This window comes from Lissotriton helveticus, chromosome 7 (genome assembly GCF_964261635.1).
Source record: "Lissotriton helveticus chromosome 7, aLisHel1.1, whole genome shotgun sequence".
In the NCBI taxonomy this organism is placed as follows: domain Eukaryota; kingdom Metazoa; phylum Chordata; class Amphibia; order Caudata; family Salamandridae; genus Lissotriton; species Lissotriton helveticus.
The window spans coordinates 1,453,718,613-1,453,862,791 of record NC_136068.1 but is presented as its reverse complement, the minus strand read 5'-3'; the positions used below and the strand labels follow the sequence as shown (position 1 = coordinate 1,453,862,791).

Sequence of the window (144,179 nt, the reverse complement as noted above, 5' to 3'; positions counted from 1 at the left end):
TGAGCACCGCCAAGCAGCCTCAGGGTAGGAGCCGACCAGGGCAAGCATCCAGCTTGCTAGTTTGACGGGCATATATCCGTCTGCTACTCCGCTATCGTGAGGTCGCCTGGTTGGCGAGGGGAGACCACTCGTCCGCCTTGATCCACACATGGGGCGCCAAGACTAAACAGGACTACCAGTCCCATCAGGCACTGGGACATTTGGACTGCCCATCAGGGGCGTGCCATGAACATTATCAGGGCTGGTACCTGCATTCCCATCATCAGTTCGCCAAATCCTCTGAAGAGAAGGCGGGAGCCTTCGAAACGCGTCAGGAATTCCACGGCGAAATGGGATTGAATCACTTTCTCTTGAGCTCCTCAGCTATTCAAGCACGCTGTGGCAAGAAAGGCGAGTTCAAGTTTCTCCCCGCGAGTGTGGCCGTGTCTTTACACGCGAGCGCACATATGTGGATGGAACCATCACCGTCCTTTTACCGCACCCGCCAGAAGAGTGCAGCAGCGCCATGATGGAAACGAGCGAGCAGAGCCCCTGCATACACGCTGAGCACCGCCAAGCAGCCTCAGGGTAGGAGCCGACCAGGGCAAGCATCCAGCTTGCTAGTTTGACGGGCATATATCCGTCTGCTACTCCGCTATCGTGAGGTCGCCTGGTTGGCGAGGGGAGACCACTCGTCCGCCTTGATCCACACATGGGGCGCCAAGACTAAACAGGACTACCAGTCCCATCAGGCACTTGGACTGCCCATCAGGGGCGTGCCATGAACATTATCAGGGCTGGTACCTGCATTCCCATCATCAGTTCGCCAAATCCTCTGAAGAGAAGGCGGGAGCCTTCGAAACGCGCCAGGAATTCCACGGCGAAATGGGATTGAATCACTTTCTCTTGAGCTCCTCAGCTATTCAAGCACACTGTGGCAAGAAAGGCGAGTTCAAGTTTCTCCCCGCGAGTGTGGCCGTGTCTTTACACGCGAGCGCACATATATGGATGGAACCATCACCGTCCTTTTACCGCACCCGCCAGAAGAGTGCAGCAGCGCCATGATGGAAACGAGCGAGCAGAGCCCCTGCATACACGTTGAGCACCGCCAAGCAGCCTCAGGGTAGGAGCCGACCAGGGCAAGCATCCAGCTTGCTAGTTTGACGGGCATATATCCGTCTGCTACTCCGCTATCGTGAGGTCGCCTGGTTGGCGAGGGGAGACCACTCATCTGCCTTGATCCACACATGGGGCGCCAAGACTAAACAGGACTACCAGTCCCATCAGGCACTGGGACATTTGGACTGCCCATCAGGGGCGTGCCATGAACATTATCAGGGCTGGTACCTGCATTCCCATCATCAGTTCGCCAAATCCTCTGAAGAGAAGGCGGGAGCCTTCGAAACGCGTCAGGAATTCCACGGCGAAATGGGATTGAATCACTTTCTCTTGAGCTCCTCAGCTATTCAAGCACGCTGTGGCAAGAAAGGCGAGTTCAAGTTTCTCCCCGCGAGTGTGGCCGTGTCTTTACACGCAAGCGCACATATGTGGATGGAACCATCACCGTCCTTTTACCGCACCCGCCAGAAGAGTGCAGCAGCGCCATGATGGAAACGAGCGAGCAGAGCCCCTGCATACACGCTGAGCACCGCCAAGCAGCCTCAGGGTAGGAGCCGACCAGGGCAAGCATCCAGCTTGCTAGTTTGACGGGCATATATCCGTCTGCTACTCCGCTATCGTGAGGTCGCCTGGTTGGCGAGGGGAGACCACTCGTCCGCCTTGATCCTCACATGGGGCGCCAAGACTAAACAGGACTACCAGTCCCATCAGGCACTGGGACATTTGGACTGCCCATCAGGGGCGTGCCATGAACATTATCAGGGCTGGTACCTGCATTCCCATCATCAGTTCGCCAAATCCTCTGAAGAGAAGGCGGGAGCCTTCGAAACGCGCCAGGAATTCCACGGCGAAATGGGATTGAATCACTTTCTCTTGAGCTCCTCAGCTATTCAAGCACGCTGTGGCAAGAAAGGCGAGTTCAAGTTTCTCCCCGCGAGTGTGGCCGTGTCTTTACACGCGAGCGCACATATATGGATGGAACCATCACCGTCCTTTTACCGCACCCGCCAGAAGAGTGCAGCAGCGCCATGATGGAAACGAGCGAGCAGAGCCCCTGCATACACGCTGAGCACCGCCAAGCAGCCTCAGGGTAGGAGCCGACCAGGGCAAGCATCCAGCTTGCTAGTTTGACGGGTATATATCCGTCTGCTACTCCGCTATCGTGAGGTCGCCTGGTTGGCGAGGGGAGACCACTCGTCTGCCTTGATCCACACATGGGGCGCCAAGACTAAACAGGACTACCAGTCCCATCAGGCACTGGGACATTTGGACTGCCCATCAGGGGCGTGCCATGAACATTATCAGGGCTGGTACCTGCATTCCCATCATCAGTTCGCCAAATCCTCTGAAGAGAAGGCGGGAGCCTTCGAAACGCGTCAGGAATTCCACGGCGAAATGGGATTGAATCACTTTCTCTTGAGCTCCTCAGCTATTCAAGCACGCTGTGGCAAGAAAGGCGAGTTCAAGTTTCTCCCCGCGAGTGTGGCCGTGTCTTTACACGCAAGCGCACATATGTGGATGGAACCATCACCGTCCTTTTACCGCACCCGCCAGAAGAGTGCAGCAGCGCCATGATGGAAACGAGCGAGCAGAGCCCCTGCATACACGCTGAGCACCGCCAAGCAGCCTCAGGGTAGGAGCCGACAAGGGCAAGCATCCAGCTTGCTAGTTTGACGGGCATATATCCGTCTGCTACTCCGCTATCGTGAGGTCGCCTGGTTGGCGAGGGGAGACCACTCGTCCGCCTTGATCCACACATGGGGCGCCAAGACTAAACAGGACTACCAGTCCCATCAGGCACTGGGACATTTGGACTGCCCATCAGGGGCGTGCCATGAACATTATCAGGGCTGGTACCTGCATTCCCATCATCAGTTCGCCAAATCCTCTGAAGAGAAGGCGGGAGCCTTCGAAACGCGTCAGGAATTCCACGGCGAAATGGGATTGAACCACTTTCTCTTGAGCTCCTCAGCTATTCAAGCACGCTGTGGCAAGAAAGGCGAGTTCAAGTTTCTCCCCGCGAGTGTGGCCGTGTCTTTACATGCGAGCGCACATATGTGGATGGAACCATCACCGTCCTTTTACCGCACCCGCCAGAAGAGTGCAGCAGCGCCATGATGGAAACGAGCGAGCAGAACCCCTGCATACACGCTGAGCACCGCCAAGCAGCCTCAGGGTAGGAGCCGACAAGGGCAAGCATCCAGCATGCTAGTTTGACGGGCATATATCCGTCTGCTACTCCGCTATCGTGAGGTCGCCTGGTTGGCGAGGGGAGACCACTCGTCCGCCTTGATCCACACATGGGGCGCCAAGACTAAACAGGACTACCAGTCCCATCAGGCACTGGGACATTTGGACTGCCCATCAGGGGCGTGCCATGAACATTATCAGGGCTGGTACCTGCATTCCCATCATCAGTTCGCCAAATCCTCTGAAGAGAAGGCGGGAGCCTTCGAAACGCGTCAGGAATTCCACGGCGAAATGGGATTGAATCACTTTCTCTTGAGCTCCCCAGCTATTCAAGCACGCTGTGGCAAGAAAGGCGAGTTCAAGTTTCTCCCCGCGAGTGTGGCCGTGTCTTTACACGCGAGCGCACATATATGGATGGAACCATCACCGTCCTTTTACCGCACCCGCCAGAAGAGTGCAGCAGCGCCATGATGGAAACGAGCGAGCAGAGCCCCTGCATACACGCTGAGCACCGCCAAGCAGCTTCAGGGTAGGAGCCAACCAGGGCAAGCATCCAGCTTGCTAGTTTGACGGGCATATATCCGTCTGCTACTCCGCTATCGTGAGGTCGCCTGGTTGGCGAGGGGAGACCACTCGTCCGCCTTGATCCACACATGGGGCGCCAAGACTAAACAGGACTACCAGTCCCATCAGGCACTGGGACATTTGGACTGCCCATCAGGGGCGTGCCATGAACATTATCAGGGCTGGTACCTGCATTCCCATCATCAGTTCGCCAAATCCTCTGAAGAGAAGCCGGGAGCCTTCGAAACGCGTCAGGAATTCCACGGCGAAATGGGATTGAATCACTTTCTCTTGAGCTCCTCAGCTATTCAAGCACGCTGTGGCAAGAAAGGCGAGTTCAAGTTTCTCCCCGCGAGTGTGGCCGTGTCTTTACACGCGAGCGCACATATGTGGATGGAACCATCACCGTCCTTTTACCGCACCCGCCAGAAGAGTGCTGCAGCGCCATGATGGAAACGAGCGAGCAGAGCCCCTGCACATATATATATATATGTGTATATATATATATATATATATATATATATATATATATATATATATATATATATATATATACCCCCAAACCGTCGCACAATAAAGTAGGACAGCAAACACGGACACAAGATCTGCTGCGATTATCCTCCGTTTATTCAGGTCAGAGAATGGCAATCAACACTCAATGCGTTTCAGGATCACTCCCTTGTTCACGAGGGCCTGTCATCGCGCTGTTTTCTTTTTTATATAACCACGTGATTTACAAAGTAACTCAAAGTGAAAAAAGACTGACATTTAACTTTAGTATGACACTCTAAACGTTTCTCAAATTATCCAAACAAGTTCATTTTCACTTTATGGAAACCTATTATGCCTTTGCTCTTTTTAAATGACGTAAATAAGGTTTAAATATTCTATAAACAACTCAACCTTAATAGCGCTTTTTGTGCTAGTTATAATTCCATTTCTACCAGTCATTTCATGACAGTATCAAACCCATGTGGGTAAAAATATTTTAACAGTCTAAATCTCATGTTGGTGAAATATTGGAACATATAACCATTTTATGTTGAGTCATATATAATAAATTGTGATACTGTTATAAATGAAGTAATGAGGCTGGTAAAGAGATATAGAGCATTTATTATGCACTACAGAGAATAACTGGTGGTCCCATCAGAAAGCAGAGAGCTAACTGACTATAGAGAACACAGTGTAAGATGACATCAAGGAAATGGAATGTAATACTTAAAGGGATATAACAAAACATAAGTGCAAAGAATACAACATATCCTCTTCCTTTCGTATAAAAAAACATAAGTAAAAATTTTAAATACTAAGCACATGCTTTTCATTACGGAGAGAAAAAACTTACTTGCAAACAAAATCACTTAAGAAACCTGGAGGTCTTCTCACTCTTTGAGCTCTATTAGCTCCAACTTCATTGGGAGGCACATTACTCTCGCACTCAGCCTTTTTGTACAGTGCCACACGCCTCAAATTCCAACTCTCACCGTTAAATAGGGTCACAAACCTTTTATGGACAGACTTGACCTTAAATGGTCCTCTGAACTTTGTCAACCCGACGCTTACTCGACCAGGTTTGACTTTTACCCAATCATTCACCGCAAATTTACATTTTTCATCTGGTTCACTCATATTGTCAGGATTGGCAAGACTAACAGGGACTTCAGCGTTCAGATATTCCTTCATCCATGCAGCGACAAGCTTAGTACCAGCTGAACGCCCCCTCATGACACTAAAAGGGATCATACCAGTAACACCATTTTCAGTAGTTCTGTAGGCCCAAACCAGATCATTAACTAATCCTCTCACATCCATCCTAGAAGAGATCGCCATCTGAATCGCACCTTTAATCATCCGATTTGCCCTCTCGACTATTCCATTCCCCTGGGGGTTGTATAGTGAGGTCCTAGAATGTGCAATACCACACTTTCCCAGGAAATTAGCCATCTCTATGGAAGTTAATTGCGTCCCATTATCGGTGATAATCTTTGTTGGAAAACCTTCCTCCCTAAAAAATGTCGCTCAACACAGCAATAGTGTTGTTAGTAGTGATCTCTCTCATGAACTTAACTATCAACCACTTTGAAGAAACATCAACTACTACTAACCCAAACCTCATATCTTGACTCAACTGATAAAATGGGCCAATGAAATCAAGGCATATGGTGTGCCACGGACTCCCAGGATCTGCTATTGAGCCACAACTTGTATGACTGCCAACTTTAAGTCTTTTCTCACTCTCTAAACAGTCTGTACATTTTTCCACCCACTGAGAGATTTCCAAGTCCATTCCGGGCCACCAAAAATTCTCTCTAATTCTCCTCTTAGTGAGGGATTGTCCTAGGTGACCTTCGTGGGCTAACTTAAATAGGGTAAACCTCACTTCCTGTGGGGGAATACATTTATCTTCCATTAAAATCATGAAACCATCTTTGTCTAGGACAGACAATTGTTCTAAAACTTTCAAATATGGGCGAAGTGCAGGGGACAAGCAACTCTCTCTCCTAGCACCCTTCACAATTAAGCTTTTTACTTCACTCAACACTACATCCTTAGCCATGGAGGTATTCCACCAACTCCTACTAATTGCTCCAGCACACATATCTACTAACTCGTCAACGGCAGCCACAGACCCTTCGGAATTGAGTGATTCTACTCCTGACTTGTCTACTATTTCCCACGGTAGTGGAAGTCTAGAGAGTCCATCAGCTTGGCAGTTCCTCCAACCTGGAATATACTCAACAGTGTATAAATATTCTTGAATCCTAGCAGCGAGTCTAGTTAACCTCGCCGAACCTTTGCCAGCCCCACCAGGTGAAAGGATTTTAACTAAGGGTTTGTGATCTGTTAACAACGTAAACTTAAACCCCCACAAGTACATCCTGTAATACTCACAACCCCATGCCGCAGCTAGAGCCTCTCGCTCGATTATAGAGTAATTCCTCTCTGCCGTTGTGAGTGTTCTCGAAGCAAAAGCTACAGTTTTAAGTCCAGATTCATGTATCTGAGCTAGAACCGCACCAACTCCCACAGCACTCGCATCCACTGTCAAGACTGATTTACGGTTTGTGTCGAACGGTGTTAAGATGCCTGCCTCACAAATTTCAATTTTGATTTTTTTAAAACACTCTTCCTGTTCCACACCCCACACAAACTTGCACCCTTTTCTCAACAACGTTTTGATCTTCTCAGTTTTCTCTGCAAAATCTCTCACAAACTTGGCATAGTACTCGATGAGGCCTAGAAAAGACCTCAACTGATCTTTGTCACACGGAGCTGGTGCGTTCCTGATAGAGTCTAACAAGTCTCTCTTGGGTTTGACCCCGTCGACAGACAAGGTATAACCAAGGTATTCAACTTCTTCTACTGCAAATTTACACTTTTCTTTCTTTAGTGTCAGTCCAGCTTGTTCCATCCTTTCCAACACAGTTTTCAAAATCAAATTGTGTTTTTCAACAGTTTCACCAAATATCAAGACATCGTCCTGGAAATACACTACGTTGTCCACACCCTTCAGTACTGCTCCCATCATCCTTTGAAATACTCCAGCTGCAGAAGCCAGACCGAAAGGCATACGTGTGAATTGATATATTCCCTCCGTTGTTATAAAGGCCGTTAATGATTTGGAGTCTTGATGTAGTTTTATTTGGTGATAAGCGCTGCGGAGATCCAGCTTAGAAAAGTATTTTCCCCCTTTTAGTGACAAAACCAACTCGTTGATGTTTGGTAATGGAAAGTTGTCTACTACAATGTTCTGGTTTAAGGTGCGAAGGTCCACACAAAAACGAAATTTTCCGTCTGATTTGGTCGTAATAACTACAGGGGAAACCAGGGTGATGTCTCAATCTGTTCTATCACCCCCTGGTCTAACATATCTTTCAACATCTTCTTCACTTCTTCCCGTGCAACAAATGGAACTTTTCTCACTCTATGTTGCATAGGTACGGCATCACTACGCAGTATAATTTTATGCACATAACCTTTCAACTCTCCAATGTGCTCATCAAACAGACCATTCATTCCATCAGCTATCGAATCCGTGGTTATATTATCTACAACCATCACCTGTTGTGCTGCTCTGGGATTGATGATAATACCAAGGTCATACTGTTGCCCCCACCCCAAAATTGCAGGACCCGATTTGGCTACATACACCTTTCCTTTGGCTGAACGGTCTTTAAATGATATTATACATACCATAAATCCAATCACATCTATACTCTCACCCTGATACCCACAGGGATTAATGTCACTAGCTAATAATTGCACATCTTTCCAATTTTTCAAGTACATATCTTTGGGGATGATGGTCCATAATGACCCTGGATCAACCATCAACTGGACCTCTATTTTGTCAATAAGAAATTGGGCTTTAGGTCTATTTCTTCTACCAGGCTCACCCTCGTTCACATCATCTTCACCCAAGCACAATATTTTGTTGGCACCTTCTACACTAATGGTATCCCTCACTACTTCTCTGTTTTCCACTACAGCCACTTTAACAGCATTTGCACTCCTACACATTTTGGCGAAATGTCCTTTCTTCCCACATTTTCTACACACTTGGTCAATAGCAAAGCATTTCTTGAAATCAGAGTTATGGAAGGTACTCCCGCACCTACTGCACATCCTCCCTTGGAATCTATTCTTGTCATTGCTTGAAAACCCATTGTTAAACCTCCTCGGACCTCTGTCACCTAGATCTAGACTTTTCTTGTTTACAGCAGCAACTTCATCATGTTCAACACAAGAAACTCCGTTCCCTTGTACATTTTCTTTTGTGTTATCTTTTCTTTCCATTTCTCTCATGCATGCATTCGATTCCTCAACAACTTTCGCTATGTCGATAGCCATTTGCAAGGTAGGATTTTTCGCTGCCCACAGTTTTTCCTGCATTTTCTTATTGCGGCATTGTACTATCAACTGATCACGTATCATTTCGTCCCTTATTTCTCCGAAATTACATTTAATGGACAATTCGCGTAACCTAGCCACAAATTGGTCAACTGATTCCTCATTCCTTTGGGGTTGAGTGTAAAATTTGTGCCTTGTCATGACGATATTCACTTCTTTAGCATACTGCTTCTTCATACGGGCTTTTGCTTCCGTGTACACATTGGTTATTGCTCTACCATCTTGGTTTAGACCAACTGGGAGATATTTAAATTGAGTGTTGTCCTTCTTTCCCTAAAGCACTTAACAAAAGTGCTTTTTTTCTGGTCGCACTGAAATCTTTCCCATCAAGCGCTTCTATATAATTCTCGAAAATGTCTATCCATTCATCCCATTCAATGGGCGGATCTCCAGTTGTTTGTAGAAACATAGGAGGTACGATTACATTAAGATTTTCCATCTTACGAAAAACAAATCCTTTTTCTTATTACTTATTATAGTGTAGGCGTCACCCTTTGTGTGCGCAAGTGATCAGTGTTCTTGGATGTAAAGATTTTCTTTTAAATAAATATTAGGTTGTTAGGGTACACACAATATCGTCGTTTTTTCACCTCAAGCAAACAATGTACTACATTGCTTCAACATACCATGAATAAATAAGATTAGAGTTCATTGTTATTCGTGTCAAGTGTTGCTAACTGTTGAAGTCTTTTCTTTTTTTTTTTTTTTAAGTATGTCGTTCCAATTGCGCAAAATACAGATTACCGTGTTAAGAGATACAGTTCAACTCCTTAGGTATGCTGCTACCGCTTCTCTCTCATTTCATCCGTGACTCGTTATTCATCTGATAAGTAGTCACGGCGTGTCACTGGTATATCTTTCCTTGCGCGTTACTGAGGTTGCTTAGTAACCAGAGTTTAATAAAAGATGGCGTCTACGTAGCGTCATTACATTATCTCCGCCTGACGCTGCTTGACGCTGGTGCACTGGCGTGTTTCCTGTGTGACGTTGGTGCACTGTGCACTCTACCTTCTAGTATGACGGAGAGTGGTTGGCATCATTCGGACCATGGTAGGAGTTCTAAAGTAAGTGTTCGGCACGTGCAGTTTTCAAAAAATGCAGGGCGATTCAAAATATGCGATGAGTTAATGAAATTTTCCTCTTTCAACTCAAGATACAATTAAACCCCACGAAAGTTATCTTTGCTACGCTATCGTGATCGACTAATTACTTTAAATTGTTGAAGTGGTTATTTAAACAAGCTTTCCTCCTTATTCTCGCGTAGCATAGAGATGCTATAAAACGAAAAGTCACTGGGACTCACCGCAATTTTGAGTAGGATTTTGACTTCAAGATAAATTTCATTTTCTTTCTTGGAGTTCTTTGGTCGGTAGAATGATTATACTTTTAGCTGTTAGACTTTTCCTTGAGGTACCTTTAAGTAGTTTGCTTCGGATTTGTTTTCTTGGTTAATATTTTTTTTTTGTTTCTTGATGGTTATCTTCACTTATGCATTATTGTCAGCAAGATATTTTCTCTCTTATCGAAATTTTCCTCGAGATGCAGATTTCCTTGGTAATTATTCGCGTGGTTCTTTCTTCACCAGTGGAGTTTCTTCTTCCTCCCTCTGTAGTTGTTTAGTTCTCTCTGCTTATCGTCGCCATGTGTTATAAATGAAGTAATGAGGCTGGTAAAGAGATATAGAGCATTTATTATGCACTACAGAGAATAACTGGTGGTCCCATCAGAAAGCAGAGAGCTAACTGACTATAGAGAACACAGTGTAAGATGACATCAAGGAAATGGAATGTAATACTTAAAGGGATATAACAAAACATAAGTGCAAAGAATACAACAGATACATTTCAAAATAAAGCCCAAGTGGGCAAGAGCTCGATGATTGGCTTTGAATAATCTCCAAATCAAGAACAATTTCGGTCTTCCGTCAGTCATATAAATCTAAAAAAATAAAATAAAATAAATCAACTATGAAATAATATATTGTGTTTTAAAAGAAAAACAACTACGACAAACAGTAACACAGACATTAATACAAACAACATATAAGCTCATAAAATACTGATTATTGTTCTACAAACTAAGGACTGCAAAATTCCAGAATTAAATTCAGTTTCAACAAGAGTCTTTATAAATTCATCCCAGATGAACGGCTAATTCCTCATCGAGGTTGTGGCCTAAAGGGGTCATTGTTTTATATTGAATGATGAGCTTAGACTCAAGTCTCCGAAGTTCTTTCAGTCTGTCACCACCTCTAACATCATTTTTAACAAAGTCAAGTACCACGAAACTAAGTAAATTCGTGTTTTGTCCGTGGTGGCTTTGAAAATGACGTGCTATTGGATATGCTTTATCCATGTTTTTGATAGCACGTAAATGTTCCAAAACGCGGACCTTGGCCTTATGAATAGTACTTCCTATATAGGCTAATCCGCATGGGCAGAAGAGTGCATACACAGCAAAATCAGTGTTACATGATGTGTGCTTTTTGATAACATAGTGTCTACATATAGATGACAAAGTGCACTCCTTCTTGTTTCTACTGTTTTTGCAGGCTTTACAGCTGCGGCATGTAAAGAAACCTTGTATGCCAGGGATCGTGGGTTTAGTTGTTTCTACAGCTCTACATAAAGTATCTCGTAATGATCTTGCCTTTTAAAGGTAATTTGTGGATTAGATCTAATACAACTGGCAAGATCCTTATCTGTACACAGTACTGGCCAATATTTGTTCAAACTCTTTCGTACTGCTTGAGTTTGTCTGCTGTACGTTGTTATAAACCTAAGGTTCTGACTGCTTTCATTATTGTTTATACTTTCTGTTCCCTGCAGTTTATCTGTTAACAAAGAGTCTCTTGATCGTTTAGATACTGCTACAATGGTTTTGTTGATAGTTTTTTCAGTATACCCTCTTTGTAAGAACCTTTCACACATAACATCCGATTCTGCTGTAAATTTCTCTGCCGTGCTGCAGTTACGCTTAGCTCTTAGTAATTCGCCTAGTGGAATACTCTGAATGAGTGCATTGGGATGACAGCTTTCAGCGTGAAGGAGGCTATTGCCCGCCGTGCTTTTTCTGAAAAGACTGCTTTCAATTTTATTATTCTCAACAGTTAGTTTTAGGTCCAGGAATTCGAGTGAATTTTGTGACCATTGTGACGTAAGGTGGAGATTGAAATCATTGATGTTCAGCATGGCAACAAATTCAGAAGCTTCTTTCTCATTCCCGTCCCAAATACAAAAGATGTCGTCAATGTATCTGACATACATCGGGATTTTTTTGAAAATATCCAACTTGCTAACTACTTCTTCCTCCCAGTACCCCATATAGAGACCTGCAAACGATGGAGCAAAGCAGGTCCCCATAGACGTACCGAGGATTTGATGGTATATTTTATTGTCAAATAATAAGTAGTTCTGCTCAAGACATGTGGTTATCATTTTTAACAGCATTTCCGTGTGTTCCAGGTATGATGCTGATCGATTGCTCAAAAAATGTTTACATGCCTCTACTCCTTTCTTGTGCGGTATACATGTGTATAGACTAGACACATCCATCGTAAGTAAGGAGTATTCATGTTTCCACTCAATCTTTTGTATTTTTCTGAGAAAGTCTCCCGTGTCTTTAACGTAAGACGGAAGTTGTTGGACTGGGCCCTGGAGGGAAAAATCCACGTATCTAGATACATTTTCTAAGAAACTCCCCCTTGATGACACTATAGGTCTCCCTGGTGGATTAAGTGGCTCCTTGTGGATTTTAGGCAATAAATATAATGCTGCCAATTTCGGGAATTTACAATCTAGAAATTTACATTCAGTATCCTCAATCAGTCCCTGTCTCTTCCATTCATACAATGTCATCTGAAATTGTCTGATAGCATGCTCGTATTTCATCCTGTTGCTTCTTTCATATTTGTCAGCTTCTGCCAACTGTCTCAGGCCTTCATTCACATAATCAGTTTTAGACATAACAACAACATTTCCACCCTTGTCCGATTTTTTTATCACAATTGTGTTGTCTTGTTTAAGGTTATCAAGGGCAGTTCTTTGGGCCTTACTGATATTGTTCCAAGTATTTAAAGTTTTGTGTTTACTTATCCTCCACAGTTCTTCGTTTACTCCCTTTTCGAATACTTCTATGGCTTCGTTTTTGATCTGTGGCAAAAATATCGACTTCGGTCTAAAGTCATTCTTAGCACTCAGATCAAACTGGATATTTTCAAGTACAAGGCTTGTTGTAGGGTCACAATCATCTGTATTAGTATCAGCCAACACATTCATAGTATGTAACAACCCCACATCTTTTATCCTTAATGCGCTTTCGGTATTCGATACTTTAGCACTTTCAGTATTAACCCTGGTAGCATGCCATTTGCGCAAGCGCAATTTACGAGTGAAAAAGAACAAATCTATACGACTTTGCGTATAATCAAAACTGTTCGTGGGACAAAAAGAAAGACCTTTAGAAAGTAAATTAATTTCCATCTTACTTAATGTTCTGGAAGATAGGTTGATCACAGTTCTTTCATCCATCATTTTATCGCCGTCTTTCCCCTTGTTCGACTTCCCATGGGGCTGCTTGAGGTTCCGGATTGTTTGTTGGACCCTCTTCTTCCTCTGTTTCCTCTTCCTCGCCTTTGAAATCCCTCTGATCTGTTGTTGGATTGGCGGCTTTTTGCCACCAAATCGAATTCTGTTAAAATGCTGGTTTTTACTCCACTGTAATTCAGCGTGTTTGAGATTGCACTCCCATCCGTTAAGCTACTTGCACTTGGCAAACTTGTCCCACTTTCAACAGAACGATCATCGTCCGTTTGTGCATCTATATATATATATATATATGTATATATGATAGCCAGTAGGTATATATAGTTAGGATTGGCTACCACAGGAAATCCGCAACATTCTATTGGGAATAACTGTGGCGCCGGTTGAGTAATTTGCGTGTAATTTTCCCAAAATTTTGGCCAGCTCCGCTGCGCTCCTTCCCTGAAAGTTTCGGGGAGATTCGTGAAGTGGGGGCTGAGAAAAAAGGGGGGTCCCAAAACGTGTTTTCCCCATGTTAATTTCCATAGGACGTTCTGACAAGTCTACAGCCCGAACCGCTGAACGAAATTACGCCAAACTTTGCAAAATTGTAGGGACTGGTACGCAGATGTGCCTTTGCTATATTTGGTGAAAATCCCTTCTGCTGGGATATCATGAATCATATTTGAAAGAAAACTATTATCTCATGCTTTTCCCACAGTGTTTTGGAAGGGGATCTATAAGCTAAACTGAAAGCATATTTAATTCTGTAAATTCACATTATCTTTCTCAGTCATGTGAGAATGAAGTCTGACATTCTCAGTAAAACATGTACATCCAACAAGGGCAGCGACTGTCAGTTGATTCCTTTGTGTTCTACTGCAGCTTCCCAGAGTGTTCTAAAGAACAACTAGAGCGCTAACAGTCTTACTTATGACAAAAGTATGGCACAGCAGAAGCCATCTTGATTGGAATGAAGTGGTAAGTCTGAAAACATTTAATTTAAAAAGGAACAAAATGAGGGGGTTCATTTTGCCATAGAAAGTATGATTAGTGCTTCAGAGAGAAAAATTAGGGCATATTTTGAGTGACTTCTCAAATCCTCTTTTATTTCATTAAAGAAATTCTGACATGCAGACTGAAACATGCACTTTGAATACCAGCAGCAGACTTACCTGGTGAGCAGTAGTGAAGGAAATCAAAAATCACATCTCAGGGGTTTGCACTAACACCTGATCCTTTAAAGCAGCATGAAAAAGTTGGCACAGAATCTGTAATCAAGAGAAACATATTTATTAAATTACAACAAGTGAGGCCATGTCACACAGAAGCCGCAGCACTCTGTATGAGATGGTCTGAGGACTGAAGGCCACAGTATCTCTTATATACCCTCACAGGGGCTAAAAAGGGGCAGTACAAGTACACATAAGAAGAGTTACACACATAGATGGTCATACAGAAAATGCACAGTCGACAAGTAGGAGGAGCTAACAGTTTTGCCAATGCTAGCAAGCACATCCTGACAGTTACAGAATATTAGCAGCTGCAAGCACAACTGAGCATGTGCAAAGTAGGAGGAAGAGGCTAAATATACCGAGCAGAGAACAGCAAGATAGGACTGAGTACATGGTGAGCACATGCCCATCTATAATGGCTGCCAAATACAAAATGGATTCCATAAAAAGACAAGATAGTCTCTAAATACAGGATGTCTTCTGCTAATGCTTAATCTAATCGCTGCTAAATTACGACAGACGACCCTTTCAGCATTAGCTGAAGACATTCCCATGATCCAGTAAGAACATAGAAAATATTTGTACATTCATTTTCACAATTTTCAATATCTTAATTCATTGCTAGAGGAGCATTTTCCAGTCTAAACATTTCACTAAGGGTATCAGCAGGAATCCAAGAAAAACGGGTATTGGATCATAATAAACATACAGACAGTAGGAGAAAGCAATGGCCACTATTATAAACAGAATTATAATTTTTCTTGGCCTAAGCTAAAGCAAATCCTAAAATCATCTAGTAGACATTTTCAGGGCTCCTATGCATTTCAGTGACTATTCATTTTAAATTTCAGAATAGCTAACAGCTCATATCTAATAAAAACATTTTCCAATTGACTGTTACATTTTCCTTTTATGATGGCTAGAACATCAAGCATATCTGGGACCAGGAGGACCACACAGGGCCATAGGAATTAGGACCAAGAGCTGTAAAGGGCTGCTCTTCAAAAATGGGACAACTAAAGGGATACATTATTGACAAAAAAGAGGAAGTCCTTGGGGAAATTGAAGCCGCTGTACAACCAACCAGAGGGGGAGTCTTCTCCCTGTGTCCGTTTGAGCCTCACAGGCAGGCTCTTGTTGTTTCCACGGTGGAGCTGCACAACTCGCAACTCAAGAATCACAGTCCAGTTTCAAGGAAAAAAGTCTCTTCTTTCAGGATAGGGCAGTCACCCAACAGGCAAATGCTCTTAGCGATCCTGTCCAGTGTCTCAAACAGTGCACCACTTCTCTTCACTTCAATCTAACAGGCACCAGAGACACAGCACTTGAACCCTAATCTCAAGTCCTTCCCTAACTCCTGTATTGCTCTGCTGGCGCACTGCTCATTCGTTGGGGCTACACATTTGCATCCAGTGTACCCAGGTATCTCTTGACCAACAAACAAAGGTGCAAACTTGCATTCACTTTAGGACCAGAAATCAGAGGCCTGATTCAAGGATCTCTGAAGCAACCCTTGTTTCAGAAGGGGTCACCTCAAGCAAAACCTCCTTGCCATTCTGGTCGGTCTGTGACTCTCAGCTAGGCATGATCCACGATTTCTCCTTTCTGATTTGTGACCCCGTCTTTCGCTCAAAACAGTGGCTGGGGTACACACTTAATCACAGGGCTTCCGCCTTCACTGAGGTCCTAGTTGCCAGCAATGCTTGTGCTGGTTACCTTCACTTTGGCTTCAAGCTGCACTGGTGCTGACGCTGACTCCCCAGGCTGAATCTGATGTCCGGGCCCCTCTGGTAGTGGTTTATACAGCAGCAAATATCTATTGGTGGACAGAACAAATTGTCTTTAGACAAGGCACAGAAACAGTCTATCAACAGAGTGTTAGAAAATACTTCCTAGTCTTGGGATGCCCCATATATTAGCAAGGCACCCAAGAACCACTTCCATCTATATATGTGAGAGTAAAGAAAAACACAGGCTGGACCTATTGGCAAGTATACAAAAAACAATTCATTGCAGGGGATTTGCAAGCAGGTGGCCTGCAATCTTCAAAGGAGGGGCCATACACCTTGGGACTATAGTGATCTAAAACAAAATACTGTCATTGTCATAGAGTACAAAGACAAAAGGTAGTAGGTAAAACAGCACCTCTAGCCTCTTCAATTGGGTTTCCATGTGAGAGCATACCCTCATCCATCTAAAGGCAGACAACTACATAATGGATGTCTTCACACATAGTGGCATTGTCTAAGGGGGTAAGCACACTTTCCTCAATTATTAAGTGCAGGTGTTCCTAAATTCCTTATCTAGAACACCTCAAAAAGAGAAATCACATAATACAGATTATCAGGGACATGTAGACTAATTGTGCGTCAGGTGGACTATACAATACAAAAGCTAATAGCAATGTAGAAACAACAGACAAGAACTAGAGTCCTGGTATTTCCATGATTAGGACACATCTGATCCCACCAAAAATTAAGGCAGCAGGGAAAAAGAACTGAAAACCAAATTAGAATAGGCATTTGAATTTGTCATACTAAATACACGTGAAAGTATCTCCTATTGAGGTGGACAACTTATCTTACTATAATCTATCACTACCCTAACAGTCAGACTAGAAAACATCAGAGTAGGCCTAAAGAAATTTTGAAAACCAGTTTGGTCATACAAAAGGGAATTACACATATTATAGAGGAACCTGATACATCACTGTAGTCTGGAAATGTAAACCTCTAAATGGTGAAAGAAAAACGAAAAAGAAAATAGGACTAGAACACAGCTAAAATCCCCAAAAACTAGGCACAATGTAACATCAATCAGGGGAGAAGCAGCAAAAGAAAAATCTGTAGGAAGGACAAAAAATGACTTGGGTGATAATCAAGTTTGTGACATAATGCCAAGAGCATGGGTGATACAAAAAAGTCAAAAATAGTACACATATTATAACTCTACCGCTGGCCACTACACCATCTACGGTAATCTCAGCTAGTGATCCCATTCCTTCCTTTCTCGGGGAAAATGAAACCTGGTTTCCTTTTAAGACAGAACATCATTTAACTAATACTATATAGAAATTAGGTCACCTTGCATAAGAGTCACAGATCTATAATTGCTTCCTTAGGTCCAATCAAGGAAATATAAATGTAAGGCTGCCTTTTCCTTAGGGAAAAGAGCAGTAACGACTAAAGGTGGCACACTTTACTGTATATATTATAACCACATAGGCATGCACTTGGTGAAGTGCTGTCTGTTCTTGCTCACAATATAACAATATCATATATCATAATTTAGTATCAGCAAGTTTTACCACTTAACAAGTTTTAACCACTGTTGCTCAAAGGATATACATAGTCATGTCATCCCTTCACAACACAGCAAAACTTACAAAAGCACCAACATGGATCACAAACATACATAATATAGGACATGTCATGCCAAGCCATCAGATATACTTTGCTGTATACCTAAGCACAGAAAAACACAATAGCATGCAACACCATTTCATGCACTTTCTGCACAATAAACACTCCAATAACATAAAAAAAACCATTCGGGCCCATTTTAATTTTGTCAGACTTATACCTAAATAACACCTTCTTTTAATCCATCCTCACCCTTTTGACAGCAGATCAAGCAGTCAGTGAAGATCAGCTGTCAAATATAACTTACTGTGTCGCGTCAGACACACAGGAAAAGCAGGGAAAATTCATAGAAGAAATGCAAAAAACATAAAAATGCACAGATAATTAATTTAAAAGAAGTCATAAAAACACATCTTTGTTTCATCATACAGCCAATACTTCACATAACACGCAAAATCTCAAGTAGAACCACCCAGTTTTTGTAAATGTACAAAATCTCTTAAGCAAAAACTCTTTCACAGCCTCTGCGTGTCCCTTACACCAACCCCCCAGTTTAGACCCTGCTGTTTATAAAAAGCCGTGTCAGGAATGCACTCTTCAAATGTCGACGTGAATGGCTCCTTTGCGTGACGCTTTTCCAAGCAATCATTTCACCATTTGTTGTCACATACTCCTAAGCCCCCACCACACTGACCTAAAGGTCAAAATCTGGCTGGAGCACCAAGCTTTCTTGTAACCTCACTGTGAAAATGACAAAGACAATAAGTCTCTGCAAGTCTGTGCAATAATCAACCCTATTTAAAAAATACATTTTAAATATATTACTTCTTTTAGAGAACTACAATTTATTTATTCTCAGAGCATTAACACATTTACTGTGAATAATTCATGGAACATAACAACACACCATACCAGCTTCAGAATAAATGTGTGTCACTGTGCCATGCAATGCTACACATTTTATCAACCTTAAATGAATGAATGGCTCAGTAGGCCCTGCTGAAGTCAGAACTTCAACCCTGATATTAAACACAAGCCTCTGCGCTGGGCACATTGACTCACTAAGCTATGAAAAAGCAAACGTGCACATTTGTATTATACTTGAATGTATGCATTCACTGAAGCCTAAGGCACTATAAAACTAGTTTAAATGGCAAGAAAGCCTTTTAAAATGGTCTATTTAACACAATATCGACTTTGCAATTTGAGGCACTTAGAAATAAATAACCTATAATTGTGTTACATATTAATCATCCTCAAAATGTTCTTTAGAGATTGCAGAAATCGGACTTAGACATATCTCATGTAAATCTTTAAAAAAAATGACTTCTTACGCCTGTGCCAAGTGAAGGTCCCATACATAAATGTCCTCATTATGCAGTACTGCACAACTTAAATTAAATTATAATGCTAGGAGGTCCCAGTATGAGTATTAAGCTTTATGAATATCAAAAAACGATTTTAAAAAGCACTTCTTTTTTTTTTTCAAATTTTTTTTTGTATGTCATAATTCAAAATTACTCTCCATATTTCGTTTTTGTAATGATCCTATATTTAAAACCAAACTGCATCCCTATTATAAATCTGCCCCTTGCTTATCTTTTTAGAGCAGTCATTCGCCTAAGCATATAATCTCAATTTTAAATGCACGTCAACTTCGCGCCACTTTTGTTTGAAAAGCACAATGATTTTAGCAACAGAGCCATAAATGCTAAAAGAGAAGGGAAATCGCAATTAAAATGTCTGTCTGTGATACAAATAATTAACCTTATTTTTGTAAACCTTGCTTTCAAAATAACACTCTGAAATGCAAAGTTGCACGTTTAACTAAGGAAGAAATCCTGGCTAAATAAACATGGCCTGCGAAAACAACAGCTGTGTCCTTGACGGCAGGCCCTACCCAGTGTTAAATTTCCTGAAGGCAGCCTTACTAAAAACAGACATTCCCAGCTTTGAAATGCGTGTTTAAGAATACACATTTTAAGTTCAGAAAAACTCACTCCAGCTAAACTGTTTTGCCTGTAAGCATCTTAATGCAATGTATATTAAGTAAACACGCTATGAGTGTGTTGTCTACAAAAACACACCATTTCATTTTTCTGCTGTAGGCCTTTAATATTCCTAGTGAATAAGAATTTTAAGTTTATCCCTTAAACATTTAACAATTGTACATGTGCGCTATTCCTTACCCTATAACTTTAAGGAGAAACATATAGGTATGTTTAGCACATCACATAGGTCATTCCTGAATTTCTATCGAATTTTTCCCTAATATTAACTAATCTAACATTATGTTTAACAGACTGAAAACATCAAAAATAACCACAAAAATGCATTTGAGCTCAGTACAGACATAAACAGAAAGGGGTAAAACACAAAAGACACACAATACAGCGCGCTTTAGCCATGTTTCGTAAATAGCGACGACGCAATGTACAAGCAAAAGTTACATGAATGGAAAAAACCCACAAACCAGCTAGACATTTAAACACACCTTTTAAACCATGGGTCAACACTAAAGCCAGAAACAAAACACAGCCCGCAGACTGCATCCAAACCACCTATGTAAATTCCAGTTGTAAGTCATATTTACAAGGAGAAACCCTATTCTCAACAGTATTCTAAAAACTGAAGTAGAAATACTCTCAATTCACTAATTCAGGCTGGCAGAACACCAAAAACCGCTCTGCATATCTTCATACATAAAATTGCACAGAACAAAGGATCCTCATGTGTATTATGGGCATATTTAAATTCCCTGGGGAAAAATTTCACCAAGGAAGAAATATGTTTTCATACCTAAAACCTATTTTAAGTTTTCCCTCTAGGGGAAGCCGGCTAATTCAATTCATATCTCACTATGGTACCTCTCATAAAACTACACATTTTACATGTGAGTTTGGCACAGGCATGCAAACATAATGCAAAATATGCATTATCATAATCTAAAATGGCACTTAATCATTGCGCCGCTCATAACCATAAATGGAGAAACATCTCCACATTACCTGCCTACATGTGTTGCAACGCACATATCACATAATCCATATCATAAATATGATCGATCATCCATACATATCCATATCCATATCCATAAGCCACAGCAAGCGTATCCTAAAACTGCCTTGCGAGTCACTGGCTACCATAAGCTCACAGTAATTACCATACAATGGTTCTTACCAAGCACGAGCGTCCAGATTCTATCTGCCAAGTTTTGAATGACCTAACAGTCTTTTCTTTTAAAATATTCACGCCAGAAATGTTCTCAGTCAGGGGTGCCATCATGTGGAGGATCAAAAATCAGTAAGATCAGAAGTAGACTGGGCTACAGAGACTAAGAACCCCCAGAATTGGTACCTCCTTTATTAGAATCCTGCCTTGTCTTCCTCAGTAAATGTCTGTCTCCTGACCAAAAATGGCTCCTGCAGATAGTCACCGCTCTGATGAGCCCCAAGTTGGCGCGCCAAATGAAGGAAATCAAAAATCCCATCTCAGGGGTTTGCACTAACACCTGATCCTTTAAAGCAGCATGAAAAAGTTGGCACAGAATCTGTAATCAAGAGAAACATATTTATTAAATTGCAACAAGTGAGGCCATGTCACACAGAAGCCGCAGCACTCTGTATGAGATGGTCTGAGGACTGAAGGCCACAGTATCTCTTATATACCCTCACAGGGGCTAAAAAGGGGCAGTACAAGTACACATAAGAAGAGTTACACACATAGATGGTCATACAGAAAATGCACAGTCGACAAGTAGGAGGAGCTAACAGTTTTGCAAATGCTAGTAAGCACATCCTGACAGTTACAGAATATTAGCAGCTGCAAGCACAACTGAGCATGTGCAAAGTAGGAGGAAGAGGCTAAATATACCGAGCAGAGAACAGCAAGATAGGACTGAGTACATGGTGAGCACATGGCCATCTAAAATGGCTGCCAAATACAAAATGGATTCCATAAAAAGACAAGATAGTCTCTAAATACAGGATGTCTTCTGCTAATGCTTAATCTAATCGCTGCTAAATTACGACAGTAGCTTTACTACAGTGATATAATGAGCAACTAGAGTGCTAACATTCAGAATTTATGGCAAATGTGTGACACATCTCAATGCCTTCTTGATGGAACCAAAGTAAACAAGCATTGAAAATGCAATAGATCTCACCCTCATTTAAGTTAAAGCCATTCTGTTTGTAATGAGGTGGCTTTTTAGCTTTGCTTTTAATAGTGTTTTTCAAACTTTCATGTAAATAACATGCATATGTATGCATATATGTATGTATACATTTATATTTGTATTTATATAGATATGCAGATTATATATGTTTATATATGTATGTGTATATATATATATACACATACATATATATAAATGCATATATATGCATATATATATGTGTATATGTGTGCGTGTAGATAGACCGAGGCACAAGAAAGCAGAAAAACAAACTTGAATAAGACAAAAAGGGAGCAGGGTAGATACACCCTGACTCCCTAGGCCTGCCCAGGTGGTCCCACAAGGACAAAAAAGGCCCACATTTTTTTTTTTTTTAAACCTGGTCTGTTTTTTGAAAAATTACCCCCCGGAGGGACCAAATCACGGCGGCATAGTGATAAAGAAGTGTGGGGGGTCCACAATCCCCCCACACTGCCCCGGGGACCGCCGCCCCCGGAGCAAAGCAACGTAGCCCCTTGGCGCATACTGGAGGCTCCTGGTGACTTGGCCCCCAGGGACCCCCAGTATGCAAGGGGAATTAATTCCTATTCTGCAAACACGCCAGGGGTTGCGCTGCAGAGAGGTGTAAAAAAGGGTGTAGCCTCATTACACCTCTCTGCAATGCAGCCCCCTGGCGCATACTGCAGGTTCCAGGTGGGCTAGTTGGCCCCAAGGGACCCGCAGTATGCAAGGGGAATTAGTGCCCCCTCTGCAAACATGCCCGGGGGCTGCGTTGCAGAGAGGTGTAAAAAAGGGTGTGGCCTCATTACACCTCTCTCTAATGCAGCTCCCTGGCTTATACTGGAGTCTCCTGGTGGGCTAGTTGCCACCCAGGGACCCCCAGTATGCAAGGGGAATTAGTTCCTCCTCTGCAAACGCGCCAGGGGTTGCGCTGCAGAACGTTGTAAAAAGGGGGCGTGCCCTCTGAACACCTGCCTGCAAAAATGTAGCTAAATCAGTTCAAAAAAATAACAATTAATACATTTAAAAATTGTCATTTAAAAAACCTTCGAAATTCAATGAAAAAACCATAGGTTTCAGGCCATATATAGTTAGGAATTAGCATTTAAAAAACCTTGCAAATTCACTGAAAAAAAACATAGGTTTCAGGCCTTATATAGTTAGGAATTAGCATTTAAAAAACCTTGCAAATTCACTGAAAAAACCATAGGTTTCAGGCCTTATAGAGTTAGGAATTAGCATTTAAAAAACCTTTGAAATTCACTGAAAAAACCATAGGTTTCAGGCCTTATATAGTTAGGAATTAGCTTTTTAAAAAACCTTTGAAATTCACTCAAAAAACTATAAGTTTTAGGGGTGTTATAGTTAGCTGGACATTTCACTCATACAAAACCATTGAAATTGCTCCTATATAGTTAGTTGTCCTAACTATATTTCGCGCACCCGCAATCCACTGCTGATGATGTCACATATTAGATCATTCATGACATGGTCAGTGACATCACTGATGACATCACTGATGACATCATCCATGTGACAAACACATACACCTTTTCATACACTATTACAAATACAGAGTATCATATTTGAATCCATTGTCACAGCAATACAAGTATCTAAAAATCCACTCAGTGATTCATAGATGTATACACACATCTAATCACTTACCTGTAGATTCACTCATTCATGCTGTCAATGAACAATAGAACACTATCAAAAATACTTATACACCTATATCGACATTAAACAACAGCACACATCCTATTCACATATGAAGTCATCCTACTCACTTATGTAAACAATGGATCATACTTACATATTTACTTAGCAAAACACTTATACAAACACCACTTCATCTATTCATTTAGATAGTAAGTCATACTTAGTGAATTATAAAATCATTATTACAAGTATACAGTTATCCATACAGTCACTCACACAATCATTGAGTCTTATGTATACTTATTTATATACAACAACTGACACATACACTGCCTTTTATTTTTCTAGTTTGTTGGACCTGTACCATTGAGAAATATATTTGCTCATCACCACACCCATAAAGAGACTCACTCACCCAAACTGTTAGAACATGTAGTTTTAACTTCATATATCTACTGAATCAACTATTCACACATCTTTGGACAGTCACACACCCCCCACCGAACCACACACACTTTCACACTCCCATAAAAATACTCAGTTAACTATTCAATAACTAATATAGACTTTCACATAGCTAGTAACCAACTGTAGAATCAGTTTACACAACAACTGACAAAGTGATACAGATATTCACACAGTTTAGTCACTATCCACTATATTTAGTGAAACATTTATAAATTGGTCAAGTAAACAGTCAATTACACTGCTACTAAATCCTCCATCCAAATATTTATTTATATATATCCACTCATTCTTCAATGCAAATTGCTATATATATATATAATGCATATTTAAATAACGAAGCAAACCACATTCACTGGATGATGTCATCAGTGATGTCATCAGTGATGTCATTTGAGATGTCATCAGTGATGTCACTGACCATGTCATGAATGATCTAATATGTGACATCATCAGCAGTGGATTGCGGGTGCGCGAAATATAGTTAGTACAACTAACTATAGAGGAGCAATTTCAATGGTTTTGTACGAGTGAAATGTCCAGCTAACTATAACACCCCTAAAACTTATAGTTTTTTGAGTGAATTTCAAAGGTTTTTTTAAAAGCTAATTCCTAACTATATAAGGCCTGAAACCTATGTTTTTTCAGTGAATATATACATATATATAGATATAGATATAGATATAGATATACTTGAAGATGAAGGATCACAAGAAAACAACAGCCAGCCAGGGTAAAAATCTGGATCCCAAAGGATACAATGAGTCACAAAGAAATAAAATATCCAAGAAAGAAGTGACTCAAACAGATAGATTCACCAAAGAACAAAAATATATTTCCACTACAACGTTTCAGCTTCCGCCTTCCTCAGGTAGTTTCAAGATGGTAAGCTCAGTGGCTTCACAGATGACACAGCTGAATTTTCAAAAAGCATCATGAGTGAAAATTCCATTTGGAATGTGGAATCAATGCAGGCCTGAGAGTTCTTGAGATATGCAGTTGTATTGTCAGTAATGTTCAGTCCATCTGGATGCAATGATTTTAAACTGTACATCCAGAAGTTTTCCCTGGAGTCCAGTAGTTCTTCCTTTGAGACATGCTCCACGGGGAAAATCTTCAAATCTGATAGTGAATGATCCACAAGGTTAAAATGATTGGCTACAGGCTGGTCAACCAAGCACTCAGAATAAGATGGATCTGCAGCAATGAGGAAACCTGTAAAAACCATCTACATGAGCTTGCTACATTATTTAGAAGGCGAGGCTATCCTCTGCATATCATACAGCAACAAATTGACAAGTCTTTGCAGTTATCCAGAGAAGCGCATATTTGGAATACCAACGCCAGAAACAAAAGTGACAGAACTCCATTTGTAGTTGACTATCATCCATCAGCTCCCAACTACAGAAATATAATGCAAAAAACATTTCCCTTACTGTCCACTTGTGAAAAATTGCAAAAGGTTTTTCCAAAACTGCCAGTCATTGCTTACCGCAGAGCTCCAAATTTACGATCTCTTATTGTGAGAGCAGAACTCAAGCAAGCTGTAACAAATGCGGGGGTTCATTGCAGTGACTCTAAAAGGTGCATCACGTGTGAATACCTTTTACAAACATCATCAGATACTAGTTATGTTACCAGAAGGACCTATGCAATAAGGCAGCATCTTACATGTCGCTCAACATGCATTATTTATGTGATTCAGTGCCAATGGCAAAGCTGTAAAAAACAATATGTAGGCCAAACAGTGAATGACCTCCGCACACGATTCAGGAACCACAAATCAGCAATAATTAATAAGAAAATCGACCAGCCTGTAGCCAATCATTTTAACCTTGTGGATCATTCACTATCAGATTTGAAGATTTTCCCCGTGGAACATGTCTCAAAGGAAGAACTACTGGACTCCAGGGAAAACTTCTGGATGTACCGTTTAAAATCATTGCATCCAGATGGACTGAACATTACTGACAATACAACCTGATTACTGCATATCTCAAGAACTCTCAGGACTGCATTGATTCCACATTCGAAATGGAATCTTCACTCATGATGCTTTTTGAAAATTCAGCTGTGTCATATGTGCAGCCACTGAGCTTACCATCTTGAAACTACCTGCGGAAGGCGGAAGCTGAAACGTTGTAGTGGAAATATATTTTTGTTCTTCTGTGAATCTATCTGTTTGAGTCACTTCTTTCTTGGATATATATGTATATATGTGTGTGTGTATATACAATATATATTATATATATATATATATATATATATATATATATTACCTACTGGCGGTCGCCAGTAGGTATATATAGTTAGGATTTTTTCTCTATGGGTTTTTTGAAAATTCTATGTCTAATAACTTTGGCGTTTGTGGACGGAATTGGCTGAAATTTTCAGGAAAATGGCACATTTTGTTTCTGAGCAGCCCTTGAAAATTTGGGGGGGGTTCGTCCAGTGGGGGCCGAGAAAAAAGGGGGGTCCCAAAACGTGTTTTTAACATTGAGTTTTCCATAGGGCGGTTGGCCTCACTTTTAGCCCGAACGGCTGAATGGATTTGCACGAAACTTGGCAAAATTGTAGGGACTGGTAGCCCGATGTGCCTTTTGTAGGTCTCAATATATGTGCTCCAGTGGATTTTGAGAAATTAACGTTTAAAAAAAGATATATATCTGTAACAGCGGACCGGGCAGCGCTCTGGTTCGCGGACTTTTCGCGCAACGGAGCTTTGTGAAGCGAAGCTGATTGGTTCTCCGGCGTCTGTCAACATTCCAAACAGTCCGTAGCGGCCGCCATCTTGTCTCTCGGTAGGATCGAGAGACAAGAGGAGGCCGAAGCGAAGGGGCAAATGACCATAAGGGGGCATAGTACATTGTCGCTCACCCCCTAGGTTTGATGTGGAGGTTTTAAAAGGGCCCCGCGGGGCAAAAAAAAATAAAAATAATAATAATCGAACAGCTGAATGGATTTGCACGAAACTTGGCAGAATTGTAGGGACTGGTAGCCCGATGTGCCTTTGCTAGATCTCAATATATGTGCTCCAGTGGATTTTGAGAAATTAACGTTCAAAAAAAGGTATATATCTGTAACAGCGCACCGCTTCGCGTACTTTTCGCGTTACGGAGCTTTGCGAAGCGAAGCTGATTGGCTCTCCGGTGTCTGTAAACATTCCAAACAGTCCGTAGCGGCCGCCATCTTGTCTCTCGGTAGGATCGAACAGCTGAATGGATTTGCACGAAACTTGGCAAAATTGTAGGGACTGGTAGCCCGATGTGCCTTTGCTAGGTCTCAATATATGTGCTTCAGTGCATTTTGAGAAATTAACGTTCAGAAACAAGATATATATCTGTAACAGCGCTCCGCTTCGCGGAGATAAAATTATATGTGTATTACCTAGCTGTTGCTAACACCAGTTAGCGACGGCTAGTAGAAGATAGCGACCATCTTGGGCCCCACTTTGCATGTGAGTGATATTTATCACTAATGACATGCAAAGTGGGCATGCCAAGATGTTAGCGACTGGAAACAGTCGCTAACATCGCTATCTCTTATTATCAACTTTTGGAAATATTCGAGATAAGGGCGAATATCTCTAAAAGCTACCACCTGCCCTGAGCAGTTCTTAGCCATGTTATCCAATGGGAGGTGGATAACATGGCTAAGAGCATTAGCTCGGTAATGCATGAATATCGCTGAGTTTTCAGCGATATTAATGCATTGCGGTCGTTTTTTATCGTATTTCCGATAAACCTTGATAATAGCAAGGTTTATCTGCGATAATTTCTGACGGTAAAAAAATCGTTGCTAAGCATCGTTAGGGATAAATATCGCTTAACTTTGGTAATATGCCCCAACGTCTGTTAACGTTCGATTCAAAGGAAATCAGGAAGTGTTGAAAAACATTGTCTGCGCCATCTTGTCTTTTTTCAAATGCCACACTTTTGTCGTGCACGGCAGCCATTTTAGATGCCTTGACCAGACCCACTCTGTGCACGCTGTCGATCCTTAGCATGGCTCCCCACCCTCGCAAACATCTCCCCCAGGCAGTGGTCACCCCCGCTCTCTGTCTTATGCATGGGTAATAAACCTCCCCCATCTGCGCTGCTGTTCCCTGAGAATCACACCCTGTGCCCGCCCGACACCTCCCTTTCGCCCTATTCACTACCGCACCCTCTGACACTCCTTTTCCTCTGTGTCCGATTGTCCAGGCTGGTCCTAGGGTATCAGCTAGCCCTGCAGATGTAGTTTATGGCCACAGCTGTAAAGAATCACCCCTCTTCAAAGGAGTTATAGTAGATCAAGGCCCACACTCGATGAGATTCGTCACAGCAGAAGCGTTGCTATTATCTGAAAACCATCCTGTATTGTGATTGGGGAGGGGACCGAGCCTGAAGCGGAAGATTCCAGGGATGACTGTTTGTACATCAAAGTTTTTACAATTATGTGTCACATTAAAAATATATAGCACTCCGACAAAGTAGTAAGATTATAAAACTTTAATAATTTATAAATATATACAAGAAAACAAAAATAGTAATAACATATAAACATTTTTAGGGAAAAACAACGAAGTAGCGGTCGGCTGTGTGAATAGTCCCAACGCAGCACAACGTCCAGATTTCCGGCGTGGGGCGTCGCGGGGGGTGGGTCATCAGTAGCAAACTGTTGTGCGAATAGTTCCAAGGCAGCAGAACGCGTTGAAATCTAGATGACACGAAAGTGATGTCTAGTAAGTTGCCACCCAGCAAATAACGGCATGGGGCGTCGCGGGGGGTGGGTCATCAGTAGCAAACTGTTGCGCGAATAGTTCCAAGGCAGCAGAACGATGGCACCAAGGTGATGTCCAGTAAGTTGCCGCACTGGTTTTGGTATCCTACAATGCTGCTCCGAATAACGGCGTGGAGCGCCCCGGGGGAGGCGGCGTGAACGGGCCTCTCCAGGTGGAGTGTCATCTGTTGTAGTGGGGCGCCCCTTTACCGTTTCAGTTGCCATTCCGTCCGTTTTTGGTCCACTGTGTCAAAAGCCGCAATTCAGCTGAGTTGCGCCCACTCTTGCGGTGCAGCGATAGGCGGCTGTCACAGGACTCTCAAAATGGCGGCAGGCTGTTTCCTTTTTGGGCCTGGTCCACTGAAATGGCCCTGGGACACCTTGGAAATCGGACGCTTGTCTGCTAGGTCTTGGACCTCATTCTCGAAAGCGTCCCCTCCGCCTTGAGAATTCATCAAAAGTTTTGGGGGCTCCGACTCCTGCAGGCTTCTGGTGGGGAGCGGCTGCCATGATTGCTCGCGGAATGACCACGACTGAGCTACGAGATGGTGGTGCTTTCATGCTGACGCCAGCTTCAGTCTGAAACATCCAGAAACAAGGTGGGGCTTTCATCGTTTGGGGGAAAAAAAAAGTTTTCATCCTATGAAAAGTGTTGTTTTTAGGTCACATGATCAAGCCTTCCATCATTAGGAAACCAAAAGTAAAATGAACCAATGAAAAGTTTTATAAACAAGTCACATGACCTGTTATGCGGCATAGGGTGTAAAATTAGGAGAAAATACGTTGGCACGTGAGGCGGCGTCAGTAGCGGACCGATGTGCGAATAGGCCGAAGGCAACACAACGCGCCAAGATCTGGATGGCACCGAGGTGGTGTCCAGCAAGTTGCAGCACTGGTGTGGCCATCCTACAATGCTGAAAGTCGGCGTGGGGCGCCCCGTTGGCCTGTGAGTTTGCGTCAGTAGCGGACCGATGTGCGAATAGGCCGAAGGCAGCACAACGCGCCAAGATCCGGATGGCACCGAGGTGGTGTCTAGTAAGTTGTCGCACTGGTGTGGCCATCCAACAATGCTGAAAGTCGGCGTGGGGCGCCCCGTTGGCCTGTGAGTTTGCGTCAGTAGCGGACCGATGTGCGAATAGGCCGAAGGCAGCACAACGCGCCAAGATCCGGATGGCACCGAGGTGGTGTCTAGTAAGTTGCCGCACTGGTGTGGCCATCCTACAATGCTGAAAGTCGGCGTGGGGCGCCCCGTTGGCCTGTGAGTTTGCGTCAGTAGCGGACCGATGTGCGAATAGGTCGAAGGCAGCACAACGCGCCAAGATCCGGATGGCACCGAGGTGGTGTCTAGTAAGTTGTCGCACTTCTGTGGCCATCCTACAATGTTGAAAGTCGGCGTGGGGCGCCCCGTTGGCCTGTGAGATGGCGTCAGTAGCGGACCGATGTGCGAATGGGGCCAAAGGCAGCGCAACAATATTTTCTGATTTGAAGACACCACAAGGCGCTGAGATGCCAAGATCCGGATGGCACCGAGGTGGTGTCTAGCAAGTTGTGGCACTGGTGTGGCCATCGTACAATGGTAAAAGTCGGCGTGGGGCGCCCTGTTGGCCTGTGAGATGGTGTCAGTAGCGGACTGATGTGTGAATGGGGCCAAAGGCAGCGCAACAATATTTTCTACTATATTTTCGGAGTAGAAGACACCACAAGGCGCTGAGATGCCAAGATCCGGATGGCACCGAGGTGATGTGTAAGTTGCGGACGGATGTGCGAATGGGGCCAAAGGCAGCTCAACAATATTTTCTGAAGAGAATACACCACAAGGCGCTGAGATGCCAAGATCCGGATGGCACCGAGGTGATGTCTAAGTTGCGGACCGATGTGCGAATGGGGCCAAAGGTAGCGTAACAAGATTTTCTGTATGGAAGATACCACTAGGCGTTGAGATGCCAAGATTCGGATGGCACCGAGGTGATGTCTAGGAAGTTGTGCCACTGGTGTGGCCATCGTACAATGGTAAAAGTCGGCGTGGGGCGCCCTATTGGCCTGTGAGATGGTGTCAGTAGCGGACTGATGTGCGAATGGGGCCAAAGGCAGCGCAACAATATTTTCTGACTGACACCACAAGGCGCTGAGATGCCAAGATCCGGATGGCATCGAGGTGATGTCTAAGTTGCGGACTGATGTGCGAATGGGGCCAAAGGCAGCGTAACAATATTTTCTGTATGGAAGATACCACTAGGCGTTGAGATGCCAAGATTCGGATGGCACCGAGGTGATGTCTAGCAAGTTGGTGTGGTCATCCTACAATGCTGAAACTCGGCGTGGGTCACCCCATTAGCCTGTGAGATGGCGTCAGTAGCGGACCGATGTGCGAATAGGCCGAAGGCAGCACAACGCGCCAAGATCCGGATGTCACCGTGGTGGTTTCATAGTTGAGAGGCACTTCATCTGCAGTGGGGCGCCGAGATCCGGATGGCACCGAGGTGATGTCTAGCAAGTTGCTGTACTTGTGTGGTCATCCTACAATGCTGAAACTCGGCGTGGGTCGCCCCATTAGCCTGTGAGATAGCTGTTCTTTGGATTTGGGCCTGGTCCACTAAAATGGCCCTGGGACACCTAAGAACTCGAACGCTCGATTTTTTTTTCCTTTCCTGTACATGCAAAAAAAGGTAAATGCCCGGTATGTTACACGCTTCATCTGCCACGATGAACTCTCCAGAGGAACCGAAAAAATATATAGTTGTGGTAACTATACCATGCATCGTCATATGGAGAGGTGGCACCAATTAATTATAGTGCTGCATAAAAGAGAGATTTGGAGGAGAACCCCTGACCTGCTAGTACATTCATCAAAGAAGTGGCACTGAGAGCTTCAGAGGCAAGGGAAACGGTCCCAAATATTTAGAAGAACTTTGGAAAGATTAAAATGACATGTTTAGATTGTGGTAAATTAATTTCATGTGGGCAGATGAGTGTTACTCTAATAAATACAGCATATGAACATCATCATAGTCGATGGTTGGTAGAGACATTTTGACTATATCCTGGACCTGCCCGTCCTCGCCCAAAATGGCGCCGGAATAAATGGGACTCGTAACTCCTTGTTGTGTACTGGTTGCAGAACCTTGAAATCACGAGATACGTATGCAGTTTTGAAGCACATGGCGGGCGGGGACGAGAATTGATTGAATATTTCGACATCCCTATTGATATTAAGTTCCGATGTGTTATTGATTACTGTACTGTTGAAAATTCGAATTAACGTCACCCATGGTACTTGCCCGCAAATGTATATTTAGATAATTTTATTGTAACTGGCCCTGTCGTATTTTAATTATAAAATGTACGTCCACCGATTCCGTAACTGTTAGACACCTTAGTTTTTGCAACCTAATGGCCCGCCCGTTACGTTCCTCTACAGTGTAAATGTCTATTCATCATATACGATTACAGTTTGCTCCGTGGCAGGCCCACGTGGTTATAGGCTCGTATTTGTATAATGAAATTTTCACAATAAAGGTTTTTAAAAGAAAACATGGTAGTAGTGTATACATTGGTAAAGTTTTTAATAATAGTCACTGTTTTAGAATCATTAAAAGGCAAGTGAAATAAAGCAGACCAATTACATGAAGGGTAAAAGGTATAATACGAAGGAACGCAGTAAAGATAAATGGTCAAGGGCTGTTGTGTTTTCTATTCCTGCAACATAAAGTGATCGATAAGAATCTCATATTCAGGCGTATCGGCGACTAAGACAGCAGGTCGACCCTCTTTTGCTCAACGGCTCTGTCATGGGACGAAGAAACGCTCTTTTTCTCGAAAAAAGAATATATTTTACTTGCAGGACAGTTGTAAAATTTCCGGGAAAGTACATTAGCCTGGAACATTATAACATATATTTAAGAGAAAATAATGTTCGGAAGTAATTAAAAGCGTAATTTTTAGGTGATATGACCAAGGCTTTCATCATTAGAATAAGAAAAGTAAAATGAACCAATGAAAAGTTTTATTAACAAGTCACATGACTTGTTATGCTTACGTTACGCGCTGCGCGCCCCGGATGACTTCCGGATGCGCTAACGCGGCGCGTCATATGACGCATTACGCGACAACGCAGGTCCAGAATATAGTCAAAATGTCTCCACCAACCAGCGGTCGAAACACAACCCCTTTCAGCAGGCTAAATAGTTCTGTTAAATGACAACAGAAAGGACAGGCAACAAGAACCATCAGTCAAAGAGGGGAGGGCTAGTTCTTCTCTACCGGGTTACATTGGGGCGCTACCGGAACTGATCGAATTGGTAGTCTACAGTGTTTCTGGATGTTTCAGACCGAAGCTGGGGTTAGCATGAGAGCAGCACCATTTCGTAGCTCCGTTGTGGCCATTCCGCAACCAATCATGGCAGCCGCTCTTTATCGTTATTTTGGGCGGGGTGGGTGGCGGAGCCGAGCTGTTTTGCAGCCATCATTGTGTGGAGTTCAGTTCATCTCACTAGTTTTGTATTTGTCATGAGGGGTTGTTCCTAATGTTTCTATTTTAGCGAGGTCAAAAAGAGATCCCATTAGTGGCCTACTGATTTTGCTCGATTCCTTTTCTTTTTTTTTACACGATTTTTCGTTATCTGCAAAGACTAAACAGAGTATTGCGACTCTGTGTTTGTTTGTAAATAGAGAATGAACCAAAGAGAACTAATTCTAAAACAGTAAATACTTGGATAACAATCAATCAAATGGAGAGAGAAGCAGGCACGACGGATTACAACGGGGGCAAAGGCCTGCGTTAACTACCTTTCACTATCTGCAAAGAGAGAGTACTCCTAATAGAAATGAGGGGGGGGGGCACCATTCAAAGCAGATCAGTGTGCATAAACACGAAAATGTTTTCACTTACCACGTACTTGACATTCGACAGCTTATGATATTTGCTATTAAAAAACCATTGAAATTCACTGAAAAAACCATAGGTTATAGACCATATATAGTTAGGAATTAGCATTTACAAAACCTTGAAAATTCACTGAAAAAACCATAGGTTATACACCATATATAGTTAGGAATTAGCATTTAAAAAACCTTATTTTACTCACACAAAACCATTGAAATTCCATATATAGTTAGTTGCACTAACTATATATCGCGCACCTGCAATCCACTGCTGATCATGTCACATATTACATCATTCATGACATGGTCAGTGACATCACTGATGATATCACTGATGACATCTCAAATGACATCACTGATGAGATCACTGATGACATCTCATTTGACATCAATGACCACATCACTGATGATATCATTCATGTGACAATACAATGCATCTCCTCACGTTTTAATATAACCTCTGTTTCACCCAGTGTTAAATACAGAGTATAATTTTTGAAACCATTGACACACCAATACTAGTTACTACATACGTACTCACTGATTCCTACGTCTACACACACATTCACTCATTCACCCATACAATCATTCATACATACAATCACTCATCTTTACAACACTATCATATGCACTCATACACCTATACAGACACTTACACTCTGCCACTCATCCATGGAGTTACTCACACACCTAGTCAGTCCTGTAAAGAATCAATCACACTTCCATTTTCTTGTCTATACAGTTAAACATAGAGCACCTTACATTTTCAAACATATACTAACACATACTTACTTTCTTATACAATCATTGATACAAGTACACATTGATCTGCACAGAGTCACACACCTCCCAGCCAGCCACACACACACTCAGTCTCCTATACAAATACTTGGACAATCAATCAATAACCCATATAGTTAATCATATAGCTACTGATCAACACATGCAGCAGTTTACAGAACAACAGACATAATGATGCACAAATTAAGACAGTTTACTCACTAACCCATGCACTCAGTGAGACACATTTAATCACTCACTCATACATTCAGTCATGCACCTACTAAATCCTTCGTCCAGACACTTATACATCTACTCATTCTTCAATATGTAAAACATATTTAAACTTTACAGAAACACACAGTCACTGGATGATGTCATCAGTGATCTCATCAGTGATGTCATTTGAGATGTCATCAGTGATGTCATCAGTGATGTCATTTGAGATGTCATCAGTGATGTCATTTGAGATGTCATCAGTGATGTCATCAGTGATGTCACTGACCATGTCATGAATGATGTAATATGTGACATGATCAGCAGTGGATTGCGGGTGCGCGATATATAGTTAGTGCAACTAACTATATATGGAATTTCAATGGTTTTGTGTGAGTAAAATAAGGTTTTTTAAATGCTAATTCCTAACTATATATGGTGTATAACCTATGGTTTTTTCAGTGAATATATATATATATATATATATATATATATATATAGTTGTTTTTGTATATATATATATATTTTCTTTTCAGTGAAAAAAACAAAGGTCACAGTAACATTATAATTAGTAAATAGAATAAAAAAAACCCTTAGAAATTCACAGAAAAAACCTAAGGCTTTTTTTAAATCTTTTTTTTATTTTTTTTATTAATTTGTTTATTGCAATTTCAAAGGCAAAAAGAAGCAAGGTACATCAGAACAGAAATAGGTGGCGAATCACAAGCATCAATCAGACAACCATGAGAGTCGTAACATCTATCAAAGTCAGCAGTTTCGTACGAGTAGTTACATCTTTAGAATATCAAGAAGGCAGTAACATGATGGCATCAGCAGAAAGAGAAGACAAAGAACCATGAGATGCAGGCCAATTTATTGACATAGGCACGTCAACCACCGTGCCTGGTGACCAGCGCCCCAATCTCGCTGAGAAAGCAGCGCAAACTAAGGAGGTGTTTTAGGATCCGTCGCAGCTATCATGTTAGTCATGTCAGTGTTGTCGTAACAGTCATCCCTCGACCTCCCCTCCACACTAGTTTGCATGCCTCTATCTTCTGCATCATCCCTGTCTTGTGCGCTTGACATTAACGTACCATCCAGTATTAGGGACCAGAAGTTTTTAGGTCTATTCTTCGGGGGCATCAGATCACTATATAATTCAGTTTGAGTACAGCAATATATCAGTTCTCTCTTCCATAAATTAAGGGAAGGGGGAGGACCTCTCATCCAGGTTCTAGCAATGCACCATTTAGTTATTAGAAACGCCATGCGGACTAATCTCCTCTGGGCAGGGCGTAAGGGTTTGGAATATCCCAGGAGGGCTAGCAGAGGGTCCGGGTACAGGGCTAGAGACAGCACTCTGTTATTTTCGCCGTATATCGCCTGCCAGAAAGGGAAGACGACGCGGCAGGTCCAAGCTACATGCAGAAAATCCGCCATTGGGGCTCTGCATCTTTCGCACTCAGGTGAATCACGCAGGCGGTACCTGCGAAGTCTCTCTGGAGTGTAATAAGTTATGTTCAAATATTTAAAGTGTATGAGTCTGTGGCGTCCATTTAGGGAGATCTTTCTAGTGCTAGTACAGCCATATTGCCACAGTTCCTCGTTCAGTTCGGTGCCTAAGTCACGCTGCCAGGCTAATCTAGGCTTCGTGTATTCAGTGTATTTCTCAGTCTGGGCTATCCTATAGAGGTTAGTCATTAATTTCACAGGGGACTTTGCAGCCACCACGTAGTCAAATCCGGCCACCGTCACCGGTTCCTCCATGTCATCGCCAAGAAGCTTTCGCATAGCATGCCGCACCCTGTGAAACTGAAACCGTGATATCAGAGTGGGGTTCAGCTCAGTAGCATTAACCTCGTCCCAGGTTCGCGCTGTGCCACCCGCAAATAAGTCGCCTATGGTGCGCAGACCAAGTTGATGAAGGGCCAGAATCACCCCTCTCTCCCGACATGGTGCTAGCCAATGGCACCATTCAATCTCCGCCCTTGGGGAGTACAGTAAGGTACATGCCTGGATCTCCATCATGCGATGCCAGGCATAGATAACCGAGTTTAAGGAATCTAATATGCCCGTGCGGCGATCTCGAAACAACGTCAGCAGTGCCGGCAAAGGAGTCGGGTCCGCGACTATCTTCTCAATACGAACGTAGGCAGCGTCATGCGGGCCATGTATCCAGGAATAAGCATGAGCACACTGCGCAATGCGATAGTAGAGTTCCATGTCTGGAGCGTTCAGGCCTCCCGCTGCGTAAGTTCATACTAGGACGCTCCAGGCCACCCTAGGTTGCTTACCCGCCCAGGCAAGGTGTATTAATATGGACTGTAGCCTGCAGAAAAAGTGGGAAGATAGGGTCATCGGGATATTACAGAATAGGAAGTGAAATCGCGGGAGAATCACCATTTTCATCAGGGAAATACGTCCCAGAAGTGATAGCGGAAGGGAAATCCATTTCTCTATATCATCCTCCAATCGCGATATGGCGCGCCCATAGTTTTCGCTAAGAACGATCTCAGAATCCGTGTGGAGGCGAATTCCAAGATATCGGACCGTATCAGTAGTCCACTGAAGTGGATACTCCGGTTCAAACTGTGCCGTGGAGGGCATCAAAGGGAGCATATGGGACTTAGCCCAGTTGACCCGAATGCCTGAGAGTGAACCAAAAAGAACTACCTCTCGCAGAACCGTAGAGAGGTGTGTAGCGGGGTCCCGAACATAAAGCAATGTGTCGTCCGCGTAGGTGGAGACAATAAGGTTATATGACGGGAAGCGGATACCTCGATGACTATTATTCTCCCGAAGAGCACAAGCCAGTGGCTCAGCGGCCAACGCATAAAGTATCGGAGAAAGGGGGCAGCCCTGCCTCGTGCCTCTTCCGATAGCAATGGGTTCCGAAACCAGCGGGCCAATGCAAATGCGTGCCGTCGGTAAGGAGTACAATACTGTCAGGAGTTGTAAGAAAAGCTGCCCCACACTCAACCTGTTCAGCACCTGATGGAGGAACACCCATTCCACTGAATCGAATGCCTTCTCCATGTCCAGGAAGAGTGCAACAGCTGATACCTCTGGATGCGTAGGTTGAAACGCAGCAAAAACAGTTCTAATGTTATATGTGAGGTTGCGCGTAGGGACAAAGCCAGATTGCTCCGGGGCAACCAGGGTCGTTACCAAGGGTTGTAGGCGGTTAGAGAGAAGCTTAGCGAAGATTTTTGTATCGACATTCATGAGAGAAAGTGGGCGATACGAGGCGCAGTTACTCGGGTCCTTGCCCGGCTTAAGGATCGCTACAATGATTGCCTCTCTCATAGAAGGAGGCATGATACCCGTATTGGCCATATCATCAAATAGAGTAAGTAAGTGTGGTATCAAAAGTTCAGAGAAAACCTTATAGAAGCCGACCGTGAGCCCATCGCTGCCCGGCGCGCTTCCACACTTCATGGACGACAAAGCCAGGGCAACCTCGTCACTCTCAAAGGGACGAGCTAGGAATTCCCGATGTAAGTCTGAGAGCCATGGAAGCACGATATGTGCCAGGTAGTCCACAAGACGCTCCTCAGGAGCAGGACTCCTTGACGTGTACAACTTCGCGTAATACTCTTGGAACCGCACCGCAATAGCGTCATTGGGAAGCGGAACTTCCGAGTCCTCCGAACGCATCGTCGGCATCGAGGTATTATCTCTACCGCGTTTAGCTAGGCGGGCCAGAACAGAACCCGGGCGCTCACCTTCACAGTAGTTCCGGGCTGTGGCATACTTCCCTAGGTGCTTGATTTCCGAGTCCGCCTCATCGTTATAGTCTCGTAGGACCCTCGCTATTTCTTGATCAATTGAGTCGTCCACGGTGTGCGCCCTCAAGGCCTCCAGATCCTTAAGTTTGCGTTCCAACAACTCTAGTCGGCCCCTAATCAACTTCAGTACTCCTGCGTGCTTGAAGATGGTGACCACTCTAGTGTATAGTTTAAATGCTTCCCAAACCGATTGAAACTCATCAACAGAGCCCACATTCGTTTCAAAGAAGACCTCCAAAGCCGTCAGCAGTTCCTCTTTAAAGATAGGATGCAGCAAAGAGTATGGGGGAAAGCGCCAGGCAAAAGGCAGGATCCGTCGGGCGGGCATGGAGCAAGTAACCAAGATTGGCGAGTGGTCCGAGTAGGTTTGGGGCAAAACTTCACATGCTCTCACGTTCTGGAGAAATCGAGAGGACACAAACCAGTAGTCTATTCTCGTGAATATATTATGTGGGGCTGAGTAGTGCGTAAACCCACCCTGTGATGGGTGTCTATGTCGCCAGACATTGACTAAGTCTAAATTTAGCAGCTGCATGGATAGAGTCCGTGCGGAGGCCGAGGGAGACTGCGTTGGGCCATCCGATCTGTCTAGCACAGGTTGTCGAGTCAGGTTAAAATCCCCACCCCAAAAAGTGATCTTGTCAGCGAACGGGAGGATCTTTGCAGCTAAGTCTGTATAGAAGGTAGAAAAATCAAAGTTGGGGCCATATGTGTTCACAATACACAAGTCCGCGCCCTTGCCACGGCAGCTCGTGATAGCAAATCGACCATCATCATCTGTCACTAATGGCGACCATATTAAGGAAGACTTCGAATTGAACAAGGTGAGAACCCCTCTGGCGTGAGTGGTAAAACCTGCTGCGTGTATATTATTCTTGAGCCCTCTATAGCTAAGGATGGGGCTATCTAGTGGGAGGTGTGTTTCCTGCAAGACAGCAATGGCTACTCTATGTCTAGCCAAATATTGGAGGACCTTGCGCACTTTACGGTGGTCGTTCAGGCCTCGCACATTCCAGGTCAGGAATCTTAACGTGTCAGGCCCTTCAATTCCTACTGTCCCGTCATCTGCCATGGAGTGTGTGGAAAAGTCATCACTACTATGTCAAGTGTAAGTATGAGGTGTCTTGCGGACACACTACCGCTCTTCGATGTCTCTCGCTTGCTTGCCACAAACCATGCAACCAATAAAAAACTTTGCATAAGAACATTTCCCACAGATTTCTTTACCCAACCCCCCACCCACGCCTGCACAACACCAACTAGGCCGCGTTCATTCTTCCGCTCCGTCAAACAGTACTCAGCCCCCCTCTCACTTCTCAGCAACCAAACATTCGCAAACACACCTGCCCACACAATCAAGGCCCCCCACCCACCCCTCTGGATATACATATGAGAGCAGTGGTAATCACACGGGGCAGATGTAGTCGGAAAATAGGAGTGCAAGTATCACTCTAAAGCAATATCAAGTTTGCTGCTCCCCTCACTCCTCCGACCCAGAACTCAGGAAAATAGGAGGGTTGCCAAATGCTCAGTTGCCAAATGTCTCAATCCCCAAATGCAAATTCAAAAACTGCCAAAGCATACGTATGTCGATAGCTCCCAAAAGAATAATCAGTGTTGTAAGGAACAAACCAAAACTCCCATTCAGAGCTAAACCTGAAAAAGCAAGAAGCAAACCCTATAGGACACGGGGGCATAGGATCATCTTATATCAATAACCACATCTGTAAAAAAACATCGTAAACTCCCCTCCCGCACACAAAACATGCCACGGAGGGAAACATCAGAGCATCAGAAAACACACTTAAGTTGCATTCAGTCTTGTTTCTCCAAGGGCTCCCTCTCCGTAGCCTCGCTCTCCTTCCTCAGTGAGTGTTTCTCCTTTTGACAGTCTTTCAGGGCCTTTTGGAGCGCCTTGGGATCCGTAAAGATCAAGGATCTACCCTGCCTGTTGACACGTAGTTTTGCGGGGTATAACATCGCATAATCTGCGCCAAGCTCGCGTAACTGACGTTTCATAGGAGCAAATTGTTTCCTGGCCTCCTGCACCCTGGACGTAAATTCAGGATATATGGAAAGAACCAAACCCTCATATTGTAGCGGCTGCTTTTCTCTGGCTAGTTTCAGGGCTACGTCGCGGTCCCGATAGTTTAGTAGTTTGGCAATGATGGGCCAAGGGGGAGCCCCCGGCTTAGGTCGTGGGCCCAAGGAGCGATGCGCCCTTCAACAATGAACATGGTCGAGAATTCTGCGTCTCCGGGGAGCTTCTTCAGGAGGCCTTCCATAAATAGTTCCATATTGCCCATCTGAGTGTTTTCCGGAAGGCCCGTGACGCGTAGGTTACATCGGTGCGAGCAGGCCTCCAAGTCTTCAGTCTTGTCCAGGAGGGACTGTATGGCCCTGCCAATTTGTTTGTTCTCCGAGTCGAGCGTGGTCTGGGCCTCCTCCACCTCAGTGAGCCGACGCTCCGACATATCTATACGTTCCACTGGTTTATTAAGCCGCTCAGCCATAGGATCCATGTGATAGGAAAGAGCGTCTATTTTCGTGCCCAGGTTTGCCATACCCCCTTGGAGATTCTTTTCCATGGTGAGAAGAATACTGCGTAAGTCCTGCTGCTGTGCTTCTTCTGTCTCAGTCCTATCCAACGTAGTGCCTCTGCCCGCATCTTCCATCGTCTTAAGGCCCTTGGGGCTGAAGGAGAGCTTGGACTGGGTCCTATCAGAGCGACCCATAGCAGTCAAAGGTGCACCCCCTCACTACTGGGTTGAGGCCCAGGCTCGGAGACCCCAAGAGGCAGGTCGCAGTGACAGAATCCCCCCTCAAGCACCCCCACAGTCGGACAGGCCTCCAGGTGCAAAGACCGTGACTGCGTAGAGTGGTAGCCTCAGCGATGAGATCAGGAGTGCAGGCGCACACACTGCCAGAGTATGGCCAGGGGGGGAAAAGGGGGGGGCAAGAGGGGTGCACAGTTGTGTAGCGGTCAGCACAGGCCCGGGGAATTGGCGGGGCTCAGGGACACTTGTCGCGGGCAGCAGCCAGTAGGTCGGCGTGAAGGTAGACAACAGACATAGACCAGTACCTCTATCTCCGTGAAAATGTATGCTTCACAGTCCCACACCGCAGGGTAACAGTCGCAGCGTTCCACGGAACGGGCTATAATCCCTTGCTTGGCAAGGCACCTCCAGCAAATCCGTGCAGGGATCATTCACCGCCCAGGTTCCAAAATCATTCCAGTTGCGACGGCAGGGGGAGGCAGTGACGCGCGTTGCAGTCCACACCACCAAAGACCACCACTGAGCACAGGCGCGATGGCGCAGGAAGCCACCGGTCAACAAGTACTGACCTCTGGGTCTGCCATAGCAAAGAGCACTCCCAGGAAGGCCATTGGGGGCTAATACAGTACTACGGCCCAGATAGCGCGACCTTCAAGGTGTGGGCACCTTCACAGTAGTCCCAGCCGCGATGCAACAGGCCTCCCGTCGTCAGTCCGTACCGCGATGCGGGAGCAGGGGTAGAGGGGGGGAAAGGAGAGACCCGATGTGCAAGGTCCTCTCTAATGCCACGTAAGCCCCCCCGATGTCCGCACTCCCCCACTCACCGTGTACACGGCAGTCGCCGCCTTGAGCCACACCGCGGTGTCCTCAGGGGCCTCGGTGGGAGCGGCCTGGATCTCCGTCACGGGTAGCGCAAAACTCGAGACCGCGGCTCAGTGGGCCCGCCGCACGTCTCAGAGCAGGTCGCTCGATCTCGGTCCCACGGGGAACAAACTCGGGCTAAGTCGCAGGATTCGGGAGCCCAGAAGGAGCATACACTCCGGCGTCGCTATTTGTTAAAAAAATATGCAGCAACGAGCAGGATACTTGAAGGATCGTTAGTCTGGGCGGAGGAGCTCCGGAATCAGGCAGCCATTTCGGACGCCGGCTAGCCCCGCCTCCCTTTTTTTACTCTTTTTATGCCTTATGTTTCATTTTTTTAAAACTTTATTTTTGATTTATTTCAATGCAGATGCATACAGTCTTTACATACATTCGTGTGCCATATGCAAGTTGTGACATGATCTACAATAAGCAAGGCAATACTATGCAAATAGTTATTACATCAGGGGATCCGAGATAGAACTGGGCAAACCAGAACTCGTGATCACATACAACATATCATCAACATTTGTCCTGTTTCATGGTGTTGGGATATACTCAATTCTCGTACCATTAGTCAATAACAGTAATTCAAGTCGTAACTCCTCTTCCCTCAGGCATCTAAACTCTCCCTATCAGGTGTGTCCGAGTCGTTCACTGTATCACCCAATAGGTAAACCTGCAGTGGGCCCCAAATGTCCGTAGGCCTGGATCTGATAGGTTGCAATTCTGCATAGATAGCATGCTGTTCCTGACAATGAGTGATGTCTCGTAGCCATTCCTTAAACTTAGGGGCCCTCCCACGACACCATCTACTGGCTAACCTTCTTTTTGCTAATAGCAGAGCTATATTAAGAAACTTCCTAGTGCTCTTAGGAGTCTGCAACGTGTACCCCAGCAACATGATCAATGGCTCTTTTTCAAATGTGACACCTATCATTGCCACCAGCGCTGTGTGGATCTGGGTCCAGTATTGTGCCACCGCTGGGCATTCCCAAGCCAGTAGAAAGAAGCCCGCCCCAGGGCACCGGCATCTCTCGCACCTGTCATCTTCTGCGAGTTGGAACCTAAATTTCCTTTCTGGTGTGTAATAAACCCTCTGCAAGAATTTATAATGGATGATCTTGAATCTACAACTAGAGGAAACTTCATGTGTTAGTTCACAGCAATAATGCCATTGCTCATCTGTGATACTCTCACCTATGTCAATATCCCATCGCTGCCTGGCTGAGCAACTCACAGCTGGGCGCTGTGTCCTAATGCTGTTGTACAGCATCGACACCAGGTGGGTGCCATCAGTGGAGTGTAGCATGACGTCCAGCGGGGCTAGGGTCTCTGGCTCTTGGGGAAAGTCCGACAGAATGTCCCGCATACCCTGGCGCAGCCTCACATAATAGAACATTTCGAGTGGTGTATAATCGGTATCTTTAAAGAAGAGTTCCTTAGATCGAAACTCCCCGCCTATGAACAAGTCCTCCCACGTGTGAATTTGCAGACGCTTGCACATGGTCTGGAACCCCGTTTCTCGCAGTAGGTCCAGCTTTGGATGATATGTGAGAGGCATACGCGAGGTGTACATCATCGGGGCACGTAGGATATGAGTGATGCGCTTCCAGGCATCTATCGTACAGGAAACCGTGGTGAGAGGTGTCTCCAATAGCTTAACAGTACCTTGTAATATTCCATTTAGGGGGTAGGATCGGGCAATCCAGTCCTCCGCAGCTATTTGGGGCATGAACGGCGTAGGGACCATCCAGTGGTAGGCGTAGTGCTCCTGAGCACTCAGATAGTACATCTCAAAATCCGGTATGTCGAAGCCGCCCCTATCATAAGGCTGTGCCATGACCTCCCATTTCAGACCAGTCGAATCAGTTCCGACCTCAGCGACTTAAAGAAAAAGGCTTCTGGGTAGTATGGGATATTAAGAAAAAGGTACAAAAAACGAGGCAGTATCACCATTTTGATTAGCGAAGCTATGCCCGCCATCTAGATGGGCAGCGATATCCAGCGAGTGACAGTGGCCTCAAGCTTCGTTACTGCCGTACCATAGTTTAATCTCAAGGTTTCCTCTTTGTCTCTGGAGATCTGGATCCCCAGTTATCTGAGGTCCGTGTGGCATCACTCCAAAGGGAAGTCCAGGGGGAACTCCGTTACAGCCATCGTGAGCGGGAAGAAGAGGGACATGCCCCAGTTAATGGTGATGCCAGACAGACTCCCAAACACCAAGTATTCACGCAACAGAGCGTTCAGGTTCCGCTGTGGGTCTTTAACAAAAAGGAAATTATCATCCCCGTACAGCGAAATCAATATCTTGCGCTGGAAGCACCGAAAGGCACTCTCACAGTGTACCTGGCGGATTCTGCAGGCCAAAGGGTCCACCACTATCGCAAATAATAGTGGGGATAACGGACACCCCTGACGAGTGCTCCTAGTGAGGGATAAGGACGGAGAAAGGTGACCATTGATAAGGACCTTAGCAATGGGCTGGTTGTATAACAATCGTAACCAAGCTAGATAGACGGGCTGGAAGCCCATTTTTTGCAGCACTGTGAAGAGGAAGCTCCACTCTACCAAATCAAAAGCCTTAGAGGCATCAAGGAACACCGCTGCAACTGGCAGCTCCGGTGCGATCGTCCGGATTAAAGAGAAAAGAGTGTGCAGGTTGTGAGTGGTGGCCCTACCCGGAACGAAGCCTGACTGATCAGGGAGAATGACCTTGGTCATCAATAGTGACAATCTGGTCACCAACACCTTGGCCAATATTTTGGCAGCGCAATTCATCAATGATAGAGGGCGGTAGGAATCACAAGCCCCAGAATCCCTGCCGGGCTTCAATAAGGATGTGATCACCACCTCTCTCATGGATGGGGGGAGTATCCCTACCTCCAGCGACTCCTCGAACACCTCCCGCAACACCGGAGCCATTATATCTATATAGCATTTATAAAATTTGCCCGGTAGCCCATCCAGCCCCGGTGCCTTACCATTCTGTAGAGACATTATGGCATCACGTATTTCATCCAACTCCAAAGGGGCATCTAAGAAACTGTCTGTGAACATCACTTAGCCAGCTTAAAGCTAACTCTCCCACGCCCGGGCTACAGGTGGTGTATAGTTGTTTATAATGCTGAGTAAATGTGTTAAGGATCTCAACACTATTTCAACATTTCTCTCCCTGTGGGCCTGCAATTTCCAAGATATTCGTAGTGCCTCGCTGATGACGTGTAATAGTAGAAAGGGCTTTACCAGGTCTTTCTCCCTCCCCATATTTACGCGCCACCCAGCATCGACCCTGGAACTTGGCCTCACGATCAGCTTCTTGCTCATATTCCGATAATTTCACTCTGAAATCACTCTGTGCTTGCCCTCCGCTCTGTTGTTGCATGCTACGCTCCAGGTGCCTTAGTTCGTCCTCCAGTCTGCTCAGTGTTCTACGAATAGCCTTCAAGACCCCACAATCCTTGGCTATGCAGCTACCTCTAATCGTGACCTTGAAAGACTCCCATACAACCTCTACACTGTCTACTGAGTCTTTTAATACGTGGGAAGAAATCCTCAATTTCCTGTCTAAGCTCTTCTCTGAAGACGGTATCTAGTAGAGCCGTGGGCTGAAGTCGCCAGGTCCGTAGTGGTTTATCATATCCCGACATTTGCAGTGTGACCAATACCGGGCAGTGATCGGAGTAGGTGCGGGCCAGGTGTGTTGCATTCACTAGCCCAGCTATCAGCCCTCTTGACATCAGACAGTAATCTAAGCATGCCCAGGTGCCCGAATATGACGTGAAGTGCGTGCCTTCACGATGTCCAGGATGTAGGTATCTCCAGCCATCCACCAACTCGCCTTCATCTATGATGCCCTGTAGAGCTTCCCTTGCCTTCCCATTATATTGAGCTTTCCCATCCGCCCTATCCAGTGCAGGATCCAGAGTCACATTGAAGTCCACCCCCCAAACAACGTGGGAGGAACCTGCATCCAGTATCTTACCCCACAGTACAGTGTAGAACTCTGGTGTGTCCATATTTGGGCCATAACAGTGGACTATGGTGATGGTTTCATGCCCCAGTCTGCCCCACAGTATGATGTATCTCCCAGAAGTGTCAAGGTATTGCCCAAGGGGTGCAAATGGGATTTTTGTTTAATCAGTATTGCCGTTCCCCTTGCGTATGAGGAGTAGGAGGAGAAGAGGCGGACCGTGGCCCACCTGCCTGCAAACGTGGTGCGAGAGTGAGGATGTAGGTGTGTTTCCTGCAATAACAAGACCTGTATCTGATACCTATCCGCATATGCCAGTATGTGCCTATTCTTCCTAGCATCTCCGAGGCCCCTGACATTCCATGAAAGGATACGTAGCTTTGAATCTAGTCCAGGTTTTGCCATATCTTCCTACAAGGAGCAAATAAGTGGGATAATAGGAGCGACCACCATTCTATATTCTTGCCTTGATCTGCAACTTCTGTTACCAGTAGATATGCACACTTCATTTTCACACAACAATCATTCTCAGTAGCCTTGCACAGAACTAGCCCCAACGCCTCACCCCCACCCACTGAAACATCCCAAACATGTCAGCAGTTTTACACCCCACCCCCCCTGCCCACAAAACAACAATGCAAATTGCAAAAGGAGTTCTCCCATGCGGGCTCTGTTCCCCAGGTGGCACACTATGGGGCATATTACCAACAACTAGCGATAATTTTTGTCTCTAACTTGTTTAGAGACAAAAATTATCGCCGCACATCGACGATTTGTATCGCAGATAAACCTTGCTATTAGCAAGGTTTATCGCAAATGCGATAAAAAACGGCCGCAATGCATGAATATCGCTGAAAAGTCAGCGATATTCATGCATTATCGAGCAAATGCTCTTAGCCATGTTATCCACCTCCCATTGGATAACATGGTGAAGAACTGCTCAGGGCAGGTGTTAGCTTTTGGAGATATTCGCGCTTAGCGCGAATATCTCCAAAAGTTGGTAATAGGAGATAGCGATGTTAGCGACTGTTTCCAGTCGCTAACATCTTGGCACGCCCACTTTGCATGTCATTAGTGATAAATATCACTGACATGCAAAGCGGGGCCCAAGATGGTCGCTATCTCCTATTAGCTGTCACTAACTGGTGTTAGCGACAGCTTGGTAACAGGGAGATAATTTTATCTCCGCTTTCTTGGCTTTTAAAGCCAAAAAAGCGGAGATAAACCCCCTTGATAATATGCCCCTATGTCCCTATCTTCAACCCAGAGGACAGTGAGAACACCAGCCTCCAGTGAAAAAAGACAGGGGTGTCCGGAAAAACAAATTAACCTCTGTCTTGCGTAACTCTAATGTTTCAAAGCGGGCAAATACGGGAAACAACAGTAAACCAGTGTTTGGTCCCAGGATAACTATGCAGAAGCACCTAGCCCAACAATACACCCAAAGAATCCGAATTGGGATAGGCTATCTCTCACCAGGTATAGCTCCTCTTTCAAACCTGTTGTACACATTATGGGCCAGAGAGTCATTCAACATCTGAGAGCATCTTCTGCCTCTGGATGCTCTCCCTGCTGGTTGCGTTGGTGAAATGTCTTAAGGAACTTTTCCACTGAGTGCGGGTTCGTGTGGATGGTCTGCCTCCCTTGATGAGTTATGCGAAGCCTCGCCGGATATAGGAGCGCATAGTCCACTTGCACCTGTCTGAGTTTCTATTTGACCCCATTGAATTTCTTTCTCTCTTCTTGCACTTTCATGGTGAAATCTTGGAAGACTGTGAACGACACACCTTGAAAAGAAAGCTGCTTCTTCTCTCTGGCCAATTTCAGGATAGCATCTCTATCGCGATAATTAAGGAGACGGGCAATAATGGGCCTAGGAGTGGTACCAGGTCGGGGCCTTGGACCTAAAGAACGATGTGCCCTCTCTACTATAAATTGAGGGGAAAGCACTCCTTCCTCTGTGACTGCCTTGAAAAGAAGTTTGACATACTGCTCCATCCTGCCAGTGTTTGTACTCTCCGGTATTCCCAGTATGCGGACATTATTACGCCGACTGCGGGCTTCAATGTCCTCATTCTTAGCGTCAATAACGCGCATCAGATTTTCCATTTGGGTAACAGCGCTACGCAATTGAACCGTTACATCCTCCGTATCAGAGATTCGTTGTTCAGCCTCTTTCAGCCTGGGGTCATGTGTGTCAAGTCTGCCAGCGATGGTGTCGATGCGAGTGTGTCTACTTTATCCACAATCGTGGCAAAGCCTTGTCGCATTTCAGCAAATATTGTCTACATATCCGCAGCTGACTGCTGTGAGCTACCACTCATCGCCTCTTGATCGCCGCCATCTTGTACCACAGGTCCTGGCTTGGGGCCCTTTTTGGACTCAAACGTGAGCCTCAGCTGGCGGATGTCTGGCTTGCCCATGGCTTGACGCGTCACGCCCGAATGGGGCCCAATATTATACCAACCACTAACAGCAGGTCAACAGCAGCAGTCTTACTGTGTCACTCCTCGTGGGCACTGTGCAGGTATCACAGCAGCACTGTAAGGCTACACAGTACGACGCCCCCCACAGCCTCCACCCCAGCCTCGTCTCTTCGATATGTCACAGATATATCTGTGTGCTTGCAGTCATCAGCAAGCGAGTAGCTTGAAAAACACAGCCGAGCCAGCCGTTCCGCAGTCACAGGGCCACACATGCGTTCTTCACTCAGCAATTCCACAGTTAGCCCAGGCAGCATTTGTAGCCACACTCAATAGTGCTTCTGCACCCAGAGTCTCCGTGTCGTGTTATCGTCCCAATGCAGTGCAGAGCGCAGGAGGCGTCGTAGAGGGCCAGCCAGTACAATGATTCCCGCTGAGGCCTCAGGCGCCCATCCGCTCACCGTTACCCACGTCGCAACACGGCCGCCGCCATTTTGTGGAAGCCCCAGGGGTCACGGCACGTCTATGTCCACCGCAGCCAATCGTCGGTCCGCAACCCGTTTTGCATGGGTCCGGAGGCGTGTGTGTTTCGCCGATGTAAGCTCAGGGCGATGCGGGGTTGCGCTGCACTCACCGCTTGTCTCGTCCTAGCAGCGCAGGCAGAGACACGGGTGCGGCCCTGGGGGGCGCGCGAAGTCCTCGGGTCTCACGTAGTGTCCGCGGCCCCCTCAGCGCTCCACGTCCGCTATTTCCGCTGGCCGCCGGTCCTCAGCTGCCGCTCGATCTCGACTCGCTGTCTCAGTAGGGGGCTAAATCGCACACCATTCCCCTCAGCGCTTCCTCAGCTACAACTTGATCGGGCGCAATATAAGAAAAATTGCCAGTTATTCAGGATAAATTCCGGATTTTGTTCCGGACAGCGGGAGCCTCACGATATAGCGGCCATTCCGCAAGTGCGCCACCTAGCGCCCCCAAAAAACCTAAGGTTACAGGGACGTTATAGTTAGCTGACATTTCACTCATACAAAAGCAGAGAAATTCAGCAGTAATATAGTTAGCTTAGCTAACTATAACTTGCGCCCCCGCAAAGCACTGTTTATGACCTCACATATTACATCACCCATGACATGGTCAGAGACATCACTGATGACATCTCAAATGACATCACTGATGACATCATCATCATCCAGTGACTGTGTGTTAAGATGTTTATGAGTGAGATATATTATATATATATATATATATATATATATATTGGAATACCAATGGATATCCGGTGACTGGGCACCGTGAAAACCAATGCTTAACGGCGAGGCTGGTACTGCTTGGACTGTTTTTGTCTCGATGTGGCCTCCCACAGCCTTGGATGTGTAAAATTTGCATTTGTTTCGATTTTGTACTTGCTGGGTAGGTCCAAAAAGATGTGAGGAAGTTGTGTTCGGCATTTGTGAAAAAGCTTTTTCACATTTGTTGATATTGGACTCACCAACGTGGCATTATTAGAGCGGTGCTTATCTCGAGTTATGCCGGGCACAAGAGACACTGTGTGTGGATCATATTTCTCTCTACATCCAATACGGTAGAACTTTCCCACCGCAGAGTGCCCTATGTGTTACGCGATAACTCACAGCGTTCTGGTTCTTTCCTTCTTGATGTTGTAAGGTCCCAATTCCCCCGTGAACCAACCAACTCAGCAAGGAAGAGAACACTTGGCGAACTGGTTTGTTCTCGAGGGAAAGGGGAAGTGGAGAGAGAAACAAGACAAACACTGGGTCTTCGTCTTGAGGGATCCCGGTGTAGTTTCTCTTGTTGAAGTGCTCTGGGCCTTCCGTGATTTGATCTACCAGTTGGTAAACTCTTCTTCTATTGAGATAACAACATTCTGATTAGATACTCATACCAAGTCTTCTCAAGGGTGTAGTACTGAAAATTCTGGACTCGTGTAATATGTCTGCACTCAAGAATAAAACTTTGTCGTAGATTGACGAATTGGGTATCAAAAGACCGAGAATGACGAGTACATCATGTACAAGTATTTTCAGTATATTCGAGTGACGATTGCACCTCGAAATCGTCATTCTCGTTCTGAACCCCCGGCTTCCATCTTATGTATGGCAGCCATTTTGTGAGTTGCCCTTTACATAGGCCTATAATCCGGCCAGATTCGATTCCCAGAGGACACGTACACCTTAATCGACTTTCCTATGACCTGTGCAAGTTGGAACCATTGCCCCAGGCTGAACCTGTTAGGTCAGTTCCTCTCCCAGTGGCCGAATGTGATAACATCAAGGCTCAACAAGCCATAAAATCTTTTTCATCGCACACACACCTGCCTAATCTTGCTCACATATGTTCCTGCTCTTTTCTCTCATTTGTTTTATGATGGGGAGGTGCCCGTTTTTATTAGGGGTCCACTGATATCTGATGGAAACTGGACCTTGCCGGGTAATTTATTGTGGGCTGGACGAAGTGAAATATGGAGATGTCATCATGACTCTGCTTTTTCTTTTGTATTGAAACTATGTCAATGATATACTGTAAAACCAGGAATGTTTGCCTGAAGCTTAATATTCTGTATAAGAAGAGAAGCCTGATTTTGTAAAGTCGAGCAGTCTCCTGAGAATATACTTCCCGTGTGTTGTACTTCTAGGACACTTGTTACCTTGGTTGCAGCCAATAAATCGATCTTTGACTTCACCTAGAAGACTCTGAGTTTCTGTGGTCTGACTCAGGAAGAACTCGATGTCTCTGGGTGTTCCCTGACACCGCTGGGTTACCGGTTCTGTGCCGGTTCCTAAAAACCCAGTTCCTCAAGGGTAAGCAATATACATTTGTTGTTCTTTGCTTATAAGTAACATACCATATCTTTGAAAGCCCATGTAATCACTTCAAGTTGCTTTCAGATTCTCGAAAGGTTTTTTAGCACCTTTAAAATAACACAAATAACACTGATTATCTCAGAAATTCACAGCAGTACTTAACTGGTTAATAGGGGTAGTCTAGAGGCTGTTAATCACACCACACGAGTATTCATACCTTTCAACAGAAAGCAAGTTCTTTAAAAATGGTGTTCTGTAATGAAATAAAAGAAAAGAAAGCAATACCCTAACTAGTACAGGAATTAGGCAAACGCTAATTGCACAACAAATGCCAATTCTAATTGTACACCATATATGCAGTTTAACATTGAATCAGTCCCACTTGGCTGACTACTATCTTTAAATGTAGCTAAAATCTCCAAACTGTTCTTTAAATCTCTTTCTTAGATTATTGCGAAAGTCAGTCCAAAAATAACCAAGAAAAGTATCTCAAAATATCCCTATTTAGCATCCACGATGTCCAAATAGTCTTGCAAATAACCTGAAAAGTGAATAGTCCTCTTTCTATGTTAATCTCGCCGATCTAGGATGAAGTACTCTGTTGCCAGGTAACAATAACTCTCTTACTTTCTCTTGTAGATGTCAGGAAGTTATGCGACGATTACCGAACTTCCGGAAGCAGAGGGAGCCGGAAGAGAAGTCCTGGGACGACCGACGATCAGGAACACGCGTCAGGAACTCGGCGATCCAGGTAAGTGAGAGGGAGGGGATTCCGGGAAGAAAGGGAGAAGGACTTGAAGGTCTTCACTGGGAACAGAGAAGGGAAGGTCTTCGGAGGGATTCTTCTTGTGTTGGCCGCTCGGGTTAAGGAGCTGCACCGGTCCGGAACGCTCGCGGTGACGCTGAGCCTAAAAGCGAAGCACAGTAGTTCTCTAGGGCGCGCCTTTTATAGCCCCAGTACAGTGTGCCCTGGAATTTACATACGCCTCACGTGGAGTTTGTCAAGTCGTTAAGCGGTTACTTCACGTGAGGCAGGGAATGCAGCAACCTCAGATCAAAGAACAAGCAATGCTAAATGCAAAAGTTTCTACTATGAGTATATGAGATGCAAGCTTGTTAGGCAAGGTGGCATTACACAGACATGATTCTAGGCAGGATGGCATTACTCAGACATGATCTAGAAACACAGACATGATACATAACTGACACAATGAATCCCATTAGGAAGATCAACATCTTAGATAGCTGCTACTACTGCATACGAACCCTTAACAGTTCCTCCCCCCAAGTGTCGTCTCACGGAGAGAGGTTTCTCTGGATGAAGGGCATGGAATGCTTTCCCTAATCTTGGAGCATGCCTTCTGGTTTCCAGGACCTTTCAGATGGATCATAACCTTTCCAATCGATCAAATAATAAAGACGACCATGGATGCGTTTTGCATCCAAAATCTGTTTTATCTCATATTCAAGATGATCTCCAACCGCAATTGGAGGAGGGGGTTATCAGGTCATGTTGATGGATCATGGGGCTTTAGAAAAGAGACATGGAAAACTGGGTGGATTGAATAATCTTTTGGCAGAATCAATTTGACAGAGACTGGATTTAGGATTTTTTCAATTGGAAACGGTCCTAAGTATCTTGGCTTTAGCTTGTTTGGGCCTTCAATTTGTATGTTTCTGGTTGATAACCAAACTAAATCCCCTTCTTTATATGACAGAGTTGGTAATCTATGTTTGTCAGCAGAATCTTTCATTCTTTCTTTGTTCTTGGCTAAGCTTTTTTTAAATGCTAGTAATTTAGGTCAATCGTTCAGTAACAGTGGGCATAATTTGTTATTTTGCCGGTAACCGTACAGGAATGGAATGGGGTGTAGACCAGTTAAAAAATAGGAGGGTGAACAAACTAACGCTGCATGTACTGTATTATTGTATGAAATTTCTACCCAAGGCAATACTTCATTTCAGTTAGTTGACATGCTAGACGTCAGACATTGCAAACCTTGTTCTAGATACTGATTCACTTTTTCGGTCTGGCCATCGGTCTGAATATGAAAAGCAGATGATAAAGCTAATTCAATCCTAATTGCTTACTAAACTGATTCCAAAATTTAGAAAGGAATTGGGGGCCTCTGTCTGTAATGATTTTACTTGGAAGACCATGAAGCTTAACAACGTTAGTCAAAAATATATAACTGAACTCTGTTGCAGATGGAAGCTTAGCCAATGGAATAAAATGCCCCCTTTAAAAGCTGTTAGACAACTTGTAGAAAAATCTGAAACTGGCCTGTATATTGCCTCGGTGAAAGGTGGATAGACAGCACCCTCGCTCATGGTCCATTCATTACATTGATATACAGTGAAAATAGTAGCTGGTGGAATAGGCAGTAATGCATTACAATCTCGGATCCACAACTAACCAGACTGATTGAGCTTGGGCAAACCATACACTCCGAGTCGCATGGTTTTTATTCACACATTTAGGGTTCATTCACGGGTTTTTAACAGCAGGTGTCCACATTGCCTCTTAGTATCTCCAAAGGTGACTGTATCCATGAAACTGAATTGTGCTGGGCCCCCCTTGGTGTTTCAGCTCCTCCCTCCCATCCACAGGCAGGCACCTCTTTCACATACCATAAAGGGCTGAACAAGAGAGTCGTAGACAACCGACCCGGTGACTCAAGGTTTCCCATCAAGTAGCTAGCTGTATTAGCAAAAATTGGGACATTTGGCATCCCACACCAGTGCATACACTGAGTCAGATCAGACAAATGAGGGACAAACCTGCACAAAACGTGATAGTTAGCCATTCTGTTTAGATGTGTTTGGCAGAGCAATGCTCATGAGACAGGTCATTTAATTTTCCCAGAAAGGCTTGGGGAACAAGGGCGGCTTGTTGCTTATCTGATCACACTGGCTCCTCTGCGTCCACCTGGGATACTACCTATTGGTGACTGCAGCGGAGCATCACCAAGAAGTCCAGGTTTCATAATACAAAGGTTCTGTACATTGCATTTCTGACTGACCAGACCCCCAGCCATGTTATTTGCATACTAGTATCTTTCACATCAGTTCACAAGAACCTGGTAAAGTATGGACATGGCACAAGTATCTGTACAGCTGATTCATGGTGGTGACACGAAGCTTACTTGAAGAGTATCACATCCAAGCAGTAAAATTCTATCAAAGGAGATCTTAGGTAACACAGCATGTCGCCTACAACCCATCAGGGCCGGCCACGTGGAGGCATATCATAAGCTGGTAGGACGTTCGGTATCCGCTATTCCATTAATATAGAGAGAATAAACAGTGAACCTATGAGGTCTCATTTTACAGTAAATCCTAAACTTGAACAACAACTTGGGGATCAGTGTAGACTTCCCAACCTCCAGTAGTCCCACCATACGTAGTATGAGGTAAAGAGTATCAGTCAGTGCAGAATGTCCTTGTGTTGCATTCCTTGCATGTAGTCAATATAATGTAGGTGTGTGCCTACTGCCGTTGGACGAGGAAATGAAAATGGTGGAGGAGAGAGATTCTGGCATGGTCTGTGCTCTGGTTTGTGAAGATAGCAGATGTGGAATGTCACATGTCAGTCAGATGGCTATTGGGAAGTGGTTGATAAGCGGGGGGTGATATACAGGAATCGGCGGGGCACGTCGATTAGGGTCCATGCCGGTGAACAGAGTGTAGCTATCCTACGTTGTGTAAAGTAGTCATGCAAGGGTAAACCATCGGTGCAAAGGTTCAGCTAATGTACTGGGTTTTGAAAAGAGGAATTGAGTGTTCGGAGATGGGGGGTAGGGCGCACAATGTTTCACGACCCAGTATCAGGCAATTCTCGTGGTGCGGCAGCGGCTGTTACGTGGTCGGGTACCGCGCGTGGGGTCGATTCTGGATCATCTATGGACTGGTGTCTGAGTAAGTATGCTGCGAACGGGCCCCAAAGATCTTTAGGACGTGACTTGTGTGGTAAAGGTTCTGCATAATGATGTAATTGGTCCTGCCAGGTGGACATAGAAGTTAACCAGGCCTTAAACTTGGGAGCGCGGCCTCGACCCCATCTGCAGGCAAGCTGTCGTTTCGCTAAGAGGAACCCCAATGCAAACAATTTCCGATTGTTCTTGAGCACAGGGGGAGAGAGTCCCAGCAAGGCAATTCTCGGACATGGTGAGATTGCAATCTCCATTATGTCCGACATAGCTTCAAACACCTCCACCCAGTAAGAAGCAACTGAACAGCAAGTCCACGCTAGATGCATGAAGTGGGCACCTGGGCGGTTGCAGCGGAGGCATCTATCGTTATCACGTAAGCCAAAACAGTGTAGTTTAGCGGGAGTGTGATAAAGGCGGTGCAGAAATTTAAAATGCAGTAGTCTGAGGCGGGCATAACCTGTCACTGAGTTGGTATGGGAGCAGCTCAATTCCCACTGGTCATCCGTGAGTGGGGCATCTAGGTCCCCATCCCATTCTGCGCGCGCTCGAAGGGCAGGGGGTGTTACGGCAGAGTACGCGTACTTATATAACATGGAGACGACATGTTTCGGGGCCGTAGCTTGGAGTAGTGCATGTAAAGGCGCCATGATTTCCGGCTCGTTCGGGAAGTCGGGAGTGACTGCCCTGACGCTGTGCCGCAGTCGTGCGTAGAGAAACGTGTCCATGGTCGAGGGAACTTGATCCCCAAACAATTGGGCACAGGAGCGAAATTTCCCTTGCACGTACAGATCACCCCATGTATGAAGTGACAATCTAGTAAGCATTTTGCGGCCTAGTTCCTCGCAGGAGACACTCAGTCTGGGGTCGTGCGCGATGGTCATAAGTGGGGAGTAAAGAAAGGCAATGTTCGCCCGATTCGCAATCCTGCGCCAGGCTTGCACCCTACAGTCAACGGTGGAGGGATCTCGATCGGTCACACGGGATTCCGTGTAGAGATATCCCGATGGCCTAGCAGGCCTCATATGGCCATCTTCCACGGCAAGATGTGCCATGAAGGGCGGAGGTCGGAGCCAGTAGGCCGCGAAGTGAGCCTGTGCACAGTCAAAGTAGAGGCTGAAGTTAGGGACTTCGAACCCGCCTTGGTGGTAGGGCAGCATTAGCGTCGATAGTCCCAGTCTGGCCTGTTTACCTCCCCAAATCAATCTGGACAGCTGGGAATCCAAGGAGCGGAAAAAATGTGACCCTGGACTGTAGGGGATGTTCATGAGCAGGTACGGTAGTTTAGGGAGTATGACCATTTTGATCAGGGAGATACGACCCGCCATGGAGAGTGGGAGATGAATCCACTTAGTGACAGTGTCCGTTAGTTTGTCCAGGACGGTGCCATAATTCGCCCTAATAAGGGTCTCGCGGTTTCTGGTGATGGTTATGCCCAGGTATTTAATCTCGTCTCCCTCCCACACCAGTGGGTAATCGAGAGGGAACTGCGTGGTTTTATCCGTAAGGGGGAATAAGGCTGACTTTGACCAGTTGATTTGAACCCCAGCTATAGCTCGGTATTTAGTGACCTCTCGCAGGAGAGGGTTCAGATTTTCTTTCGGCTTATGGACATATAAGGTCATGTCGTCCGCATATAGCGAGATGAGTATCTGCCTTTCAGGGTAATTCAAAGAGCGCTGGGTGTGGTGTTGTCGGAGTTTGGCGGCGAGGGGTTCGATAGCAATCGCAAAGAGGACCGGGGATAAGGGGCAGCCTTGCCGGGTACCCCTTTGTATCTCAAAGTTTTCGGACCTAGATCCATTCAGCAGGACCGCCGCGTGTGGCTTATTATAAAGAAGTTTAATCCAGTCTATAAAACTGTAGGGTGTACCCATGCGTTCCAGCGATGCAAATAGATAATCCCATTCCAGGGAGTCAAAAGCTTTGGTAGCATCAAGGAAAACTACTGCGGCTTCACATCTGGGAGTGATGTCCTGCAAGATTGCCTGCAGAGTGCGTAAATTATGAGAGGTGGCACAATTCGGGACAAAGCCTGCCCGGTCCGGGAGGACCAATCGTTCCATAAGGAGGTTGAGGCGGGTAGCCAAAACTTTAGCCAATACTTTAACGTCTGTATTTAGCAGGGAGAGGGGTCTATACGAATCGCACCACTCGGGGGGCTTGCCTGGTTTCAATAGGGAGGTGATGAGGGCTTCTCTCATGCTAAACGGCAACGTGCCCTCCTCGAAGGCGGTGTAGTATACTCGTTGCAGAATGGGAGCTAAAATGTGGATGTAGGTCTTGTAAAAATCTATAGGTAGGCCGTCCGAGCCAGGGGCTTTGCCCGATTTCATACTCATTATGGCGTCCTTGATTTCGTCCAGTTCTAGCTCATGGTGGAGGAATTTTTGTTGGGTCGGGCCCAGCCAGGCTATGGCTGTGTCTGCGAGGTAGGAACCCAGATCAAGTTCCTCTCGTCGGTGTGTGGTAAATAAATAATTAATTACCGGTACTATTTTTGACTATAATAAGTAAACGGTTTAGCTCAATAAATAAGAGTCAAGATTCGAGGTAGCTGGAGTATACAGGCTTTAATTAAGCATAAAAGGACTGGAACAGGACAGCCTGTACGGGGATGGGATGGCAGCTGCCGGGGGGCAGGATCTGGGCAAGAGTGGCAACTTTTAATAACAGTGCACAAGTATATATAGTTAAACAAAATACATGGTATTCAAATACAGTAGGCGTAGCAGTAGGCGGAGTTTGTAGCAGTCGCGAAAGATAAGGCATAAAGTGGGTGTAACAAGAGGTGTGTACAGGGCGTATACATAGACATGTGATGTAAACGTAACAGAATATGTCATAAAAGGGGCGGAAACATGGAGGGGGCTACCTGAGCAGCTGGGACCTCTAACCTAGTGGTGCGCGCAAACTGGCAATGACGTGTTACCAGGAGGACTGGGGGCTATGACTTCTGTGCTAGAAGAAGAGACGAAAAGTCTGGAGTGTCAGGGCGACATGTACCTAAAGCCTATCTAGTATCTAGTGTTTAGAGAACATGTTGATAGAATCCAAAAGTTATCAGGGCAAAAGCTAACAGACACTAAGACTGGTGCATACATAATTCTACATGTAGTGCGGGTGCAGGGAATATTCTATGAATATTAATACAGTATTTCTCTTACATGGAGACATAAAGGCTAGACCATGACGGAAACTATTGATGCGATTCAGTAGCTTAGGAATGCAGAGAAGGAGGGCTGGACTGATAACTAGAAACATAACATACTCTTGGCAGACTGGAGGCAGAGCCAGGCCGAGCCGGGCACTGTGAGGCATGAAAGTAAGCTAAGGGTCAGGGATACAGGTGGGGGCTGTATTGCTCCTCGGAGAGGGTTCAGGAAACAGGAGCTGAATCTGAGTCCGGGCCCTTTTGAGGCCTAGAAACGGGGACTTTTCAATTAATTAACGTGCACACTGTGAAACGTGGCAACGTAGGTTTACATAGGCCTGATATTCGTTGTATTCACGATAACTGGAAACTGGCATACTAGAGATGGACACAACTGTAATTGCGTCTTTAATCGATCATAGGGAATACATATGCATATTAATCATGCACATATAACATAGGATGGGGAACACGTAGGCACATATAACATGGCAAAATTTACTTTTCCACATTCCCTCCTTGTGCCCTACGTTTCCATCAGGAAACATCAATATTCATGATACCATCTATCATTTCATATAGCATCATTTGCTCGTCTCGAATTATCTTGGAACGGGACTTAGGACTAGGAATACAAGAGGTAGCACAAATGCCGCAAATCGCAGGGCCACATTGTATACAGAGGCAGCAACTGAATATGATCATTACTGCAATACCTAGGAATGACAATACTTTCCATCCCCAGGCAGATATAATACTCCAGAGCCAACCGGACCATGTCCAGGTGCCTGGATTCTGGTGTAACTGATGGGCAATTTTATGAAGTCTGGTTATAGCTGAATAAACAGACGGCGCGTTATTAGGAATGAAAATGCAGCAACTAGATCCGATGACTCTACATGCTCCTCCTCTATCGGCCAGTATGACGTCAAGAACGAGACGATTTTGGAGCACGACAAATCTCATAGCAGATTGCTCTTCGGTTAAGTTACCTAGAGCAGAAGTAGTCTCATTCACTACTGCTTCAAGAGTTCTGGTTAATCTACGTATTAACTTACTATTCTGGACAGGGCCTATAAAGAAGAAAAAACCTTTATTGAAATCTGTATACTGTTCTAGAGCAGTTTCAGTTTGATCAACAATTGGGGACTCAATCTCCCTTCTATGTCTGACGTGTACTAGATGTGTGTTTCTATGATAATCAGATGGGGCTAGAAAAACTGGTGGCAGTAGGAAGGCAATGTAACATGTTCCATCCCAATCGAGGGGCAGACGAACATATGCGGTCTGACCACAAACAAAATAAGAATGACGTGAAGCTTTGAAAATAGATTTCCCACTGTCACTATACTCGACAGTAGTAGTACAATCACTATGTCCTACATGTGCGGAACCATTATTTCTGACACATAATTCGCCTTTGACTGGTAGTACTGAAATAGCAGGTAAGTCTGGAGTAGTATCAGACTGAACATTCAGGACCATAAAATTCGAAGAATAATTACCTAAATTATAAACTTCATTTTCTAGATCTAACCGTGTTCTATGGGAGCGACCTTGCTTGTCTGGAAAACATGTTCTATTCAGAAGGGACATATCATTTGAGGATGACGTTAACATGGACCATGCTCCACACGACCCATTATGTGAAAACGGATAAGGAAAGAGTGGCAGAACTCCCTTCGGTGTCTGGAAAGGGGGAAGTCGACCACACACCCAACAATTAGTAGCATTGCTGGTCTGGTGTGAATAGTGTAACATTCTGATGAATGTGTTATTTCTCATAGCAAGACGATAGGATAACTCGTGAGGAGGCAGATCACTAAATGTGTGCTCTACTGTAGCATTAGAAAACTTATTTACATGCGGAATTGGAAAACATAAATGAAATGCATAACTTGTGCAGGTAACCATCAAACTTAGAAACAATAGAAAACTTAGAAAAACGATACATCTGATAGAGTTTTGACTAACTCTCTCACTATGGGGGTCTATCTCATACATGTCAGATACCTGTCTAACCGTTTCACCCGAGGGGGACTTAGACAATTAAACTGGCTGACTTATTTTACTAGACCGGAGCTTTAATTTATACTCCTGCTGCGGAGTTCTCTCTAACAGAGGAATTTTTAGTTCTGGATTTGAATGAATGTCTGATTTAGAGTCTGGTTTCAGGTAGTCCTTTGAAATGGAAATGTCTGTAGAAATGTCATTAAAAGTCTTGTTTCTGAGTCCGTGAAATTTCTTGACATGAGACAGATGGACCCAACCCTTACGGCCCTCCAACTTCACGGCCATACGGGTGGTCAGAAGGACTAGTTTCGGTTCTTTCCAGCGAGGCTCCAGCGGACTTGAACGATCAAAGTTCCGTATTAAAACCAAATCCCCAGGAAGGACCTCATGCGGTTTTACTTCAGTATTGTCTGGAAATGCAGCGGCAACCTGTGAACGACAAGAGTGTAGGGCAGACATCAAGGAAGCTAGGTAATCTGTCAGCATATTACTGGAAACATCTGTAATACTGCGGGGTCTAGGTGTACCCCACATATTTGGGGGGCGGCCGAATACGACCTCATAAGGGGACAGACCTGATCTGGAATGTGCAACCATCCTCATGAAGAATAAAGCAACTGGCAGGGCAACTAGCCAGTCTACACCTTTCTCTTTACATGTCTTAGCAATACGGATTTTCAGGGTCTGATTATGTCTCTCTACGAGACCGGCTGCTTCTGGATGGCGTACACAATGGAACTTCCACTGGTACCCTAACAAAAGGGAAACATGCTTCATTAACTCAGATGAGAATGGCTGGCCGTTATCAGAATACACGACCCTAGGGAGTCCATAACGGGGGAAGAATTCACGAACCAACTGCTTGGCAGTGGTCGCTGCTGTGTAGTCTGGAACTGGATATGCTTCTGTCCACCTGGACAAAGCGCATACAACTACGAGAACATATTTGAAACCTCGACATCGCTCCATCTGAATATAATCCATCTGGAGGACTTCAAAAGGGTGGTCAGGAGGCTGGAATCCACCTTGTTCCACCGGGACACTTTTACCTGGATTGAATTGACAACATATCATACAAGTACGGACTTTCTGCTTGGCTGCAGCTCGTAAGTGCTTGTTAAACCAAAGGTTCTGGATACTGTCTAACATAGCTTTTTCTCCTAGATGTGCTGGACTATGTGCGGTATTGATAATGACTTGAACCATAGAGTCGGGGAGAAACCATGTGGCTTTTCCCTTCGTCACCCATCCCTGATCTGTCTGGACCCCTCCTTGTTCGGACCATTTCCTGATTTCTTCAGGAGTAGCATGTAACTGTATGTCTATGACATCTTGTGTAGGGTCCTTAACTGTCATACAAGTAGTCTGTTCTGGAATGAGTGTCTGTGTCTTGTTAACTGGAATGTCTGGTGTCTGAGCTGTGAGCTTGGCTGTTCGATCTGCTAGATCGTTACCCTGGGAAGTGATGTCAGTAACTTTCGTATGTGCCTTGCACTTCATGATAGCGATAGCTGTCGGTAAATGTATTGCATCTAACAGAGCTTGAATGAGGAGACCATGCTGAATCTTGGTTCCATGAGAAGTCATGAAACCTCTCTCCTGCCAGAGCACTCCGAAGTCGTGTACAACTCCGAATGCGTAACGTGAATCTGTATATATGTTCACTTTCAGGTCCTTGGCACGTATGCAGGCTTGGGTCAGAGCAACTAGCTCTGCTGCTTGAGCAGACAGGGTGTCAATACGGTATGTTTCAATAACCTCGGTGTCAGTAGTCACTGCATACGCAGCTACTAGTTCTCCTGTACTAGTTCTCATACATGAACCATCCACATAAAGTGTCAGGTCGGGATTAGGTAAAGCAATGTCTGTCAGGTCTTGTCTTGGCTTAGTCATAGTGTTAATGACTTCCACACAGTCATGTGTGGCAGGATTGGAAGTAACTGATGGTAACAGGGTAGCAGGATTTAGAACGTTGCAGCGTCTGATTTCTATGTGTGGCTGGAACAGTGTCAGTTCATAACCTGTTAAACGTGCAATAGTCAAGTGCTGGGTCTGTGTTCGGTTTAAAAGAACTTCCACGGAATGTGGGACTTGTACTGTCAGGGAGTGTCCTAATACTATGGAATCACTTTGTCTGATAGCTAGAGCTGTGGCTGCAACTGACTTGAGGCACGCAGGCAGAGCCTGGGCTACTGGATCTAATGTGCTCGAAAAATAAGCACAAGGCTTGTATTGTCCGGCTTGATCTTGTGTGAGAAGAGATAATGCTGTACCTTCACGTTCTGTGACAAAAAGTGTAAAAGGCTTACTGTAGTTCGGTGTAGCTAGAACGGGTGCTTGGCATAAGGCTTTCTTTAATTCATTAAAACTAAGTGTATGTTCAGATGTCCAAGGGAGAACAGTCGATACGGCTGCCTCCTGTGTCGTTAACTGTATCAGTGGCTTTGCTAGAAATGCATACTGAGGAATCCATTGTCTGCAGTAAGAAGTGAGGCCAATAAAAGCACGTACCTCTTTCTGTGTCTTGGGCTGAGGAAGACTCGCTATTAACTGGATACGGTCAGGTGTCAACTGCCTACCCCTCTTGGACAGTAAGTGTCCTAAGTAGACCACTTGCTGGACACAGAACTGGAGCTTCGAAGGGGACACCTTGTGCCCCATCTCGGCTAGGAAATACAGAACTGTAAGTGACGCACGCTCGCAGTCACGTTCAGAACGGGCTGTGATCAGTAGATCATCGACATACTGGAGCAGGGCAGTGTCAGTTGGCATGTGAATATTGTCTAGTTGTCTCTTAAGTGCTTGACTGTAAATACTAGGACTTTCTGTGAAACCTTGAGGAGCTCGTGTGAATTTATAGCTCCTTCCATTTAAACAGAATCCGAAAAGGTACTGGCTGTCTGGATGAATGGGAACACTGAAAAATGCATTCTTGAGGTCTATTACAGTAAAAAATGTAGCTTCAGAATCAATGGCTGTTAATAGGGATGAAATATCTGGGACTACTGGATACTGAGGTATGATACATTTATTAATTTCTCGAAGGTCAATCACTAATCGATATACTGGAGGTGCATTTGGATCAGTACGTTTCATGACTGGAATGATAGGAGAATTACATACATTGGAGTCAGTTTCTACAACCACTCCTTGAGCAATAAGCTCGTCAATAATTTTGGATAAGGCTGCTACAGCCTCAGGTGGCAATCTGTACTGTCTGATTCGTGGCAAGACTATACCTTGCTTGAGAGTCACACGATGGGGTGTGATTCGCATAAAACCTGCATCAGTTGGACCTTGCGCCCATAAATGCTGCGGAACATTGGACAATCTTGGATCAAAATCTCGTAATACATAGTGACCTTTAAAGTCACGTAAAAACAATCGGACTCCTTCTGGGGAGCAGCAAATTACTGCACCTAATTCTTTTAATGTCTTGATGCCTAACAAATTTTCTGGACATGACTTCGTAAGTAACAAATCAGTAGTTCGGGACAATGGACCAACTTCTAGAGTAACTGGCTTTGATATCTCGTTTACAATAGGCTTTCCTGAAAATCCAAGGGAAACATTTCTAGAGCCTGAGAGCGGAGCCCCTGGAACCTCGTCATGACTGATAGTAGTCCTACTTGCCCCTGTATCAATCAAAAACTTTCTGTCTTTCCCTAATACTTGACTATGAACATAGGGACCCTCTTGATCTACAGGTATCTCGATGAGAGGCAAGCCTACCTCCCTCTCTAGGCTGTTTCATGAATACGGTTGATAATCTGGATACTCTGACTGGGCATACTGGTACATTTGCTGTGTAACATGCTGTGTTGCAGCGATAGGCTGCGGTGCTGGAACTGTCTGTTGTGCATTCTGTGGTGACTGAGAAGTCTGTGAAACTTGCTCTTGTCTAGGCGGACGTGGTCTTTCTTTAGTTTTACCAGTAGCTATGTTGTGTTTCAGAACTGCACACTCGTTTATAAAATGACCTGGCTGTTTACAATAGTTGCATGTCCCTTTAACGGGAACTGCAGGATGACTGGCTTGATTTGGACCCCTCTTCTGACTGTCTTGTGGAACAGATTGTGCAACTAGTACTTTCATTTTCGTGTCTTTCATACGTCTTCTTTCGTGTTCTTGCTCTTCCCTGATTCTGTTCTGGAGCATCTGGAGCATCTGTGACGGGGTACTAGCTTGCCAAGTACTTTCGACTTTCAAAACTCGATTTTTAACTTGTGGACTTGAATTCTCGACTAGTTTAGTAACAAAAAGATGAGGGTATGACTCGCTACCTGTCTTCAAACCACTGTTGATCATAAAACATTTCTCGAATCTAGAATAAAAATCACTAGTATCTTCATCCTGTTTCTGTTTGCATGCTGAAATTGCATCCCAATCTTCCTTTTTCGTGGCTAGTAATCTTGGCAAAACCTGAATCAATAACTCTGGCAATTCTTTACATTTGTCCCCAAGACCGGTACCTGGTACTCGTATTTTATCTTCAGCTTCTAGAGCTGTCCAATCGATCTTTTTCTCTCCCACCTCCCATTCTTTTTCCTTGAGTTTTTCATATACCCCTGCGGGCAACAGGACCTTTAACATTTTAATAATATCTGGGTAAGTGTATTCTCCCATACGGAGCATGTCTTTTAATTCTCGGTGGAACCCTGCTGGATCTTTGTCGTGACAGGGAATTAATTTCTTCATCTCTAAGAGTTCCATCTTTGTGACAGGGGTGTAAACAAATACTCGTTGCATTTCACCATCCGGTGTCCTAACTGGGTGTACTTCTCGTAACGGATGCTGTCTATCTATGTAAAATGGTTTACTTTCTGGGGGTGAGACGTGAACAAAATGCGGGTTCAGAAACGTTCTATATTTGTGGCGCTGTTCTAAAATGACACTAATTAAATCGGTCCCTAAACCTTTCCATTTATACTGGAGTAACTCGTTCAGGACATCATGTAACGGACCTGGATCAGAATGTTGACCCTCATACAGTGTAATGAGGTGCTGGATCATATACATACCCACCAGTCGCTGCTCGGCTGGGGGCAGTTTCAGGAACATTTGTGCCACTATTTCGTCTGGAAAAGTGGTAGAATCAGTAATCCATCGGACTGCTGATCGGGCTAGTTCTTGTTCATGCATGGTACTAAGTTCACTATAACCGATTCGTGATTTCAAAATGTGATCGGTAGCTTGAAATACTTGTTCTAGAGAACCTTGTTCTGGTGCTGGAAGATGAAAAACTTTCTTGTGTTCTAGGCGTAAATGTCGGTCTGGAAATCTAGATTTACCTACATACGCTATTCTGGCGGTATTCTCGTCGTCTACCTCTTCAGTAGAAGAGTCGTTTTCCTTCTCGCTTACTTGTGCTTCTTTGCGTTGCACGTGTAACCTTATTATTTCTTTACGAATTTTCTTGTACATACTCTCTATACTACTGAGTGTCTTGTGTCTACCCTCGGCTATATTATCACTCCACCTGGTCAGAACTTTCATTTCGGTCGGATCTTTAGTCGGACAATCTTGTTCCCTTATTAAGCAATTGATTAGAAACTTTAATAGCATGAGCTGGGTCTCAGCTTTCCTTAGAGACATGATTTCGCCAATACTTTCTGGATCATCCCCTGTACGGATGAAACGATATATTCTGTCTAAATCTTCTTTCATATTCGGTAGGGTGTCCAAATACTCGGTCACCCGTCTTACACGCAATGAATATATAACCATATTATCATCGCCCGGGACTGGATCATAACGGCATTCGGTAAGAGCTCGCCTGATATCTGCTACGGACTGATATTTGGGCGTACGCTGTAACGCACGTTCATGTAACTCGACTAATGTTACACGTTTGTGTGGCGGTGGGGTACCCGGAGGACCTCCCCCCGCGGCCCCTAAACTGGAATCGACGACTGATACTCTTCGTGCTGGCAGAGTGACCGATGTAGCGGGAACTTGTACTACGGGCTGGACCGGGGGTACCGTAACAGGTGCCCCGGTAGCTGGAAGAACAGGAATTACATTATTTACAGGAGCTGGCGGAACTGGATTCACATATTCTGGGACTGTGTCGTCCAAATAGGACGAGAGAAAAATATCAGCTGCGGTCGGTTTGTGACGTAGCTTAATCGGAACTAATGGTGTCGGAAAATTACATGGTGCTTCCGGGGTTGCTTTTGGCAAGCCCTCGGCAAGAAGAGGATACATACCCTTAATAAGGGCATTTCTCTGTCTGTCTGACTGTTCGGCTTTAACTCGTTCACCTACTTCGATCAATTCCCTTTCTTGGGCTCTTTCTGAGGATTCTCTACTTAATTCTGACTTTCTGATTTCTTTTTCGGTTCTTTTATGAGATTCTTTGCGCCATAACTCGATGGCATCTTTCTGGGACTGTCTGGCTTTCTTTTTCCATAATACTTCTTCTACTCGCATGATGCACTCGGCATCCCATGTACCTGATACGGGCCATCTATACTTTTCCTCTAATTCCTTGGTGTACTCCACCCATAAGTCTAGATATAATATGGCACTTATGCCATGCTTATGATACATAAAATGACCTGGACTGTCCCTAGGCGGGACAGGAACTGCTTCTTCGAGCAGACCTTTTCTAGTTCTTAGCTGACGTAATTTTGAAAACAAAGGCATAACTAGGCTGGAGTCTGGACACAATACAATACACAAGGAACACAATAATGACTCGAAAGAACAATTCATTCATACCACGACATTGAAAACACATGGAATAACATTTAAAATAACAGTTCGGACAAGATACTACCTGGAATACTGAGCACAGAACACATGAATTTCTCGAGAACAGAACTTACTGGAACAGAAACTTACTAGAATGACTAGATGTACTGCTAAAACAGTACGAAACTTACCGGTCTCATAAAGAGACACGTCAGGACCCGCATCCACCTAGGTGGACACTTCGTGTTGGATCTGTGTACCCAAACCCACGGACCAGAGACAAATTAATTGACCCTGTCTAGATACTACCCCAGCAACGGTACTCACCGGGCAGCAAGAACGGAAGGCCTCGGACTGGACTGGACTGCTACGACGACGGACGGACGAACTTCGGACTTCAGTTACAGGTGGGCCTCCGGATACCTCGGACCTTGGACTCTCGGCTTGGGCTCTGGTCGGGACTCGCCGCGTTCCTCCACCGCCTCGTCTGGATGCTGGACCGCAACCTCCGTCTCCTCCGTGGACCTGAGGGATACTTGAGGCAGAAATATCTGCCGCTGCGCAGGATGGTTCCGTCACGGCTGCAGAGGGTCAGGGGGCTTGCGTGGCTTCTCCGGCGCGTGGGGAAAGGGCAAGTCCCTGTTCGGGCGCCATTATGTGGTAAATAAATAATTAATTACCGGTACTATTTTTGACTATAATAAGTAAACGGTTTAGCTCAATAAATAAGAGTCAAGATTCGAGGTAGCTGGAGTATACAGGCTTTAATTAAGCATAAAAGGACTGGAACAGGACAGCCTGTACGGGGATGGGATGGCAGCTGCCGGGGGGCAGGATCTGGGCAAGAGTGGCAACTTTTAATAACAGTGCACAAGTATATATAGTTAAACAAAATACATGGTATTCAAATACAGTAGGCGTAGCAGTAGGCGGAGTTTGTAGCAGTCGCGAAAGATAAGGCATAAAGTGGGTGTAACAAGAGGTGTGTACAGGGCGTATACATAGACATGTGATGTAAACGTAACAGAATATGTCATAAAAGGGGCGGAAACATGGAGGGGGCTACCTGAGCAGCTGGGACCTCTAACCTAGTGGTGCGCGCAAACTGGCAATGACGTGTTACCAGGAGGACTGGGGGCTATGACTTCTGTGCTAGAAGAAGAGACGAAAAGTCTGGAGTGTCAGGGCGACATGTACCTAAAGCCTATCTAGTATCTAGTGTTTAGAGAACATGTTGATAGAATCCAAAAGTTATCAGGGCAAAAGCTAACAGACACTAAGACTGGTGCATACATAATTCTACATGTAGTGCGGGTGCAGGGAATATTCTATGAATATTAATACAGTATTTCTCTTACATGGAGACATAAAGGCTAGACCATGACGGAAACTATTGATGCGATTCAGTAGTTTAGGAATGCAGAGAAGGAGGGCTGGACTGATAACTAGAAACATAACATACTCTTGGCAGACTGGAGGCAGAGCCAGGCCGAGCCGGGCACTGTGAGGCATGAAAGTAAGCTAAGGGTCAGGGATACAGGTGGGGGCTGTATTGCTCCTCGGAGAGGGTTCAGGAAACAGGAGCTGAATCTGAGTCCGGGCCCTTTTGAGGCCTAGAAACGGGGACTTTTCAATGAATTAACGTGCACACTGTGAAACGTGGCAACGTAGGTTTACATAGGCCTGATATTCGTTGTATTCACGATAACTGGAAACTGGCATACTAGAGATGGACACAACTGTAATTGCGTCTTTAATCGATCATAGGGAATACATATGCATATTAATCATGCACATATAACATAGGATGGGGAACACGTAGGCACAAATAACATGGCAAAATTTACTTTTCCACAGGTGGGAGGAGTAAAGTGTCTTGTAGTGGTTGGTGAGGACATCAAGTTGGCTGGGGAGATCCCTATGCGGGACGTCATCCTCGTCCATCAGGGTGGTAATGTAATTGCGGTGCCTCAGTGGCCGCACAGCCGAAGCGAGCGCCCTGCCCGGCCTGTCACCTTCCCCGTATATACGCGCAGTGTATGGTTCCCCCCGAAAATTGCATTCCCTCTCCGCTTCAACGGTGTATTCATCAATTTTGTGTCTAAGTCGCACCCTAGCCGCCTGACCTTGTCCGCTTTGGACCATCTCCCGTTCCAGTGTCTTGATCTCAATTTCTAGCTGTCGTAGTGAGCCTCTAAGGGCTTTAAGGACACCCCCACCCTTTGATATGCACCACCCCCGGACAGTGACTTTAAATGCCTCCCAGACCGTGGCCATGCTAGAGACGGAGTTAATATTGCGATCAAAGAAGTCTGTAATGTCCTGCTCCAATTCCGCTTTGAAAGCGGTGTCAGTGAGGTGTGCGGGGTTCAATCGCCAGGATAAGTAAGGGGAGATTTCAAGGGGGATACGTAGAGAAAGGAGGACCGGAGAATGGTCAGATAGCGTGCGCGCGAGGTGCAGGGATTTCACAATCCAGGGAGCTATGCCAGGAGTCAGGAAAATGTAGTCCAACCTAGCCCACGTGGAGTGTACTGCTGAGAAGTGTGTGCCATGCTTCAGGGAGGGGTTTAGGTGCCGCCATGTGTCTATCAACTGATGGTCGTCCACTATGCCCTGTAGGGTACGCTGGGTGTGGGTGTAGTGAATTGGTTGTGGATGCGACCTATCCAACCCCGGTTGTAGAGCAGTGTTGAAGTCTCCCCCCAACACTACGCGGGTGATGTCTAGCGACTGGATCCTGCCCCACATAGTGAGAAGTGCCTCTAGGTCGTCAATGTTGGGGCCATAGTAACAGGCAAAGAGTATGCGATGAGTATGCAGTGTACCCCAGAGCATGCAGTACCTCCCACCCGAATCTACATCCGTGCCTTCTGGAGTAAAGCCCAATCCTTTCTTAACAAGTATAGCTACGCCTCTGGAATAGTTGGAATAGGACGCAAACACCCTGTAGGAAGCCCATCTCGAAGCGAAGAGGGGAAGCCCACCGGGGGGGAGGTGTGTTTCCTGTAACATGGCGACAGAGATTCCGTGTCTGTCTAGGTAGCCTAGTATCTACCTTTTCTTTCTCGGGTCGTTCAGCCCCCTAACAGTCCACGATACCAGCTGAAAGTTAAGTGCAGGGAGTCTAGCATTCATGTCTTCCATCTAACCCATAATAAGAGAACATGGCAGGTATATGCGACAAACGAGATCAAACATTTAGAATTAAGATCACAGACCAGAGCAGTTCGTAAGTTCGTCCTATCTACCCTACCCCACTCACGGGACAGTGCCATATCTGTAGCATCAGTGCATGGGTAAGTCATAACCAATCCCAACCAAAAAAAGAAACCCTCACGCCGAGAGCCAGTGCGGCCTGTCATGTACGGAAGTTCAGACACAATGCAGGTGACAGGATCTTCAGATATCTTGGCGTGACAATCCCACCCTCCCCCACCCACTACGGCATCCCCAACCAGCCGAGCAAGAGCAACCCACCCCCCCCACAACATCCCAAGAAAATCAAAACGAAGAGCAATAACATACCACCTCCCACCCTCAGAAGGGGAGAGGCTTGCAGGGGATCCCCCATTGGGGGTTCTAACTAGGGGCACCAGACCAGCCTCCCACCTCCCTACTTTCACCCGCCCAAAGGTGCGGGACGGAGGTGGGTGATTGAGCACATAGGTATATATCAGACCAAAATGTATAAGCATTATAGCTGGCACCTCACCGGCTGAAGTATCAGTTGGGTCTCCTACGGCACACCCCTGGCTACCTAAGGGGTTTGGCAGTCCAAGATGCAATGTAGGAAGTAGTTCAGGAACTCGGAGGCAGCCGTCGACCTCTCGTGACCTCCGGCTACAAAGAGTCAAGGAGCAAGCAAAGGCAGGAACTGTGGGTTACACATCCGTGGACAGGGTCAGTCTTGTTGGGACAATGGAGATTGCGACCTGGAGCGTCGCCGCTCCGCATCTTCTCGGGATTGTTCCTTCCTCTGTTGCTTCAGAAAGTCCTCCACTTGCTGAGGGTTTTGAAAGAAGTGTTGTTTACCATGAAGGGACACTTTTAGTTTGGCAGGGTAAAGCATGGCGTAGGGGATCTCCAGAGTTTGAAGTTTCTTTTTGACTCCAGCAAATTTACGTCTGGCGTCTTGGACCGACGGGGTACAGTCGGGGAAGAAGGACAGGGTAGTATTGCCATATTTTACTGGGCCCTGCTCTCTGGCACATCGCAGCACAGCGTCACGGTCTCTGTAATTGAGGAATCTTGCTATAATCGGTCTCGGCTGGGCTCCCGGGGGAGGCCGCGCGGCGAGGGACCTGTGCGCGCGCTCGACGATGAGATGTGGGGAGAAGGCCTCCTTGCCGAAAAGTTCGACAACCAGGTTTTCCAAGAAGACCTCCATCTTCCCCGTGTTTGTGGATTCTGCAAGGCCTACGACGCGGATGTTGTTGCGGCGGGACCACGCCTCCAAATCTTCATTTTTGTCGGCGATTATTTTGAGGAGTCTGTCCATCTGGGTTGCCTGCTTGGAGCTGGATGCGGCACCGTCCTCCAAGGAAGAGATTCTTTCCTCAGCCTCCTGGATACGCGTGTCGTGGCGCTCTAGTTTGGAGACTACGCTGTCAATGCGGGAGTTAATTGCGTCCATTTTAGAGTCGATGGACGTGAGGCTTTGCTTCATGCCTAATAGGATGGTTTTCCAGTCCTCCTCCTGAGGTTCCGGTGATGGGAGACTCCTCTCCGCAACAGCAGTTGATTTGGGCGTTTTCTTGGCCTCGAAGGGGATCTTCGACTGCCTGGCGTCGGTGCGGCCCATAACTCCCCTCGGTGGCGGCAGTGTTAGAGGGGAGGCGGTAGCCAGAGCGTGGGGCAGTACGGACCAGAGGTTAGAGAGTCCTGGGAGGTTGTCCGGATCCAAAAACCACAGGGCGCAGCAGCATCAGAGATGTCCGCCCCCAGTAGCGTCAATACCCGACCATCACCTGTACCAGCACCGCCAGGCCCAGGGTCTTTCCTTCGCGGTCCGGATCTAGGTCCCGCGGCCACTTGGGCCGGGGGGGGGTAGAGTCTAGGCAGGCGGGTAGGTAGATGTCTCTGCAGAGAGTCCGTGCAACCAGGGGGACGGGATAGTACAATAGGCAGTGATCCGCAGGAGGGGAGGTGACAGACCAGGTCCCAGCAGACCAAATGGCGATTTGGCGCCCAGTAAAAATGGGATACCGCGGGTCCCCGCGTCTCGGGGTGGGGGGGGGGCAGGCGTCACCAGCAGGTGGAGGGGTAGTTTCCCACTTAACAAAGGTTGTTGGCCGTTCTTCGGGCCCCCCAACCAGCAGAGCAGCAGCAGGGAGCTGGTGAGACCGGGCAAGCAACTGTCACAGTTAGGCAGTATGGGGACAGTGTTTATCAGGGCCTGATTAACGGCTCTTCAGCCCGCCCAGCCAGACGCCGTCTCCCCGCGTGTCACCCCGGCGGGAAGAGCAGCCACGCGCAGGCCACCAAGCACCGGACTTTCCTGGTAGGCTGTCCCGGCCGAGCAGCAGGCTCCCTTCCAGCTCGGCAGTCCGAGGGTCGTAAATGCTCGTGGAGCGTCGCCGGGTTGATCGAAGCAGAGGCCGTGGAGACGCGGGATACGCTGGGCCTCTAAGTCTCGGAGTGGGGGGGGTCGGGCACAAACTGCCGGCGGAGGGGGTGGTTTCTGATCCTGTAACGGGTTATGCGCTACCGCCGAACCCCTCCATCAGCAGAGTCGCGGCAGGGAGCGGGCGATAACAACAGAGTCAATTGTCCCGATCCGGCAGCATGGAGGGCAGCGTCCACCCGGCTCCGAGTAACGGCTGCATCGCTCTCCCAGCCAGTAGTGTTTCCTGAGCGCGCCGCCTCCCACCTCCTCGTAGCTCAACGTACCGGGCAGCGGGGGTTGCTTCCAGCAAGGTTGTAGACGCCGGCGATCGCGGATCCACAGCTCTCCACTCCCGTGGCGGGAGGAGCAGTTCTGCACAGGCCTCAAAGCCGCGGCCTTTCCTGGTAGGTTGACCCAGCCGGGCAGCGGATCACGAGCCAGCCAGGCAGTCCGGCCTCAGGTTTTCGGCAGGTATATCGGCTGTTGGCTGGGCTAGCGCGACATTCCAGGTACCGCTGTGTGCGGGGGAATATCGCGGACACTATGGTGCGTCTTCCAGGCAGTATGCACCGGTCAGGATGGTCTTCAGGATGAGTAGGGTGCTCAATCGGGCGAGAGCCTCACGACAGTGCGGCCATCTTGGTTTGGCGCCACCTAGCGCCCCCCCCCAGGAGGTTCAACCATGACCTTGCAGCAGGTGAGAGCTTTCATGGCTGCTTTGGTGCTTGGTCGCACTGTTGGATGACCCCTGCTTGTGAGGGGGTTGCTCATTTGGACACCCATGTCACTGTTTGGTGGGTTAGGTGGAGTGGCAGAGAACCAGGTGATACCCGCAGCACAGATCTTGGATGTCAGTAGCAGCTCTGGCCGTGGATAGTGGTGCCTCCAGATGCTTGGCTGTTCCAGCCAAGCTATCTCAGACTCTGCAGAGCCTGCGGCAGGATCACAATCTGCCTTTTTTAGGTAGAGCCTAGGCAATGCGCATGTGCTGTCTGGAAGCCCTGCTGTAGTCCATAAAAGGCTTGCCCCCTGACTGCTGACTTCCCATTGGTTAAGTTAAGTGCTATGTCGCTCGTATTTGCTGCTTTCTAAAAGGTTCATCCATCAAAATGTCACTTCCATTTTTCATAGAGGAGCACCGCTCAAGTACCGTTTTCATCTGAATCCAATGGTCATATGTTGTTTCAAGAACTCTTTTTATATAAGTGTGGCAGCACGACATGCCAAGGTCTAGCTTAGTATATGGCGGCTGCGCCTTTATTTTGTTCCCACCGCTGCCTCTTTCCCAGCTTTGCAGGCTGGCTGCTGCCCTGCCTATAGACTTTATTATTATGGGGGCATGGCATGGAGAGCTGTAATGTTTTCGAAAATTGAGCCTCTTCAGTACAGGAAAAGCTGAACATGTCACTTTTGATATGCTGTGCGGTAAACACTGAGGGGCAGATTTATGTCGGACTTGCGCCATGTTTACGCCGCCGTTGCGTCACGCAACGGCGCGGAAACGTGGTGCATCCCTGCGACCTATTTACAACGTGACGCATCTAGGCAGATGCGTCACGTTGTAAAGCCCTGCGCCACATGAAACCTGCATCAGGTTTCATGTGGGCGTTCTGTCGCAGGGTGGGCGTTCCCTCGTAGGAAAGCCCCATAAAACTGACGCAGTGAAATCTACAAGATTTCACTGAGTCAGTTTTACGACGCTGCTGGGTCACATCCTTACGCCTGCTTGAAGCAGGCGTAAGGAGTGATGCACCTCGTTATGTATGGGTGGCCTCTGTACATTGCAGGAGTTGCGTCGCACTTGCGACGCTACTCCAGCAATGCGCCGCCCGTACACCACAAGATGCGTCACGCATCTGCCCTTCCTTGCACCATGGTGCGCCGCATTGTAAATTCGGCGCATCTGTGGTGCCGCAAGGAGGGAATTGCGTGACGCATCAGTTCTGGCGCATCCCTGCTGATTTGCAGAGATGCGCCAGAACTCATAAATCTGCCCCTGAGGATGGATATAACAGTTCAAATAAACAGTGCTGCCGTTTCTAAAAAGTCGTGCTCCTTTATTAATTCGACTAGCAATTTAAAAAAAAGAGCATGCAATATCAAAAGAACTGTCCTAATTTAACAATGTTTTTTTAGTTATGTTAAAACAGAGACTAATGCTCAATCAGTTATAGAGCCATTGATTTCAGGGGTGATACAGTATTCATATTTGACTAAAAAGCATCCATAATGTATATGAAGTAAGGGAAGATCAACATGGTGAGTTTTCCATCCTATTGTGGAATATAGCAGGCTTTGATAGAGAACTATAAAACGTCCGGGAAAAATGTCTAGTATTTTACAAGAACAATTTGTAATAGGTTCACAGAAAACTTGGCAATCAGCAAATTTAAACATAACAAATTACACAACACATGAAATTAAAGCAAAAAAGAATGCTTTCGGAAGACTAAGTGGAGGTCTGACAATAACAATAAATACCAAACTATGTATGACAAGCAAAAAACATAACAACATCTTCGAAATATATAGTACCCGTTCTTTTAACAAATCAAAACTCTACTAAGTTTTTTTTTTTCACAACAAAATTTTTATTGATTTTATCGATCAGGTAAAGCAGAAATGCAGTCCTCCACAGTCAGGAGAAACCTGCCACAATATTAAGCATACAGGAGTAAAATGCAAGCCCAATCAGAAACAGCCCCACCCGTCCCCTCCACCACCCAGCACCCCCCAACGAACCCACTACCCACCCCTTATCCCTCCCTAACCCCGTGCACGTAATCATCGCCGGTCACCAGTAATCATTCGTATCCAGTAAGAGAGCCAACGTCTCCTCAGGCCTGCTGTCCGTCCATCGAATCAGTTTCTCCGTCATCTGGTTCCATCGGGGGATCCAAAGTCAAACCCCTGTATTCCGCCCACCTCTTCCAGATCTTGAAATGTTTACGGGGGCACCCTCTTGCTTCAAACACCGGGTGCTCCAACCCCATGCAATAATCAATCCCTGCCTTCCAAGCACTCAGCGGGGGAGCCCGTTCACTTTTCCACGCCTGCGCCAAGTCCCGCTTGGCAACAACAAGGCCCAGCAGCAACAGATGACGCTTGTAAATGTTTCCCCCAACACCCTCCAGTATGTGGAGAAGGGCCAGACGAGGGGTCTGGGGAAGATCCCATCCCAGTACCTCCGATAGACAGCTCCACACACCCTGCCAGAACCGGGTCAGACCAGTACAGGACCACACAGTATGCAGCAGCGTACCCGTTTCAGCACTACATCGCAAACACTCCGGGGACCCAATCAAGCTCGCCTTCCACAATCGCTCTCGCGTGTAGTAGGCCCTAGGTAGATATTTGAACTGTATCAGTCGCAGACGCACCGCTATAGCTGCACCCCGCGGGGACTCCAGAGCCTCCCTCCAATCATCCTCATCTAGTGGGCCAATGTCTCGCTCCCAGGCCTCCTTCAGTTTAAGGAGGGAGGAGGAGCAGTGAGTGAACAAAGTTTGGTGTATGCTGGACACTTTCTTATCGCCCAGGTCTCCCATAAAAACCTTCGCCTCGATAGGGCTGAATTCCGGCAGCGACTCCAAGCCCACCAAGCTAGGTCCAAGCGCGTGGCGGAGCTGAAGGTATTTAAAAAATTGAGTGTTGGGCATATGAAACTCAACTCTGAGCTCCTGAAACGACTTGAGTGTCGTGCCGGACACAACATGTCCTTCTACTAAGCTTTTGATCATCGATATATACTTTCCTCCCCAATTGGTGAAAAATAAGTGTAGATATCGGGCAACATTAGACAAACTGCAGAATAATGGTTGCGTACGAACAATGGCTGGTCATTATAACTGGAGATTTTAACCAAAGTTTACTGCCTCTGGTCAGCAAAACTACAAGCAACATAGAACCAGATATGAGCTGTAATATCCCACAAACCATAATTCTTTCACAATAGAAGCCTAAAAAAGATTAGTACCCTAACCAAGTTCACATATGATTTAATGGCAGATTCAGTATACAGAACCTTAAACTGAAGGCTGGCAGAAGATCAACCAGCCTCATCACCCTATCGAGGACCTACAGTCTCCTCCACCATAGATTATACATTTGTGCATTATTCCTATTTTCGTCTGTGCAAAAAGTACTCTATCATACCAAGACTTGAGAGTGACCATGATCCCCAAAGGCTAGTTATTAACATTAAGTATTTTCATTGGGAGACCTTTACAATGGCCAATAGTGGCAGATTGACTGCTGTGAAAGGGAAAAAGCATATTTTTAATAATGCCCTAAAAGAGAAGGCATCTAATCTAGGATTCATAACATCGAGTATTGAATAAAATATTGTGCTACTAAATATTGGGGGCAGCTGGCTAGATATTTGGCAATCTATATTATAGTATATATTATCATATCGTGTGGCGAAATTTCAGAAAGCGCGAACTAACACTGTAATTGCACCCAAAACTCAGGAATTTATTGAATCAGAGTTTACCGCAAGATGGTGCAACATATATTAAAACTTCCAATATCTCATGAGCACAATTTGAGACCACAAGTCTTAAAAAAAAAAGAATATAAGAACAGAAATTTACAAACAAGTGGTATAGTAAGAACAATGCTTACGCAAAACTATATCATGCTATATTAACCAGGAATGAACTGGCATACTGGTCTCTGGTGGAACAATTTTATACAGGCAGACAGATGATCATCTGTTTATCCCAAGTAATAAGTGGGAAACTCACATTAAAGTTCTGTATAAGTCAATTATTACCTGCAAATATGCATTGCCAAAAGTTGATGGAACGTTTCCAACTATAACAGAGGAAGAAATAGTAAAGCTAATAAAAAGTACATGCTCATCTAAGTCAGCAGGACCAAATGGTTTGCCTATAGATCTCATCAAGCTAAATACAACATTTTGAGGTACACTGTTAGAACATCTCTTTCTACAGGTAATCAAGTCTGCAAAGAAAGCATCTTCCTGCAAAGGAGCAATTGCCCATCTAATATACAAACGAGGTCCAAAACCTGATCCGTCCAGCTATAGATTGATAGCGTTATTGGACTTTGAAGGGAAACTGTTTGCAAAACACCTTCAAAACAAAATAAGGCTCTGGGAAGAGGAAAAATCATTAATACCAACCACAAAACCCGGATTTCGTTCAGGATGTTCAACAATTGATAACATCATTTCATTGGCTCTATTGGGAAGAAAAGCAAGCTTTCAGAAAGCAACAATATATGCCTGCTTTGTGGATTACATCACAGCGCTCGGTAAAGTAAATCAACAAAGGCCATGAAGTAAGCTTATAACATGGGAAATTGATACAAATCTTCTGAATTTTATTATCGGCCTACATTTGGAAACTCAGCTTCAGGTAAGAATAGCACACAACAATCCAGTATCACCAAAAATCAATACTATAAATGGCCTTAGGCAAGGTTGTTCTGGCACCATTGGTATTCTCTCTCTACATTGCTGACATTGATATGGCACTAAAGTCAGATATGGGTATTGCTCCAAAATTACGAGGTATAAAAATACCATACCTAGCATACGCTGATGAACTAGTGATCATGGGGCACATGCATCAACCTATTTAGGAAGTGCAAACGGTGCGAATCGGTAAATTCGACCGTTTGCACTTCCTAAATACGTTTTGGGATGCATCAAACTCTTTTTCAGAATTCACATTTTTTTGCATTTCTTAAAATTGCGAATGCATTTAAGGAATCGCATTTGTGCGATTCCTTAAATGCAATGCATCAATTTTTAAAAAAATGCGAATTCTGAAATTGGAAGTGCAAATTAACACGAGGTTGACCCTCGTGGTAATTTGCGAAAATGTTTCAAAATGCAAAAAAATGACCCTATTTCAAAAACTAAATCAAATTGAAGTGTGCATTGACAAACTCGAACGGATGCAGCAGCCTCTGTCGAGTCAGCCAGGGCCGTAAACCAGTCAGCAACCATTGATTAATTCTTGCCACTGTCATTGCACCACCAAAGATTCACGTATAACTGGGGTTGATAGGCCTTCGCCTTCGCAATCAGGACTTCCATACCCTGGTCTCGAGACCACATTGCAATAAGGTCATCTAGTTCCCCCGCAGACAAGTCAGAGTCAGGCAGGAATGTCTATTGTGCACCATAAATCGCAGCCCTAAAGTTCCATCCAGGAACGTCTATTAAATATACAAAATTAACCTTAAACTAGTAGACCTAGATATAGAACTCAAGGGAATCGCCAAAGATAGTCAAACAAGATAAAGCATCGCACATACCAAGCAGCACATCCGTCACAAACACCCTACACCTTCCACCAGAAGCAACTCCCTACACGATTGTGATAGCCAATGTTTCCAAGTTGCCTATGGCACTAAGGACACTGGTCCTCTCTTAGAAACAAAGCACTGTCCCTGCTCAGTTTGAGATCAGGATTATCCTCTCCACTCTTCGCTGAATTTAAAATGGCCAGACGGGTTGGTTGGATAGGCAGCTCCAAGAAGTTGCTAGGGGGTGACTGTGTGGTGTTAACTTTTGGGTCACCCAACCTAGATCAATTACTACTCAACAGGGTAGGGAACTGGTCAGTCGACAAAACAGGAATTCACATTTTACCATTGGGGTTCTTTTACAAGCCTCCTAGCCAGAAGCAGCCACCACTTAGAATGTATGAGGGTCAGGGCTGGAACCAACATCCCAGTGTACAATCACTATACAGCCCTTAGTTTTATGGAGGATATAGATTGACTGGAATTATCTAAGGTTGAACCACACGAGAGAAGGGCAGAAAATAGAGGCATGCTTCATACGCCAGGAGTAGTAGAGGGTAGGGGAGATAGTAGGGATAAATGGATTGAGACATCGGTAAAATCTCCTCCTAATGAAATCGCAGAGTTACCACCGAAGATTCAAAATGTTCAGCAGCAGGTGAGCCAACCTCCTATAACTTCTGAGGCCTATCAGTCCACAGCTAGGAGTGTTCACTGGCCAGTGGATAGGGAATCTGAAAATTATAGTAACCCCACAAACGTCTCACCAAAGCTCAAAATTCTATCAAGGAATGTGGCAGGTCCCCGCTCAAAGATAAAAAACCCAGAGTGGGGTGCCTTTATCCAAGACTCAGATATATGTATGTTGCAGGGAACCTGGGCCAGGGAGACAATCCATAGACCTGGCTATGCAACCTATGCCATACCCGCCACATCTGGGGGGAAGGGCAGACCATCTGGAGGACTTACTACTTGGATTGCTACACACTTGGGTTGTACGGGGAAGCAGGTAGAGACATCTGCTAGTGACATTCTATGTGTTATCCTGAGCTCCCCAGCCAGGCCGAGGTTAGTGCTCATTAACGTATACTCACGGCCAACCGGATACAGGCAAGAGCCCTCCACCCTAGATAAATTATCATCATTCATATCCACAGTCATTGACTATGACATAGTGATTTTGGCTGGTGATTTCAATTGTCAGTATGAACCATTGAGGGACCTAGAGGCTGACGAACCCAACGACGAGTATCTTCACTGGGTCATCCCAGTAGCCAAAGCACAGCCACTACGAGCATGGATACCATTAGTTGTCAAACTGAACACCCTCACACTGAATTACTCCCTTAGGGTGTGTAATGGGAGTTTCAACACTGACAGTCCAACAAAATTCACCTACAACAGGTTGGGTTCCCCTTCAATCTTAGATTACAGTATGGTGAATACTAAATCTTGGCATCGGTTGGCCAACTTTAAGATTGCTCCCAGATTTGATAGTGACCATAATGCTGTAATCTTAGAAATGGACTCTCCGTATTCTGGAAAAGCCCTTAAGGACCAACCGTTGAAAACAGCAGGTCCAATTCTCACTAGATGCAGGAGGAGAGTAAGATGGGGTATCCTCTGCGAATCCCAAGATATACTATCTTTACTCTATCAAATAATCTTGCCATATCTGGAGGTTGCAATCCAACTAGGTGAGTCCGGAGATTCTGTCTGCACCCTCAGTAAAATAGCAGAAAATCATCGAGGATTAGTGGCGGCTCCAGCGGACAGCTTTGTAAAAATAATACAAGTAAAGGCAGGCAGTGCTCCTAGACATCCTTGGTACAGTGCCAAATGCCACAAGGCTAAGACAAACCTGCTGACCAGCAAAAGTAATGATAAGCTGGCGATAAAGGGCTACAGGATACTATATAAACTCGAAATCAAACAAGCGAAAATGGAGTGGGAAATAGAAAACTGGGACAGTCTGAGAGATGCCCTAAACAGGAGGGAAATGAGGACCTTTTGGAAACTAATAAGCTCAGACACAAAGGAGGATAATCACACCTTTGAACCAAACTTGTGCGCTGAGGTCTGAAGGAAACACTTTCAGTCACTCTACCACAGGGAAGAGGATGCCCTTGAGCAAGCCAAAATCTTCACTTCTCTCCCACATCTAGTCAGTTCAAAAACTCCGCCAATTTCTGTAAAATAGGTTACAGCCGCAAATGCCCGAGTAATACCTGCTAAGGCCCCGGGGCTCGATAAGATCCCTGGAGGCCTTTACCGAAATTGAACCTAGTGTCTGAGCTCCTTATCTCTGGAGCATATTTAACGCTATACTACAGGGAATGGAGATCCCCATCACATGGCTAGGGGCTGAAATTATCCCTATTTACAAGAAGAGCTCAACCCTCCTTCCTGCAAATTATCGGCCTATTAGCCTCACCGATGTTGCACAAAAAATCCTCGCCTGAGTGCTTCTGGACCGTTTGCCGAATTGGATGCAGGAGTTTTCTATTCTTACCCCCTATCAGGCCGGTTTTCGTACTAAAACATCCACAATTGATCAAGTTTTCAGGTTGCAACTATTGCACTGGATAACAATACAATATTTTTGGAGGATGGCAGTCTCTATATGATTTTTGTGGACCTGAAATCGGCCTTTGATTTAGTCCCTAGAAAAAAACTATGGGTTATTCTACATGGTTTAGGAGCGCCTCCCTATTTATGTGAGATTCTGAAAAGATTGCATGTGAACAACTATGCCCAAATTAGATTTAGAAAAAATGGAGAACTCACTGATCGCATACCCATAGAGAGAGGTGTAAGATAGGGGTGTGTTTTAGCCCCTACCCTTTTTTGTCTCTTTATAAATGGCCTAGTTGAAGCTTTGGCAGCCGGAGGGGATCTAGTTGCACCAAAACTAGCGGGCCGCAAGGTATCTGCCTTGATGTTCGCAGACGATACCCTCCTGCTATCAAAATCACTGATGGGTATTCAAAGGACACTGGATATTTTTTACCTATTTTGTAAGAACAGGGGCCTGGAAATAAATACCAAGAAAACTAAATATATGGTGTTCAATGTAGGCCACTCAAAGCGTCCCAGCACACAACTAGCCGGAGAATCTCTAGAGAAAGTCACTGTCTGTGACTATTTGGGCCTAACCCTCAACAAGAATATGGTGTGGGGTGACCAAATCAGGAAGGTTTGTCTAAAGCTGACGCAAACGTCAGAGGGCCTTGGGAAACAGCAGAGGAAGTGTGTATGTAAGATGCTGGGGCCGGTGCTGTAAATTTACAAGGCGCAAGCTAGAGGGGCTGCTTTGTACAGAGCCGAATTATGGGGCCATATGCTGACTGACCAACTCGCAAGGATTGAAAATTCTTTCCTTAGACAGTTGGTGGGCCTTCCTAAAAGCACTCCTTTAACCCCGCTCCGAATGGACTTGGGCGTAAGCCCAATGGCACAGGAGGTAGCGCTCAGACCCCTTCTTTACTGGCGCCGATTATGGAGCACCCCAGAGCTATCCACGTATAAGGAGGAATTGAGGGAAGTGGCCAATCACAAGGGAGCAAGCAAAATCTCCTGGCTCACCCACATTGAGAATTCCTTTGTAGCCATTGGAATGGGAGACTTATGGAATAGCCCAAAAGAAAGTTCTTTGGTTACACCAAGAAAAGTCCTGATAAAAAACTTTAAGGACTATCACCTAAATTTACTCCAGAGGGGCCTCATGACAGGTACACTTACTCCATCCTTCCTAGATGTAAAATTCTCATACCTCCAAGAACCTAGCATCGACAATATACATCCACTCCTAGCCAAAAAACTCTACATACAGTTTAGGCATGGCATACTCACCTTACATGCTGTCACCCATAAGTGGGGGGTAGCCAGATGAAAGCTTGTCCGTCTTGCAAAAACTGTACAGAGACTGACTTGCACGTGTTGTTTTCCTGCCCTACCTACAAGGCAATAAGGGCTCGTTGGCTAAGTCAGCTTTGCAGGAACCTTGGAACCTCCCACTGCCTACAGGCCTATAGAATTCTGAAATACGAAACTGGCATGCCAATTGTTTACTCTATGTCCCGTTATCTTTTTTCAAGGTGGTGTGCTTGTCGTGCAGTTCACAAGTCACAAGGGGCATTTAGCCCACCCACATTCACAATTGGTTTAGAGCACAATCACTCTCCTTTGTTGCCTTCTAATTCAGCAGAAGTCATGATTTGTCACTTCCTGTAGCTTGTATGGAGCACCGTTCAACTACTGATTAATTAAACTTAATAAGTGTCCCTATTTCTACTTTCTTTGCCACTCACTGCGGCACTACATTGGTCCTCAGCTGCCGAGGGCAGACTGCAGGCTCCGTGTTCAGCTGTAACGCTCACCGTAGAAAGCCTAACTCTGTCCTCACTGAACGAGCTAACTGACCAATGGAAAAAGGCATTTATAATATAATGCTTGCCACAAAAGCTGGAAAACAATTCAACAAAAAAGCAAACAGATGAGTGCAAGCGGTAGCGAGGTGCCGACGGACTACAAGGGTAAAACTCACATTTCTTGCTTTAAAAGGCAACATTTGCACTTGCCTGCCAGTGCCAACAAACATCAATTGTCAGAGTGCCGCTGCCCGCGTCCCATGCAGGGGGACATTGGCAGGGCAGCCACCTTAGTGGCCACTAGTCATAGCCCCCCCCCCGTCCAGGGCTTGGAAGGAGGCGCGGCAAGCCTCGTCTGCCCCTCCCTGGGGTCTCAATGATGCGCAGCTAGGGGAGGGCTTACCAGTGGGGGCGGGCCAATTACTTAAGATCCGGACGCCCCAAGCTCTGCCTCAGTTCCTGCTTCTGGTCCTGTCCGCCCGCTTGAGCGCTGCACGTCATCGTCCGGTTAGGGATCGCCGTCTGTTCTAGGTGAGTGCCACGCTCTCTCCTCCCCCCCCGCCCCGCCCCGTCCCTGGGTCAAGCCCAGGTTGCACAGGGGCCTGTGGTTGGATACCACGGGGGGGGGGTTAGGGTAGACGTGGCCAAATTGCGGTCTCGACCGCATGGTCAGGCGGGCGGTGGAGCACTTCGAGTTGTTTCTCGTGTTATAAATCAATCCCGAGCAGGAATTTCGTGGAGTATTAATAATGGAGCAATAACTAAGGTGCGCAGTGTTCGCGAACAATTACACAAGTGGTGACAATATGGCCTTTCATGCATCAGGTTGTCAGGTGTGGCTGCGGGAACACTCATACGCTGCCAGGTTGGCATAGCGGGCAACGCACGGGGACTGGACCCAGGGTTTCGCACGAACGCAGTTGTAGGTGGGCTACCCCGGGAAGGGATGGAAGAGCAGGCGAACAACAGCTCTCATTAGGGGACCCCCTCCCATGTCCTGGTTACCCATGCAGGGGGCAAGGACATAGTAACCATGGGGATGAAGGCACTTCTACAGGCCATGCAAAGTGATATAGCGGACTATCAGCAATAATTGGGGCCATGCGAGCTAGTGTGGTCAGAGATTGTTCCACGTAGGGAACGGCGGGGTGCCAGGTCCATAGCTGCGGTAGAGCATTCATGCAATAGGGCCCAACGTGGCCACGCAGAGGTCACTAAAGGGGAAGGCTGGGGGTCATCAAGCAGGCACTATTGCAGAGGCACTATTGCAGGCAAGAGTGGAAGGCTATTATTAAAAGGATGGCGTGCACTGTCCAAAGTCGGGATGGATATGTTTTTCCTTGATTACGGATGCACGGGAAGCTGCGAGATGGAAGTAGGGAGCTGGGAGATGGGGGGCTCTGTCATCGACGGTAGCCTCCTCCAGAGCTGTGGCAGAGTTACAGGGCGATCTGGAGGCAGACGGGTACAGTAAGGGTACCTCTGCGGCAGACTGGTACAGCAAGGGTACCTCTGCCTGGCACAGTAAGGGTGCCTGAGCCAAGGACCTGGAGCCGCAGGAGGTTCTGGGAAACCGCGACGGCGCCCTGTTAGTCCTTTGGGCAGTCGGGGGGCCTGAACCGACCGGGGGTGTGCCCGGGGGTGTGCCATACCGCTCCACCCTGAAAGGGGTGGCGGGAGTATAAGATAAGGATCTACAAGGTGCTGCACTGTCCGAGCGTCGACTCACCGTGCTGGCTGGCTCATTATACAGGCGGGACAGCGAGGGGCTGCCTGCCTTGGATCGCCCGTAAGATAACCCATCAAACGTCATACGCTTGTTGTATGAAAATAAACCTGCAGCAGTTCTTACTCATAAACAATTTGTCCAGTGTAATCATTATATGGGCAAAATGTGTATGATTTTGGGTGGGAGCAGATGACGGTGTGGGCACTATGGGCGAAGCTTCCTTCCCCAGACCACCAAATCAGAGCAGCACGTACCATGAGAACACACTCTCCATCTCCCAGAATTACCCACCCACAAGTCTACAATATTGTACCTCCCCCATCCTTTTCAGACAACTGCCCCCAAAAACCATTCACAACTTAAATTGTATTTTTTTTAACACAGAAATTGTACATTACTGACCTAAGAAGCGGATCAGCAGACTGGCCTTTTCCCTATGAAAATAGAAATGGACTAAACAAAAAGCACACAGATAAGGGGGGGGTGGGAGGAGAAGCAAGCTGAAATGATTTTAAGTTTGGGATTTCACTATTTCATAGTGCAAGCTCAACAGGGACGTGTGTGCTGCACATAGAGGGTACCTCGTGGCAATTAGAAGGCGGCGTTTTCCGTGTTATGGTTCTGTGCGAAAATAATAACTTTTTAGCGGCTTCCTATTTGAAAGCAAATTCGCTATGCCTGATCCCTGGCACTTTGTCTGACAGCTATGTAGCAACAAGCAATTCTAATGCAAAAAATGCGAGACCTATTTATTTATTTATTTTATTTATAAAGTTTTATATAGCGCAAACTTGACCCAAGAGGGGGGAAACAAGGAGGAACTGTGCCCAAAGTCCGGCTGGGTAGGTGACAGTCAGGGGGGAAACCAAGGCCAATCTCCTCATTAGATGTCTAGCAACTCTGCATTGCAAATGCTTGTTTTCTTTAAATAATGACTCCACTGCAAAAAAAAATTTTTTTTTAAATTACCATTTACAATGCCAATAGCTCTAACTCCAACAAATGCAAGACCTACTGCATTTCAAACTCCGCTCCGCCTGTGGAGTGTGCAGAGATTTGCCTACTACGCAGCGGAGCGGAGTTGGCCAGCCCCTGCCTCCTACCCCCCATTAACACATAATTATACATTAATAAAAAGTTAAATAAAAATACTTACCTGTACTGCGGCGTCCCAGAGCTGCCAACCTCTTCTTTCTCGCCGTCTCTGGGTGATCCTTGAGAAAACTGCTCATGTCCTTCAGGGCACTTTTTTTGAGTGCATGTTTGCTCAGCTTCATCACTGCTGCTGCCATGGGACACATTTCTGTGAATTGCAAAAACAATGCTCATCATGAAATAGTGAATTAGTTTCTGTCATTGTTTGATAGATTAGGAAAACTTAAGACAATGAAAGTGCAGCTCCACATTAATGAGGACATTCGTCCTATTGCTAAATAACATAAAATTGCATTTCATCTTCAAGAGGCTGTTGAGAGAGAAATTGTGACTTTCTAAAACATGATATTATTGAGCACTCTAGTTGGGGTACCTAAAAAGGACAGTGGAGGGTCTGTGCAAATCTGTGTTACAAACAACCAAAGCAATCAAAAGAGATTGATGGATGGTCAAGAACTTCCTTAAATTGAATGGCGAGAAAACGGAGGTACTTGTCTTTGGGGGCAAAAGTGAGACCTGGTCCCTGGATTGGTGGCCGTCTGTTCTTGGGGCTTGCCCTGTGCCGACGTTCTCTGCCCGCAACCTTGGGATCATTTTGGACACCTCCCTTTCTCTGGACAAGCAGGTTAGTAGGACTGTGTCCACCTGTTGCAATGCCCTGAGGATTCTTAGAAAGATCACTCATTATCTTTCCCCTGGGGCACGCAAACAGGTGGCCATAGCAGTCATTGCCTCCAGACTTGACTACTGCAATGCCCTTTATCTCGGCATTAGCAGTGGTCTTATCCAGCGCCTCCAGACCGTTCAGAATGCGGCGGCCCGGTTTGTTGTAGGCGCCCCCAAACGTTCTTCGGGTACTTCCATCAGAAAAGACCTGCACTGGCTCCCTATGCAGGCAAGGATCAACTTTAAGGCCTTATGCCTTACTCATCGTGCCCTGAATCAATCTGGACCGGAGGCAATACGTGCTCTTGTGGCCCATTATGTCCCTGGGAGAACACTGCGCTCATCCAGCAAATGTTTACTCACTGTCCCCCGCATCGACAAAGCCAGATGGGGTGGAAGGTCCTTTCGCTTCCTTGCGCCCAGACTCTGGAATACGCTCCCAAATGATCTCAAGGGGATCCCTTCACATATACATTTCCGTAAGGCACTTAAGACTTGGCTATTCCAACAAGCCTATCTCTAATTCCCCCCTGGTTGATTTATGAGCTCTCTTGATTCCACTCTCAGCGCCTTGATGCCTCCGGGTTTAGTAGCGCTTTCTGCATATACATTTTCTTTAATAATAATAATAATAACAACACCCAAGTCCGCACAATGCCGATATGATTTCCCAGTTGAATGGAAGTCTTTTTGCGCCTTGATCTAAGCAAAAGATATCATAAACTCGAACTGGAAGAAAATTGCAGGTACATTACTACCTTTTTAACTCATGCTGGTTTGTGCAGAGATAAAAGGTTGAGTTTCTAAGTGTCTTCAGCTGCCGAACTTTTTCAAGATTTTATTTGTCGAATTATACAGCCTGTTGCGCTTGTTTTCAATTACAGTGATGAAATACTAGTTTTGGCGGCCACATGAAAGGAACATGATAGAGCCCTTACACAAGTGCTCCATCTACTTGCTGATACCGGTCTTATGTTGAATGCTCAAATGAGCACATTTCACAAGACAAAACTAAAATTCTTTGGGCACATTTTCTCGGAAGGGTGAATGACTCCAGTTCCAGCCAAGGTTCAGGGTTTGTCATCTACCTCACCTCTACAAGATGTAACCATGCTGAGTTCTTTTCTTGGTATGACCAGCTACTGTTCCAGGTATATCCTTGACTTTGCCACTATGAGTGCCCCATTGAGAGAGCTAACAAACCAGAATGTTTCATTTCAGTGGTCACAGGAGTGTGATCAAAGTTTCAAGACAATTCAGTATGCAATTGAAAATGCTACTGAGATGGCTTATTTTGATCTGAAATTGCATACATAGATTATTGTGCATGCCAGTCCAGTGGGCTTGGGCAGGATTCTTGCCCAACATAGTGGACCTACAAATGCATGAAGGCGTATTGTAGATTATGCTAGCTGAATTTTGTCACAAAATGAACAAGCTTGCTCGCAGCCTAAGAAAGAAAGCCTGGCTGTTGTGTGGGCTTGTGAACACTTTCATGTGTTTGAGCTACATGGCCTTGCACCTGCAAACGAAATGCATGAGAATGATCCCTCTGCACACTCTAAGTTTCAATTCGAAATCCAACTGCAACCACAAGCCTCTTTCCCAAAGTACATTTCCCAAACCGACATCTCTAGTCATGCTAAGAAAACCACAATTAGGCCTCTGCTAGCGTTTCTTCTCTCAGGGCTTTACTCCTTTAAATGCATTTCTAAAACAGCAACATAAGCATTTCATTAATAAATCCTAACATTACACTCTATGTTAACGAACATTATTCTCACGTTAAAGCATTACATTTCTCATTAAGCAGCCTACTCGCGCAACTTTAATATGGCACGCAAAATCTCGAACATTGCATACACAGAGCAATTAATCCTAAATTACTTAAGGCATTATCCTCTTGACTAAGCACTACATTAATCAGTAAATGATTTGATCATAATTCTATATACTGCAACACTCTCGATTAGTCCTACATTTCTAAAACTAAACATTAGTAGAATCCTCTAAATATGCGGGTGCTGACTCCAGGTGGTTATGATGCACCCCTACAATTGGCACTCTATCACCTTTGATATCAAGCATGCTAAATGGTAAGGACGTCACCATCTTTAATGTGTATGCCCTATATACTGATAACCCGGCATTCTACCCCAAGATGCAAAACCTCCTGGCTACATAGACAAAACTCGTTTCGTCTGGGTAAGGGATTTTAATTGTGTCCTTGATAGCACACTTGATCGACCCCCCGTGAAGGCATACAAAACAAAACAAAGTAAGCCATGGATAATCTGCAATGAGTTGATATATGAAAGACACTGCACCCTTTGACTCAGGAATACTCCTGTAGGACCCTGACCTATAACACGCATAGTAGACTAGACCGTTTTCTGATTGAGACTCACGACACCCGGGCGATTCTGATAGCTGCCTACCTAGGTATCCATCAGACTGTGCACCCTAAGTTGTGGAATACGCCCTTGCTACAGCACTTAGGGCTCCTGCTGGGCATGCGAATGGTCCCCAAAGCCAGCGCTAGAGATCATAGGGACATCCCTGAAGGATTACTTTGAACACAATAGGGCTACTAGCTCTTCCAACAGAAATGAATGGGAGGCCATAAAAACAGTACTCTGGGGAAAAGTATGGGCCTCAGCTGTGGGGTAAGAGAACAATTGACCAAAGAGCTGAATACACTGGAGGCCGCGTTGGCTATAGCTAAGGGTAGACTCCTGAAAAGTCTGGATTAAGATACGCCCCTCCTAAAAGCAGAGTGAGAGCCAGGGTTATAAATCGGACAGCTACACACTGCAATATTGCAGACAGTGACTTCATAGAGAGTGCAATAAACCGAGCAGGTTAATAGCTCCGTTATTGAGGAATGAGCAGCAATGAATCCCGATCCTTGCCCTGCGAATTCACCCCTGGGTGTATATACCATGACTCAGACCATGATTAAAATAACACACTCTCTGAAAATTTACAATGCATTTACAATAGGGGACAGCCGGTGCCTCCTCGCTGCTTACTGAATTATTTAGACACTATACTTATACCGCTGCTCACTGACTCCCTTAGGGAAGAACTAGAGGGTGACCACACAGTGGAAGAACTCAAGGAAGCACTAATAGTTACTGACCACTAAAACGCCTGGGATTGGGCAACCCTAAGAAGTAAGTACCCTGTCCCCCTCAATGTGATAGGGTATTGTACACAAGCTTTTAAAGCCCAGGGGGAGCCTTGGATCCCTCTCCTTATCATCCTAGTACCATGATTAATACAGACACTAAAACCATGTGCAATCCCGTAACAATCAGAACGAGATGGATAATGAGAACCCTAGTATGAGACGACCGGTGTGGATTTGTCCCCAGGTTTAACAAAGCAATGAATATTAGTCGACTGATGCATTTTCACCTCTGTACATGATAGATGAGAAGACATTTAATACCCTCAACTGAGAGTATCAGTGGGAGGTTCTATGCTTCATGGAATTTCGCAAGTGGGTGAAATTGTTGTATAAGGAGCCCATTATCAGAGTGCAGACAGGTAAAATAGTATCGAAAGCTGGTCAGTTCAATGGGGAATGGAACGGAGTATCCCCTCTCTCCACTGTTCTCTTCCCTGGCCATAGAGCCCCAGCAATAAAACTTAGTTCAGAAATTGAAGAATGGGGACTCACCATCGGAGATGTGGCCCACCTTGTTTCCCTATATGTGTATGAGGCATTGTGCTGTTTTAGACTGCCCCAGGAATCCATCTTGCTGCTGTTGGAGCAACTGAGTAGCTTTGGTATGGTCTTGGGATTGCAGGGAAACATTCAACAAAGTTTGCTCTTCCTTTTGGGAACACTAGCGTGTGAAACCCCAGGGAGTCGCCGTAAGTCAGACTTCGATGGGAGACAGACGTGTTTTGATGCCTTGGCATTATAGTGGCACATACAGCAGACAAACAAAACGAATATAATATGTGAAGAGTGATGCGTGGCTTGCGAACCTCATTGAGATCTGAGCCTCGTTTCCCCTTTCGGTTATGGGCTGGGCGCCTATTGGGAAGATGGTGGTTTTACTGCACTGTCTTTACATGTTACAAAACTCGCTTTTCCCTCCATCAGTGTCCACATTCAAACAGCTGGACAATCTGTTTGTTAAATTGGTTTGGGCAGGGAAACAAAGGAGGGAAACCGTGGTCCACCTTAACAAACCCATGGAAGGAGGAGAAATAAGGCTCGCGAATCTGGAAATGTATTACTATGCAGTGCATACATAAATGCGGCCAATTGGGTGGCAGAGGAGGACACTTGGGAAAAGAGACAACTTAAAGGCACCTGTGGAGATGCCTCTCTCTTGCCTCTGATTATGAAAGGAAGATGTATTACCAGGGAATCCCCAAACACAGCCCGACAGACAGGAGTGGTGTGGGATCAAATTGTATGATGCAAATTCAGTAGACCCCCATTTGCTAGAGAATTTAATATATTGGCCCTTCCACTCCTCAACCAAATATCCAAGGTGATGGCTATCAGCCGCTGATCTGAGGCCAGATATACTACCTTGGGGATTCTTTTTCCCCGGGGACACATTTATTACATTTCATGAAGCCCAGGAGGCTTTGAGGTGGGACAGGGGCAGTTCTTTCAATACGCTGATTTAGCAAAGATGGCAAGAGAGATCTGGATGGAGTTCCCATCCACTTCTGCCCCGACACATGCTTTGGCAAGCATCCTTCAAGTAGGAACATCCTGATATACTATCACTCATTTGTTCAGGACAGTAAGACAAAATGTTCCCATCAGACCGTATAAGGGCAAGGGAGCGTGGAAAAAGGATTTTGATGACCAGTTTACGGAAAGGTTATGGGACGTAGCGTGTGCACAGATCAGGAAGGTCTCCAGTAATGCATGGTTTACATTGATACAATTAAATTTCCTTCATGGAATGTATATAACCCTGGCAATTCTGGACAAGGTATATCCAAATAGAGCTACTACCCGCCCGAGATGCCACCCAGGGCCCCCTTTCTGCACTTAGCTTTGGACTGCCCCACACTTCACTAATATTGGCCGACAGTCTTTGCTACATTGATGGCTTCCACAGACACCACCTTGGATGGGGCATAATGGGTGTACTTTCCAGAGCAAAAGGTAAAAATATGCATCATAAATTTCTTGGCGGGCGTTGGTCCTAGCGAAAAGGCGGATCGCAAAGGGATGGATGAATACTTGTATTCACCGGCTACCTAAGAGACACAGAGATGTGCTGGGCGACAGTAGAGGAAAAACGAATCGAATGGTCCAGAAGGGACGAAAAAATGCAGGATGGCTTGCAAACATGGTGTTGGTGGATAGATTCATGGAGGAGAATCATTTGGTTGCAAATTCAGAAATAATCACCTAGAGGAGGGAATGGCAGTTGAGGGTTGGTATTCTCCCATTGCAGCTGATCTCATGGTGAGAGGGAGTGGGATTAGAGGGGTGGGTGGTCAGGCGACTTGGGCCTACAAGGATTGTGTTAAGTAAAAGTGGACCAGTGATAATGATGTATATTTTTACTTACAGTGTGCTGTTAACGACTGTACAGCACGGATGGTTATGGTTGTAAATTGCATACCTAAAACTATACTAAAGAAATTCTCTCAAAAAACATGTTCAATCTGCTCAGAAAGCCAGAGAACCATGCACTTGATCAGCGGTTCTTAACCTGTGGGCCAGGGACCCGTGGGGGTCCGCAAACATTACTCATGGGGTCAGCGACTGACTATTCACAGAATAATAGTGTTTGTAAAGAAGCGTTATGTAAAATTGCAAATATGTAAAACTTTCTTTAACCACATCGATGCTCGATGAGTTCCAGCCCTGTGCTGGAATATGCAAAAACCCATTATTCATGACGAGCTGGGCTCGTCATGAGCGTGCTGGGAGGCTACTGCATGACGAGCCCAGCTCGTCATGAGTGTGGAAGGGGTTAAGTGTGGAAGAGTTTGAAATGGGAGTCTACAAACTGATTTACTATACTTAGACTGAGTCGTGGAAGCAGTGCAACAGCAAGAAACAGAATATAGTTCGGACAATGAGTGACCTCAATTGTATTTAGAAAAAGCTCTATTGTTCCCATTAAAATAAAATAAAAAAACTATATTTGTTTGTGAATTAAATTAAATATTTCATCATTTATGTGTATGTGTGATGAGTGCTTATTTCTGCATTTATTGTGTATTGAGGTTCAAATGATTGAAAAGCTTAGGTGGGGTTCTCAGGCTTCCAGTAATGACTCAGTGGGGGGTCCCTGGACTCCAATAATGATTCATTAGGGAACCGGGTCCCAGTAATAATTAAGTGGGGGTTGTCAGAAGGTTGAAACCACTGCACTAGATGTCGTTATTCGTAGGCCAAGGCATCCATAGCACAGTCAGAGTTCAAAGAAGCACACCTGTTCTGTATAACCTACATATCCACATCCCCTTGATTAATCAGGTTCAAGCAAAAGCTTCGAAGTCTAAATACAAAGAACATGATTTCAGAACACCAGGGAGGCTTCTCCATTCTTCAACATCATCTAGAACAGTGATTCTTAACCTGTTGTCTAGGGACCCCGGGGAGGCCACAAAGCCTACTCATGAGGTCTGCGACTGCTTAGAAAATGAAATAATATCAACAGATTAATAAAGAGTATATGAATATCGAAGCAACATGTAAATGGCAATTTTAAACCGTTTTGTAATTATGAAAGAATTTGAAATTGGAGGCTAAAAATTAAGTTACTATCCTCAGATTGATTTGTGGGAGTCGTGCAAGTGCATCAAACAGAACATTGTACAATGAGTGCCCTCAACTGAATTTAGAAAAGTTGCAACCTTCCCATTAAAATTAATAAAAATATGTTTGTAAATGTTTCATCATTTGTGTATTTGTTTGATGAATGCTTGTTTCTATATTTTTTGGCAGTTCAAATCATCGAAAAATACTTAAGCCGGCCGGGCTCCCCGGCTCTCAGCAATGACTCATTGGGGGTCCCTGGATTCCATTAATGATTTAGTGGGGGTCCGTGGCTTCCAGTAATGATTGAGTGGGGTCCCCAGAGGTAAAGAGCTGGAGAACCACTCATCTAAAAAGTGTGTGAGGTAATGGAATAATATAGTCATTACCTAACATATTACTAAAACTCATTTTCAAAACACAAAACGCAGTCAAAGCAGCAACATGGTTGACCCTACCTGGGAGCTTTCCTGTATCCTGGTGGGCAGCTTTCATTGCAGACTGAGACAGGAACCTGCAGAGTAGATAATCAGAGTAAGTTGTGCGCACATACTCTTTAGCAGATTTATTTAAAAAGTCAGATATTCCAAGTTAAATGGAGAAACATTTTTAACAAAACTCAATGGACCAGATGTGTTTATGCAATGGAGCATTTCAGTGTTTTCACATTTGTACTGTGCACCCACCAGCAGGGTTTCCAAAAGCAGTCTTGCCTTATTAGGGCATGGATCAAATACGTCTTCAAGCATTTCCTGTCTATGCGAAGTTTTGTTTAATCTATAATTAAATGCCAAAACAGGTTCCAGCTTTGGGTGGCCACGATTGAAAAGGCACAGCTGCCAACAGTCTTGCAAAAAAACTTAGATCACCAGACTACAGTGAGAAGCTGATCTCAGTGTACAATACTGAGAAGGTATTTCTCTCGGGAGAATAGACTGCCTTGTGGACCAAGCAGAGAGAATACTTATCCTTCTCAGTTATTACACAGAAGATTACACAAATAACACAAAAAGATATGAATAGCAGGTCAAAATGTAATTTGGTCATCAATCAACAACTACCTGAATTGAATAAACCCCAATTCATTCACGCAATGAATACAAATTAATTTATTGATAATATTTTAGATGGTATAACTGATATAATTTAAGAGCTTTTAAGGAGTGCATGGGCAAAGCATGGGTTAGAGTTAATGTAGCATGGCTACCGGGTTGAATACACTGTGTATGGAGGTGTGCGACTTATAATCATTTGAAGGTGTTGCACAAATAAAAAATATAAGGTATATGTGTAAAAAGTTAAAATGTTGTGTACTTTAACACTTGTTTGTAGCTGAAGAATAAATGAAGTTATATCAATTTAAAGGTGGTGCATTAATTGTAAATTTAAGGTATATGAATTTGTAATGTTTGTGTAATTTATGTTTGGTTTGTATAGTAAGAATAAATAATGTCAGTCAGAATACTTTATTTCGATAATTCAATATCATAAAAAGACAATGGTGCTATACAAAATTTCCATATACTACAATACATTAAATATACATATTAAAATCATAATTAATTATACGCAGTAAAAAATGTTTATATCAAAATCTTAAAAAGTTTTCCTAAAAAGTTCATAAGTGAAGTCATGATAAAAAAGGAAACAAACGGCATACAATATAGTCACCCTAATTATGAATTCATTATGCAAACATAAAACTCCATTTCATCCCAACTCTATTCCGCATTTAAGAGTTATTATCATTCCTATTCCTGTTCCTAATCCTAACAGCACCCACAAGGAAGCTAGCAACATGAAACATAATCCTAGGTGTTTGCAATAATTGCAAATACAAAAAAGCTGGCTTAACCTGAATAAACCCAGCCTCCCATAAAACAGGGACCAGGAATTTTGCCCTTAATGCCGTGTAATGACCACAGAACATCAAGAAGTGCATTGTGTTCTGGGTGTAGAAATTATCACAATTACACGGCATTGCATTATCAGGGGTACTCCAGTTGGGGACATATCCAAGGTTCAAATGAATCATATTAAAGCGGAATCTGGTTAGGGGGAACCTATGATATGGCCGGTTCACAATATTTAAATACATTTCAGGTCCTTCTTGGGAAGATATAATGAGGTTAGTCCTCACCATAGGTTTTTTTAATTCCATTTGTTCTCTCTCCAGGCTTAGCATTTCTCCCATTGCACCCTTAATTAGTGCAATGTCCTTTGATGTTATTGACTCTGGTGAGGAAAATAGCTCTGGTCTCCCTAGCTTGACAAAACTATTTTTAATAAATAATGGTTTCCTAACTATAACAAAGATTTAACCTTTGGTTTTTTGATTGAATTTCAATGTTATTTTAATTTTAATAAAAATGTTTTGGAAATTGTAGAGTTTACTGCCGTTGAGTGTAGTGTCATTAAGTGGAATGTGGTATAGTAGAATGCAGGAGAGTGTTGTAAATTGTACTGTCAATCAATCAAAATACTTTATTCAATTTCATAATAAAATCATAAAAGTACAATGCATTACAATAAAATCTTATGCACAATATAATAAAAACATTTCATAAGACTGTACATTTCAGCAGTAGCCAATACTGGTCAAGTAAAGGTTACAATTTTCTTTCGTGCATAAGATATGGCCCAGAAAAAACTTGACATACAGCAGCATATCTCCATGTTGGGCAAAGATTGTAGGTAAAGATAAGCAGGACGACATTTTGAAAAATTGAGCGATCTTTTAAGGTTGTCAGACTGTAACATTGTCTCAAAGTACTATATAATTTACCAAAGAGGGCTATGTGCATAGTATTCTGTGTTGTCAGAGAATCACAGGGACAGTTTATCAATTTTACCAACCAATCACTGATTAAATGATGGTAAATGTCTATTCTTAAATAAGTCCAGATGAATCTATGCCTAGAGTTTAAATCAAATTCAATCAATCAATCAGGGATTTGTAAGCGCACTACTCACCTGCGAGGGTCTCAAGGTGCTGGGGGCGGGGGGGGCGGGAGTTGCCCGTTCAGTGGAACAGCCAGGTCTTGGCTGCCTTCCTGAAGGTGTTCATGGAGGGGGCGTGTCTGATGGGGAGCTTGTTCCAGGTTTTTGTAGCGATGTAGGAGAAGGCTATTCCCCCTGTTCTGGCTCTGCGGATGCGTTGGATTTCAGGCGAGGGTGAGATTGGTGGAGCAGAGGTTTCTTTTGGGTACGTGGAAGGAGATTCTCAAATTGAGGTTTTAAGGTCCAGTGTTTTGGAGGCATTCGTAGGCGTGGGTGAGTATCTTGAAAGTGATTCTCCTATCGACGGGGAGTTTGTGGATTAGAACCTTGTTGATTCCTGCATAGAGGTTGCTTCCGTAGTCCAGGCTGCTGGTTATGAGAGCGTGGGTGACGGTCTTCTTGCCTCTGGGCGATCTATTTGAAGGTCTTTCGGAGGATGTGGATGTTGTTGAAACAGCTGGATGCAACAGCGTTGAAATGCTTGTTCATGGAGAGGGGAGAGTCGAGTATGATGCCAAGGTTTCTGGCATGGTCTGTGGGCATCAGAGGGCTGCCGAGTCTGGTGGGCCACCAGGTTGTTCCATGCTGACGGGGTGGTTCCGTCTTCTCCGAGTTGAGCTTCAGGCAGCTGTTGCTCATCCAGGATGCGACGTCCTGCATTCCTTCCTGGAAGATGAGTCTGGTGGTGGTGGGGTCCTTGGTGAGGGAGAGGATGAGCTGGGTGTCTTCGGCATAGGATACTACGCTGAGGCCGTGCTGTCTGACGATGGCGGTGAGGGGGGCCATGTAGTTGTTGAAGATGGTTGTGCTGAGTGATGATCCCTGGGGTACTCCGAAGTTGATTGCCGTGGGTTCAGAGAAGAAGGGTGGCAGTCTGATTCTTTATCTTCTGCCGGTGAGAAATGAGCAGATCCAGTTGAGGGCTGTTCCTAGTATGCCGGCGTCATGTAGTCTGGCGGTGAGTGTGCGGTGGGAGACGGTGTTGAATGCTGCTGACAGGTTGAGCAGTATCAGGGCTGCAGTGTGTCCTTGGTTGAGGAGGGTGCGGGTGTCGTCTGTGGCGGCGAGTAGGGCAGTCTCTGTGCTGTGGTTGCTGTGGAATTTGGATTGGGATGGGTCGAGGATGGAGTTGTCTTTGATGAACTTTGTTAGCTGTGCACTGATGGTCTTCTCCGTGACTTTTGTCATGAAGGGGAGGAGAGAGATGGGCTGGTAGTTCTTGAGGTCTTTGGGATCCGCTGAGGGTTTCTTGAGCAGGGGTCTGACTTCGGTGCGTTTCCAGTCATTGGGGAAGGTGCCGGTCATGAAGGTGGCATTGATGGTGTGTCATAGTTCCGGTGCGATGGCGGCTCTGTGATAGATGTGCGGGGCGCTGGGTCCGTGGGGTCCCCCATGTGGATGCCTTTTATGGTCGAGGCGGTCTCTTCAGTCGTAACTGGTGTCCATGAGGTGATGGTGGGCTGGCTGCTGTTGTCGGATGGTGGGGTGGTTGTGGGGTCGGGTGTTTGGTCATTGAAGTTGTCGTAGAGGTTCTTGATTTTCAGGTGGAAGTACGCTCCGAGCTTGTCGTGAATTCCTGGATGATGCTGCAGAGCTCCTTGGAGTCGCTGGCGTTGGTGAGGATTTTGTTTTGGATGAAGGTTCTTTTGGTTGTTCTGCTGTTTTGGTGGTATTCCCTCATGGTGTCTTTGTAGCTGGTGTGGTTATCAGTCATTTTGTTGTTTTGCCAGTTCTTCTTGAGGTGTCTGCAGGTGCGTCTGGCTTCTTGGAGGTCAGCCGTTAACCAGGTGGCTTTCCTGTGGCACTGTCTGTTGGAGTTGCGTAGCGGGGTGAGCTAGTCTGCACAGCTGGAAAGCCAAGTGTGGGAATGTCTGGCTGCGAGGTTGGCGTCTGTTATGGTGGTGGGGGTGTTGTGGTTGAGGGTGGAGCTGAGCTGCTCCACAGTGACTCTGCTCCAGTTTCTTCGCGGAGGGTGCGAAGCAGGTTTGGGCAGCTTGGGTCTGTTGACAAAGAAGTGTACACAGTGGTGGTCAGTCCATGGGGGTTGTATGATGTGGCTGAAGTGGGTTCTGTTTCCCCCTGCGAAAATGGAGTTGAGGGTGTGTCCTGCCTTGTGGGTGGGCCTGGTGACGAGTTTTTCAGTCCGATGTTGACAAGGTTGTCAAGGAGGGTCATGGAGTTGTGGTCGCTGGGGTTGTCGAGGTGGAAGTCAGGTCTCTGATGGGTATGTAGTCCAAGGAGGCGATGGCATGGGGTGTGATGAGGTCAGTGATGGTGGAGGCAAAGGGGTTGCGGGGGTGGGGGGTCTGTAGGTGAGGGTGCCACGGAGTGTGCAGTTGGGGCTAGTCTGGACCTGGAAGTGCAGGTGTTCAGTTGCAGAGAAAGCGTTGCTCGAGGTGGAGGGAATTTTTGTGGGTGATGGTGAGTCCTCCTCCCGGGTGGTTGGGGCGGTCCTTCCTCTAGGTTTTGTATCTGCTTGGTTTGGTGATGGCGATGTCAGGGGTGGAGGAGGCATTGGCCCAGGTTTCTGTAAAGAAGGCAACGTCTTTTGAGAGAGTGTCAAAGAGGGTCCAGATCTCAATGGTGAGTCTATGCATGGAGCGTATGTTGACAAGGATGCACTTCAGGGCGTAGGCGGTGTAGGTGGCAGGGGCGGTGGTGAAGGTCTGGTGGCAGTGGCGGCAGGAGAATTGGCCTTGGGTTGTTTTTTAAGTGGATTGCTGGCAGTTCTTGTTTATTCCGCGGTTGAGTGAGAAGAGGGTTGCTGAGTTGTAGCTGTGGATGGGGGGTATTGTAAGATTCTGACCAAGCACTCACCTGAATACCAGGAGTGTCTGCAGGGGTGATGCTGTATCTACAATCCTTCCGGAACATCTCTCAGAACTGCTGATGTAACAGGAGTGCTGGCAGGTGTCCCGAAGGGGATGGGTAATCGACAGAGAAAGGAACAAAAGAAGTTGACTCCGCACAGCTCCTTCACCTGGACCAGCCTCGGTTTAATTGGAACTTGTGGAAAGGTTTACTCCTAATTCCTATTAGGTAAATACATGAATTAAATAAATAAAACTCTTCTGACTCATTCATACAATCTCTTTGTGTGAAAACTACACTTAAGAGTACACTTAAGAATACCTTATTTCTTTAAAATACGTGCCAATATTACTTTCTGTAGAGTGTAAGATCAGTCTTAGGGTTTCTTGTTGTCTTAAAACACAGCGTCAAAAAATTGAACAGATTTAGCCCAAACACAACATAGAAAGACCTCTTGCATAATATATCATGTCATCAATTCTTGGGCTGACCATTATAAAGATTTTTCCTGTTGAAATACAATGTACCAACCCAGAATGAGTTGATGCTTCACGCACTTTCGGATTAAACAGTGTCTAACAAAAATTAAGAAAGAATTACAGACTGGATTTTATCTCTGGTATCCGGTCTTTCTGTCTTTACAAAACAACGGCACTTAGCTGTTGTTGTAGGGATGAACAGGTTCAGAGAAAGTCTTGAAAGGGTTTGTTCTGCCGTTGGAGCCAGCTCGTGACTTGCTTAAAGGAACAGGAGCCTTCACTTGAAGAATCCCAAGAAGAACCGCTGCACGCATGAAGGAGCACTCAGGAGCACTCAGGATTGGTACAAAAAGCCAAGCTTCATGAAGAGAAGGGTGTGTCTATTTATAGGGACAGCGAGGATCAGGGTGTTGCCACATTGCTGGAAATAGTATGCGTAGCCTAATTTGCATGCGCACCGAACAACCGGCATTGGAGCTGTTCTGTGTGCTCGAAGACAATCAGCCTCTTTCATTAAAAATGCACAATACTGTAGACAATCAGCCTCCCGCATTTTTAAGATGCACAACAATGTCATGCCCTGGGCAAGGGCCCTAGGACCCTGGGCAGATGGCAAAGGCCAAGGGACACTGGACACCACGTCCAGTGTAGGGGTGGGGCTAGAAGGGGACAGGGGCAGTCGAAGGAGGACCTCGGAGCAAGAGGTCATAGCACAATGCAGCTGTTGTAGATATTGAATAAAGCCAACCTTAAAGAGCTTTCGTGTCCGTCGTATCTCTGGGCTAAACAACACGACAACTGGCGACAAGGGTGGGATCGTGTGCCCGGAGCCGAAGAGGAGCTGCTGCGCCTCGCGAGGAACGACGATGACATCATCGAGACCAGGGGCCCACCCTGTCTCGTGGATAAAGGAAGAAGCGGCGCGGGAGTCCACCCCGACCGCCAGTGAGGGAAGACAAGCACCGTCTGCATCAGCCGGTAAGCAGACTGGAAAGGGACAAAAAAAGTGCGCGTGTTTGAAAGAAGAAAACGCGAGATATCGCGAGAAGAGCGGCGGCCATCTTAAAATCAGGCATCCAGAGCCAATCACAGCAAAAGAAAATCGGGTGGCCATTTTGGAACCAGGCAGAGCGCTGATTGGCTGAGAAGTCTCGCGAGATCACCGGCGGCCATCTTAAGGTCAGGCGAACCGGCCAATAGAAAGACAGAATAGTGCGGTGGCTATTTTAGAAAACGCGAGGAAAGGCTAAAAAGTGCCGATTTGAGCACAAGAAAGAAGAACAAGCACATGCAAAGGCAACAATAAGGCCAGGAAACAATATAAAAGAGAGACAATAAAGAGAAGAGGACAAAAGGAAAGGAAAATACAGGAACAATAAAAGAGTTTCAGGAAGAGCACAGTAAAGAAGAGATGGCAGACCCCAAGCCAGAAAGACAAAGTGCACAATACAGAAGACCACTACCATTCAACTTGTCTGAGCCACAAGTAGGAATTAGATGGGAGAAGTAGATCAGACATTTCGAGAGATACATGGAAGCGACCGATGTGATAGACGCAAAGCGACTAGGACTATTCCTAAATCTGGTAGGGGATGACATTAAAGACCTTTTAGTGACACTGCCAAATGAGGAAACCGCCACCTATGACAAACTAAACAAAATGCTTAACAGCCAAATTTGACCCGCAGAGAAATGACGATTTTGAACGATACACTTTCACAATAGCGTTTCAACAACTAGACGAAACGCTAGATGACTTTGCAACAAGACTGAGAAAGCTAGTGACACACTGTGAGTTTGATAAATTCAATAATGAACAAGCAATTAGGCTGCGCATCATTGAGGGCTGCCGCGACACGGAGTTCCGTGCAAGGATCTTGAAAGAGCCAACATCATTAGAGAATATCTTGTCACTAGCAAGAGCGGAGGCAAGAGCGACAGCACACGCAAAAGAAATGGAGCGAGGAAAAGACAAACGAGTGGAACAAGCACACCGCATAACAAACAACAATTGCGCAGGCGGCTGGAAAAAAGACAGAAATGAAACGGCAGCAAGGAAACAACCTGAAGGAACCTGCTACATGTGTGGACTTGAATTTCCACATCGAGGCCCATGCCCAGCATTTGACCAGACGTGCAGGAAATGCAACGGGAGGAATCACTACGCCAGTGTATGTCAAGGAGTGCAATTCGGGAACGACAGGGGAAGAACAGGAAGACCACGAATTTCGACAACCAGGCATGTCAGACATGTTGAAACAGGAACAAGAAGCTCATCACTAGAATCAGGGAAAGAAGAGGAAGAAGAAAAGACAGAACGACTAAATCTCATGTTGGATTTTACCACCGAATCAACTAATGAAGATGACAAATAAGAAAGAATATGCCTGGTAGACAAAAGCAAAATGAAGTAGACAGAGTCTGTGCCCATAGGAGTCGCACCACACAAAACAAAGTTTGTCCAGGACAGCGGTGCAACATGCAACATCATGTGTGTATCGGCGTATGAAAAGATGAAGATAAAGCCGACGTTGAGGCCGTCCCGAGTTGAGGTCTTCACTTGGGGATCATGGAAACCAGTGACAAACATGGGGAAATTTACAGAAGAACTAACGTACAAAGACCAAAAGATCAAAGAAGACGTTCATGTGCTGAAGGGCGACAGGCCCAGCACCATGCCTATTGAGCAATATCACAGCCCAAATAACGGGTCTCATGGCCATGACATACAACATGTCAGAGAAAAGAAGCATCCTGAAGGAATACCCCAAGCTATTACAGGGACTAGGAAAATTGAAAGGTCGGCAAATAACGCTACACATTGACGAAACAGTCAGGCCAATAGCGCAATGCCATCAGAGAGTACCCATACACCTGCAGCCACAAGTAGAGGAAGAACTTGAAGCACTCCTCAGGCAAGACATCATAGAACCAGCAGAAGGACCAGCACCATGGGTATCACCGATCGTGGCCGTGCCAAAGAAAGACACGTCAAAGATAAGAATATGTGTTGACATGAGGATACCAAACAAGGCAATTGAACGTGAGAGACATCCCGGACCACACCTCGATGATATGATCAGCTGCCTAACAGGCACAAGACGTTTTTCGAAACTAGATTTTTGCTACATCACGACGTTCTCCACGCACCTAGGTCTTATCAGGTATAAACGTCTGAGTTTTGGAATATCGTCCGCGGCGGAGATCTTTCAGGAAACTATAAGACAGATAATAAGACCAGTGAAAAATAGTCTCAACTACAGTGATGACATTCTAGTTTTCGGAAAATCAAACGAGGAGCATGACAGAGCACTGAGGGATGTATGCTCGCACCTAGAGCAGGCAGGTCTGACACTAAACCAGGACAAATGTGAGCTGGAGCGGGACGAATTAGTATTCTTTGGCCACATCTTCTCCAAGAAAGGAATGCGGCCAGATCGCAACAAAGTCAGGACACTGGAAAAGGCGAACGAACCGAGAGATGTGGCAGAAGTAAGGTCATTCCTCGGCCTTGCAAGCTACTGTGCAAGATATATCCAAGACTTTGCCACTGTAAGCACACCACTGAGGGAACTAACAAAGCAAGGAAAAAGCTTCACAAGACTGCAGCAAAGCCTTCAAAGAGATTAGACATGCTGTGACGGCAGTAGATCACCTAGCATATTTTGACCCGAGGCTGTGCACTGAACTGACGGTAGATGCCAGCCCAGTGGGACTGGGAGCAATATTAGCACAAAATGGCCGAACGGTTTATGGGAACGATCAAAAAAGCAATACAGAGAGCAAAGCTAACACAGATCTCGATTGGGCAAGCACTATGCCAAGTGCTGAGAGACTATTGGAACACCCCTCACAGCTCCACCGGAAGGTGCCCTGTGGAACTGGTGTTGGAGCGATCAAGTAGATCGAGGTTGCCACAAGTGAAAGAGGTGGAAAGGGTGGATCAAAAAGACATAGTCGAGAGAGACAAGGAAGCAAAAACAAAAATGAAGGCGTATGCTGATCGGAGGAGACATGCCACAGACGCGAAAGTGAAAGAAGGGGACACTGTGGTGGTCCGGCAAAGACAACTATGAAAGTCAGACAGTGCCTTCTCAAGAGACCCATTGACGGTGACAGAAGTGAAAGGGCCAATGATAACGGCGTCAGCAGGACAACATCGAATTACCAGAAATAGCTCACATTTTAGAGAGCTGATAACCAAAGAAGAGGAACTGCCGACACATGGGCTGAAGGAAGATGCCCAAGAGGAAGCAGCACAAGAGGACATCAGAGAACAACGACCAAGAAGAGAATGCAAGAAGACCAAAAGACTGATTGAAGAGATGTAAAGAGCGGGAGGCTGTGGAAACTATCTCTCTCTCTCTCACTCTCTTTCTCTCTCTCTCTCTCTCTCTCTCTCTCTCTCTCTATCTATCTATCTCTCCACGGCCACAGCAGGCAGCATCAGGCGAAATGATTGTTTTGTAACAAGGGGGGAGATCTCATGCCCTGGAAAAGGGCACTAGGACCAAGGGACACTGGACACCACGTCCAGAGTAGGGGAGGGGTTAGAAGGGGACAGGGGCAGTCGAAGGAGGACCTTGGAGCAAGAGGTCAGAGCACAATGCAGCTGTTGTAGATATTGAATAAAGCCAACCTTAAAGAGCTTTCGTGTCCGGCGTATCTCTGGGCTAAACAACACGACAAACACTGTTCTTATAAACAAAACCCCAGCAAAAAGAACGTGACAGTGACTCGATTCCCATAGGGGACCAAAACTGCATTGGTACATAACAAGCATTGGTAACTCCAAGCTCCGAATGAAACCAAACCTAGCATTTGCATAGTAACGATTAGACTGTATTTCAATCACAGAGCAGTAACAGGGGAAAACAAGGAAACATGATTAAGGGCCATACCATAAGGGTGACGACAGACCAGACAACCCAGGTTAGTGGCGGGACGATTCCTGACAGGTATCCAGGGGTTCTGGTGCTGTTCGCGATTCGTTAGTGGTAGGCGCATACAGGCTTGCCTTAGCGTCCCAGCGGCTGCCATTAATAGGGAAGGGGGGAGGGACGTGCAGCTCGGAGGCGGTAGTGGGAACCGGCAAGGGGGAGGGGCCGCAGGGAAGCAGTGGCAGGGAAAAACACGGACTAAAGGAATTATAATTAAAAGAGCAGGAAAACAAGAATGGACAAGTAATTAAATTAACAAAAGACAAAAAATACACCAGAAGCAGGCACAGCAGGAGAACGGAGGCAGAGGGAAGTTGGCAGAAAACCGGACCTTTGCAGTCTTGAACACCTACCAGGTGGAGGTGAATGGGGTGTGCGCAAACAGAGGAGCTGCTGGGGAAGAGAGCAGTTCTCAGAACGGGAGGTTGAATTTCATATGTAATTAAAATATTTTGATCTTTTAATACACTAGGCTTTAATATTTCATTAGTCAATCTGAGATTCTCAAAATGTTTCATGCATTCATTTTTCAAATCTTTCCTTCTAATATCTTTTAGAGATTCAGGCATCTCAAAATAGTCAGGATTCCGCAAATCACAGAAAAATCTTTGAATATATAGCAGCCAGGATATACGTAAAGATGAACTCGCCTTAAGACAATCCATAATGATGGCACGTTTTAAGACAGTATAGTCTGATGATCAACTTTTGTGCCATAAAAGGATGGGCTACAGCATTATCAAATCTGTGAGGTACGGGATGCCCAGTTCTGCATGAAAGACATACACAGAGGAACTCTTTGGAATGGCAAGAAGGTACTTAAAAAAATAATTTTCCACTATCTGCAATGCTCTACAAATAGCATAACCCCACACTCCTGCTCCATATAAAGCTACACTCACAAATTTGGCTTTATAAATCTTTATCATTTCGTTTAGGGGGGTTCGAGCCCAATCTTCTGGCGAAGTTTTGCTGGGCCATGGCTGCTTTCTTAAACTGTAACTTCCTGGTTAAGATAGCATAGGACCATGAGCCTTCTTTATCAAATAGTATTCCCAGGAATGAAAAGGTATTTGTAAAGCCAATATTTGTGCCCTTGATTTTTATATCCAGCCACTTTGCTGTCCTTCTCCCACATTTCATAATAAATGTTTTAGAAGACCCAGTTCTTGCATATAGTCAACAAACTTAGAGAGAAGGCTCTGCAGGCCCAGGGCCCAGAGCAGCTTGAGCCATAAGAACGGCATTGTCGCATAGAGGAGGGCCGGCAGAGGGTGTCTAATCTATGGGAGATCTTTGCATTGGGTGGCTAGCGTGCCCCCCCCCCCCTTATTTATATATAGAAAAAAGAGGAAGGGTACAAATACACAGCCCTGTCTAACACCTTTCTCTATGTTGAAATATTTTGTACATTTTTCCCTGGTGCCATATCTAACCCTTTATAATTTGAGCCTCCACACCCAGGTCTCTCATGATTGCCCACAACGTAGCGTAAATAACACAATCAAAAGCCGATGACAAGTTGACAAAGGCCAGATACATATTCCCCTCTTTAACCTTAGTGTACTTTCTTATTAGCTTGCTTAGATTCAATCCCTGCTCTATAGTCCCGAATCCAGGGCAGAACCCATATTGCAGGTCTGAAAAAATGTCATTGGATTCCATCCAATCCTGTAGCCTGTTCAGAATGATACGACCAGCAATCTTTGCTGAAGAATTAAGAAGGGAGATCAGTCTATAATAAGCAGGATTAAGTTGATCTCCCTTTTTATAAATTGGAACAATGGTTGATACAACCCATGTGGGTAGAATGCCTGTCATAGAGTATAATATCATAGAGTGTAGTGGAGTAGAGTGGAATGTGGAACAGTGGAATTCTGTACAGTAGAATAACGTATAGTGGAGTGTTGTAGAGAAGAGTGGCGTAGAATGGAGTGGCGTACAGTAGAATAGTGTACAGTGGAATGGCGAAGAGTAGAGAAGCATTGACAGTATTTTGGTACAGTGCAATAGCGTACAGTAGAGTTGCATAAAGTGCATCAGCGCAGAGTGGCGAGGCGTACAGTGGAGTGAAATATAGTGTAGTGGCGCACAATATGATATCCTATAGTGAAGTGTTGTAGAGAGGAGTGGCCTACACTTATATAGCGTATAGTGGAGTGGCGTAGAGTGAAATAGCATATATTGGAGTAGCCTACAGTGGAGAGAAGAGTGGTGTGGATTTCGACGGACGATGACAAGGGAAAATTAAATAAACAATTATTTTCCCTTGTCGTCGTCCGTCGAAATCCCCCCCCTGTTGGGCCCCACCGCTCTTACCTCCACTGTACACCACTCCAATATACCCCTCTTACCTGCACCGGATGCGCCTGGTGTATAGTTGAGCGGTGTGAATGTGGGATATCGTTGAGTGGAGTGATGAGAGTGGAGCTGCATAAAGTGGGGTAGCATAGAGAGGAGTAGCGTTCAGTGCACTAGCACTGAGTAGAATGATATAGAGTGGAGTGGTGTGAAGTGGGGTAGAGTAGAGTGGTGAAGAGCGCAGTGGCATACAGTCAGGTGGCGTATGATGGAATACCATATATCAGAGTGGCGTACAGTGGAGTGGCATAGAGTAGACTATTGTAGAGTGGACTGTGGTAGAATGGAATGGGTACAGTTTAGTGGTGTATATTGGAATAGCGTAGAGTGTAGTGGCATATACTGAAGTGTCATACAGTAGAACAACGTTCATTGGAGTGAGGTAGAGAGGAGTGACATAGATTGGAGAGATGAAGTGTATAGTAGCGGAGAGTTGAGTGGTGTAGAGGGGAGTAGCGTAGAGTAGAGTGGCATAGAATGGAGTGGTGTTCAGTGTAGTGTGGTAGAGTGGAGTGCTGCAGAGTGGAATACCTTAGAGTGTAAAAGTGTACAGTGCAGTGGCGTCGAGTGCAGTAGAGTAGAGCGGCATAGAGTGGAGCGGGGTAGAGCAGAGTCCGTAGAATGGAGTGGCATATAGTGCAGTGGCGCACAGTGGAATAGCATATATTAGATAGGAGTAGAGTGGAGTGGCATAGAGTTGAGTGGAATAGAGTGGAGGGTCATACACTGGAGTTACATACAGTGGAATAGGGTAGAGTATATTGGAGTATAGTGTAGTAGTGTACATTAGAGTGGCACAGACAGGAGTGTCGTACAGTTGAGCAGCATACAGTGGAATGGCATACAGTGGAGAGGTGTTCAGTGCAGTGGCATACGCTGGAATGTGTTTGAGTGGAGTGGCATAGAGTGGAGTGCCATAGAGTTGAGTGTTGCAGAGTGGACTGGTGTAAAGTGAAGTGAGGTACAGTGTTGTGGCATACATTGGAAAAAAGTACAGCGGAGTGACATGGACTGGAGTGGCATATACGGGAGTGGCATACAGTGGAATAGCATGGAGTGGCTTAAAATGAACTCGAGTTGCCTAGAGTGGAGAGGTGTTGAATGTGGAGAGGTGTACAGTGTAGTGGCGTTCACTGAAGTAAAGTAGAGTGACGTAGTGGAGTGAGGTACTGTGTAGTGGTGTACAGTGGAATAGTGTAGACTGGAGTGACGTACAGTGGAGTGGCTTACAGTGTAGTGCCTTAGAGTAAAGTGAAGTGTTGTAGAGTGGAAAAGTGTGAGGGGTAGAGTGCAGGGTGGTAGACCGTAGTAGTATACAATGTATTAGCGTACTGTTGAGAGGCATAGAGTAAAATGTTCCAGAGTGGATGCATACATACAGTGGAGTAGCATAGGGTGGAGTGGCATAGAGCAAAGTGGCATACAGTGAATAAGAGTACACTGGAGTGATGTAGAGTGGAATAATGGTGAGTGTTACTGGAGTTCAGTGCAGTGATGTAGGATGGAGTGGCACATAATGGAATAGCATATACTAGAGTAGCACAGAATGGAGTCTCATACAGAGTAATAGAGTAGGGTAGAGTGGATTGGCGTAGAGTGGAATGGCGCAGGGTGAAGTATGGAGTGATGTACAGTGTAATAGTGTACGGTGGATTGTAATAGAGTGAAGTGGTGTATAGTGGAGTGGTGTACAGTGCAGTAAAATAGACTGGAGTGGCATAGAGTGGAGTGGTATAGAGTGGAGTGGGGAGAGTGAATTGGTATAGAGTGGAGGGACGCACAATGTAGTGATGTAGAATGGAGAAATGTACAGTGTAATAGTGTAAAGTGGATTGTCATAGAGTGCAGGGGCGTATAGTGGAGTTGCGTACAGTGGAGGGATCTTGAATGAAGTGATGTACAGTGTAATAGCATAGAGTGGATTGTCATTGAGTGGAGTGGCATAATATGCAGGGGCGTAGACTGGAGTGGCATAGAGTGGAGTGGAGTGGGGTTGAGAAGAGTGGTGTACAGTGGAGTGGCATGCAGTGGAGTGGCATACAGTGGAGTGGCATACAGTGGAATAGCATTTATTAGAGTTGCGTACAGAGGAGTGATGTAAAGTGGAGCGTCATAGAGTGAAGCTTAATACAGTGGAATCGCATAGAGAGTGTAGTGTATTGACGTATAGTGCAGGAGCATACAGTGGACTGGTGTAGACTGGAGTGTCGTATATTTGAGCAGCATACAGTTGAATGGCATACAGTGGAGTGATGGGCAGTGCAGTGGCATACACTAGAGTGTGTTACAGATGAGTAGCATACAGTGGGATAGCATAGAGTTTGAGTGGTGCACAGTGCCGTGGCATACAGTGGAGTGTTTTAGAGTTGACTGGCATCGAGTGAAGTGAGGTACGGTGTAGTGGCACACACTGGAATAGTGTAGAGGAGAGTGATAAAGAGTGGAGTGGTGTATACTGGGAGGGTAAACAGTGGAATAGCATACACTGGAGTGGGGTAGAGCGAGGTAGCATAGAGTGAAGAGGCCCAGAGTATAATAGCCTAGAGTAGAATGTTGTACAGTTGAGTAGCATAGAGTTAACTTCATAGGGTGGAGTGAGGGACAGTGTAGTGGTGTACAGTTGAATAGCTTAGACTGGAGTGGCATAGAGTGGAGTGCTGTACAGTGTTGTGGTGTAAAATGTAGTGTTGTAGAGAGGAAAACCATAGAGTGGAGTGTGGTAGAGTGGAGTGGTGTAGAGTGTAGTGGGTTACACTGTAGTAATGTACAGTGTAATAGCGTACTCTGGAGTGGCGTTGAGTGGAGTGGTGTAGAGTCAATCGGAATATAGTGGAATAGCATAGAGTGTTTAGGTGCATAGAGTGAAATGGCTAGAGTGTAATGGCATACAGTGGAGTAGCATGCAGTGGAGTGGTGTAGACTGGAATAATGATGAGTGTTACTGGTGCACAGTGTAGTGACGTAGAGTGGAGTGGCATATAGTGGAATAGCATAGACTGGTGTAGAGTAGAGTGTCTTACAGTGGAATAGTGTAGAGTGCAGTATGGTAGAGTGGATTGGTGTAGATTAGAGTGGCGTAGTGTGCAGCCCCATAGAATGGAGTTATGTACAGTGTATTAGCGTAAGTGGTATTTGCAGAGTGGAGAAGCATATAGTGGAATAGGGTAAAATGGAGTGGGATAAAGTGTAGTGGCCTACAGAGGAATACCATACAGTGCTGTGGGGTACACTGAAATGGCATACAGGGGGGAGGCATAGAGTGGAATAGCAAGTAGTGTAGTGTCATTGAGTGAAGTTGTGTACAGTGGAATATGTGCAGTGGAGTAGCCTAGATTGGAAGGGCATGCAGTGTACTGGTATACACTGGAGTGTCATAAAACGGAGCAGTGAAGAATGTAACAGCATACAGTATAGTGGTGTAGAATGGAGTGGCGTAGAGAGGCGTGGGGTAAACTGGAGTGACATACACTGGGTTCACATAGAGTGGAGTGGCATATAGTGTAACCCTAGTTGGTGAACACCACTCCGCCAGCGGAGTTTGCAGAGTTTTGCCAACTCTGAGCTCCACAGGGAACGCGGAGCTCAGGAAAAAACTCCAACTCCGCAACGTAGAGGAGTTTGCCCCTGCCCGCCCTCACCTAAGTCAGGAGAAAAGCAAAAAAGCCCTAACCTGGTCTGGCGTCTCCGCACTCTGCCACGCCCTCCTCCTCGCTGTGGTCTCCTCTCCTCCTCGCCGCAGGTCACAAACCCCTACGTTGTACATCTTGGGAGGACTGCGCATGCTGCTTTGCCGGCTACTACTTCCCATCTCCTTGTTGTGGAGCAGAGCGGAGTTGCATTGAGTTTTTAGGCAATTCCGTGGAACTCCGTGTAGTGGCTCTGCGCCAACTCCGCCCGGGCTTAATATAGTGGAGTGACGTAAAGTGTAATAGTGTACAGTGCATTTGCATAGAGTGGAGTGGCATGGATTGTAGTGGCATACAGTGGAGTGTGGTAATAGAAACATACACAGCATGAACGTGTGTTAACAGATGTCAATGCAATGTTACAGGAAAATAGATTACTTGGGGTAAATGGTAATTTTTGGTAGTGCCACAGTATACCGCTGTAGGTTTGGAGTCTGCCGTGGTACATGAGCATCATAAGGCAATATGTGATTGGCTAATCATATACTGCCAAAGGCAGCCATGCAGAGTTTAGCACATTTTGCCTGCATCCTGTATTTCACTTCGCTCTGGGTTAGGATCTTAGATGTAAGTAAGGAGTAGGTTTTATTGTTGTTCCCTACCTGTTACCACTTTAATAAAGTGTGAACAGGTAGAAAAATGTATTTATATTTTCTGTATATTTTTACAATCATTTAGGGAAAACTGCACAGAAATTTGCAGGTATCACAGCAGAACTCTGGAGACTTTTACTGAAGATTTGTGTATGTTAAAACTGGAAAATACAATGTAGTACTCTATATTTGTCAAAAATATGGTACAAGAGTGTCTTTTTTATATTCTAACATATATTTTTTTATCCATATTTTGTACTGCGGTCCGCTCGAGGCAGAACCTTGGTACTCCGTACACTTTAAAAAATATATATATATAGAAATGTATAAATATTTTTCCACACCTATTGCCACTTTTTGTGGCAATATGTATGGAAGAAATATCAGACCTAATACTTGCGTAGCTCTAAGGGCAAAATGCAAAACACAGGCAAAGTGTACTGAAAAACAACATGGCTGCCTTCAATGTTTGCAAAGGCAGTCATTACCCTATCACATAATGACTTGACATCGTTGGAAGTTGCCGGTTTCCTTTTTCAGGAGGAGGAGGAGGAGCGAGCGAGCAAGCGAGGGACGAGGAGAGGAGCGAGCGAGCGAGAAACCGCTGAATCAAGCCCAGTGTGAACTGCTGAGGGCACCGCAGTATCAGGGGGCAGCTTCGCTCCCTCCCAATCCCTCGGAATAGAAAAGAAAGATTTTCGGGATCCGAAGAAGTCGCGAAGGAGTCGCAAAGAAGCCGCGCCGCGCCAGCCGCACTAACAGCCAGCAGTGGCCGCCCGTATCAGTCGGCAACCAGGGAGGGCCGCGGCAGTATAGCCCCTACTACACCCCCGCCGTGAGGATCTCCTGGAGCAGAACCGGGCCCAGCGCCTACACCCAAGCCACTAACAAGGTGAGACTACAGGACCGATTTTGGGTCGTTTTTAGTCCAGACTGGGAAACGCGAGCGCAGCAGCCGTTAGAGGCCGCCGCAAAGTAAGAGCCCGGGGGCGGAGGTCCAAGGCAGGTCTGACTAGGTCTGATGCTGCCAGCGGCCCCCCTGAGAGCTCCGCTCATGCTCGCCTGCCCCTCAGTGGCTCCACAGCAAGAGGCGCAGAAGCCCTATAAGAACCCCAACCAAATTGAGGGCCCCAATCACATCACAACTCCTCACAATTTTACCCAGAACATTACCCAGAAACTGAAGGAACGTTCGATCTGACTACGATGCGTACCAGGAGCAGCTCCCAAGTGCAAACTACTCACCGCCCTCACAAGTCTGCCAAACGTCAGAAATCAAAGCTGCTGTATCCTCAAGAGGCGGGCCGTGGACATCAATCCCCCTTCCGCTTATCGCGCCCTGAACGAACGGAAGAGGCTGACAAGACGCTTTTTAAGGCCCAAATGGAAGTTCCAAAAGGTGAAAAAACACCAATTATCCATTTCGCACTACCTGCTCCCCTCTTACATTCATCCAAAGCCAAAAACAACGGTACCAACGACATCAGAGACCACTTTCTCCGGAACGACCAACTAAATAAATCTGCTCCTCTATTGCTACGAGACAAGAATATAAAGCCCCTCTACCAACCAATATCCGTGTCAGCTCCTCCTAACCCAATCTCTCTCTATCCCGAAACAATCATCTGTCGCAAAACCACAGCCACTGATCTAGTTAATCTACCACCTATTTACCCCACCCTTCATCCGATATTACCCTCAACTCCCTCAGATAAACAACCTTCAAAATTCAGTCCAAGCAAACCATCCAAAACCACGCTCTTTTCGGCTATGCCTGCTTCCTCTGCTTTGCTGAATGCCAACAGTCCTGCCTGCGATTCAGATCTTGAGAAAGAACACACGATCTCACAGACACAAAAAGTCAAAGACAAAGACAAAACCACAGCACTAACCCTAGCTGACTCTATAATTTGGATTTCATCGACTCACTCTCCGACTCAATCATTCAAGCTCTCGCCCTCGCAGAGGCTATCACTCAATGAAGATGAGTTAAATCTGTCAAAAGGGCCCATTGAATGATCACATTCAAATACGCAGTTTTGATTTCCCGTCGCAAACATCTACTCCGGTCCCTAACGGGGCAACACATTTTACTCTTTCTAGAAATAATGATTCACTCGAGGAGATGACCAACACAAGTCCATTAAATGCCCCCATAGCAACCACCAGCAGCCATAAAGCCGGAATTAAAGCTTGTAGCCCCAATCAAGATGCAAACAAAAATTTTCAAAAGGATCAAATTAGTTCATTTACCAACTCACCTTCCATCCTCAACCCCTTCACTGAAAATAATCACTTGACAACAGGTCTCAGGCAAGGGGACTCTTATGCCAGCCTAGGAATGCTCAAAGTCGAAGCTCTTCTCGCAGCCACCAACCAAGCTTTGAACTCAATGTTCAATGCTGCCCATATGCACGCTGATAAACTAGACACCCAGATAACCATCCTACAATTAGTAGCAGATTCAATAATGGGAATAGACTCAAAATTGGATCAGTTAAACTCGCTGATACGAAGAGCCCAAAAAAACACGGCTCAAAAACACCCCCAGTTCTGAATTCAAACCAAGAACCAATTGAAAATACAAACTCATACCTAAACCAAGCACAAATCAGCTGCAATTGTGAGCCTCTATTAAAAAAACTTGAGTCTCTGCCAGAAATAATGTCCACTCTAATTGAAGATCTAAGGAAAGAGGCCCAGACTAGACCACTGAAACCAAGTATTCCCTCTCAACTTCAAACTTATGAAATCCCTACAATACCCAAAACTAAGCTCAAACAATCCAGATTGCCCGATCAATAATAATAGTAGCATGAAACTAGAACAAATTCCACTTAATGCTAAATCAAATATTCAAAATGAACAGCCTCCCACTGCAGTTCAAGATACCACTTTAGCCACTCAAGGAAATGTCTCTTACCCTGACAACGCTACAACGTCTACTTCACAACCATCGAATGCTGAAGATACGATTACGCAATGTATCACTGAAGAAGTTCCACCTACTTTACTGAGTCCACCTACGCCTTTACAAAAGACAAAACAAAATCTGAAGGAAGGAAATTCCTTGTCTAGAAAAAACAAGAAGAAACTAAAAAAATTAAACAAAGCAAAACAAAAGGGCAATGCATTACTACAATGGCTCGGAACAAACAAGAGTGAGCCACCCACAAATTTGATCAAGCGGTCAGAAAAATTAGCCGACCACCGAGAAGAGAAAACGGTAAAATCGATAACGACTTTTTATCACGAACAGAAACAATCAGATCAAAAAGAAAACAAAATAACTAAAAATAGTAATAATAATAAAAAATGTCATAGTAATTTTCCCAAGCAAAACGAAACCTCTACTAAATCCCTGAATATAAGCCCTTTGCCCTCCTCAGGCGAAAATAAATAAATAAAAAACGTATTAGTCAAGACGCAAGTCAAAAACCAACAACTCATACTTAGGAACTCCTACTGCCAAAAACAGGCACCTGCTCCTCAATTCTAAAATCGACTAACGAAGACAACTCAGAGCATCCACGCAATGAAAAGCTACTGACAGACCCATTAGCACCTAGCCCAAACCAGGCACTATTCACAAAAACCGAACTCGAACAACCAAGAGTCTCTTACTGTGTTGCAACAACATAAAAAAATATTACTATACCCGGAATATGACTCCCAGGGAAAATGGGATATCCTAAACTGAGGAAATATCCTAAAGCTATGCTCGTATCTCCCAGGATTAGAAACCATTAATTCAGCGGACATTGAAACAGTGGCCTTTATAGACCCCGCACAGGGACAGAAAAACGAATCAAACTGTGGGCAGTGGTAACATTAATGAAGAACAAAAAACAACTGAGTGAATGGGGCGTCCAGTCCAGCCTTTACACCACCACTAACTACCCGACCTTCCTAAAAAACACTGCCGAACCCTCAACGACTAACAATAGAACCAGCAGTTATCCCCGATGCTATGCGGCCTTTGACAGGAAACAAAAACCGCACTCTGGATAGAGCACCCGCTTCAAATAATAGCCACAATAGCAGGAGGTCCGCGCAAATGCATACTTAAACCGCACAAATCCCAAGACTGGTCCTGGCTCTCCAAGGCCTTAGGGTAGTGCACAGATAACACCGAACGAAAGCAAACCTAATCATGACATAGCCCATTTCCTAAATATATGCTCCTGGAATATCCGGGGTCTAACAAAAGCGAAAATTGGACGTCTAACCACGGATCTCCAGAAGACCCACAACATCTTTGCTATTCAAGAGACTTGGGCCCTGGAGAATACGATTTGGGAAGATTTCACTGTTACTGAATCTTTCGCTATTCCATCTGTTGTAGGTGGTCATGCATCTGGAGGCGTGCTGATTGCCATGAAGAACACACTGGTCGCAAAATTAGAACCACTTTATAATGGTGAGGGCGACTATATCTTTGTCAGCATCGAGACTAAGAGCCATGAAAAGGGAAAATTAAAATAAAAAATCATCCTAGGCTGTGTTTACTTGCACCCCTCAAAAACAAGACGTGAGTCCACTCTAAGAAATATGTTACCTGCAATAAACAACCTTGCAGCCCTATTTCCAAACGATATATGGCTGATAATGGGGGATTTTAACACCAACCTAATGGAGATTGCCTCCACCCAACCTTCTCAACTATCCTCAGCTAATGAAATGTGGGCAATTCCGGAGATAAAATCTCAGTATCAACGGAAGGAAGCCAATGGAATAAAACTAGCAACAAAATTAAATCAATTAGGCTTGCGCATCCTAAACGGAAGGATTGCTTCGGACCAACCAGCTGCATGCACCCATGTATCCCCCTCTCGAATGGCCACCCTGGACTATATATGGATATCACTAACTGACTATCAGCTGGTACGACATTGGGCTGAATTCACAAACTGCATTTTGTAGTACATAAAGTAGTTCTACGGTAGTACTGCTTAACTTAATACAAAGTGAACGTCACAAACCTATGAGTGCAATTACCACCTCTATCTCTCCTATCTTATCTATGGGGAGATCCTAAACATGTAAGTTTACTACATACTAGTAAATATAAGAGGGTCCGGAAAAAGACTGGAAAATGGGCATACTACTACTAAATGAGAGAGGTTAAGGAGGAGTAAGGAGGGGTTAGGCAGTGCTAAGGATGGGTTTAGGGAGGGGTAGGTACCACCCTGCAAAAGAGTCATATATTTCTATTCCATTCCATTCCTAGTTATAAACTGCACTTCTCAAGTTATTACAGCCCAAAAAGACTCAACATACTAGTAAATATACTCCAGCTCACACCAGGAGTATGTCCGGCACCACACAAATGGCCAACCAATGGTGCTGTAATACCCTCACTTACAAAATAATGGAAGCAGAGACTTAAATAGAACTCTGAGAAGTACAAAATAAAAATCGATTTATTTAAAAGTCTGGATAAATATTAATAAATGATAAAATAAATCCCGGGACGGAGAGCTCCCTCTGTTAGGGCAAATCTTATAAGATTATTAAGGTTGAAAGCAACTGTAAAAATATGTTGATGTTAAATATTAATGAAAACTAATTTTATATATTTATTTTAAAAGTAATAAAAAATGCTGCAGTGCTATTACCTTAATGCATTTATATATTCTTTCTTTCATTTATTTAAAAATTTCACCGATAGTAAAAGGTTTACATTTATTTTTTATGTATTTCAAATTACAAAAAGATTTTGTATATAATGAGGGTAAATCCATTTTATTACTTTTTGTAAATTAAATGTACCTTTATTTTTATATTCCAAAAAGGAATTTTTTTATCATAAATAATATTTTCATTGTTTTACGCTAAATTTGTTTTTATATATATCTAAAAAATCACAATATTTTCATTAACTTAACAATTTTTCCTACGGGGTCCAATTTTATGTCCCTGCCTTTGTTATATTTTATGGGATTTGTTGCAGTATCAGTGGTTGGCCATACGTAGTGCTGGATTTACTACTGCTCCTTTTTGGCTGTAATAATAACGCTCATAAATTCGACTCCACCCGCTGTTTCAGGTCCTACACTTTTGAGCAACTTCAACTTCATACTCGTAAATGGTGAATAGCCAAAAGTATTAACGTTACTCAAAAGTGTAACAGTAAACTTACATGTAAACTTACAAGTTAACTTTGTGAATAGCCGAGTTTGACTATAAACATTTATAAATTACTAGCTTACTCGTCGCGCGTTGCTGCGGTCTCCGAAGAAAGGAAATTCAAGGAAACTCTTTATGATAACATTCAATTTACATTGTGTCATTTTTATTGAAACTTATTCATTTTAATATGGAAAACATTTCATAGTGTAGTTTTAATTCTATTTATTTATTCGAGTTCTTGGGGATACACGATTTCTTATTTGTCCGTCTGGTGCGTAGATCAGTATTCAAAAGATTATGTGGGCCCTGGGGGGCTGGTATTTAAAAAATGTTATGCCAGAAACCTTCGCGGGAGTGTACTCAACAACTTCCCAAAGTTTCATGGCGATCGGATGAATGGTGTTTTAATTCTATTTATTTATTCGAGTGCTTGTGGATACACGATTATTTGTTTTTCCGTCTTGTGCGTACATCAGTATTCGAAAGATTATGAGGGCCCTGGGGGGCCGATATTTAAGAAAAATATTATGCCAAAAACCTTTGCGGGAGTGTACTCAACAACTTCCCAAAGTTTTATGGTGATCGGATGAATGGTGTTTTAATTCTATTTATTTATTCGAGTGCTTGTGGATACACAATTTTTTGTTTTTCCGTCTGATGCGTACATCAGTATTCGAAAGATTATGAGGGCCCTGGGGGGCCGATATTTAAAAAAATGTTATGCCAGAAACCTTCGCGGTAGTGTACTCAACAACTTCTCAAAGTTTCCTGGCAATCGGATAAATGCTGTTTTAATTCTATTTATTTATTCGAGTACTTGTGGATACACGATTTTTTGTTTTTCCGTCTGGTGCGTACATCAGTATTCGAAAGATTATGGGGGCCCTGGGCAGCCGATATTTTAAAAATATTATGCCAGAAACCTTTGCGGGAGTGTACTCAACAACTTCCCAAAGTTTCATGGCGATCGGATGAATGGTGTAGTAATGCATATAGGACAGACAGACAGACAGACATACTTTCGTTTATATATATATATATATATATATATATATATATATATATATATATATAAATTTGCTATTAAGCATACATCTCTTCTACCTTCACCATATACTCTTAGTTGTCACTTAATGATGATGCATTTTGACATTTTAAGATTACAGTTTGACTATCTCTTTCTCTCTCCAGAAAGATTACATGTCTACTTACCACCAGTAATTTCTGTCCACAAGTTCTCCACCTTGCACTCTCAATGATCTGCTTTGTATACTTACAGATCCAGCATTCCAGCGTAATTCAAGCAGTTTTCATGCTAGAATTCCCACCCAATACCCCGGTGCTGACGCCCTCTACATTGTCCCATTGCTCCATGCCCTTTCCGGATCTTCAAAGATGATGTTGCGAGACACGGCCATTTTTAACACACCAATCATGAGATTCTCCAGGCCATTCTTTGTATTGATGATTGTTGTGATCCAGTACGCGTCTGCTGACATTGTTAATGGAAAAATAAGAAATCCATTGTAAGACGATGCCAGGTGCCCCCATCCATTATTCAAATTTTTGTAATATGAAGATCTTATCCAAATTATGATAGGCTGCAGAGAGATCAAGGTGCATGAGAGGTGTTGCTTACCTTCGGGGTGCTGAGGTGTACCTTCCCTGATGTTAGCAAGTGCGGTATCTATTTAACAAAAGACCCTGTAACTCGATTGTAGGTCATGGAAGAGAGCTGCAATTAGTCTTTTAGGTGGTTAGTCATTGCTTGAATCTGCTGATATGCTGGAAATTGGCCAGGCGCTTCCTAGATCTTGTACATTTGCTGTGAGCTTTTTTAAAGAGGGTGCTAAAAAATGTGTGTTTGATCTGCAATATAGCCTTGCAGTGGGATTCAGTTGTGCTCAGATTGCTTCTAATGATGAAATTAAATGTTTCAAAAGCAAATATTGTAATTCTGCATATTTTGGAAGTTCATTGTCAAGCATATTCAATCAAAGGATAGTTTTTTGGTCCTTTTGACAATATTGCGTGAGACATTCTCAGTATGTTTGGTTTCATGAAATGTAGGGACGGCAGTGCAGTGGAACAGTTTTTTAATTCTTGAATGATGCTCACAATGATCCTTAGTTTCACAAGTCCAGTGACCAGGAACACATACAGCTTCTACAGAGACATGCAAACATGTATGTCCAATGTTGAGTATTATGATTGGGGGAACTCCTCACAATGGCAATACTTTATGGTCATTATGTAAACGAAAATACACATGGTGCTATCGTAATATTAGCTAAGGCCACAGTTATGAAATATACTTGCAATAGGAATTCTCCTAAACTTCAGATTTGTGTTTATAGATCATCTTATTCATAATAGGATTGGATTAAAGGTTCCCAAATCAGATATGTTTCATGTCTCTCGCAGTCTTGTCTTTTTCTTGCAGCTTCTCTGTCCAAACGGGAGGGTACAGGGCGCACAGACTGATAACGCTGTATTAACAGTTGTGGATTTATGGCAATGATATGAGGCTCCCGCATGCTCATGGGGCTTGTTTGCATAAACAAGACTGCAGATGGGAGTAATTTGAAAAATACACCAGCAGCCGTCCTCAGAGCTCTGCGATTTCAAGCCACACGTGAGATAACAAAGCTGTACAAAAACGTGGCATTAGAATAACATGCACACTAACAAACTATACTGAGAGGGTAATCGATTCTCTACTTTTAGTTCTTGCTGAAGATCGCTCCATTTGCTCGCCAGGGCTATTACTATTAGTTTTAAAAACAAGCATTTGCAATGCAACTGGTCTCGCATTCATGAGAGTTTGAGCTATTGGCATTGTAAATGACAATGCTTTTTATTTAGGTGTTGTTTTTTAAACAGATAAATGAAAGGCATTATCACTTACAATGCCAATAGCTTAAATTCTCGCAATGGCAAGACCTATTGCATTGCAAATGCGTGCTGGAAAATTTTGTAAAAAATGTGTTAGGAGAGAGTGTGTCCTGCCTTCAGCAGGCAGGACATCGCTATTTGAGAAACTAGTGCTCGGAGGCTGTAATTAAAGCCTATTGAGCAACAACACACGTAACAGGTGGAGTCGGTATTGGAGTTTACAAAAAGAGACAAGGCGGTACTAAGGAGGAACTACTAAGTCTTTTGACCAATTAACAGACACATTTTACAGTGGACAATGACACAAGCAAATGAAAAATGTGAGCAGAGAGTGGGCGGAGCTTCAAGGCCTTACCCCAATACAGCATGCCTCGCACAGAAGCACATGCACTGCCCAGGCTCGACCTAAAAAGTAAGAACACGTGTAACAGGGGCAGTCTCCTGGGAGGGTCAGAAACATTAAAAGGCTGGACTAATTAGGACATTGATAAAAAAAGCAGTCATTTATGAAGTACAGGAGCAGGAACCAATGTAAGAGATGGGAGGTGCTGCAAAGTCTTGATACAGCATGACTCGCAGAGCAGTGCATGCGCTGCAACCATGCTGCATAATTTAGTCCTTTGCTGCCACATAACTCCAGTGCTCCTGACTATAAGCATGAAATTATGAGATTCTGTGAATGCGGTGTTTTATGGATTTACCACATTTGCCATATTATGCATCAACCGCTGAATAAGTTGCTGATTTTAAAAACAATGATTCTACAGTAACATGTGTTGCCTACCAGTCAAAGGCTCTATGCAAAGGTTCACTGGTCATCTTTCAATTCCTTATTACTTTTCTTGGATTCTAAACTGGAACCAATGAGGTGAAACCTTTTCCCAGACAGTGTTCACATGATGACAACATTACTCTGTAATACTACCACAGAAACAAATACAGGAGTAAGACCCGGTAACCCAGGTGAGACCGGGTAGGGTATATAACATACAACAATGACTCAACTGGAAATCATTGAAAAAAAAAGGGGAAATAGTAAAACACAGTGATGCAAATCACAACGGGATGGGGAACAAAAGAGAGGGGGACCACAACGATGCAACTGGAGTGAAAAGGGGTATTATTTGTAAGTAGTTATATCAGCCCTAGAGTAGAATTAACCCCTTGCATGCTCATGATGGCTCGTGGGCGTGTGCGGAGGATGGTGGGGGGCCGTCCAAATCCCGCCCACTTTTAAAATCGTTCCCACAGCGCGAAAATTCACGCCGCATGCAAGGGGTTAAATATACAATGACCAAAACACCTAAAGAGAGCAATGGACATGTTTAGTTCAGTCTAAATAACAGGTACCGTACTGAGTAACACTCAAAGTAAAGGGGCCAGTAGCCATGGGAGGGTACAAATGATGAAATGACCATAATAAGGAGGGACTAACATGCCTCAGAATCATTCAGAAGGCATCTTATATGAAAGACAATGACACGAGCCAATTAAAAACATGGGTGGAGAGTGGACGGAGCTTCCGCTCCATACTCCATTACTGCATGCCTTGCAGCGCGAGCAGCGCATGCGCGCTGCTGCTATAGGCCAAAAAAGTATTTGTGTTTTACTGCTAGATGTATCATCATGCCTGGATTGCCTAGACTGCATCAAATGAAATGCAAGAGGGTATTACTAGGAACTAGTTTACATTTCAAAATAACAATGATCCACATTTTTTTCATTTCATTTCATTGCACGCCACTGAATTACCAAATCCACCCTGATAATAACAGTTTAGCATTACTCTACCACACATTGGCACCAGACTGACATCTCATTCTTCCTCTCCACACAACTAATCGAACATAGCCATACTCCCAATTTAAAACTACTGCATTGCTACTTCTGTCCTGCTCCACTCACATCCCACTAACAAACCTCCATATCTCTTAATAATAATAATAAGTAAATGTATAAAGCGCCTGGTTACACTAGGCTAGTGTGTCCCCGAGCTACGGTACAGACCTAGCAGCACCCCTTCATTGCCAACAATACACACCCCACCCGGATATACAGTCTTGGCCTAAACTACAGGAAAAAGATACGTTTTCAACACTTTGCAGAACGCCACCTCTGAAGTCTCCAGCTGGAGCCTCAAAGGAAGTCTGTTCCACTGTTGTGTCGCCAGAAAACGAAAGGAGCGCCCTCCCATCCTTACTCTTCTGATGTTAGGAATCTTAACCTGCCCCATCCCGCTAGATCTTAATTGCCGAGTATGGTTATACAGGGTAAGCAGGTTGTGCAGATAGACTGTCCCTTTCCCCTGTGTAAACCGGTGGCAGACACAAAGGGCTTTGAACAGGATCTGTTACCTAATTGACAACCAATGCACAGTGCCCAAGGCCTTATTAGAAGAGGCTCTCTTAGGCAACATCAAAACCAGGCATGCAGCCGCGTTCTGTATACGTTGCAGCCTCTGGAAGCACCCAGCATTTGCTTCCAGATAAAGGATGTTACCATAGTCCAGCCTTGATGTCACCAAGGCATGGACCATGGTTTTCCTGGCTGTAGTCGGTAACAGGTCCAGGGTCTTCCAGAGACCCAGCAGGATTCCAAAGCATGCTCCTGCAACTCGTCTTGTGTGGTGCTCAAACGAGATCTTAGTGTTAAGCCATATCCCCAGATTCCTGACTTGTTCACTCGGCGAGGGTAAAGGGCCCAACTTCTGAGGCCACCAAGCCAATGTACACACTGACGGAGCCTTCAGGATCTTCCATCAGTGGAAAAATAGCTCACAATGACACACAAACCACCCAGTTCTATGACACTTCTACACAACACTATCGTATTACCGTGTGACTATTAAACTAAAAGCTAAACTGCAATTAAATCTCTATCACTCGCCATCTTCACACTAATATACCCTAGAAAATACACTTGTAACTCGTAGCACCATACATCTACTCATCACCAATCTACTCCTACAACACTCCTACTAAAACCATTAAACTATCTCTGCACACCAGGATGTCAGCACCACCCCGTCACCACTATACACATCATAATAAAATTGTAGTGTGGGCTAGGCCTGGTTTGCACACATGTTATGTTAGCATGGCTTATTAGAAGTTTAAAACACCATTTTACCTTTTGCTGCTTTTGCACACGACACTGCATATAGCTGTTTTTGTAAGTTAGGCTGCGAGAATGTCTTGACATGAGAAAGGCTTGTTTTCGACATCCCTAGACTTACATCGTGACCCTAGTCTGCACAGTGAGTGCTGAAGCCGTCAAGGTTATCATAACATGGTAGCTGTTGTTCGAACTGATCAGCTAACGCTTTTTAGACACAACAAATGGCAGCTGCGAGCCAACTGAGATTCTGTCGCCTTTATTATTGCACAGTTGCCATGATTTCACACACTTGGAAGATTTTCCATTTCCAGGGATGCAGAGAGCTTTTGCTGATCCTGATGTGATTCACTCCTGCTGAGCTGAGAGGTAATGGGGTCCCCCGTACAAGCCTAGGAGCCCTTCTTTAGTTTATAAAACATACAGCCATATGTAGGTACGTCTTTTGCAATTTTGCACTTCTCAAATACCACCAACTCTGAACAGGTGGTAACCAGGTGCAACCTATTTAAACAGGCCCACAATGCCACTGGGGCTTCCCACAATGGCTGGCCTGTATGTGATAGTCAGGAGGCTGCATATCCGAGAGGCTGCACAGAAAAGGAGATGCCAGGAAAGGATCTACAGAGCACGCATCACCCTTTTCCAGCGGACCCAGGAGGACATCCATGTGCACTACAGGCTGCACCCAGACAGTATCCTGGAGTTGATAGAGTAGCTGACACCCATACTTGAACATCCCACATACAAGGCACACATCATTCCCACCCACATACAGGTTTTGTGCTCACTGCATCTCCTAGTATCAGGGAGTTTTCAGGGGGTAATAGCCACAGCAGGAGAAGTCTCCCAGAGTGCACTTTCATGCTTTTTCCACGCTTTCCTTGATGCTATGGTTCAGAGGATGCATCACCACATCCAATTCCTAAACACACAGCAGGCACTAGACCAGACCAAGCAAGAGTTTTACCAAATAACCCAATTTCCCCACGTTATTGGCTGCGTAGACAGGACCCATGTCGCAATGTCACCCCATCACAGAATAAGTATGTTTTTAGAAACAGAAAATCCTATCATTCTCTGAACATCCAGGTGGTGTGCAATGCTTAACATGTCATCACAGATATTGTTGCAAAATTCCCAGGAATCACACACAATTCCTTCATTTTTCGCCGCTGTGGTTTACATCGCAGACTCAGAAATAGCGAGTTTGGAGAGGGCTACCTGCTAGGTAATTGCATGGCACAAACACACACAAGTAGGAAAGGTATGAACTTGCAGGACAGTACTTAACATCAACCTACTTTTGCCCTGCAGGTGACAGTGCATATGCTGTGCGTGACTACATCCTCACACCGTACCTCAATCCAGCCACAGCAGCAGAGCGGAGGCATAACAGTGCCCACAGAGCCACAAGATGCACCATTGAGAGGACCTTTTGGAATCCTTAAAAGCCGTTTCCGGTGCCTTTCTTAAGAGTGGAGGTGCCCTACAATACAGCCCTGAGACGTGTTGCAAAATGATTGTGGCCTGCGCAATGCTACACAACATCGCTACCAAGAAGGGCACCCCAGTGGATCTGACAGATGCAGACACATCAGATAAGGAGGATCCAGCTCCACAATGCAGACGTGCAGGTGGTGCCGGGGCGGCTGCCGGGCGCCTGAGACGTGATGACATCACACAGAACTACTTCTAGGTGAGAAATGAGGACACAATGCAAAATAATGATCCTCAAATAAGATGTTTATTTCCTTAACAACAGGATTAAACCTGTCACACAGCGTGACTGAAATGTTGCTAGTTGCACATGTTGATGTCACAGTGTTATCATTGTCAAGAGTCACTTAGTCCATACGGCATGTGTTGCCTCACACATTGCCATGAGTACATGCTGCCCCTTCATCTCCTGCGTGCACGCCCTGTTGCCCCTCGTTTCGCCTGCGCACTGGCCTCACTGGTGTCTTCCCCTGCTCTGCCCTGATGCCCACTCCGGCGTCTTTCTGCAGGAAGTGGAGGAGTTAGGTTGCTCCTGCTTGACTGTTCATCAGTGTCCAAGTTGCCCAGTGTTCCTATGCCACCTGTGGCTACAGCATGCATTTGGACAACTGCATGTGAGACCTGCACCAGGCAGCTACCCACATCCTGGCAGCAGTGTGCCATTTTGTGCTGAATGCTCACACATCTCCTAGCTAGCAGGGATATGGCGGTGGACTGGTGGTTCACAGCCTTAGTGTAGAGGTCCATCCGGGTGTGTAAGTGGTGTTTCTCCCTGCACCTGGCCAGCCTGTCTCTCCTGATCTCCCTACACAGTCCTTCCAATGCACCAGTCATGGTATTCACACTGAGCCGCAACTCAGCCATGTGATGGTTGTGTGTGGCAAGTTGGCGCTGGATTGATTTTATTTATTTATTTATTCAAAGTTTTATATAGCGCGAACAAGATCCTTGCAGATATCAGAGCGCTTAACAGAAAGAAGGGGTAGGGACAACAGGAGGGTGATTAGGCAAACTATTGGGTACAATGTAGCAGTCGATAGTAGGTAGTAACATAATAGGATAGCAATCAAGTACAGATATAATAACAATACACAATCAGTTAACCAATAGTACAAGACCGGTGCAACGTCTTTGAACCAGCAACAATAGAGTTCAGGTGAACTTGGCCATATGGATGGCTTTTACCTCTTTCTTGAAGGTTACATAGACATGGGTAGGGGCAGCAAAAGGGTGGTTAAACAAACTATTGGGTACAATATATTGGGTACACTATAGTAGTCGGTAGTAAGTGAGTAGCATAATAGGATAGCAAACATGTACAAATATAATACCAATAAGCAATCAGGTAACCAATAATACAAAAGCGGTGGAAAGTCTTTGATCCATCAACAGTCGAGTTCAGGTGAACTTGGCCATAAGGATGGCTTTTACCTCTTTCTTAAAGCATGCAGTGGAGGAGATAAGCCTGGTTTCAGGAGGGAGTGCATTCCAGATCCTGGGTGCCATTCCTGAGAAGGAGCGTATGTATGTTTTTTCCTTCCAGGATCTACGAGGTTTCAGGAGTACATTTTTTGTACTTCTATTGGATCTCGAGCCTCCTGATATAGTCAGCTTTTGAGTGAGGTAGTTGGGTGACTTGTGGTGTACGGCCAAGTGTGTCATAACGGCAATTTTCAGCTGTATTCTGGCTTCAAAAGGCAGCCAGTTCAGGGATTTTAAGTCAGGGGATGTGTGCGAATGTTTTCTTGAACCAGTGATGAGTCTCGCGGCAGCGTTCAAGGAGGCTCGTAGGGGTGCGGTTGTTGAAAGGGGGAGTCCGCTGAGGGCCACAATTCCGTAGTCTATGCGAGGGATGACTAGGGCTTGTACAGCAGTTTGGAAGTCCTTAGCTGGGAAGAAGGGTTTAAGTTTCCTCAAAGTGTTGATTTGGGCATGGGAGGCGCTAGGGGGCGCACAGCGGAATGGCTGTGTGACTCACGGCTCCGCCGGGCGACCACAAACAACATGGTCTGTCCCCGCCACTGACCCCACCATATCGCCTGCCGAACGGATTATTATGCATGGGAGGGCACAGTGCATATACTGGCGAGTAAATTAACTGCATACCCCCGGAAGAGCGGCGAAAATCAGCGGAGTCCTGGACGCGGTGCAGCGCGGCTGGCAAGATGGCGGACTGCAGACTCGCCGACCGGATCATAATCGCTGCTGCCTAGCAGGCCACAGGAGGTGAGCGGTCGAGATGCGGACTGTGAGCGGGTGAGGTGTATCCCTGACTGCTGCGGACGGCGTTTACAGTCACACCGGAGTGCGGAAGCAAACGCATATTCCAAGCGTTAGTCCCGACCGCATCATCGGCAACATGGCGGCGCCCACAGAGCCAGCTTAGATGCCCGCACCATCGGACACCGAGCGCGTTTGGTAGAAACCCAGGAAAGCCATACCTCCCTGCCTGCCCCTCAAACCGCGCTGAAACACATCGGAATGCCGGCGCTCTGCAATAGACTACACGCCACCACACATATTGACGCAGAAGTACACCAAAGCACAGAAGACATGGCGGAGTGGTGTAAAACGTCGGGAATCAACGGACAGACATCGCGCTTGTGAGTCTACTCCCTTATCCCTGTGCGGAAGGTAAGGGTGAAGGGGGACAATATCCACTAGGGAAATTGCTGAGATTTGGCCATCTGAAGCGGCGACCCCCCTCCCAACCCCCCCAGTGGTCAATCTCATTCACTGGTGGGGAACCTGGGGTGATAACGTTCTCCTCCAGACGGCACTCAACAACATCGTAGTGCTGCAGGCACGTTTAGCATACTCGGCTTGAGGTATCTGGCATTTCCACGCGCATTTATCAACGGCGTCTGCCATACTTCGAGACCACCACGGCGGCAACAGCAAGAATCACGAGGGCATCGGGAACCGCTTCTAGAACAGCTACTCCTCAGGCTGGGGCAATGGGTAAGCCAGACAAACAACAGCCCAAGCTCTTGTTCGACAACAAGAAAACCAACAAGCCCGCAGAGGACGTGGCGGACGCTGGCGGCGTCACCGACTCGACGCCAAATACCAACATGGAGAAAATATTACTGGCCATCCAGGCGAATTTGCAAGACATAAACGGCAAACTGGATAACCTAACGTGTAGAATGGATGGTATGGCTGCCAGACAAGAGAGGCATGGTGAGCGCCTGGACGAAGCCGAAACACGTATATCAGCCGTTGAGGACGAAGCACGCACTTCAACCGCAAAATGTACCGGTATGGAACGCATTCTGGAAGTGATTAAGGCGAAGGAGGAGGAATTGGAAGCTCGCTCGAGGCGCAATAATGTACGCATCACAGGCTTGCCGGAGACGACCAAGACCGGGCGTATGGAGGTATACGTTGAAAACCTATGCAAAGATCTCTTTGGAGCAGAAGCGTTCTCGCCAGTGTTTATTGTGGAGCGTGCCCACAGATCGCTGGCGCCTCGGCCGCCACCTGGAGCGGCGCCGAGACCGATAGTGGCGAGGATACTCAACTATCGAGACAGGGACACCATCCTCAGGCTGGCACGGGAAAAAGGGAAAATCACTCATCAAGGCAACTCCTTGGAATTTTATCCGGACCATACTGTTGCGGTTCAGCAGGCTAGAAAGGAATTCACGACCGTCAAGGCAAAACTGAGGGAGCTCAACATCAACTACTCCATGTTGTATCCGGCTCGGCTCCGCGTTACATGGAAGGACAAGGCAATTGTGCTGCCCTCACCCAAAGCGGCCCAGGAATTTGTTAAAAAAGCGCTCCGAGACGGCAGGTCCACTGAACGGGAAGGTCAGCACCAAGACTCGGACTGAAGGCGCTGGTAAGACCCTCCAGCACTTGGCGGTAAGACTCTTTCTGATTGCGGACTGTCTGCGCACGATCCAGTGGATCACCACTAACAATAGACTATGTTTGATTGTGCATTTGAGGGCGTGACGAACTGACACCCATGGCAAAACATTGGATATTCAGGGCGGCGGCCCGGACCGCTCCCAGCGCCTCGCAATGTACTGGTGGCTATGTAGCCTTGGGGTGCTTCACAGGCAGACTTATTGCGCACTCTAGCACGCATTGTCCTGAGGCTATAGGCCGATCACACTGCTACTGTTCATCATCGATGATCTCCTCCTTGGCTAGTACGGAGGCACGGTGTTATAGAAGGCCTTTACTCATTCCAGTCACACACGCGCCCCACTCGCGCCTTCACAGTAGGTTATAGTTGGCGCAGATACATAACTGTGGAAGGCTATAGACATATGCTGTAGTTGACGCTAGAACTATATTGATGCACATGGGTACCCTTGAATCTATGGTGCTTGGCATTTGGGGTGCACTTCGATCTAAGGGGGCGGTGGGCTATATATGGGGAAAACTGCAGTGAAGCCGGAATTCTCTGTTACAACTAACGACATTGTATGAGGAGATTTGGATAACCACTACAGCGCTGGACTTCACTCTATGCCACTGCTACCACTGACGGGGTGGGGGGTGGCGGGTACTCAGACTCGAACAATTGCAATTGTGATAGCTATTGTAAGTATCGCCCACACCCGGCACACCGGGTGCAGAGTTGTGCTCCTGGCGGACCTCCACAAGGGTAATACCCAACACAAGTTTCACAGTATAGGTAATAGTTTGTTTGTTTCAGGTTTGTGGGGTTTGTCTTCAAAGGGAATATGGCTTCGGCATGTTTGGGTTGCTGAAGTGGGTGGGATGGGTGAATTTGGGGATTTTGATTGTTTAGAAAGACCACGAACATTGCAGCTGGACGTGATACTAGGTTCTCCCTGGAAGAGGACTGCTGACTCTGGTGTATGTGCTCACGTTGAAATGGGTTCAAAATTCGCCTCTGACTGTTGTTTGCATATTGATAGCTCGCTACGGCCTATAGCATGACAAAGGGTACTGGGCATGCCGATGGAACACACTTGAATTTCCTCACTTGGAACGTTAGGGGCTTTACCCGCCCACAGAAAATCAGACAGATTTTTGCTTGTCTCAACAGGTGGGATATAGATGTTGCATTGATACAGGAAACCCATCACGCACCCACCTCACACACACGTCTGGGGACACGATGGGCAGAATCAGCACATAGGGCTTCCTATTCCTCTTATTCCCGGGGAGTACTCATACTGATTCGGAAAGGAGTAAATTACATCAAATTGTGCAAGACCCTACTGGTAGATACGTGATAGTCTCAGGCATGGTGCATGGCCAACACATAACAATCCTTAACGTCTATGGACCAAATACGGACACACCAGAGTTTTTCCGTGAGATATGGGGCCACTTACAACCACTCACAAACACGCATATAATATGTGGGGGAGATTGGAACGTCACCCTTATGGACGGGCTGGATCGCTCCTCCAATTCCACTGAACAGCATAAGCATGCGCGAACAATGATAGGACATATGTTGAACGATTTGTCATTAACAGATCTTTGGAGAATTAGATATGCTAACGAGCCAGGGGCCACCCACATCTCTGCGTCCCATGGCAGTTGGTCCCGCCTGGATTACTGGTTAGGCACGAAAGATATTGCTTTGTGGGTAAAGGGGGTGCAGGTGCTGCCACGCACGTTATCGGACCACAACCCTGTTTTACTAAAGCTCAGCATACCACGATACACACCGCCTCCATTTCAGTGGCGGTTTAACTCGCAAGCCTTATCCGATTCTATCTACGCAGATACGCTAACAAAGGCAATCAGGGAATATTTCCAAATCAACTCACCAGTTATTGAGGATCCAGGCTTACTGTGGGAGGCCTTCAAGGCCACAACAAGGGGTGTATGCATCAGCACCACCATAGGGGTTTTGAAAGACATTAGACATCAGATTCAACGCTGCGAAACACGCATAAGAGACATAGAAAGAGATTTTGAGAACACGCAAGATATTTCCCTATTGACAGACTTGCGCGACTTGCATACTGAACATAACGAGTTCATGGATGCAGAAATAAAATATTTAGATCGCAAACACATTGCCAGGAACTATGGGGAAGGAGGCAGGCCCGGTGGGACACTGGCCAGAAAAATATGCGAGGGGAGGGGTCATTCGGCCATACTTCGCGTTAAATCAAGGGATGGTCAGATACAGACACAAGCTGCGGACATCCTACATAACTTTGTAGACTCATTCAGCACACTCTATAAATCTCAGCCCACAGCGTCGGCGGATGAAATTTCCCATTACCTGCAGGATATAGCAATTGGATGGTTGTCGGATGCACAGAGGGAACATTTAGCAATGCCCATTACAGTAGAAGAGGTGACGGCGGTAATCAAATCACTACCTAATGGCAAGGCACCAGGCCCCGACGGGTACACTAATGAATTCTACAAACACTTTGCCGACCTTCTTGCACCTTACATGGTAGACATGTTTGGCACTTCCTTCGAGAAATCCATACTGTCACCTACACTCCGTGAGGCGTTAGTCATTGCTCTCTTAAAACCGTCTAAGGATCCGGAGGAGTGCGACTCCTACAGGCCACTATCGCTCATTAATGTGGACTCAAAAATACTCGCGAAACTACTTGCGGTACGATTATCCCCTCTGATGACGAATCTGGTTCTTCCAGATCAGACTGGCTTTATCCCCGCCAGGTCGACTTCCCACAATACATGATCCTTATTTGCTCTGTCGCACTACCTCCAGCCCTCCGTTAAAGCCGTAGCGGTCATGCTTGACGCCGCCAAGGCGTTTGACTCCATCGAATGGAGTTATATGATTGCTATTTTACACAGGATGGGCTTCCCCAAACGTTTCGTTCAATGGGTCTCCCTACTGTACACCCAACCATGCGCCAGAGTCCGTATCAATGGTTACATCTCTGCTCCCTTTGACGTGGAACGTGGCACCAGGCAAGGATGCCCTCTATCTCCCTTCCTTTTCGCGTTAGCGCTAGAGCCTCTGGCGTGCATAGTGCGGCAAAATTACAAACCATCCGCCTTACAATTTGCGACCAGACCACTGCACATATCTCTGTACGCAGATGATATGCTGCTATATGTACGCGATCCCGACATTCATCTTAACAGCCTGCTTAGAGAATACATTAGATTCGGGGGTCATTCAGGACTGGCAATCAATTGGTCCAAATCTTCTATAATACCCTTAACGGATACTACCGCTCCCTTTGACACCGACTATCCGCTGGAATGGCAGCAAGAACCCATTCGCTACCTAGGGATCATGTACCATAGAGATCCAGAGGAAGTCATACGATCTAATTATGGGGTAGTAATATCTAAGCTGGAGGACAAAGTTCAGCGCTGGATCCACTTGCCGCTATCACTGGCGGACAGGATAGCAATAGTGAAGATGAATATTTTACCTAAACTATTGTACCTCTTTAACAATATTCCCATCACACCCTCCAGAGAAGTATTTCGCCGTATAAAGTCACTAGTTTTGAAACTGATATGGGCTGGCAAACAAGCCCGAATCGATCTCCAGACGTTAACGCTCCCATATATAAAAGGCGGCTTTGGAGTACCGGATTTTCTATTATACTACCTTTGTGCCCAAGCGCAGTATGCGGCTTATTGGTATCATGAGATACCATATCTCACTCATACGGCCATAGAAGAGGGAGACACGGATCCCATCCCCCTGTCAGCGATAGTATCACATGCTAGACTACCACTACATGCGAAAGACATTAACACCGTAGATACCACAGTGAAAGCCTGGCATAAACTTGGACAACTGGCTAACAAGCTCCCGCTATATACACCAGCAATGCCTTTACATCACCATCATGCGCTGTCAGTCACCAGCGAGAGGGTAGGCATGTCTCTCTTACGGAGAGCTGGCATAGATAAGATGGGGGACCTGTTTCAAGAGGGCACATTCCGGGACATCGATCACTTAACATATATTCAGAACAAGACCCCCATGTTTCGCTTCACGTATTATAGATTGACACGCGCACTGAAAGAACACTATCCATCATTCCCGGTGGAACCGGATTGCTTAGCACCACTACAACTAATTATTACCACACAGGATTTATCACATTTAATATCTAGATTATACACAGCAGCACAGTCCGAGATAACACAACCCGCTGCTAAGGCCAAAGCACGATGGGACTCGGAGCTGGAGACTCCGTTATCAGATGAGGAATGGCAGACGACCTGTGCACTGACACAAATACTCACACCTAATGGGAACCTGAGAATTATACACTACAAATTCATTCATCAGGCATACTATACCCCTACAAAACTACTTAAATTCGGACTTCAAGACGAGGATAGATGCAAAAGATGTAACAGGGAAGGTGCAGATTTTACACATCTAGCTTGGTATTGCACCAAGATATCAGATTACTGGGTAGACGTTACCTCCGCGCTCACACTCATGCTAGAAGAGAAAGTGGAATGCACGATACAAACCTGTCTCCTTGGTATTGTCCCACAATTTAGGGCGCTAAAGCGTAAGTTCTGTGTTATTTCTTTATTACTGGCTAAAAGACAGGTCGCACAGTGCTGGCATAGTAGAAGGGTGCCCAAGAAATCCACATGGTTACATGACATGTCCGTTTGTAGGGATAAGCTACAGACGTACGAGGAGAACCTCCCTGCAAAATCTAGGCCCAAGGATTATTGGTGTTTCCTATCGGACTATATCAACTCCAAAGAGGCAGACACAGAAGTGTAAACTGTATACCTATGCAGTTGAAGGTGTTACTTAATTATGTGTAGAACGAACACGCCTATTTAATTGTCCTGAGGAGATAACCGGGTCGGTTATGTTGATCGAAGGTTGCAATGTAAATGTTCTTAATGTCGGGTCTTTAAGTTGAGTTCTTAAAATGCTCCGATTGCTAAATTTACAAAATACAAGACTCATATCAAGGTGCTAGCTGCGAGATATACAGAGGTTGTACGGGGGGGCGGCGCCCACTGCTTTGATAAAAATGATCTTATTACTACGGTCAAATATGTCCTGACTGCCCATAAGTTGCCGGCCGGCCCCCGGGTTGTAGGCTCGCGGCTGTGTAATAAATGATTGTGTTAATAAAGGTCTTACCAAAAAAAAAAACCAAAAAAAAAGTGTTGATTTGGAAATTAGCTCCTTTAGTTGCTTTGCTAATGTGCTGCTGCATGTTGAGCTTGGCGTCAAGTGTGATGCCTAAGGATTTCGCAGATTCCACGATGGTGGGTTGGACATTGAGCGCAGTTAGGTGATTGAGCCAGGTTTGGGTGATGGCAATTTTCGCAGGAGGTGAGATCAGAATGAACTCAGTTTTCAGAGCATTTAGTTTGAGGTGATTATCGGCCAGCCATGATTGGGTGTGGAGTTCAGAAGTTTGATGTCTTCCGGGGATTGTAGCTTGAGGTAAAGTTGAGTGTCATCGGCGTACATATGGAAGTGTACATTAGATGCTTGAAGCAAGGTGGTGAGTGGTTCCATGACGAGATTGAACAATGTGGGGGATAGGGCAGATCCTTGTGGGACGCCTAAAGTTACAGGCACAGGTGAGGACAGCACGTTGTTGATCTTGAACTTCTGAGACCGGTTATGTAGGAAGGAGGGGAACCATTTGAGAACAGTTCCGGATAAACCCATTCTGGTATTTAGCAGCTCCAGTAGGTTCTCATGTTTGACAGTATCGAATTCTGAGGAGAGATCAAGAAGGATGAGGAGGCAGGAATCATTGCGATAAAGGATTTGGAGGGCGTCATCAATTATGTGAGTCATAGACGTTTCCGTGCTGTGTTTCGCTCGGAAGCCTGATTGATGAGGGTTGAGGAGGTCAAACTGATCAATGTGTCAGTTGGAGTTGTACGCATTTTTCCAGCAGTTTGGCCAAGGTGGGGATATTGGTGATAGGGGGTAATTGTTTAGGTCAGTCGGGTCAGCTGTAGGTTTCTTGCGTATAGGCGTGACTTGCCCCACCTTGAGGGGGTCTGGGATGAGTCCTTGTTGAAGGGAGCTGTTATTGATTTTAGTCCAGAGTGGGAGGAGCAGGGGGGAGAAGTCTTTTACAGCATTAGCAGGTAGGGGGTGTGTGAAGTGATTAGAGGGTTTCAAGGTGCTGAGCAGTTTGTGAATTGTTTCTTCAGAGTAGGTGTCGAAGGATGTCCATGATGCGTTGTTTTTAGGTTGAGTGGTAGTCATGCTGATGGGGCTGGAGTATCGGCTTGCATCAATGAGGAGATCACTTCTTATGTTGTCAGTCTTTAGCTTAAAGAAAGCAGAAAAGTCTTCACAGTGTGGAATAACGCTTGTTGTGCTGTTTGATTGTAAGGGTTGCATCTTGGTTTGTGTTTTGACTAGTTCGAACAGTTTTCTTGGTCGGTTTTTTGCTTGGTCCAGCTGGAGGCTAAAGAATTCAGATTTCGAGCGCTTGATTTTCCTAAAGTAGGCATTTCTCTTGTTCTTAAGCGTTTTAAGGTGCAGTGCTGAGGGGTCAGATCTCCAAGTGCGCTCTGCCATTCGCATAGCACGCCTGTCTTCATTGAGTCTACCATCATACCAAGGGTTCGAGTTCTTGGTGGAGACTCTCTTCAGTTGCAGGGGGGCGGCTTCACTGATTATTGAGTTCATAGAATCGAGGTAGTGGTCGGTCAATGATTGAACATCAGAGGCGCCGGAAGGGGGAAGGAGGAGACTGCAGGTGTGGGAAGGTAAGGAGTTAGGGTTAAGATTCTTCATGTCCCTTTTCCAGATCATGGATTTGGTGGGTTGAGCTGGGTTAGGTTTAACTTTTTCGTTGATGAAGAAAGTGATAATGTGGTGGTCTGACCAGTCACAGGGTTGGATCGCCCCCAGTTGGGTAGAGTCCTCTTTGGCGATGATGAGGTCGAGGATCGAGACTTTGTCGTGTGTCGGGCTGTTGCATATTTGGGTGAGGTTGAGTGCATTAAGGAAATATTTGAGACTATTCACCACTGCGTCTTTCTGATCGTTCCAGTGGAGATTAAAGTCACCCAGGTATATTTGAGTGATCTGCCGACCGGCGTTGGATGAGATCGTATCCATGAGTTGTTGGGTGAAGGTGAGGTTGTCCACGGGCGGGTGGTAGATGACATGTAAGGAGCAAACCGGTTTGCCCTCGCTAGAGATACCGAGGCAGAAGAGTTCACAGGACGTGAGGGAGGGGGAGGTGACTTTAGTAACAGAGAGGTTGCTCCTAAAAATGCATGCGATTCCCCCGCCCGTCTTGCCGGTCCTGTCGAGTCTAATGATGTGGTAGTTGGGGGGTACTAGTATGTCCATTATAGGTGTAGAAGTTTCAGTTAGCCATGTTTCAGTCAGAATGGCTAGGTCAAGATCCATTGTTATGATGAGATCCGCGATGTCGGAGGAGTGTCTCGGGGCCGATCTGCAGTTGAGTAGGATGCATTTGAGTCTGGGGGTAAGAATGGTGGTCGAGTGTTCTTGAGAGAGGGGGACTTTTCTGAGATTATTGGGGACGGAACCTCTGTTGCTTAGAGTGGGGGGCCTATGGGGATGTGTGAGAATTGTGGGTATGGGGAGGTGTGTGGTGGTTGTGTGTTTTAAGGGACCTGGGCCAAATGAGCGAAGGAGGGTGCCTAAGTCGTGGTCCGAAAGGGTGTTGAGGGCGCGACGGGGGCGGTAGGTGTGATTGCGGGCGGGGATAGAGGGCCCACGTGGGGAGTATTGATTGAGAGGATCTGTGGGGAGGATGGGGGACTTTTTGGGTGAGGAAGTGTGGGTGGGTAGGGGGTGACTGGGGTGTGTGAGAAGAAGTTCTTTGATGGTATGGAGATCTTCTTTGACTTGAAGGAGGGTGGATATAATCATGTCCAGAGGTGGATTGGGGATGGTGTTGGGGAAGAGAGCTGTGGGCGAGTGGTTGAGTAGGGAGCTGGAAAGGGAACTGGGTAGGGGGGGCTATGCTAGCGGTAGTGCAGGGCTCTGAGGTAATAGTAAGAGGGGTGGCAATTAATGTGTGAGAGAGTTTGTGGGTGGGGGTGTGGCTGAGGTGGGGGGGAGGTTGGAGGGATAGGTGAGGACGCTGGTGGGAGGCAGCACAGGTGAGTTGAGGGATGAATGTAGGCTGTAGACGGTAGGGGTGCAAGGAAGGTAGTGGGTGCTGAGAATGGGGGGGAGAGAGGAGGAGGGGATAAGGTAAGGGAGGTGATGTGTTATGTGATGTGTTCTGTGAGTCTAGTTGGGAGAGTGGGGTAGTGGGGAGTGAGAGTGGGGGGGAAATAGGGTGGGAGATGGACCTGCCGTGGGGCGGGGGAGATAAGCTCAGGGCGGTGGTGGGTTCTGCGCGACTCGTAGGAGGTGTGAGGTGTGGGGTAAGGAAGGTGGGGGTATGGAGGATGTATGAGGGGGAGTGATCTTCGCCAGTGAATGAGGGGTGTGGAGAGGTTACATCGGAATGCCTTTACCTTGCAGGCGCTGTGCTCTTAACATGCTGCCCTCCAGGCCTGCAAACACCGTGTCTCCTTCGGATGGCTAATTGCTGGTGGAGGCCCGTGCCCTGCGTCTTGCACCACTGCCATTTGATGTTTGTACAGTGGACTGTGGTGTGTGCTGCCTTGCTAGTTGCCTTGTACCTGACTGTGCCTCCCCATCAGCATCTGTGGACTCTGCCTCCATTAGTGGCAGTGGTGAGACAATGTTGCGCCATTTGGGTGGCGCAGGTTGTGTGTCTTGCTTCACCCTGCTCCTCCTGCCACGTCCACATTTGCTGGTGTCTCCACCCCTTCAGCCACTGTTTCCTTTGTGGTTGGTGGTGCTGTAAAATTAAATGCACACATTAGTTGCGTGTCATGTTAAAATTTTGTTATGCATTAAAGGTTGTAAAACAACTAATCACATGACTACTACTTGTCTGTTTTGCACATTCGCTACCCTATGTCCACTTGCTATATGTCACAGGACCAAGTATCAGTGCATGGAACTACATTTCCTATAATGCAATTCTGAGTGTGCTTGTGGAAATGTACTGGAGTTGTACTCAGGCATGGGTTTTTGGGGCTGTAAGTGGACTGGGTATGTTTTGGGGATATTGGCATGCATCTTACTTTGTCTGGTGTCTGTATTTTCGGAGCTGTCCAGGTCAGCCACGCCAGCCACAGTCTCTGGCATAACTGTGCCCTCCACCAACTCCTCCAGGGGCGTCGGCTCTGGTGCTGTTGAGGTCCCACCTCCAGTCAGTTTTGCCTCAGCTAATCTGGTGGCCACCCTCTCCTTGGACCTTTGGCGCATGTCGTACCACTGCTTGCGTAGATTTTCAACTGTGCGGTGGTTTACGCCAAATGCATTCACTTTCTCCTGGATCTCATTCCAGATTCTCCTTTTCCTTGCCTCTGGAACACGGAGTGAGTTCTTTCCAAAAAGGAGGTCATGTTGCCTTACAACTTCCTCTGTGAGCACCTCAAGCTCCCTCTCAATACATTTTTGTTTTCTTTTTCTTGTGGGTTCCTCTGGCTGCTTATCACTCCCCTGAGACTCCATTTCTCCTTCCTGCTACTGCTGAGTGAAAACCACACTCCCTCCTCACAGTCTCTCAGGCAGTTTCTGACTCAGACACAGGTGCTGGCAATTAGGTGCAGCATGGGCAGTCACACTTCCTGGTTGTGCTGTAATCATTCTGCACCTGAATTGCTGTTTTCCGTAATTGCGATTCCTTATTAGTGATTTCGCTATTAAGGAACCATTGTTTGAGTCATCGCTATAATATTATGCGAATTTTTGGTAATCGCTATTTTTTCGAGATTATTTACCTACATCACAATTGGAGATTCAGGAAATGCGATTTGGAGAAAATCGCATTTTCCGAATTTCAAAACCAAATTTACCTACATATGCCCCATAGTTCTTAGATAGGGAGGGTGTTATAACTAGGCGCTATAAGACCTGTTTTCACCATCATTGTAATATGATTTCTCCCTTTGTATTTTATGGAATTGTAACAATGCTGATCATATTATTTTTAATCATATGTCTGCTTATGTTGGCAAAAATACTGCACCTGAGAGCACGTCGTTAAAATAAATATTTTTAACCTTACCCATGTCTCTTATTTACTTTCAGGGTCTTGAGCTTAAAATGTCCACGGACTCGATAATTCTCGCCTTGGTGCCTACTCGAATCATGGGCTCACACTCTGCAACTCTGGGGAATAGCTTGCTTAATCTCCACTACGGCCCCACCGCGATGGGATGCCTGGCTTTCACCTTGGGGATGCCTATTAGGGGTTATCTCGCAGGGAAAAGCCAGGACGGGTTCCCAAAGCAAGCGCCTTGAGACCTTACGGTGAAAGGCGCTATATAAGAACGTATGATTTACGATTATTTACGATTTACTCCTGTTGTGGACTGGTATGAGAGTATAATGAAAGAGTGTTCTCCCTTCCCACCATTCCTGAGTTGGTCCTAAGTCGCATGTTCTAGGTTGTCTAATCATTGGTTACTTTGCTATAGGACGAAGAGCTAATGTGACTCTGATGCTAGCTGGTTTTGGTTTTCTAGGTACTGAGGTGAGTTTCTGGTACACCACAATTCACTGATGTCCTGGGTCTCTGTGCACAATTCTGAGTAGGAGCAGGATCCTTGCAACAAAACCTCACTACTTTCTCCACTGCACCACCCAACTAGCTAATAGAATCACACTGCCACATATGCTGCACAATGACCATCTTCAACACAAACCACCTCACAGCACCTTGAGTTCACCCATCACCATAACACTAGCACACTCTAGGACTGCACTATGGCCCTACCACTGTATTCTCACATACAACAACAACATTACCACCCACCATCCCTACACTGCCTAACCCCGGCCCCAAAGTCACAATCACCTAACAGCAACTTTCTCCAACAAACTGTACCCCTGGACCACTAACAATTACCACTGCATTTTCAAATCATAGCACCGAATTACCTCAACCACCATTACAAATGATACTTTAGACCAACACTGTACTACAGACCGACACTGCAGATAGGCTGCAGTTGAGGTATATCAACAACAAAACACCTGTGTTGCAATGTCCACAACCACACATAACACAGCACAGAGGCTACAGAAGGAGAAACGTAGAAAGAATAACATTACACTCACAAACAGTACACAATAATGGCACTATAACCAACACAACATTAAACACAAAACAATACAAATACACAAAGCATCACAATTACACATAACATCAAACACAATAACAGATGATATAGTACAATAACAGCACAACAGCAATACAAAACAGCAGCACACACAACATCACAAGCAAAATATGACAACACACAAACAACAAAACCAGAAAAACAACACAGCACATCAAAAACAATGCAGTACAAAAACAAAGTACAACAACACAAAGTCAAAGACAACACAATTCAATAAGCACCAAGCTTACAGAACAGAACTACAATGATAGCAATTTGGTAGTTATGCAAAAATAAAGACACATAACACACAACCACTTGAACAGCAACACAAAAGTACTATACACCAAACACATCACTAACACAACAAACAACAGCAAAACAAATTAAACATTGGCAATAAAACAGTGTATCAACAAACATTTGACACACCATCCCATACTAGTACAATAGAAAGGCAAATCAAAACAATAAGAATTAGACGACCACACGACAACTCAATAATCCAATCCAATAGACAATATAACATAAAACAGCATATTGTGGGTTTATGGTGTGTTTTATTCTATTATGCTTTGTGATGTATTTATTATTGTTATTGTGTTGTGGTTCAAAATGCTCAGTTAATAAGATAAGCTCCTATTCTAACATATCTTATCTTAATTGTAAAAACTGTACATTCCTTTTTACTATTTGTATACTGTTTATTAATAGTATTCCTGATGTTACCCCACCCTAAGTAGTGTACCTTATAATATGGGGTTTTATCAAGGTAGGTCAACAGATGTTTGAAAAGAGGGCTATATGAAAGGCAAAAAAACGCAGCGCAACAAAGATGCACTGCTTGTTTCTTGAGTTCATCAGTACCTAACACAATGGGCGTTTTAAGCAAAACATATATGTGTTACTTTACTGGTAAATTTTTCTCTACGGAACTGTACAATGTTAGTTTATAGATGTTCTTAGAATGTCGGAAGCTGCTCAGACTGAATTGTGACAGAAGAGCATTCTCAGCTCAGCTGACAGGACTGTGAAGGAAACCCTCTCGTTAGCCAGCCATTGAGAGAAAACGTTGAGAACAATAATCATATCACAGCAATGTTTGTACTTTAGTTTCTGCTGATTCATTAAGCAAATTTTCTTAAATTTCAACGATAACCACTTCTATGTTCTGACGAGATACTGAACAGTGCTCATTCATGGTCTGGTAAGTTATTCTCCGGATCACCTGTGAATTTGGGAAAATGACATCCACATAATCAATATCCCAGTCCATGAATCAGCTTCATCGACCTGATTATCTTGATTTATAGGCCTTGAGGAGTGTCTGTGGTCCTGGAACCGTGGATAGATGTAGCTGCCAATTGCAAAATACCAGAGACTATCCAGGTTAACTCTGAATCCACCACCATGTACTTGAGACTGTGGATGAGGATCAAACTTGTTATGTGATTAAATCCTCAGAAGGCTGAAAGCTAATATGGGAATAATGAAGAATTAGGATCTCTGTGGAAAATTCCAACAGGCTGGGGAGGCAGACCTGTGAGTGTCAACATGGAGGGGAAAAAAGAAAGAAGTCAAAAGCATAGTATTCAATTTTATGCTCAGCAGGAGGTGTGTTCTCCTTAGATAGCTGTAATGGTCGGGGAACAGTCAACTAAAATGATTTTATCATGGAATTCTATGCAATATCTCTGCTTTGTATTGTGGCCCAAATGGACGGAAGAAGTTTAAGAACACTTGTGATGGGACTTCATATGTGTGCCTCCTACCTCTGCTGCACTAAAAAGGAATCACTTGCCATTGTCAAAAAAAGACCTTCACAAAAACAGAACACTCTGGGCCTCATTACGATGTTGGTCAGTAAGCCTCTGACTGCTTATCGGAGGCTTACCGACCAAAGCCGTAAGTTTACAGTCCGACTGCCAAATTTCAGTGTCCACGGTTGGAGTGTAAACCAGCCAGTCAATCTGACTGAGTTCCGATGGGCTCAAAGAGCCCGTCGGCCAGTTGAATACCTATTATAATCCCTTCTGGACGGCGTTTCAATGTCAGGATTATTATGTCGGTTTCCGACAGCCTTTCCATGTCGGGCTTTCTGTTATGGAAAGGCTGTTGGAAAGTGAATTTGGGGGCCCCTAGCAGGGCCCAGATCCTTCCACGACCTACAATTGTGGGCCTGAGGTGCACCATATCCTACACTGTGTGGCAGGGATTTACACAAATGCCCATTTCTCTATGGGAGCTTGTGCTGTGAGCGGTTTCCACCTGCCACAAAAGCTCCAATAGAGAAATGGGAGTCTGCGACCGCACCATGTGCGTTTGCATGTTAATCCAGTGATTGGAACCGCCGATCTACGGTCGGTCGGTTCCCTCACCAAGACAGTGTTGATTGGAGGCAACTCTGACTGACGTCGTGATAGGCCCTCTGTAGGAATAGTACCAAAATATTGCTGTTCAAAACGTATCTCAGCTGGAGGGCCTGGACCCCATCCTGAGAATGGAAGCATCTGGAAGAGTGCCCCTGCTTCTACCACCTGTGGGAAACATTTTAGAACAATAGGCCAGTGCGAAGAAAGACTGAACATTGTTGAGAGATGAAAAAGTGTTCACATATTTGCTCACTGTTTTAATAAACTTATGCCAGAATGACAACTTGTGAGTCTGGGATCAATTTTGTAGAGCTATTCCCGAGATGACCTTGCTTACAAAACCATAAAGCTCATGGGGCCGAAATGGACAGTGTTAGGAGTGTACAGAAGAACAAGCCTGGCAGTTTGTTGCCAGATACTGGACTTTTGTTCAGAATCTTATCATTAAAAACTATTTCTTTCGACAGGTTTTATTTTTTCGCTTAAACCTAGATACAGAGAAGAAAAAAACACATTTTTTGTATCAACATAATTAGGATACATGGCTATGTGGTTGGAGGAAGTAACTGGTGTTAGAATATTAAAATAATATTGGATAAAAATTGAATCACAATTAGCATTGGCATTAAGCATGGGCGTAAAATCCGCTCCGCTCGCGGATTTTTCGGATTTTCGGCAAATCCGCAATCCGCGAACGCTCGCGAATTTGTCGAAAATCCGTGAATCCGCTCGCGGCGGATTTTTTGCTTGGTTGCGGCACGCGGCGTGGTGCACGGCGTTCACTTTCCGTCATTTTAGCGTTTGCCGAGTTGTTTTTCTTTGCGAGTGACGCGCCATTTTAGATCTTGCTGCGTGTTCCCGCGGGAGTTTGTCGCCCGCGAATACGTACTCGCGGCTTGCCACCTTGCACAGCACACCTCGCGAGAGTTCGCAATTGCGAACACGTAGTTGCGGCGGAAAGGAACAATCTCGCACTTGCGAAATAGGGATTTTGCAATTTCGCACAAGAAAATCACCAGCAAACAGGATAAACCTTCAGAAAATTATGATTTTTATCAGAATCACTCCTCAGGTTGACATTTGCATGGCTTTTTTTTTTTGCAAGGAGTCCATTTTGGGGGGGGGGGAGGAAGGAAGTGCCCCACAGTCTCCAACTTCCTGTTCCTGTCCAGCAGGCTCCTCCCAGTGCTTTGTCCATCTCCTGGTCACTTTCATTTGGATCTGGAGCTGGAAGGATTACTTTTTGTGGGTGCTGCTGGATATTTGGATTTGAGGCCTTTTTGACTGTCTTTGGATCACTTTTGGATTAGAAATCAACTTTCAC

The 144,179-nt window shown here is 45.4% G+C and overlaps 1 long non-coding RNA gene across 1 annotated transcript; it reads left to right on the top strand.

Annotated features, from left to right (window-relative positions):
* The first annotated feature begins 52,165 nt into the window (after positions 1-52,165).
* LOC144767465 (uncharacterized) lies at positions 52,166-143,417 on the top strand. The gene is made up of 3 exons (XR_013598216.1): positions 52,166-52,220; positions 125,157-125,538; positions 139,408-143,417. It is a non-coding gene; the product is annotated as an uncharacterized LOC144767465 (long non-coding RNA).
* Positions 143,418-144,179: the final 762 nt, after the last annotated feature.